We start from the raw sequence: 144,179 nt of genomic DNA, 5'->3' as shown, positions 1-144,179 counted from the left end.
CAAAAAATATATTATAGGCGGATGGCATGGCGGTGCAGTGGGTAGCGCTGCTGCCTCACAGTAAGGAGACCTGGGTTCGCTTCCCGGGTCCTCCCTGCGTGGAGTTTGTATGTTCTCCCCGTGTCTGCGTGGGTTTCCTCTGGGTACTCCGGTTTCCTCCCACAGTCCAAAGACATGCAGGTTAGGTGGATTGGTGATTCTAAATTGTCCCTAGTGTGTGTGCTTGATGTATGGGTGTGTGTATGTGTGTGCCCTGCGGTGGGCTGGCACCCTGCCTGGGGTTTGTTTCCTGCCTTGCGCCCTGTGTTGGCTGGGATTGGTTCCAGTATACCCCCGTGACCCTGTAGTTAGGATATAGCGGGTTGGATAATGGATGGATGGATATTATAGGCAGACTTTTTGGAAAGATTAGTCTGTTTAGCATAGTTGACTTTACTGATCCCATTATAGAATGGCATGCCCTAAATAAGTGGGTTAAGAAGATGGCTGGATGGATGAATGATAGCCACTTATATTCAATTTTGTGTGTGGTTAGCAAAATATATATGCTCCACTACAATAATATAATCTACTGTATTTAAGAATGTTGAGAGGTTGTGGTCAAGTCTTTGCATTCTTGTAATTCTTAAAAACACATGCCCCACTTATTATTATTAAGATTGTTTAATTTCAATGGCATATTTTATTAGTTTAATCATAATTACAATGCCTGTCAAAAGATTGAAGACACCCAGAAATGTTCATGTTTTAATAGAAACAACTGGCATTCTTAAAGCTTAACAAAAATAAAAGATTAAAATGGGCAAACAAACATATACATTAGACAGACGATGACTGGAAAAGTGTATTATGGCCAGCATAGAATAATCTTATTTCTGAAAAAAAAGCAATACAATGACATGAGTCTTAAGAAATCTGTTTTATTTTGGCCATTTTTGAACCCTGAACTGAACTTTAGGAATAACTGTACCTTGCAACTCAAGTGAACTGAATAACAGGTTTCAGAAATGCTAATGCAATTACAAAGGTTTTTCTAATAACCAATTAGCATGTAATCATGAATAATTAAGGATAATGTTAGGGGGCTGACAATTAGCACGCTTACAAAATGGCTCTTGAAAACAGGCTTTGCAGTCATATGTGAAAAATAAATTAGATATCAGTCATGCCAGGTCGTAATAGCCATTAGCAAACCTAGTAATGCCTTGGGTATATGTATAAATCTTGATAAAATGGTGTACATTTTTTTCTAAAACATATAGCATATTTTCATACAAACAACATAGGTCAAAGTGCTTTGCAAGATGTCAAAGAGAAAGTTACAAGAAAAGAAAAACAAATACGATCAGGCAATCTCTCTATTATAATGAATAAAACATTCATAACATTCTTAAAAATGGACAAATATTAAGTAAAAGAGTAGCATCCTTATATACAGTGTCATGATGTAAGGCTCTAAAGTTAAGTCAGGTGATAAGGTCAGATGGCAGGAAAAAAAGAACAAAATATGCAGGGGTTCCAAGGCCAAATAACCACCCAGTCCCCCACTGGGCATTCCACTTTAATTCATTCCTCTTTGTTTCCAGGCTTCATATGAAAGGATTTGATGCAGTTGGTCTTGTGGACAGTTGAGACACCCGCCTTCATTCCACCATCACAGGGGGCTGCATGGTGCTTTAGTCAGGTGGTCGTGGCTCAAAACGCCACCATAGAAGAACCAGAAAAGACAGCAGAGAAAAATAGATTAGTAAAGATTGCAGATCGCTAAAGAATATGATAATTCTATGTCTATGTAGTCTATTAGTGGAGGAGTTCAAGTATCTCGGAGTCTTGTTCATGAGTGAGGGAAGAATGGAGCGGGAGATTGACAGGCGGATCGGTGCGGTGTCTGCAGTGATGGGGGCTCTGCATCGGTCTGTCGTGGTGAAAAAGGAGCTGAGCCGTAAGGCAAAGCTCTCAATTTAAAAGTCGATCTATGTTCCTACCCTTACCTATGGTCATGAGCTATGGGTAGTGACCGAAAGAACGAGATCGCGAATACAAGCGGCTGAAATGAGTTTCTTCCGCATTATGTCTAGGCTTTCCCTTAAAGATAGGGTGAGAAGCTCGGTCATCCGGGTGGGGCTCAGAGTAGAGCCGCTGCTCCTCCGCATCGAGAGGAGTCAGATGAGGTGGCTCGGGCATCTGATCAGGATGCCTCCTGGATGCCTCCCTGGTAAGGTGTTCCGGGCACGTCTAACCGGGAAGAGGCCCCGGGGAAGATCCAGGACACGATTGAGGGACTATGTCTCTAGGCTGGCCTGGGAACGCCTCGGGATTCCCCCGGAAGAGCTAGAAGAAGTGGCCGGGGAGAGCGAAGTCTGGGCATCTCTGCTCAAGCTGCTGCCCCAGTGACCCGATCTCGAATAAGCGGAAGAGGATGGATGGATGGATGGAAGGATGGATAGTCTATTAGGAATACAACAAAAATGTAGCTACAAAAAAGTCAAATTAAAATAATGAGCTTGTAGCAGTTTATAAAAAATGTTTAACAGTATTAGTCTGACGAATTTCTATTGGTAAAGTATTCCAAGTTTTAGGTGCATAACAGCAAAAGGCCTTCTTTCCACTTCTTTCAAGCTTGGCTTTTGGAATTATAAGCAGACCATCATTAGAAGATATAAGGTTACGATATGGAGTATAGGGGGACAGGCATTCCAAAATTTAGGAAGGGGTGAGATTATTTAAGGTTTTATACACCATTAGTAGTATTTTAAAGTTAATTCTAAATTACATGGGTAACCAATGTAACTACATTAAAACTGGTGAGATGTGCTCAGATTTTCTTTTTCTAGTTAAGATTCTTGCAGCTGCATTCTGCACTAACTGTAACTGTTTGATGTATTTTTTAGGTAGTCCTGTAAGGAGTGCATTACAGTAATCTGGTCAACTAAAAACAAAAAAGTGTGAACTAATTTTTTAGCATCTTGTAATGTTATAAGAGGTCTAACTTTTGCTGTGTTACTTCAGTGAAAAAATGCAGTCCTCGTAATCTGGTTGATATGTGATTTAATGTTTAGGTCAGAGTTGATAATTAACCCTAAATTCTTTACCTCTGTCTTGATTTTTAAACCTAAGGGACCACGTTTATTTCTATTTATATTGCTCACTATTTCCATATTTGCCAATCACTAAGATTTTTGTTTTTTCCTCATTTAGTTTGAGAACATCACTACTCATCCATTTGGAAATACAAGTAAGACTTTGGATCAGAGAGCCAAGGGTGTCAGGGTCATCAGACGCTATTGATGAATAAAGCTGTGTGTCTTCTGCATACCTGTGGCAACTGACCTGTGCTTTGAGATAATCTTACCTAATGGAAGCATAGGCCTATAGATTGAAAAAAAAAGCAGCAGACCCAAAATAGACACTTTTGGTACACCATATAAAATATCATGGGTCTCTGAAGCACAATCACCACAACAAGTCAAGTCAAGTCTATTTGGGGAGCATGCACTGGTACAGTGCATTGCCGCACTCTCTACACGATAAAACAATCTCGGGATCCCAGTTCGCAATCCCCCAGGCAAACATGCGGTCCAGTCCCACCCTCCGGAAATGTGGGCGACCCCTTCGCCTGGTTCAGCCACTTGGGTCCCTAACAATGAGGATCTTATGAGCTGAATCAACCTCGGGGAAATGCACCACATGGCCATAGTGCCGTAACTGACGCTCCCTCACAATGCAGGTAATGTGCCTCATTCGGGACTCCTTGAGCAATTGCTCAATCGACACAAAGTCAAACCAATGGTACCCAAGGATTTTCCAGCGAGACACAGTACCAAAGGAGTCCAGTCTTTGTCTCAGGTCACTGAATAGCATCCATGTCTCACAACCATATCAAGACAGGAAGCACCAGGACTCTAAAGATTTGGACCGTTGTCCTTTTGCATAGGTATCGGAAGCGCCACACACCCCTTTCCAGCGACCTCATGACCACCCATGCTCTCCCAATCCGTCTACTGATTTCATAGGAAGAGTCACCATAGACATGAATGTCACTGCCAAGGTAAGTAAACCTCTCGATAAGGTCAACACTCTCTCTGCAGACAGACACACTGCTGATGGCTGTGCCCAAGAGGTCATTAAAGACCTGGATCTTGGTTTTTATCCAGGACATTCGCAAGCCCAGACACTCAGACTCCATGGTCAGTCTCTCAAGTGCCCTGATCAGAGCCTCCATTGACTACGCAAAGATCACAGCATCGTCAGCAAAGTCAAGATCTGTAAATCTTTCTTCACCAATAGATGCCCCACAGCCGCTGGACCCCATGACCTTGCCCAACACCTAGTCCATACAAGTATAGAACAGAGTAGGAGCAAGAACACACCCCTGACGAACCCCAGAATCAACTGGGAAAAATGCAGAGGTTCCAGTACCAGTGTACAGGCTGGCCATGATATCCAGCAACCTCGAGGGGATCCCATGAATCCTCAGGATGTCCCACAGGGCATCGAACATCAAAGTCGAACGCTTTATGAAAATTGACAAAAGCTGCAAAGAAACTCTGCCGATATTCACGTTTGCGCTACATGAGAACCCTCAGTGCCAGGATGTGGTCGATGGTAGACTTCTTAGGCGTAAAACCAGACTGTTCCAGTCGCTGGTAGGTGAGCAAGTGATTACTGATCCTATTGAGAACGACCCTAGCAAGGACCTTTCCCGGCACAGAGAGCAGTGTTATCCCCCTATAGTTGCCGCAATCCAGGTGATCACCCTTCCCTTTCCAGATAGGGATGACAAGTCCCATTTTCCACTCAGTTGGGATGACATCTGTCTCCCAAATGGAATCAAAGAGTGCTTGCAATGCCAGGAGGACAGCTTTACCACCAGCCTGGAGAAGTTCACCCTGGATTCCGCAGATTCCTGCAGCCTTTCCTCCCCTCAGCTGGTTCACCACCTGTGCAATCTCAGTAAGACTTGGAGGTTCACAGCTAATTGGAGGATCAGCCTCAAGAACTGTGGACCCAGAGATATCTAACGTCCTAGCCGGAGGATCAGCTTTGAACAACTGCTCAAAGTAGCCAGTTGCCAATGGGTCACAACTGCAATGTCATCCCGTAAGGATTAACTTTGGGAGGGATGTACTATATTATTTCTAATATCACTTATTTTGTGTTTAAACAAATATAACAAAACCCTCAGAAGATTCACTGGTAGTTTTTCGGAGGCATTTCATTGAGTGGGTTTAGAAAACAGTCAGTAGTTGAAAATACAACTCTTGAATTACCAGCATTATCATTTGAAAAAAGCTGAAAAAAGTAAGGTGTGACTTTTGATTGGCATTGAATACATATTTGAATTACTAATAAGAGTGACAGTTTTTGTAATTCCAACTCAAGACCTAACAGATTTTTTCCGAAAAGTTATGAAATAGTTATTACATTTACAGCCTGTTGCTTTGCATGGCAAGGTGCAACACATCTATAAAATACAGTATCTCCTTTACTTCTTTATTGTAACTTTTTGTATGTTTCACATTCTCACACCTTCCATTTCTCTCCATCGCATTTCTAGCACCTCTACTCCTTTCTTCTCCCTTCTTGTTCACTCCTTTATTCTGCCTTTCTTCTTTTACTCGATCTGTACAGTATTTCTCTGGGTTTACACATCCTGCCTTGTTTAAAATAATTAAATTAGATCTTCTTGTAACAGCTATCTGATGTAAGGTGTGTGAAGGGTGAAATTAAGATTCTACGTTTGAAACAAGACGTGACGAACAATATAAATATTGACTACAATATAATGATAACAAAAACAAAAAATCGGAAATGGTCTCCGCTAGACTTTCTCGTATACTCTGATATGGGGATGGATATTTGAGAAATAAACCGCAAGACAATGATTCAATTTTTATATCATGTACATTAAAGAACCAACAACAACAAATTAAATTAATAATATATAGGACAATTATTATAAAAGTAAAGTTGAATAAATCTGACTCAATAGCTGCATGAATTAAAGGTAACGTTCCACTTCCGGTTAACGGAAATAGCCCAAAAGTTGATAAAAACCTACGTTTTGTACCTAATACTTGTATGCAAAATTTGGATGAGCTAAGTAAAGGCGTACTCGAGTTATCGTGTTTACACACACACAAAGACAGACACACAGACATAATTCCAAAATTGGTATTTTCGGATTCAAGGAGGTCTTAAACATCGAGATTCATCAAGTCTGGAAATGGAATTTTTGGAGGATTCCAATTTCGGTCTAACATCGAGATTCATCAAAAAGTCGACATCGAATCTTTGGACGATACTTTTCATATACAGGGTGGTCCAGATCTAACTATGCAATTAGATCTAGACCACCCTATACTTCGTATACGAGAAAGTAAAAAGAAGAAGACTTCCTTTAAGCCTGCACAAAAGCAATACTGTAATTCCAGCACAACCATTTCCAAATGAATAAACTTGTGTACAGTATCTCTGAATCTCACTAGAGAGAAATGTCAGAGACGGATCAGATCTGCCTTACATGTCTAACCCCTCATACAAAAACATTAACCAATAGGTGGCTCGGGCTGCGCAGACAACAAACAATTTGGAATACACCACTTACATATTTAGGGGGGGCATTTACGTGTATTTTTCAAATGACATTTATAGGATAATATTTTTTAATTAATTACAGTCTAAAATGCTGAAATTGTAAAGTAGAATATTGAGTCATAATGAAAACTCGATTGGTGGGTTGTGATTAGTTTTATTACTATTCATCCTCACATCTAATGAGAGCTGGTTTCACCAAGTTAGCCTACGCGGAAAGTGACTCAGTTCCATTTCGCCAGTAGGCGGTGCTCGCAGGAAGGAGGAACTCTCGCGAGGAGAAAATGGCGGAAGGACGTCTATCCTCCAAAACTTTATCATCTCGTAGGGTTGTAATATTGCGAAAATGAGAACGAAGAAAGTCCTAACTGCCAAAATGTGAGACGAAATGGCAAAAGAAATAGAAAAGAAAGGGGAAGTTCAAATTAATTAAATTGATGCAAAAAAGAAAGAAAGGAAGACTTTAATTGGATACAAAGTTTTATTTAACTAAATCTCAAAAAATAAAGGGCTTAATAGTATAAATCCAATTAAACTAGCAACTCTGATAAAGGCGGAAATAGGAGATATAAAAGCAGAAAAAAATCAAAATAATGGAGGAATTTTAATTTATTGTAAAATTAGAAAAAAAAATAAGATGATAAATCTTAAATATATATGAAAATGCAGATTGAAAGTTATACTCCAGTAAGTATGTTTATAAAAAAAAAAGATTATGGCGTTAATTTGGAAATAACTATGGATGAGTTAAAGTAAAATTAATATTAAAGGTTGTAAAGTACTAGAGGATAACCGGTTTATAAGGAAGCAAACAGGGACTAAAAGTCAAAGTACCTCGGTTATCTTGAGGTTTGAAGGATCAGAAAATGGGAAATGTGAAGAAGGAATAGAAATTAAATGTTGTAATAGTGGAGGGGTGCACAGAGCTGCTTTTGATGGGTGTGAAAAGCACATAAGAGCAAAGGAAATGCAAAGGGTGAAAGTGAATTTGTCATATGCTGAGGCAGTTAAAAAGTCAAATTAAGTAATGATTCAGAAATCCTTTCATTGGGAAACAAAATAAAATGAAAAGTGAGGCTAGGAAAAATTAAGATAAAATAAAAAATTTATTTATGGCTAATTAAAAAAATACAATTTGGTGTGGAGATTTCAATGTCCACTGCACTTTATGGGGCAGTAAGATAACCAATTATAATGGGGAAAATACTAGAATTCAATAATAGATGAATATAATTTGAACAGTGGAGAAGGAACATGTTGGAATATGAGACATAAAACAATGTCATGTTTAGACTTAATGTTTGTCTGTAATAATTTAGCAGGAAAATGTATATGGGAAGTTTAAATCTACAATAGGGAGCATCATTTTGCAGTATTCTGTAAGATAAAAATTGAATTGGATAAGTCAAATTTTGGATACAATCCAAAATGGAAGTTTCAAAATGCAGATTGGAGTTTATTTAGTTATGAGTACAGTACAGTGTTTAAGACAATTAAAGTTGAGGGTGATGTGGATAGTTGTAATCAGAAAGTCACTGAAGCCATTTTGGATGTAGCAGTGGAAACAGCTGCACAAACCTCAGGTATGATAAAAGGGAAGAAGATGGTTCCCTGGTGGATTGAACACTATAGTATTGCAATAAAAGAGAGAAATAAGGCATTTGGAAGAGTCCATACGTATTACAGGTCCAAAGATGTGTTAAATTATAATAAACAAAAGGCTGTAGCTAGGAGAATAATTAGAGGTGCTAAGAGGAATTATTGGAGAACATTTTGTTGACGTATAGATAATCATACTGATTTATCAAAAATCTGGGATAGAATTTGAATAATAAATGGCATAAATAAAAAAACTAACAAAAAGTGATATAAAGAAGGCAATTGTTTTGGTAAACTCATTTGGGAAAATCCATGGTAACAGTAATCTGGGAGATAAATGGCAAATAGCTCAAAGAAAATTCTTAAAGGAAAATATTAGAAGACAGCACAGATAATTTGGATAGTATAAACAGGTCTTTTCTTTAGAAGAAATTGAAATACCGGTAGCAGCAAATAAAACAAATGTTTCTAAGACAGAATATGTTATGAAATGATTGAACATTGCAAAGATTCACTTTAGAACATGTGTTTAGAAGTCAGAATCAGAAAGACTTTTGTTAATAATGAAATATTAATAAGTGTATTTTTTATCTGGAAATAGCCTTTGACATGCTATGGAGAGAAGGTCTGTTATATAAACTGAATAGAGTTGGAGTAAAATGTCATATGTACAGTTGGATTAGAAATTTTGTATCAAATTGAACAACTAAAGTTCAGATAGGGAAAACAAGATCCAAAGAAATCCAAACAGAAAATCGAATATACTTAGCTCAACTTTGTTTAATATATATTTAACTATATTTTTTCTGATTTAGTAAACAATGTAGATTGTCTTTTATATGCAGATGATGCAGTAATTTGGAAATGGAAACTATGTGAAAAGAGTAGTTCAGAAGGCATTAGGAGTACAGCATTAGAAAACTAGTCAGTAACATGGGGATTTCAATTTTCAACCTCTAAAACCAAAAATCAGGATTAAGGAAGAAGTTTTAATAAAACTGAGGGATAGCATTAAATATTTGGGTAATAAGTTTGATAAAAAAAAATTAAATTGGAGAATTCATGTAGGGCGGCACAGTAGTGCAGTGGGTAGCGCTGCTGCCTCAGGTTCGCTTCCCAGGTCCTCCCTGCGTGGAGTTTGCATGTTCTCCCCATGTCTGTGTGGGTTTCCTCCCACAGTCCAAAGACATGCATGTTAGGTGCATTGGCAATTCTAAATTGTCCCTAGTGTGTGCTTGGTGTGTGTGGGCTGGCGCCCTTCCCGGGGTTTGTTTCCTGCCTTGCGCCCTGTGTTGGCTGGGATTGGCTCCAGCAGACCCCCGTGACCCTGTGTTTGGATTCAGCGGGTTGGAAAATGGATGGATGGATGTTTCAGTTCAGATTCTGTCCCTTCTGCCCTCAAAACTGCTGCAGTTACCCCAATCCTTAAAAAACCTGACATGGATCCTTCTTCTCTCTCCAGTTACAGGCCTATCTCTAATCTCCCTTTTTTGGCTAAGGTGATGGAATGCGTGGTTGCTAGACAACTCCATGCTTTTCTTGTAGATAATACACTCTATGAGCCTTTTCAGTCTGGCTTACGTACACAGCACAGCACTGAGACAGCTGTTCTCCGTGTAGTCAATGATCTTCTCCGGTCTGCAGATTGCGGTTCCCTTAATATTCTCCTTCTTCTTGACTTAAGTGCAGCATTTGACACTGTTAACTATGAAATCCTCCTGTCACGTCTCTCTGCTGCAGGCATCTCTGGCTTAGCCCTTCAATGGCTTACATCTTATTTTTCTAATAGGCAACAGTTTGTCACACTTGGCTGATATAAATCCTCAACCTCACCTGTGTTGCATGGTGTCCCTCAGGTTCAGTCCTTGGGCCATTACTTTTTCTACTTTATATCCTTCCCATGGGTCAGATTATTTGCAGACATGGCCTTAACTTCCACTGTTATGCAGACGATATACAGTTATATCTTAGTACAGACTCCCCTACAGATTCACCCCCCAGCACACTCACGGAATGCATCACTGATCTTAAGCTGTGGATGGAAAATAACTTTCTCAAACTTAATGCCAATAAAACTGAAGTGTTACTGGTAGGTCCAAAATCCCAACTTTCTAAGGCATTCAATTTCTCTATTTCTGTTGATGGTACACTTGTCAAATCTGCTCCTGTTGTCAGAAATCTTGGTGTTTTGTTTGATTCGTCACTTAACTTTGAGTTACACATTAGGTCTCTTTCCAAAATTTCATTCTATCATCTCCGTAACATTGCCCGCCTCCATTCATTTCTGTCCTTGTTTGATGCTCAAACTCTGGTTCATTGTTTCATAATGTCTCGTATTGATTACTGTAATTCCCTCTTCATTGGCCTCCCTGCAAAATCTATACAGAAGCTACAGTATATTCAGAACTCTGCAGCTAGAGTCCTCACCCACACAAAACATTTTGCTCACATCTCCCAGCTTCACTGGTTACCGGTTCCATTAAGGATTAAATTCAAGATTCTGCTTCTCACCTTCAAAGCCCTACATAACTTTGCCCCCCTCTACCTCACTCAGCTACTAGCTCCTTACACTCCTTGTCGCTCTCTCAGGTCCACAAGCAGTAATCTCCTTACTGTCCCACGCACCAGACTCTCCACCTTGGGAGGCAGGTCCTTCAGTGCTATAGCACCTCAACTCTGGAACTCTCTTCCTCAGTCTCTCCGAGATTGCTCCTGTTTCTGCACTTTTAAATCGCAACTGAAAACTTTCCTCTTCTACGAACGTTTGTCATCTGTGTAATTTTTTTTTTTTTACTCTGTATGCAAAGCGACCTTGGGTTTGTGAAAGGCACTCAATAAATGTAACCTATTATTATTATTAATTACTTCCAGCCGGCTTCGAGGAGATTCTGGTCCACCATCCGGCGTCTCAGGAGGGGGAAGCAGTGCAGTGTCAAGCTGCTGACCTCGACTCGGGACGTTGTGGGTCGGTGGGGGGAGTACTTCGAAGACCTCCTCAATCCCACTATCATGTCTTCCAGTGAGGAAGCAGAGCCTGGGGACTCGGAGGTGGGCTCTCCCATCTCTGGGACTGAGGTCACTGAGGTGGTCAAAAAACTCCTTGGTGGCAGGACCCCAGGGGTGGATGAGATACGCCCGGAGTTCCTCAAGGCTCTAGATCAGGGGTCCCCAACTCTGGTCCTGGAGGGCTCCAGTGGCTGCAGGTTTTCATTCTAACCATTTTCTTAATTAGTGACCTGTTTTTGCTGCAAATTAACACCTTTCATTTTAATGGTCGTGTTTTTTAATATTTGTTCCCGTGAATTTCTTCATTTCTTTCCTTAAATGGCACCCAAACAGAATTGAAATGTGAAGTCAGTGAGCCAACAGAAGACCAACTAAGTCAGGGCCTCAAACTCCAACCAATTTCACTCCAACCAGCTGCTTAATGAGGTGCCGAGTCTTGTTGTTAATTAAACTCGTTCTTTAATTCAATAGCTCTTTTATGGACAGAATTTCTAGGCGCAGCCAGGGCGTTGAAGGGGTCCGGTTTGGTGGGCTCAGGATTGGGTCACTACTATTTGCAGATGATGTTGTCCTGTTTGCTTTGTGATCTTCAGCTCTCTCTGGATTGGTTCGCTGCCGAGTGTGAAGCGGCTGGGATGGGAATCAGCACCTCCAAATCCGAGATCATGGTCCTCAGCCGGAAAAGGGTGGATTGCCCTCTCAGGAATGGGAGCGAGATCCTGCCCCAAGTGGAGGAATTTAAGTATCTCGGGGTCTTGTTCACGAGTGAGGGAAGAATACTGTAGAACGGGAGATCGACAGGAGGTTCGGTGTGGCATCTGCAGTAATGTAGGCTCTGCATCGGTCTGTCGTGGTGGTAAAGGAGCTGAGCCGAAAGGCAAAGCTCTCAATTTACTGGTCGGTCTACGCTCCTACCCTCACCTATGGTCACGAGCTATGGGTAGTGACCGAAAGAACGAGATCGCGAATACAAGCGGCTGAAATGAGTTTCCTCCGCAGGGTGTCTGGGCTTTCCCTTAGAGCAGCTGTGCGCAACCTGCGGCCGTACGGCCGCATGCGGCCGTGGGCAAGGACTTTGGCGGCCGTGGACGTGTATATTAAAGTGTACGTAATGGCGGCCGTGCAGGTGTAGGGTCTCTGGACTCCAGCGAGTAAGGTGTCTCAACGCCGCGGAATCTTTGTCGGCCGGGTCGGTATGGTGACGCCGAAAGCCGATTTGCTTACTTGAATATTAAGTTCGGTTGAAATGGGCTGACACCCAGGAGTACATTTGAAGTCACGTGACTAGCGGCTAGCCAATATGGAACTGAGAAGGAAATGGGAGTGTACGCCTGTACGGCCTTGTGGCTAAGTCCATACACTGCCTATCGCCATTAGCAAACGGTCATCATATGTGCGAAGCAGCGTTTTCCAGAATGAAATATCTGAAAAACAAGTACCGAACCCGATTGGTAGACAGCAATCTAGAGTCTGGAATACGGCTAATGGTCTCCAGCGAGTCCCCTGACTTTGCAAGTCTGTCTGCAAACATGCAAGAGCAAGGAAGCCATTAATGGCGATGTTTTCCAAACTTCCTGAAACAATTGCTGTAAAGGTTTTTTGTCCTATATGACGTTTCGTAGACATTTTTTTACATATGTAGACCAGTAAATTGAATATTGTCAGATATATCATACTCTGTTTTAATGTGTAATCTGTAAATTTTTACATAAATCATAAAACATTATTAAGTTTACTTGGACTTACTGGCGGCCGTTATTAAAGTAAAAAGTCTGTAGTGCGGCCGTTATTAAAGTAAAAAGTCTGTAGTGCGGCCGTCAATAGCGGAAAGGTTGCGCATGCCTGCCTTAGAGATAGGGTGAGAAGCTCGGTCATCAGGGAGGAGCTCAGAGTAGAGCCGCTGCTCCTCCGCATCGAGAGGAGTCAGATGAGGTGGCTCGGGCATCTGATCAGGATGCCTCCTGGACGCCTCCCTGGTGAGGTGTTCCGGGCACTTCTAACCAGGAGGAGGCCCAGGGAAGACCCAGGACACGCTGGGGGGACTGTGTCTCTCGGCTGGCCTGGGAACGCATTGGAATTCCCCCGGAAGACCTAAAAGAAGTAGCTGGGGAGAGGGAAGTCTGGGCATCTCTGCTCAAGCTGCTGCCCCCGCGATCCGATCTCTGATAAGCAGAAGAGAATGGATAGATGGATGGAATATAAACATAAAATATTTAACGGAGGGCTATTTACGAAGCAAGTGGGCGGGTATTGTCAAATAATTACTAATGGATCAAAGATTAAATTCTAGGGAACACGGGAGCAGCTTTCTATGTAATGGATTTTAGAGTAGGAACGGGAATAAATATCAAACGATTTAACAAGATATACTGAGGAACTGTAATTTTAGCACTAGACTGGGAAGAAGAAATAAAGCCACCATGGGTAATTATCTAATCAGATTCCCACTCAGTATTAATGTCAGTTAAAGCAGACAAACGTTTTTCCTGAGAAAATACGAGTTTGGAAATCTTGCATTTATATAATGGTAACAGCCTGTAAATTTTAATAGAGTTTGTCTGGGTTTCAGCAAATGTTGGGCTGAAAAGTAAATTAAATTAATTTTACATTAGCCAAAAAGCGATGAAAACGGAAAGAGTTGAAATTGAAGCGGGAATAGGTTATAATGAAATCAAAAGTAGAAGTAAAACAGGTTTTGCAATTGATTCATAATTAATGTTACCTCTTTTAAATATATAAGTAAAAATAGAAGAGAAGAAGTAATATTAAGTAGGTAAAGGCTAGGTCATTGTGCCATAAATCAAGGATTGTATTTAATAGGTCGACAAAGTGATGGAAACCGTGTAAGATGCGGCTCAAAGGAAACAGTTGACCATGTGGTATTCCGCCTTATTCTGTATAAAAATCAACGGCGAACACTAATGTCTCGGCAAAACTAATATGAATGCTATATCATTAAAGGATCTTTTGGGGGTAAACGACAACAGCGCTTTTAAATACAATGAATGAATGAAATTCATTAGAAACACGGGACAGGAAAAAAACATTTGAACGTAATAACTTGAATGAGGAGTTTTCCCTCCGTACAGTAGGTGGCGGTAATATACTAACAGTATCCAAATCGCCCTAAAATAGACGACGAAACCTACGCAGAAGGAAGTGACGCAGGTTCACAACTACGAACCCTGCTTGAAAACAAACAAAAAAAAAAGTCTTGATACATTTTTGTCAAGCCGCTGAGTATAACCTTTACAGCACGACAGGTAATGGCATCCAGATTCTTCTTAGTGTAATAATTTGTTTAATTCAATGCAAAAATTTGGTGGGGTTTTCAAAAGTAGCCATCCAGCCGTGAGTTTGTACTGCTCGTTAGACACGTGAGTCGGAAATGTTCCTTCTTTATCTATTGATGCGTGTTTGTTTCCCCAGTAAATGACCTCCTAATGGTAAATGTAACATTATTGACAATTCAAACGGTTGAATGATTTTATTAGAAAGATAGGCTTTCTAAAGAAAAGCTGTAAAAATATTAACTAGAATATAACTAAACACCTGTGCGGAGAAAAAAAAAAAACACTTGAAAGGAATTAGCTGGCAGGCTGTGGCTCATGAGGTTATGTTATTAAAAGTAACATTAATGGAAAGGTTGATTTAAAGTAATTCGCCGTTGCTGCAAAAGATTATTAAAGTTCATTATACGGATTTTTATCCAGTTAATGCAGTTGTCTTGTACTTTTTCAGTGAAAAGAGTTTGTTAAACATTTTGAAATTTCAGCCTGCAACTTTTGAGAACGTGTGTATATGTATAATATAAATGTGTGAGTGTGTGTCTCATTTTATACACAGATTAAAGAAACCGTGATGGTTGATTCGCACACGTGAAATAACAAGAATGTGTAGTTTATGTCGTAGTGAAGCACGTTTTGGTTTAATCGTAAATTTTGTCAAGCGACTTTGATGTTGGTAGATTAGTCGTCCTTGCGGTACAATGTCTGTTCCGAACTGCAGACCGGGTTCAAATCGCAGCCCGGTCACTCGCTGGTTCTTCCTGAGGGCTTTCATTAGTGTACTCCCATTTTCAACTTGCAACTTAAAAATATAGTAGTACTAGTGCATTAGGCTGGTTAATTAAAGCGACGAATAAATACATATGCAGCCACATAAAATATAAACACCGTTATAAATCTGTTTTGCATTAATCTTTAATATATTAAAGAGATCGTCCAAGATTGTTACCGTTTCCCTTTGGTAGGAACGAAAGATTACATGTTTTAGACATATTAGTGTTCCTTCCGTTAATCATTGTTGTTTTTTGTGTAATTTTGTGTCACGTTAATGTTGACAGCGATATATATTTACACACACGTCTACAAACAGTAACGCCCTGTGAGCAAATTCTTAGGACCATTACTCTAATACCGGGTAGGTTCTCCTTTTGCGCCCAGAACAGCCTCAGTTCTTTGTGGCATGGATTCCACAAGGTATCCTTTGGGATTCTGGTCCATGTTGACATGATGGCATCACTCGATTTCTACAGATTTGTCAGCTACCCATTCATTTCAAAGGTGTTATATTGGATTCAGATCTGGTGATTGGGAAGATCACTGACGTACATTGAACTCATTGGCGTCTTTATGAAACCAGTTTGGATCCATTTTTGGTTTGTAGCATGCTGGAAATAGCCATTAGAAGATGAGTAAGTTGTAGCAGTGAAAGATGCACATGGTCAGCAGCAATACTCAAATATGCTGTGTCATTCAAGTGATAATTGGTTAATATTAATAGGCCAAAACTGTGCCAAGAAAACTTTCCCCACACCATTACACCACCAGCCTGGACTGTTCATGCAAGGCAGGTTGGGTGCATGGGTTCATGTTGCTGATGCCAAATTCTGACCCTAATATCTGTATACCTAAAGAGATGACAAGATTCATCAGACCAGGGTACATTTTTCCAGTTTTCAGCTTTCCAGTTTTGTTGAGCCTGTGTCCACTGCAGCCTCAGCTTTCTCTTCTTGGCTGACAGGAGTGGAATCTGAGGTGGTGTTTTGCTGCTGTAGCCCATTCACCGTAAGGGATGATGTGTTGTGCATTCTAAGGTGGTTTTGTGCTCACCATGGTTGTAGAGTGGGTGTCCGAGTTAGAATAGCTTTTGTTTCAGCTGATACCAGTCTGCCCAGTTTTTTTTTTGACTTCTCTCATCAACATGGGGTTTCTGTACATAGAACTGGCACTCTCTGGGTTTTTTTCACACCATACGGAGTAAATATTAGAAACAGTTGTGTGTGAAAATACTAAGAGATCACCAGTTATAGAAATGCCCAAACCAGCACATCTGGCATCAGTGGTCATGCCTCAGTCAAAATCACTAAAATGACATTTTCTTTCTTCCCCCCCCCCCCATTCTGCTGCTTGTTGTGAACATACCCTAAAACTTGTAACCTGTATCTGCATTATTTTATGCATAGCACAACTGATTGGCTGAATGGATAATTGCATGGATAAGCAGGTGTGCAAGTATTCCTAATAATTTACTCATGCAGTATATATAGTGAAGCTGAAACAGTGTTTAATTCTAATGTGAAAAGCAATTTTTGTAATAAAGAACAAAAATAGTTATGGAGCAGTTTTAGATGCATATTGTATTTTCACAGATCTTAAAAGAGAAGTAATGTCTTATGTAAATGAGTAGAGACTGACCAAAGCAGTGTGTAAAGAGCTACACTTGAAAACACATGGTTAAACATTTGTTTTTCAGTGTGGGGCTGTTGCTGCACATCACCTGCTGCATTAAATTTATGTTTGATAGGATAGTGGTCATGAAGGACACTATCATTAATGAGCAACTGCAGTAGTATTTGTTTTCCAAATTCAGTCTTTTGCAAGTTGTTTTTTTTTTTGGGGGGGGGGCTACTTTTTTTAAAAACAACATGGTATTTTGGGCAATTTTTTAACCCCCACCCCAATGAATTTTTATCATGTGTAGTATTTCATCCATCTGGCATCCCTTCCCCTACCATTCTCACTTATATATTCTTTTCCATTGTAAAATCTCTGTTGGAGCCCAACCCCTTATCCCTAGTGTTTGTGTGATGGTGTATACCCATTCCACCCTCAGTCTTTAATGGTATGTTCCAAACTCTAGCACTTGCCCTTTGTGAGAGTGCAATTTTTGGTGCACATAAAGTAATGAGAAGAAAAAGCACTTTGCGCTGCCTGTAATGCACATAAAAACCCAAGTAAAACTGCTTGTGGCTGTTCAAATATGTTAATAGTGTTTATGATAGCTGTGTTTCTTTTTGCTCTTGGAGGGGTCGGAAAATTGTGACTGCCCTGCTGTCTAGTGTCTTCTATATTTTTCACAAATTAAAATAAAATTGAATGTGTTTTTTGTGGTATTATCGTGGTCTTAGAAAGTATTTCTTCCACATTATAATTACTCATTTAGCAGATGGCTTTATTCACAGCAAAATTAGAAAAATTCTCTTAAAAGTAGTGTGAATGATTACATTAATGAGCAAAGCAGAGGAAAGTTATGAAGCAAACAAAGCACACAATGCATAGGCGGTAAATCATTTGTTCCAGACATGGTTTCATAGGGCCCAGGGTGAGACACCAGTTTTGTGTTAGGAGCAGTTAGTAAAGAAGTAACATTGAGGAATAAACTAAATTTGGGTTTTCTCTTTTTGGACATGTTACAGTTGAAGCAGAAATGTAATACAGGAGACCTATCTTTTTTTTTTTTTTTTTTTTTTTTTTTTTAATAAATGATTCCAATTTATTTGCAGCATCAAGTCAACAGCCAACTCCGGCCATGCATGAAAGCCTTGTGTTAGCAGAGGTCGCTAAGTGAACATTGCTGACACTAAAATGGTCTTTAAAATGGTAGTTTTATATCTAGTATAACCATCCAAGTATAATCAGAAATGTGGAAGCTTCTGTTGTCATTAATGAGAAAGGAAACCAGCGTTTCCTTGGTGTGATGGATGCTTTACAGTTCTATCATAAAGCAGCAGTAATTCTGGAACCTGTTTCAGGAGGCAATGGAACAGAATCAGCAGGGGAACGATACTCCTAGGGTGTGGCAAAAGTGTTTAAAAAATCTATTCTTAGAATAGTGGTAAATCTAAGAGCAGATTGGTGAGGTAGGAAAAATTTGTCATAAAATGCTTTGTGAAAAAGGGTGTGTTTAAGAAGCTGAAGGCTGTATGTTTTACTAATGCCTATTTGAGCAAATCATTTAAAATTCTAAATGGATTCATTTTGAAAGTAATGTACAAAAACAGATCTGTAAAATTCAGCAGTAGATAGATAGATAGATAGATACTTTATTAATCCCAGGGGGAAATTCACATATTCCAGCAGCAAAAATATTAAATTAAAGAGTAATAAAAAAAAAAAAAAATGCAGATAAAAAAACAGACAATAACTTGAATAATGTTCAACGTTTACCCCCTCTGGTGGAATTGAAGAGTCGCATAGTTTGGGGGAGGAATGATCTTCTCAGTCTGTCAGTGGAGCAGGACAGTGACAGAAGTCTGTCACTGAAACTGCTCCTCTGTCTGGAGATGACACTGTTTAATGGATGTAGTGGATTCTCCATAATTGATAGGAGCCTGCTGAGTGCCCGTTGCTCTGCTACGGATGTCAGACCGTCCAGCTCTATGCCAACAATAGAGCCTGCCTTCCTCACCAGTTTGTCCAGGCGTGAGGCATCCTTCTTCTTAATGCTGCCTCCCCAGCACACCACTGCGTAGAAGAGGGCACTCGCCACAACCATCTGATAGAACATCTGCAGCATCTTACTGCAGATGTTGAATGATGCCAGTCTTCTAAGGAAGTACAGGCGGCTCTGTCCTTTCTTGCACAGAGAATCAGTATTGGCAGTCCAGTCTAATTTATCGTCCAGCTGCACTCCTAGGTATTTATAGGTCTGCACCCTCTGCACACAGTCACCTCTGATGATCGCGGGGTCCATGAGGGGCCTGGGTCTCCTAAAATCCACCACCAGTTCCTTGGTTTTGCTGGTGTTCAGTTGTAGGTGGTTTAAGTCGCACCATTTAACAAAGTCTTTGATGAGGTTTCTATACTCCTCCTCCTGCCCACTCCTGATGCAGCCCACGATAGCAGTGTCGTCAGCAAACTTTTGCACGTGGCAGGACTCTGAGTTATATTGGAAGTCCGATGTATATAGGCTGAATAGGACCGGAGAAAGTACAGTCCCCTGCGGCGCTCCTGTGTTGCTGACCACAATGTCAGATCTGCAATTCCCGAGACGCACATACTGAGGTCTGTTTGTAAGATAGTCCACGATCCATGCCACCAGGTATGACTCTACTCCCATCTCTGTCAGCTTGTCCCTAAGGAGCAGAGGTTGGATGGTGTTGAAGGCGCTAGAGAAGTCTAGAAACATAATTCTTACAGCACCACTGCCTCTGTCCAAGTGGGAGAGGGATCGATGTAGCATATAGATGATGGCATCTTCCGCTCCCACCTTCTCCTGGTATGCGAACTGCAGAGGGTCGAGGGCGTGTTGGACCTGTGGCCTCAGGTGGTGAAGCAGCAGCCGCTCCATGGTCTTCATCACATGTGATGTTAGAGCGACAGGCCGGAAGTCATTCAGCTCACCAGGATGTGATACCTTTGGGACTGGGGTGATGCAAGATGTTTTCCAAAGCCTCGGGACTTTCCCCTGTTCCAGGCTCAGGTTGAAGATGCGCTGTAGAGGACCCCCCAGCTCTGATGCACAGACCTTCAGCAGTCGTGGTGATACTCCATCTGGACCTGCTGCTTTGCTGGCACGAAGTTTCCTCGGCTCTCTACTCACTTGCGCTGCTGTAATTGTGGGTGGGGATGTCTCTCCTATGTTGGTATCAGCAGAAGGATGTGTAGAGAGTGCAGTAATCCGAGGTGAGAGTGGGTTAGGGTGGTCAAACCTGTTAAAGAAGATGTTCATTTCGTTTGCTCTCTTCACGCCTCTCTCGATGGTGGCACCCTGCTTCGAGCTGCAGCCAGTGATGATCTTCATCCCATCCCACACTTCCTTCATGCTGTTGTTCTGCAACTTCTGCTCCAGCTTTCTCCTGTACTGCTCCTTCGCCGCCCTGAGCTGGACTCGGAGTTCCTTCTGCACGCGCTTGAGCTCATGCTGATCACCGTCTTTAAAGGCCCTTTTCTTCTGGTTCAAAAGGCCCTTGATGTCACTTGTAATCCATTGCTTGTTGTTAGCATAGCAGCGTACTGTTCTTACTGGAACTAAAGTGTCCATACAGAAGTTGATGTAGTCAGTAGTGCAGTCAACAACCTCCTCAATGTTCTCACTATGTGATCCCTGCAGGATATCCCAGTCTGTAGTTCCAAAACATTGTCTCAGAGTATTCTCAGCCTCCGGGGTCCACTTCCTGAATGATCGTTTGGTTACAGGTAGGACTCTCACTTTTGGTTTGTAGTGAGGCTGAAGCAGAACCAGGTTATGATCTCCTTTCCCAAGCGCAGGCAGCGGGGTGGCACTGTATGCGTCTTTAACGTTTGCATACAGTAAATCAATAGTCTTATTTCCCCGGGTGTTACAGTCCACATACTGGGAGAATGCAGGTAATGTTTTGTCCAGCGTCACATGGTTAAAGTCTCCAGCGATTAGCACAAGTGCCTCGGGGTGCTGCGTTTGTAACTTAGCAACAGCAGAATGGATGATGTCACTCGCTATCTCCACGTCCGCCCGAGGAGGTATGTACACGATGACAACAATGACGTGTCCAAACTCTCTGGGCAAGTAATAGGGACGCAGACTTATGGCCAACAGTTCGATGTCCCTGCAGCAAGTGGAGATTTTGACTTTAACATGTCCAGAGTTACACCACCGTGTATTAACATAGAGAGCGAGTCCTCCTCCTTTGTGCTTCCCACAGGTACTTGCGTCTCTGTCCGCTCTAACGGTGCTAAACCCGGGTAGCTCCACATTAGCATCTGGGATGGTGTTAGTTAGCCACGTTTCGCAGAAACACAACAAACTGCATTCTCTGTAAGTTCTGACATTTTTCACCAGCGCAGCCAGTTCGTCGATCTTATTTGAGATTGAGTTCACATTCCCCAGAATAACAGAAGGCACCGAAGGCTTAAAACGCCACTTTCTCGCAATCTGCTTCATTTTAAGCTTAGTGCCGGCTCTGCTGCCACGATACCGCCTTCTTACCTCGTCGGGTAAATATGGAACCACACCGGCACTGGCATTTGTTCTCAGCGCCCGAAGTTGAGTACTTGAATAGGCGAGTCTCGGCGTGTAAAAATCCATGCCCATGTTGTAAAAGTAAGTGTGTCCAGGGAACGAATCCACATAAAATAAAGTGGTAGGAGTGATCAATAAATAAAAATAGAAAAATAAAAGGAGAAAAATACACATATATATACAGTCATACACGGAGCTGCTGAAAAGGCTGCCACTCTCGGCGGCGGCGCCGGATGTCAATAGCATGTGCAGAGTAACACAATACTGAAATCAGTGGAAGCTAAACAGCTGTTCTTCTACAATCAAAAGTCATATTTTGGCTTAACATAAGACATGTTTTTAATTAATTTGCATTTGATTAATTGAAACTATTCAGATATAATAATTCTACAAGACTATGAGGAATGACTGATTTCTGTTCCTTCCTGTTAAAAATTGTCAGGCACATCATCCTTGGGAGCAATGACGGAGGCTGTATGTTATCTGCACACTGAATCCCCACATAGTTTGGTATCTATTATCTTTTGGCACTGATAGCTTTTTGGTATATATCTGTACTAGTATTTAAGTGTCCAGCATTGTAGTGCACATTTACTTCACTACTTCATTCAATCTGGCTCTTATATATAAATTACAGTAATGGCAGCTTCCAACTGCAGCTATAGACTCTTCAGTACGCAAGCGACTCTCCAAGCTAGTGTTTATATCTGGACGGTGTATGTGCCCAAAACATTAACATTTATATGTTATTTGCATAAAAGCCAGATCGAATGTTATTTACCTTGATTTATTTACTTACTTCCCACACTGTAAAGTCACAAGTAGACTGCAGAGCTTCCTGTGTTTGATCGACATGCTCAAAAAATACATGTGTAATGCCACAAAAAGTGCACGCTGACACTTCAGTTCATAAGCAATGGTACGAGGATGCAGTCAGACTTCTTTTTTGGGCACATACACCATCCATATGTAAACACTAGTGTGGAGAGTCGCTCACATACTGAAGTCTATAGCTACAGGTGGAAGCTGCCGTCACTGTACTTAGTATATAAGAGCCAGATCGAATGTTATTTACCTTGATTTATTTACTTATCTTCCTTCAGCGTAAAGTCACAAGTAGACTGCAGAGTTTCCCGTGTACATATACAAAGTACAGCGACAGCAGAAGTGCGAAGTGCATTCTTTCTCCGATGTAAAACCCTCGTCATCGTCTGAGTTCACCTTTGTTATAGGATGTCTTTATGTGAAAACAGCAGTGTCAGATAGGGAGGAGCGTGAATGCGACAGAGAATAAAACTGAATAAAAAAAAAAAAACAAAGCTAACCTTTATAAGTATCATAAATTTACACTGGCTGTTACAGACTCAAATCAAATGTATGTTTTTATTCTAAAATAGTAAGAATAAGAGCAGCTCACTTCTCAAAACAAAGGTCGTCCGGGGTCGAACCTGTGAAGTTTTGATTACCAGTCAACAGTTGTTACTGTTGCGCCACCAAAGCGGTCGTATCAAAAGGGTGTCAATGTTACACCCTATCGTGGTTCTTTTTCTGCAGTTATATTCTTGAATAGAAGCGCACTTGTTGTGTTATATTTGTACCTTTTGTGAAAGTGTTTACTTGCTATTTGGACTTCATGCTTCACACATTATAGACTTCGTATCTACATTTTGTCAATTATTACTAAAACATGAAAACGTTTCTGTTTTAATGATGTGTTTACATAGATTGTTGTAGACACGGAACACACATGAAATACATGTGTTCCAAATAACGATATAGTATTTATAAAAGGTGTCATTTTGCGTGACTTCTCACTCTATAGAACTCTCAGCAACTGACACGCAGGTAAACAGACTTGAGCTGAGAAAAGTGTGCGGCGGTGGGGGAATGTGATAGCAGGCTGCTTGCTGATTAGCGACATATTTACAAGACAAAAGACGTTGACGGAGAGGTGCGAAGGGATTTAAGGTGGGAATGATTTACAAGTTTTTTCGTAGGCTTTGGTAATTCTAGTGTTAAGTAATGTTGTAATGGGCAGCAGAAGTAATCAGACACTTATCTGCTGATTCTGAAGACCTGGGGGGTATTTTCCGTACGACGCTTAAATCATCCGAGATCAGATGCCTCATCTTGGATGAGTTAATGCCAGTGAAACTCATCCGGGATAAGTCAGTTTTTCAAAAGCAGCTGTGTAGTACATTAGCCTAGCTGGATCTAATCATCCAAGATGAATGCGCACGCACGCGCTGGCTGAAAAGCCCATATATATTGAGTCTAGAAAACATGATCCGCAAGTCTTTGATAGGCTGTAACAAAATGACGAAAGAATGGCCGCATTTTTTTTTTTTCTTTTTTTCACACAAGCGGAGCAAGACCTTTCATTCGAAGGACATGAAGAATTTCAAGATTTAATATGCACAAGGTGTAACACTGCAAAAGCAGCCCAAACCAGAAAAGACGGCTGGCAAAAAGTGGCCGACAAATTAAATGCGTGTGCATTGTACTTACTGAAAGCAGCATTTCATTTCCTATGTGTCAGATTAATTATTATTTAATATGTCATAATTCCAGATCAAACGTGAGCACAAGGAGAACACGGGAACAGGTTAAAGTGAAGTACAAGAATATACCTCAAACTGGTAAATATTGGTATATAACTATTTAAAGAATTGATGACATAAAGAATCATATATAATGTAAAGAACATTAATTTTAAAGCTAATAAGAAGGCAGACAAGCTAAAACAGGTCGAGGTCCACGAGGTCCAGACCTAACCCCTGCAGCAGAGTTGGCTCTCCAGCAAAATGCCCCTCGCCCTGTTTCTGAGGGCATTCCACAGTGAAGCTCCTCCTCAGAACCAGTGGCAGGATGCAGTGGTCACTTCATTTCAGGTAAAGGATGGTCATTGCATATATTTGTCCTCAATGTGTGCCATAGGTATGTTCCATATAGCCCTCTTTTTTTGTTGGGTCAGTTGCAGGGAATGTCATATCCCTAGAACCTGTGTCTGACCAACGAGATATTGACGAAGGTCAAATATTTGATGAAGACACTGTGTCTGATTATTCATCGGGAGGAGAGGTACATTTTCCAAATAATGTTTGATCAAACTCCACTGTGATCAGTCCCAAGTGCCCCAGAATTTACTGTCTTAATCTTCTTTATTTATTTATCTGGTTTGTACAATGCTATATACTGTATATTCTGCCATTCTTTATTGTATTCCGTAAGTGCCTTGAGCATGGGAAAGGCGCTATATAAATAAAATGTATTATTATTATTATTATTAATCACATTTGGAAATCCTGGGTAATGAGAATGTTAGGCTGATTGTGAGATTCTTTATGGAACTGTGGGTGTTGTGTGTTGCCTACCTGCAATGGCATGAAACGCCTCTTTTGTCTGCCCACGCAGGTGTCCAGGAAACACAATGAAAACCCGAAGGAAATCTTTCAGAGCCAAACAGACTTTACAAATTGCCTGGCAAACTGCACTTTTAGATAGATTTTCCGCATTGCCTACAGTATATTTAAAAAAAAAAAAACAAAAAAAAAAACCTCAAAGCAATGCATACTGTCTGTGTGGTTGTGAGAGCCGACTTCGCCGAGTTTGACTTTGAATATAATGGTCCTAATACATTTTTGAGGTACAATATTCCCTCTCGGCTAAAGCGGTATCTTTCAAAAATAATTTCCTCCGGGAGCAATAAAGGATCTTGCCGATCGCGCAAACCCCTCTCTATATGAAATTCTCTTCTTATAATTTGCATACCGATTATCAATTGGTCACTCATTCATGAATGGTGAAGTCATGACTGAATGAATTCCACGCATGGACACTGATTGTGTGCGCTAATCCTTGTTTACATAGAACAAACCTGCTCCGAGCAGGTTTGAGGATTAGGATGTGTTGCTATGACAACACTTCCAGCAAGAGTTTCGAAAAACTGACAGATCCAGGATCAGGCCAAATCGTCAACAATTACATCCGGCTAAACGAGTAATCCACGTACAAAAAATACTCCCCTGATACCTGTTGTTTTCATTTTAGTCTGTAAGAATAATTTGCGATATGTTGTTCCTGTTCCACATCCTAATTAAACACTGTTAAGCTAATCCTTCAGTAAATGGCTCAATTAATGGCTGCCAGGTAAAAGATTGCACATTATTTTTAAATAATAGTTTCATCATAGTTTGCACTCTTGAATGAGAACTCTGATCGCAAGACTTTGTTTATGAATGTGCACCAGTTTGATTGGATGGCAACATATAGGAAAACTAGTGTGATCAGACATCTCAAGACTGTTTGTTTTATCCTGAACAGAGTCTAAAATGTTTTGAATCTTTGTAATCTGAACAAAGCTTTCTTTAGATTCAGCTTTTTTCCCTAGCATTATTTTATATATTTATTGTGTTTTAGGATGTAAAGAAACATGCGTGAATTCTCAAAACATGTTTGTTTTAGTTTAGGGTTACAGTAGGTGCGAGGCCTTTCCTGGCAGTATTGGTTGGAAGGCAGGAAACCAAGGTACCAGTCAATCACTGTGTGCACATACACACACTCATACAAGGGTCAGTTTAGAGTAACTTGTCAACCTACTATACACATTTTTTGTGTAGAAGGAAAATCTGTGCAGACCAGCAATGAACACTTTCATTGAAACATTCTTTGGCTATACTGTACAATAATAGTTTACCATGCAGTTTATTAAATTTAGCCATTCTCAGTTTCTAGTTTATTTAAAACTATTTCTTATAGCTTATGCAAATCATTGTGGTTATTATCACATTAGTAGATTGACATGTTTTAAACCAGCAGTTCTAAAGTGACCGGAGTCTTTTTAAGAGTGATATGGAGAAACATTTCACAATCTGCAATCTTGACTCATGTCATCTCCAGAAAAGAAGTGCTTACTGCATTGACAGTTTGTGGCTGGTAAAGGAAGTACATATGAAGAAATATTTTATGTTGTCATTGTGTACTGTACAAGTGCTGAGCAGAGTAAGGGAACCCAGAATAACTGGAATTTTAAGGAACTAAGAAGAATTAGATCTAGAATTAGTTTTAGAAAGCTGAATTTAATTCCATGAAATTCTGAGCAATTCTGTGTTTTTTGCCAAAATGTAACTATGATTACATGTAGTAATAAATATTTCCAAGATTTAATATCATAAAATTTAAAGTACATTTTCTGTGGTACTTTGTATGAAGAGTAGTTAATGTAAATTTATTGTTAAATACATGTTCTTTTATTCATATATTTCACTTTTTTACCGAATCGTCATTGCACATAAAACAACATGATGACTGTTCAGGGAAATTGTTGTATTAAATGAAAGATCAAAATAAAACAGTTTCATCTTCTTTATAAAAAATAGTTTGAGTTGATCCTTCCGCATAATATGTAATTTTAATTTATAAATTATGATTGATTGCATTTGGTTTGTTTAACTGTCTTTTATTTGATTCATAATGTTTACCAAGTCAAAACAATCTCGCTTTGAGGTGGAACTTCATTGAGTTGACCCGATTTTAATTCTGTTTCCTGTCATTCCAATTTCCATTTTGTTCCCTTAGAGCTAGGTTCTATCCCAACTCCAGAAAGTGAACTGAAATTTACCATTCAGTCTAGTTTAGCTCAAGTATGATCCCCACAAGTGTTCTGGTGCTGAACACTGGCCTGTCCTTGGGTGTGTTGTTTTGCAGTTAGCCTGCTAGAGATTTTTCCAAATCCAGAAACAGATTATAATTGGTAATACATTTTTGAGATAAGGTGCCTTGGTTTTTGAATAACCAACAAGATTTGGCCAGCTCATTGAAGGTCCGAAAAGGAGTGTGAATTATTTATGTAGGAGTTCTAGTCTAACAATGGAATTCAAGTCTGTTGCAACAACCAGTTGCCTGTGTTATTTTAAATGTGCCAGTATAAAAAAATTTTTTCATGGAACTGATTGAATGTTATAAACTGAAGCTTACAAGGCAACAGAGATAAAGTTTACAATAACTTATGGTCTACCACATTAATTAGAACAATCTGTGATCAGCTGAATACTAAGTAATTATTTTTGAACTTCATTAACATGTAAACTGACAGCTTCTTGCTAAGATTTGACTGATTTTCTGGTGCCTTTGTTACTGTTCTAGACAATGACAAATGTTAACTGTTTTGTGTTAAATGAGCAGCTGTGGGAAAATACAGTATTTCAAGACATGGACTCTGAGTATCCAGTAAAGCACCAGTAGAAGAGGAAAAGTAAAACCATTACAGATGTCAGATTTGCTAATGTACAGAACTTTTGCTGCATGCTGATGTCATTCTTGGTTCAGATTTTAGTGCAGACTACTCCATGTTCTAAATGTTTGTGCACGAAACTTGATTGTTCTTAAAACTTTTATTTTTGGTTGACATAAAGGGTTTATATATTTTAGGCTTTTTATATTAAAGGCTTTTTATATTTTAGAAGTGTTTTTTTTTTAATAGAAATTTCACTGTACAGCGAATTCAGTCCGCTCACAATGAAATCAATATATGTGGGTAAAAAAATGGACCACATCTTTAAAGCAGAATAAACAGTTGGTTATATTTGTCTTAGGAATGCTGGTATCGAATGATCTATATATATAAAATCCCTATGTGCGTCCAGGTGTCCGTGTGTGCGTGTCTTCTGGTGAAGTGCACATGTGCGGGGCACGGTGCAATGCGCAATATTACTGTCAGAGAAAGTTAGAGGCGTTTTACGGAAATACAAACCAGTATTACTGCGAGAGGAAATTAAAGGTACACACTACAGTGACGCATATTACAGCCACATACAAGCCAGTATTACTGTCAGAGGAGATTAAAGGCATATTACCGACTCGCACGCATGTATTACCGCCAGAGAAAATTAAAGGTATATTACGGACGTACAAGACGGTATCCTTCAATAAGGGCGCGCACAGGCATCCTTCAATAAGGGCGCGCATAAAAAGGCGAGCCTCAAAAGGGTGACCTCAATTGGGCGCAGCGAATAAAGGCGCGCGTAAATAAAGATCTGCAACTTTGTTACTCTTCACATATTCCAGAGCCATTTGAACTAAATTATCTACGAATGCCTTTATTCGCCGCGCTCAATTAAGGTCGCCCTTTTGAAGCTCGCCTTTTAGTGCGTGCCCTTATTGAATAGAGCCGTACAAGACAGTATTACTGTCACAGAAAATTAAAGACACACAATACACGACGGCAGCCCACGAAGAACGGTCAGCTCAGCAAGTAAACATCAACAAAAGAAAGGCAGAAAGAAAGAAAAATACGACCAACAAAAAGAATGAGGTCAAAGTCCCTTGCCATGTAATATAGACTGTTCCTACTAATGTTTATGCACTACTGTTCTAGCGCCCGTTATTGTAACGGGCTAAATGACTAGTTCAATATAAGATGCAATTCATAGTATCAGTGATGGGGCTCTATTTGCCCATAAAGTTAATGGACATTTTAATGTAGGAACTACTAATGTCTTCTAAATGCTAAATACTGCAATTAATAGTACTTAATAGGCAATTATTAATTGACACAGAGGAGCATATGGGTGGTTACAGTAGGTTCTTGTGTATTAAGCATGTACCTGTAGATAACCAGAGAGTACCTTGTGAACAGTGTGTTTCAATTAGATTTTGAGGTAATGAGCTCTTGATATTTTAATATCAACTGTTGATAAAGCATGATGTTCCTCAATCTGTGCAAAATATGATTTTATTCCGCTCCAATTTATAGATCACCAAAATGTCTCGCGACTCAGACCATTTGAAATGTATCTGGGTCAAGGGCCTACCTCCAAGAGATGTCCCAGTGAAGCAGGTGCCAGACGACAGGTGCTTGGCACTATCCCCAGGCTAGTGAAATTGAATCTTTGCTTAGTGATTGGATTCATAATTATACACATTCTTTAAAAGTCCTGTTTCAGTTTGTAACTCTGGGGAAATATTGTGATCATTTATACCACACTTATAGCATACCATGTAAATCTTGCTTGACTGAAAGAAACCTAAATAAACCACCATTACAAAATTAGAAGCTGTCTTATTTTATTTAAAATGGGGTGGGTGGGGAATATTCAGTTTATCAGAAACCATTTATTTTTAATAATTTGGCAGGCATTTATTGGTGTTGTCCTCAGTTAACTGAACATGCTGAAACTTTAGTGACCTTTTGGATATTTCAGAATTTTATTTTCTGTTTTCACTGTTTTTTATTTTTGTTTGATTTAGATTTTTGAGTTTTTAAGAATTGTTTTTACTGTAAGAAAGTAGCAATAGCTACAATAAAACAAACAATAGTGAAGTGCCACTTTTACATTCCTTTTAATCAAACAACACACCAGCACAATTATACTTATTATACTTAAAACATAATGGCTAGAAGTTCAGGGCATAAACTAATGGATAAATAAAAGTTCAAAGCACGATTGGGGGGGAAAAAAAATATATATATATATATACACAATAATGTATATAAAGGGGTGTGCGGCGATCCCAATGTCTATGGAAAAGGACGAAGGTCCAAATCTTTAGAGTCCTGGTGCTTCCTGTCTTGCTATATGGTTGCAAGACATGGATGCTATCCAGTGACCTGAGACAAAGACTGGACTCGTTGTGCTGTGCCTCTCCGGATAATCCTTAGGTACCATTGGTTTAACTTTGTGTCGAATGAGCGATTGCTCATGGAGTCCCGAATGAGGCACATTACCTGCATTGTGAGGGAGCATCAGTCATGGCACTACAGCCATGTGGCGTGATTCCCCGAAGATGATCCAGCTCAAAGATCCTCATTGTTGGGGACCCGAGTGGCTAGATCAGGCCAAGGGGTTGCTCACGTAACGCCTGGCTGCGGCAGATAGAGGGTCATTTCCGGAGGGTGGTACTGGACCGTGTGTCTGCCTGGGGGGTTGCCATCCGGGATCCCGAGTTGTTTTGTAGTGTAGTGGGTGTGGCAACACACTGTACCAGTGCATGCTCCCCAACTTGACTTGAATAATGTAATTTGTTTAAACATCTGAATTCCGCTAACGGTCTTTTATATTTTAACGCCCTTAATCAGTACAGTTTTAAGTTGGAGCTGTGCTAATTTGATTTATTTCCATCTCTGACACACATCCCAATTGAAGTACATGATTGTGAGGTGCTTGGTGTTTAATCTCATCTCTTGTCTGTGAGGAGAGTCTTACAGTATGCTTTCTAAAGCTCATCTCACAGTCAACTGGCCAGACTGAGAAGTGTATATAGGGCAATGCTATCTCTGTCACCTCTGGATAACACTGTCTTGTACCCTTCCAGTAATCAGCCAGCTCCACAGAAGAATAGAGACCCTCATTTGAAGCACAGTGTAAATACGCTGTCCACTCTTCTTTTAGGTCTACTGATGGGATCATCAGAAATTTCAGTTTTGTGTATCTTTCAATGTGTTTTTCCATAGAAGTGGGCTTGCCTGGGATCAAACACTCTGACCAGCTTATATACTTCCTTTGCAGGTTGGACATCACGGTATTTTGAAAATATACCAAACGGCCAGGTGGAATGCATATTTTGCAGGTGGTCAAGCACTTCTGTCTTCTGTTTCATGCCCATCTCATTCAACAGCTTATCAGTTTTGGCACCAAAGCCATATGTTTTTTGCAGTTCATTCATCAGGTAGGAGCCCAGATGCTCCATGATGTTGTATGCTGAGACTGCAGTAGGACAGTGAGTTCCCTCCAGAATTGTAAGAGCCGTGAATAGTTTGATGCATTCCTCTATATTTATATGTAAAATATATTAAAAATAGCAGCAGACCTAGCACTTACACCTGCGGAACACCACTCTTAACATCAGCCAATTCTGATAAGGTTCTTCGCACCATCACCCTCTGCTTCCTGTATGTGAGCCAATTCTGCACCCATCTACACACAACACCCCGAACTCCCACTTATTTTAGTTTGGTGCCCAACCTCTCATATGGCACCTTATCAAATGCTTTCTGAAAGTCCGGATAACTAATATCATATGCTCCACTTTCATCATATCCTTTTGTTGCGTCTGCATAGAATTACAGCATGTTAGTAAAATATGACCTCCCTCTTCTGAACCCATGCTGAATGTTCAGAACAACACCTATACTTGACATGTGCTGCTCGGTCTTATCCTTAATAATTCATTCCATTAATTTTCCTGTGGTGCATATTAAGCTTACTGGCCTATAGTTGTTTGGATCTGCCTGGTCACCTTTTTTATCCCCTGTGGCTGGGTTACCTGGTCACCCTTTTTATATAACAGGATAATATTTGCCATTTTCCAGTCCTTTGGAATCTCCATTTTGCAGGTTTCATCAACTACAATATAACTTTTCTTGCCACAAATCTTTCGAAGAACTGTGTCCATATATTGTTCAAAGAAACGGGGCAAATGAGTTTTATGAAGACTGCAGTAATTTTTTGGCCGCCGCCTCCCTGTTTACAATTCTTAGTAAAGAAAGGATGGATCTTCGTCATTTTCTTTGAGCTGTATGTCCAACTCCACACACACAGCCACAAAGTCCTCCACAAATTGGTGTCTTGTATCTGACAATTTTGTTTTCTTGTATTTTTATCTGAAGGGGAACGCTCATTGATCTTAATTTCTCCTTGTTCTTGAGATGGGTTTTAGATTTGATGTGGTCATTGCAAGTATCATTTCATGTCCAGTCGATGGTAGGCTGGGAAAACTCGCAGAAAAGTTGTCTAGATTCTTAAAAGTCACAGTAATATTGTCGTGCTCTCAGTTTTGCAGTTAAGCTTGTGTTTCTTAGCTTACTTGGATATAGTTTGGGTATCTGATACTGCTCACTTCGACATTTCCACCTGTCTCATACAGCTAGCTAACTCGCATGCCTTTTAATGAGAAAACATACAGAAACATGTACACAGACAGAGGCACGACTACAAAGAATTGCGTTCGCTTGAAAACAACAAACTAGAAAATAGCATCTGGATGACAGAACTACAGATTACTCAAATGTTTAAAATATTTGGAAGATTTGTAACAGTTACCCCTTCAGTCTCTAAATTAGGCACATTTTCTGTTTTTAAGTCTAAAATCCATTTTTATGCATTAATTCCATGATTCTGTCTGTGTTTCTTCTCTTTGCAGAAATCATAGGGTCCTACCCAAGGTTATTACAGTTTTGTCTTTTTATATTAGTTTTTATTTCTATATTTTTCTGACCTTACTTGGAAATTCAGTTTAGTTTTAGTTTTCCTTCATCATTTATTTTTAGTTTTAGTTTAGAAATGTCTTTGTAAAATAAAAAAACTATTTTATTTTTATATCAATTAGTTTCAGTTTTAGTTTTAGTAATTATGGCATGGAGCTCCTACAGAGTTTAGTTTTGTGTCACAATCAGATAGAACTGTACACTTAACAGATTTGGATACGAGTTTGTTAGTGGAAGCTTACTACACTACATGGTTTACTATCTGGTTTTGTTTTTGTCTGATAAAAACACGCATCAAAACTAGATACTGAATATGAACAATTTTACACAATTTTATAATTTTTAAAATATTTTCTCATGAAAATCACAGAGGCTTAGGAAGAACAGGATGAACTGACTTGAATCAGTGTGCAGACCCCACCTAGCTGTTTTGAGGGAAACAAAGAAAAACAAACATGTAATGTCAAAGGTTTGGGGCAGTGAGACTTGAATAGCCCAACATAAAGGAAAGTAAACTCATAATGAGCAGAGCAAGAGCAGGTAATAGGAGTATGGACAGGCTGATGTTAAGAACAAAAAGAATATATTTCAACTATCTATTTTGAGAGAGAGAGAAAAACATTGAAAAAAGGAAGACAGTTTAAAATATAATTCTTCTAATGGATTACTTTCACAATATCGGGTATTTTGAGTCGTGAATATGAACTAAAAAGATAAATTAATAAATATAGAATAAATACAAAAATCCATTAATATGTTTGGTTTTTCATCACTTGGCAGACTTTCTTCGCCTATCTATCTTTGTTTGTATCGCTTCATTGTTAAATGATGTTTTTAAAGCAAAAGTGATTGTCCGCAACAATATGCTGATCTTGTATGATGACCTAGTCAGTCTCTCGATCATTGACGTTTTATTTTCAAAAACTGGGAGTAGTGTCCCCCAGACTTTCTTGTATACTCGGATATGGGGATGGATATTTGAGGAGTAAACCGCAAGACAATGATTATATTTTTGTATTATTATTATGTACATTAAGAAACCATCAACAACAAATCAAATTAATAATATATTGAACAATTATTATAAAAGTAAAGTTGAATAAATCAGACTCTGCAGCTGCATGAATAATTAAAAAAAAAAAATTGACTGTGTTCTGGTAAAGTACCACTTCTGGGTGATGGATTTGGCCCAAAAGTTAATACAGATCAACAATTGGGGTGTGACAACCACATGCCGAATTTCATCCATCTATCTAGTTACGTTTTTGAGTTATCGTGTTTCCACACACACAGACACACAATTCCAAAAAACGGTACTTTTGGACTCTGGGAGGTTTGTAACGTCAAGATTCATCAAAATATCGAGGTCGGATTTTTTCATGATTACTATACTTTCTCTATACTTCGTATATGAGAAAGTAAAAACAGTTTCTCCCATGCAAAGTGGCAAGTGAATTGCTGTCAACAAAAAAACAGTCACCTGAGAAATAAACTGAAACGTTACTCGCTCGTGATTTTTCTGTCCATATGGTAAAAGTTCTGATTTCAGCCGTATGAATTACATCTTGATATACAACAGTCACGAAGAAAGGCGGCACGTAAATCACTTTCTATTGCACACATTTTACACACCCGCATTCACCATGCTCTGTCACCGCAAATGCTGTGTGAACACCCACCCTCCATCACCAGCTGCCATTCAGCAACTGCAGTCAAACACTTCTGGTAACAGGAGATCAGTCTTTGGCATTTCTGTGGAGAAATTTTGGCCCAATCTTCTCTACAGCATTTGTTTAATTTAGCAGTATTGGAGGGTTTTCGACTATGAACTGCCGTTTTAAAGTCCCTCCACAACATTTCAATGGGGTTCAAGTCAGGACTGCAACAAGGTCATGGACTTGTAGTTGTGCTTTGGATTGTAGTCATGTGGCATAGCCCAGTTGCACTAGAGCTTCAGATCATAGACTGATGACTAGACATTCTTCAGTACTCTGTTAGAGAGCTGAATTCTTGCATCTCCACACTGTCATGCTACTACCACCATGTTTGACTGTGGGCATATTCTTATTGCGGAAAGCTATGTTCACTTTATGCCGGATGTAGCAGGTCTCATGTATTCCCAAAAGTTCTATTTTTGACTCGGAGAACATTAACCCAAAAGTTAAAAAATTTGGGGGGTAACCAATGTGTTTTTGGCAAATATTAGGCAAGCCTTTATGTTCATCTTGTTTAGCAACAGTTTTCACCCAGCAACTCTCCCATGGATACCATTTTTGGTCTGTGTCTTTCTAATAGTGGAATCATGAATTCTGACATTAAATGAGCTGAGAGATGCCTGCAGTTCTTTAGATGTTTGTCTTGGGTGTTCCATGTCTTCCCAGGTGAGTTTTCTATGCACTCTTGAAGTACTTTTGCTAGGCTGACCTTTCACTGTTCCAAGTTTTCTGCATTTGGAAATGATGGTTCTTATGGTTGTTTGCTGGTGTCCCAGGGTTTTAGAGAATGCTTTGTAACCTTTTTTCCAACTAATATATTTTAGCAACTTTTGTTTTAAGGTCTTCTGCATTTTGAGACCTTTTGGCCAACTTTGCATTGCTGGAAATTTCTATTGACTTGATTCTTGGGCCCTGCTCAGTAGGGCTGGTAGTAATCATGCTTGGATGTCTAGTGTAATTTAACTCTGTATCATTTTACATTTGGTTCTTCGGTTGATTGAGTGACTAAGGGGGCAATTACTTTTTCACATGAGTGCTGTAGGTGTTGATTTTTTTCCTCCAGTAAATTGAATGATCATTTAAAAAGAGTGTATTGTGTTAACTCAGACTGACATTTGTATTATACTAAATATTTTTAGAAATCAGAAACCAGTGATATGAGTAAGCAAAAACAGAGGAAATTGTGAAGGGTGTACATACTTTGCAGAACACTATCTTACTGGTCTGTAATGTATACATTGCAGTTTAACCTTGAATTCAACAAAATTTAAACTAATCTTTATTTTGCTTAAATGCACAGTGCTTTTTCATACTTTACATGAAAGCTAGAGATACTATCTCAGAATTGTTTGATAGTGATATCTTTGAAAGGCTGTACAGTATATAATGTCAGTCAGTCAGGATATAGCGGGTTGGACAATGACTAACACAGGGTCACGTGGGTCTGCTGGAGCCAATCCCAGCCAGCACAGGGTGCAAGGCAGGAACAAACCCCGGGTAGGGCGCCAGCCCACCGCAGGGTACACCCACACCCCAAGCACAAACTAGAGACAATTTAGGATCGCCAATGCACCTAACCTGCATGTCTTTGGACTGTGGGAAGAAACCGGAGCACCCAGAGGAAACCCACGCAGACATGGGGAGAACATGCAAACACCACGCAGAGGGAGGACCCAGGAAGCAAACCCAGGTCTCCTTACTACAAGGCAGCAGCGCTAGCACTGCGCCACCATGCCGCCCATAAAATAATGTAATACTGAGAATGTTATTTCTGTTGATTTGTTGTGCAGTGCTTGTTGACTGTGCTTGCTATATAAATACTTTTTGAATAAAGGCTAATGAAAATATTGTTCTTCTACAAGGAGTGTCTGCTTCCATTGCAGCATAAATTCTGTTAGCTAAATTCTGTATGAGAACATGAGATTACATTTTTTTCACAGTCATCACTACAAACCACATGAGATTTTTACGACAACATTTAAAAACATTTTTGGGTGGATTTTTTTTTTTTTTTTTTTTTTTAATGTACTTGCCCAGTTCAGGGTCACATTGAACAAGTGTCTAGGGTAATATGTATGCAAAAATATCTTTTATAATGGTCCAGAATCATCTTTTAATTTTTTTTTTAAACTTGTATTTCTTTATAAACATGTGGAATTTCCTTCCACTCTCTTATAGCTTCTTAATATTCCTAAAGCAGGCTCTTTTCTTCTTCTAACCAGGACTTACTCATTAGACAAATTATGTTCCATGAATCCCAAGTACCAGTTTAAGCCACTCCAATATGTTCATAAACTAGCTGACTCCTCTCAGACGCCATGTGATGGGGCTGTTGCCTAATTTATCATTAGTGCTACTTGTGCAGAACGTTTCTGCATAGCTTTTGCAATTGTCCTGCCGTCTATGTCTGGTTTTCTGTCAGCATGAACAGAGGGAAAAAACTATCAAAATTCTCCATGTTCCTACAGCCTGTCAAATATTTCTTTCATCTTTGATTATCCTGACTATCCTAATATTTGGCTTCTGCCTACTAGGGCTTGGTGATATGGACTTAAGTTGATATAGTTATTTTGACTCAAATGTGATATTCGATATTTCATCAGCACCATGAAGATTTTTTTTATTCTATACGGAATCCAAAACCTGATATTTTCTCACAAAAACATGAAATATTAAATAAGTATTTTTTTGTAAATTACAATAAATATTGATTTTGGTTAGTGAAACAAAAGGTTATTAAACAACATGAAAGTAGAAAATTAGTGAATGCTACTGCCTGGGATTTAGGCATGCCACACTTGCAATCACAACCAATCTTCAAAGAAAAAAAATCCTCAAGCTGTTAAGTGGTTGGCTTAACTGAAAGCTGCAAAGCTAATGAAAAATGTTAGAGGGACCTATATCAAATATGGAGAAATTGCTAATGATGTGGATTGAGGACCAAACACACAGGCAAATCCCTCTTGGTACGTTGACAATCACAAAGCCACAAAGGTTGTTTGAAATGCTTAAAGAAAACGCAGGACCAAACTGTATATAATATGCTGTTCACACAACATTCTATTTCACAAAGCATACCTTTATTATAACATGCAACGACAACCACCCTTTTAAACACACATAACTACTACAGAAAAGAAGAAAACTTTTGACTTGACTGAAGATAAGAGAGCACTCACAGTGAGGTATTATAAAGGCATATTGATGTAGGTATGAAGGCTTCTCAGTAGCATTTATTGATGAATTTTCTTTATCCATTTTGTTTTTAGACCCTAGGTGAGATGGCTTGAAGAATGGAGGCCCCAGAGGTTTTGTTACCTTCTCATTGTTAATGTACATAGGAAGAGAGATTTTTCAACATCTCTACCCCTTTAAATAAAAGAATTGCATGAGACTGTGGTGATCACTGGACTTGTCCGCAGGCAGTGCCATATGGCAGCTGTAGGCTTTTTTTGAAGTAACCCCTTTCATGTTTCACATGTAAAGCACATGATTAGTCCCATGATTCCCCCCCCCCCCCCCCCCCCAGGAGTGGGAGACACAAACAGGGGTCTGCAAACTGAAGAGCAGTGAGTCTAGACTCTAGAGTGAGGAGATGAGTGACTAAACACTCACACAAGTAAATGTGACCTGTAATTGTGGAATGGTTCATCAATGTATTGCTTTTGATAAAGTGTCTGTGAAGTCAATGATTCGTCTGCATAGTTCTCAGTGGTTTTTCAGTAGTAATAATAGTAATACTACATTTTATTTATATAGCATCTTTTCCTATGCTCAGAGAGCTTAAAACAAAATTATCCAAATAGCTTCTGCATACAATAAACAAACACAGGATGTACAAAAACATTAAATAGAATAAAAGAAAGAATAAACCAGAGTATAATGCTAAAACAAATGCCTGAACAAATCACATAATTTGTGATGTAACGCACACACACATTATTGGTAGTATCTAGACAAAAGAAAACTGAAAAAAGGGGCGTTAGGTTATGTTAAAGGCCTTCCTGAACAGATAAGTTTTAAGTTGTTTTTTTAAAAGAATAAATGGAGTCTGCTAATCTAATTAATGTAGGAAGGTAAATTCCAAACTCTGGGTTCTATACAGCAAAAGGCCCTGTCACCCATAGAGTGCAGATTATTGTGGGGGCACAACAAGATTGCCAGAATCGGAGAACCTTAGTGGGCAAACAGGAGCATAGTGATGGAGAAGGTCACTGATGTAGTCCGGTGCAACGCCATTTAAAGCTTTGAGGCTATAAAGAGAATTTTATACTCGATCCTGTAAGACACAGGGAGCCAGTGAGGGCAAAGGATGATGGGTGGTATGTGCTCGCTGTTGGTGGTTAGTGTAAGGACTCTTGCAGCAGAGTTTTAAATTAGAAGATTTGAAGGGACACCTGCCAGTAGGGAATTGTAATAATCGATGCAGGATGTGATAAAAGCATGGACAAGTTTCTCTGCATTAGAAAAGGAGAGGAATGAGCAAACATGGGATATGTTACAGAGGTGCAATTAAGAAAGTTTCTTAATGTGGTTTATGTGGGCAGAATAAGAAAGGGAGGAATCAAAAATGACTGATTCCTTGCATTAGAAGGTCTGATGAGATCACCATCAAGAGTGACTGAAAAGAAGTTGATTTTCTTGAGTTGTGCGTTAGTGCCAATTTGCAGGAGTTCAGTTTTGTTGCAATTTAATTTAAAGAGTTGTGCTGCATCTAGATTTTAATTTCACGGAGGCAAGTTGTGAGCTGAGAAAGCTCTGATGAAGTTTCACTTTTAACATTGAAATAGAGTTGAGTATCACCTGCATAAAAATGATAACCCAGTCCAAAGCTACGAATAATATGGCCAAAGTAAAGCATATAGATACAGAAGAATAGAGGGCCGAGGACAGAGCCCTGAGAAAGTCCTTGTGTGACTGGTGCTGAGCTGGAGCTGCTGGTGCCAAGACTAACAAACTCTTCCCTATCAGACAAGTAGGACTTAAACCAGTGTAGGGCAGTGCCAGAGACACCCAGCATGTTCTCCATTCTTGACAGTAGAATGTCATGTCTGACAGTGTCAAATGCTGCACTGAGGATTAATAGAATTAATATGCTGGTTTGTCCAGAGTCGTCTGCCATAGCAAATCATTGTTCACCTGAAGTAGTGCAGTATCACAGATGTGCTGTGGCCTGAATTAAGACTGAAACGTTCCATCAAACTATTAGAAGTTAAATAATTGGTGGGTTGGGAGACTACAACACGCTCAAGAACTTTTGATGGAAAAGCTAAGTGAGAGAGAGGATGTAAATTGTAGTAGTACTGCCATTGGGGCATTTAAGTTATATAGGAATCAACTGCATCTGTTTATTCTTCTAATTTATTTAACTGTTGCCTATTAAGATTCAGATTTCACTTTTTAATTACTTGCTTGATTCATAACATTTCACATGATCTGTAAATAAGGAGGTATCTAACATTGGGGCTCTGATTTCAAATGACTTGTTTGTCGTAAAAAGCATTTTAAATAAAATATAAAGAAAGTAGTAAGAAGAAAATCAGTTTAAGGCTTCACGAATAATCTGACTATTCTGGTCAGCAAAACTTATTTATTTTTTAGAAAAGAATAACATATACATTATTAAATGACATGTTACAATAACAAACCATCTTCTGCTTAAGAAATTTGTTGTGGCAAAAGCGCCTGATGCTGAGTTTTGAGACTTTTGTTTCCATCATTTATAGCCAGAACATTGTATAAATTCTTTTCTTTTCCCCCACCTTGCTAACCCCAAGACCATTGTGAAAGGGTGCAGTCATAAATGTTATCAGTGATTTGGAATCTTGTTAATTTGAGATATGATGTGACCCCATTTCTTGTTTGCACTGTGGACACTAGGGAGCATGATTCTTTGTTGTCTTGGCCTTGTACGTTAATTTATGTTAAGGTACAGTCTGCTAGTTATGAGACAATGGGGTTTACCACTTGGCCTATATCTGAAATGTGTTTCCTGGTTGAGCTGCTTAGGTTGGTGGAAATTTGTCTTATAACAATGATTTGATTGGTTTATTTTTTTTGATTACAGATATGGCTGAGAATAGAGGAGGGTCAGCTCAGAGTCTGCACTTGAAGCCTGAATGGGAAATGGACCCAGCAGAATACACTCTTCGCAAGCGGCTCCCTCGTAAACTGCCAAAGCGCCGCAATGACATCTACATTAATATGAAGACTAACTTCAGGACCCAGCTGACTCGGTGCCAGAAGCTGCTAGACAGTGGTCAGTTCACAGACATCTGTATTCATGGCTTAGGACTGGCTGTCCACAGGGCAATCAACATTGCCTTGCAGCTACAGGCCAACAGCTTTGGCGAACTGCAGATATCGGCCAACACCTCCACAGTGGAACTAGTGGATGATCTGGAGCCAGAGGTGGACCATGTGGAGCCTATCACTCAAATACGCAGCAACTCTGCTATCCATATAAGGGTTTTCCATGCAGCCAGTAAGGCTTGATTGACAAAAAGCAAAATTAAGTCAGGATGCTGAATACTGTTGTGAAGATGGTCACATATTTAGGTTAAGTTTGAAAGTCAAATTTATACTTAAAGCAAGTAGAGCAGATCATGGTATACAGAATACTGAACACATTTAAATTGGAAAATGTCTGTGGAACAAAATATGTCAACAATTATAGATGTTATGAGCATATAGCATTAGTTCAAGAGTGAACTGCACCAATATCAATATGGATTCAGGAATGCATGCAGTTTGGATCCTGTATTTTAAAGTGATCTCTCCTCAAAAAAAAAAAACTCCCGTTTTATATTATTTTTTCCTCTAGAAATGCAGCTGTCTCTTACAAGAGATTAAGATTGCATGACTGATGTGTTGCCCTTCCTTTACTTGTTTATGAGATTACTGTGTTTATCCCCATGATGTATTGTTTTCTTTACTTGGCTTTATTAATTTGTTTCCTCCTCAAACACGTCACCTCAACTCCTGCTCAGATTTGATGGCCGGCAGTGAGAGTATGCTGTCTGTGTGTGCATGTTCTTGGTAACCTGGTGTGGACGGACTGTAAAGTGGGCATACAGATCACGTGGAATTGCTGTGGTTCAAAAGGGCTTGGTTGTGAATTTCTGTGTTCTCAGGTTATACCTGGGGCTTTGTTGGCAGGATTTCTTCAAGGATAATGCTACCTCTTCATGGATTCAGTGTAATCCATTTGAATTCCTCACCCAGGTGTTGTCTATGTGGAATTTGTACATTCTCAGAACTTTATGTGGGTCTACCTTTGGGTACTTTAGTTTTCCTCCCACAACACCATAGATGTACTGGTTAGGTTGAATGGTGAATCCAACTTGATCATGTGTGAGAGTGAGTGTGTGCCACCGTGGATTGCCGCCTTGTCTGAAGTTGTTTCCTCTTGTGTGCCCAGTGTTGCAGAATATTTTCCATCCCCTCACAACCCTGACTTGGATTAAACGGGTTTGTAAAATGTGGTTTATGTTCTGGTTTTCTAATCTGTACTGTTACCATGCCTAGGGGTGTATGATCCTTTAACATTCTGTCAGGAGTTGCACTCTTCATCAGCAGCACCTGCTGCTCACCAGCATGTTAAGCAATTCCATCTTTTCATTGATTAAATGGGCAAGCAAGCAGTTTATTGCCTGAACAGTATTACTTGCATAGATTGTGGTGAGATGCATATTAATAAAATATAAATAACATAATTATAATGCAATTAACTTTTTTTTTTTCTTGACAGTGTGTGTGTGTGTTTCAGTTCAGGTACAGGCAAGATGCAGAAATTTAATAAGTACTCCTTTTTTTAGTGGTTGATGGGCCATTACAGGGGAAACCAGTTAATTGCTTGTGTCAGATGTTCTGACACTTCTTGCCTCCCCTGTAACACGTTTTAGTAGGTCTGCCTACCTCTCATTTTTAACAGTCAGTGTCTTTGAGGGCTCATGGACAGCTCTGCCTTTTGGGTCTTTTTGATCCAGCTCTAACCTTTTTGGTGACCTGCATGCCGGATTGCTCCACCCCAAACCAGTTTTAAAATGGTTGACCAGCTTAACCTGTAGTACTGATGATCCTAATTTGTTGAACAGATGACATTTGGGATGTTTTTGTAAACACACAAAGTTCCTTAAATGTAGAGTTAAATCTACTAAAGTAGAAGATTGATAGCACTTTGTCTGAAGGAGGAACTTGGAGAAGCACAAGTTATACATGAACATGATGGGTCAAAATTAACCTGAAGGACATGGCAGTGTTTAAAATGTATAGCAGTTGTACAAAAATGTGAGTTGAAACTTTTTTTTGCTTGTGGTAACGTTAGTGCATCAAGTCTTAAGCATCTCTGAGCTGAATAGATTACATTAATATAGTTTTTATGGCTTGTGAACAAACTAATTACCCTCAATGCAGTGGAAAATCCAGCAAAGTCAATGCTGTCCCAAAATGCATTGTGTTATTTTAAATGTGTAGCAGCTGTACACATTTATTAAATCGGCGTACTGTGCTAAAACCCTGAGCCGTAAATATGATGTTAAGGATGTTTTCATGGATTGTGGACAAGTGAACTATCCTAAATGCAAGGAAAATTTTATTGTAGTCAGTGGTGGGTCAAAAGTGACATGACAAGGTAAAAACATTTTTAGAAGCTGTACAGATTATTGCATGTTTAACTTTTTGTAACTGCACATTAACTCGGGAAAATGTTTAAATAAATCACAAAGTTTCAACCAGAAACTCAGGGTACTTTTTACTGATTTTAAACAAAAAAACAGGTCTAATTTAACCCTTGCAGAGTTTTTGGTCAAAGGTGTTGACTGTGTCTTTAAATTTAACTGTTTAATGTCCGCCTATTTTTTTTTTTCTGTTTCTTCTGCTTTGACTTAATTGGCATTAACTTCATCCTTCATTCAATATCCATGTTCTGCTCTTGAAAATTAAGGTCAGGCATTTCTCTTTTCTAATTATAGCTGGAGAATTTATTATGTTGTATGTGTATGTTACAGCAGAATAGGTTGCAAAATTGAGGGTTTTTTTTTTTTGACTAAAAAATGCACTTTGAATATTATTCTTGGTTCCATATGAGAATATGTCAGGTAAGCCCAGAAAAAGCTGCTATGAAAAATCTGCAAGTAGTATGTCTAGTTTTATTGCTTTTGAAATGGACAGGATTTTGTTTCTCTACTTTTACTGTTTTTGCATAAGTGTCCATAGCATACATTGTCCATCGGTCTTCAAAAATGGATATATATCATTTTGAAGGGCAGATCCTGCTGTCAGGATATATATATATATATATATATATATATATATATATATATAATACAGTATCTCACAAAAGTGAGTACATCCCTCACATATTTGTAAATATTTGATTACAGTGGACCCTTGACTTACGAACTCAATTCGTTCGCGAAGGCTGGTTGTAACTCAAGTTGGTTGTAAGTCAAGACTATTTTTCCCATAAGAAATAATGGAAATACCCATAATGTCTTCCGAACCTCCCACAGCAACACTTACTTAACCTTTTCATAATAAAAAAGGATTGTATAATGTGCATAATTTACCAAAACGCCAATAATTTTTCTAATGTACTAACCAAAAAGTTATAAAAAGTGCCTAGCCTACCAGAAACAACAATTTCATACTGTACTCGCCATTTAATTTGACATCTTTGGGCTGCAGGAAGGGAGGAGGAGGAGAATGAAATCAAGGCGGTTATTGCTTGGAAGGAGTTTCCTTATACAAATCTTTTCTTTGTAAAATTGTCGATGGTGGATTTCGACATGTTGTACATATTAGCGAGATCGGTCACACGAACACCACTCTCATATTTCCACACAATTTCCTTCTTCGTTTCGATTGTGATCGCTTTCTTTACCTTCGTTACCTTCTCTTCCTTCCTTAGCAATTATCGAAATAAATTATATAAATCACTGCACTGACCGAAATTACGTCCACAAACACGTGTCTGGGCTCCAACTGACGCTTACGAACGCTCTCGGCTGTTTGTTTACAATCGCGCAAGCGGATACACGTGACCGCATTCAGGTCGTAACGCAAGATGTTGGTCGTAAATCAAGTTGTTCGCATGTCAGGCCGGTCGTATATCAAGGGTCGACTGTATATCTTTTCATGGGACAACACAGAAGATATGACACTTTGATACAATGTAAAGTATTCACTGTACAGCTTGTACAACTCTATAAATTTGCTGTCCCCTCAAAATAACTCAACACACAGCCATTAATGTCTAAACTGCTGGCAACAAAAGTGTGTACAACCCTAAGTGAAAAATGTCCAACTTGTGCCCAATTAGCCATTTTCCCTCCCCGGTGTCACGTGCCTCATTAGTGTTACAAGGTATCAGGTGTGTTAAATTTGGTGTTATCGCTCTCACACTCTCTCATACTCATCACTGGAAGTTCAACATGGCACCTCATGACAAAGAACTCTCTGAGGATCTGAAAAAAAGAATTGTTGTTCTACATAAAGATGGCCGAGGCTATAAGAAGATTGCCAACACCCTGAAACTGAGCTGCAGCACGGTGGCCAAGACCATACAGCGGTTTAGCAGGACAGGTTCCACTCAGAACAGGCCTCGCCATGGTCGACCAAGGAAGTTGAGTGCACATGCTCAGCGTCATATCCAGAGGTTGTCTTTTGAAAATAAACGTATGAGTGCAGCCAGCGTTGCTGCAGAGGTTGAAGGGGTGAGGGGTCAGCCTGTCACTGTTAGGACCATACACCGCACACTGCATCAAATTGGTCTGCATGGCTGTCGTCCCAGAAGGAAGCCTCTTCTAAAGATGATGCACAAGAAAGCCCGCAAACAGTTTGCTGAAGACAAGCAGACTAAGGACATGGATTACTGGAACCATGTCCTGTGATTTGATGAGACCAAGATAAACTTATTTGGTTCAGATGGTGTCATGCGTGTGTGGCGGCAACCAGGTGAGGAGTACAAAGACAAATGTGTCTTGCCTACAGTCAAGCATGGTGGTGGGAGTGTCATGGTTTGGGGCTGCATGAGTGGGAGCTACAGTTTATTGAGGGAACCATGAATGCCAGCATGTACTGTGACATACTGAAGCAGAGCATTGATCTCCTCCCTTCGGAAACTGGGCCGCAGGGCAGTATTCCAACATAACGACCCCAATTAACACCTCCAAGACGACCACTTCCTTGCTAAAGAAACTGAGGGTAAAGGTGCTGGACTGGCCAAGCATGTCTCCAGCCCTAAACCCTATTGAGCATCTGTGGGGCATCCTCAAACGGAAAGTGGAGGAGCACAAGGTCTCTAACATCCACCTGCTCCGTGATGTCATCATGGATGAGTGGAAGAGGATTCCAGCGGCAATCTGTGAAGCTCTAGTGAACTCCATGCCCAAGAGAGTTAAGGCAGTGCTGGAAAATAATGCTGGCTTCACAAAATATTGAGACTGGGCACAATTTGGACATTTTTCACTTAGGGGTGTACTCACTTTTGTTGCCAGCGGTTTAGACATTAATGGCCGTGTGTTGAGTTATTTTGAGGGGACAGCAAAGTTATACAGTTGTACAAGCTGTACACGGACTACTTTACATTGTATCAAAGTGTCATATCTTCAGTGTTGTCCCACGAAAAGATATAATCAAATATTTACAAAAATGTGAGGGGTGTAGTCACTTTTGTGAGATTGTGTGTGTGTGTGTATATATATGTATAATATATATAGTAGCAGTAGAGGTCTTTGTCCACCTCTTGAACCCTCAGGTACCACTCTGAACACCAGGTAAAAGTACAAGACTTCTTTATTATCTTCTTGTACAGTGCACAAAGCACCCTCCACTCCACACTATTCATATAAACCACAAATTCTCACAAATACAATACTCTTCCTCCTCGCCCAGACACTTAGCCACCCTACCTCCCAGCTCAGCCCAATGTCTGGGCTTTCCCCAGAGTCCTTTATGCCCCCTGACCCGGAAGTGGTTCCTGTTCAAACCCCACAAGTCTTTATTCCTTCCAGGTCAGGGTAATCAGTCCTTTTCTTCACCCCGGGAGTGTGTTAAAACAATGCTTTAGTTGCCTCACATTTTTATGCAATCGTTTTGTTCACCCCACTGAATTAAAGCTGAAAGTCTGCACTTCAGCTGCATCTGAGCTGTTTCATTTAAAATTCATTGTGGTAATGTACAGAACCAAAATTAGAAAAAAGTTGTCTCTGTCCAAATATTTATGGACCTAGATTATACAGTTATCTGTTAGTTGGTAAAGAAATAATATTGTTTATCCAAATTAGAACAGTAGTAGTTGCAAAATTCAAAAACTATACAAAAATATCTGAAATAAAGAGAGTGAAATGTGTCTTCATATTGCGATATTTAGTAGGTAACAGTCTGTCCGTCGGATTGTACTCATTTGAATCAGGATGTTCAGGAAAGCCAAATTGGGGGAAGGTATTGCTGTGATAGAGCAGTTCGGCCTACTTTTAAGGAAGAAAGAAAACCATTGCAATGTGGTATTAGTTCTGCAGTATGGCATTTTAATGGCAAGAAACTACTTTGTAACAATGACAAAATAATTTAATTGTTTTAAGAAAAGTTTAGATTATTCAGTTCTGCAGGTGTGTCCAAAGCAATGGGGCTAAGTTTAATGGGTTAAATAATATAACCAGGTCTAGCACATAAACCGTCATAGGACCACACACACCTCCTCTTCTGTCTTTATCTACTCCACTTTGTTTTAGAGACCTGCACTATCTGGCAGTTTTTTAACTTAATTTTTGGATCAAAGCATGGAGAGAAAAAGAGAGAGAAAAGTTCAACAGAAATCATTGAACTGTTTTATATACACAACCCTTGTCTTTGAGGTTAAATGCGTTTGTTTTATCATTTGTTTGAATACGCCATGGTAAGTAGTAGGAGTTCAGAATAAAACAAACAAGACCGTCTTTGCTTTCATCCATCCATTTTCCAACCCGCTGAATCCGAACACAGGGTCACGGGGGTCTGCTGGAGCCAATCCCAGCCAACACAGGGCACAAGGCAGGAACCAATCCCAGGAAAATGGAAAGACCGTCTTTGCTTTCCTTTTGCTAATTCCTGAGTGCATATTGCAGTGTAAATGAAGCCAGCCTTCCCGGTCATTACGTACACTTTATGCTCAACTAGGCCTTTCACAATTGTGTGCACTCCTTTGGTTACACAGGCTTTCATTTCACTCTCGGTGGGCAGTGTCCTCACTCCAGGGGTCAAAGGCTACACATTCTCCAGTACAGTGGACACATCTCCATAGCCTAGGACCCTATATTTGTCGTGTGGCATGTGTCATTCTTTTATCAGAAGTAAAACATTTCGTAATTTCGGCAATATTTAGATAAGTTATTTATTAGAAAACACTGTTTCAGTTCCCAAAGCTCTTGAACTAGAAGCAGAGCGCATATAAATTTTTTTTTTCTCTCTCATTTTTCTACTATGTGGTTTGAAACAACACCGCAATCAGCCCTGGAGACTTCTCAATCCAGGGTCTTCATATCCCAACCTCACTATTGGAGTTTGCATATTATTCTCGTATTCATGTCGGGTGTAGTGCTTAAAGGCTTTGAACTTCAAACCCTGAGCTTGTGGTTCAAATCCTCTTACTGACAACTGTGTAATCGTAAAAATGTGCTAGTACCAGGTTGGACCCCCTTTTGTCTTCAGAACTAATGTAATTCCTGGTGGCATAAATTGAAGAAGATGCTGGAAACATTCCTCAGGGATTTTAGTCCATATTGATAAAGATAGAATCACACAGTTGCTGCAGATTTGTCAGCTACACATTCAGGATACAAATCTCCCAGTCCACCACATCCCAAAGGTGCTCTATTGGATTGAGATCTGGTGGCTGTGGAGGCCATTTGAGTAGAGTGAACTTATTGTGACGTTTAAGAAACCAGTTTGAGATGATCTGTGCTTTGTGACATGGCACGTTATGCTGCTGGAGTAACTATCACAAGATGGATACACTGCATTCATAAAGGGATGGACATGGCCAGCAACAATACTTGGGTAGGCTGTGGGATTTAAATGATGCTTAATTTGGTACAAAGTGTGTCAAGAAAATATCACTCACACCATTACACCACCATCATCAGCCTGAACCATTGATGCAGGGCAGGATGGTTCAATGCTTTCATGTTGTTGACTCCAAATTCTAGCCCTACCATCTCAATGTCACAGCAGAAACTGAGACTCGTCAGAACAGACGTTTTTCCAGTCTTCTGTTGTTCCATTTTGATGAGCCCATGCAAATTGTAGCCTCCGTTGCCTGTTCTTAGCTGAGAGTGTGGCCTCCTGCTGCTGTAGCCCATCTGCTTCGAGGTTTGACTTGTGTGACTGGCTGATTAGATTTTTGTGTTAACAAGCAGTTGAACAGGTGAACCTAACAAAGTGTCAGTGAGTGTATACAGTATATCAAAGGTTTCATTTTCAATACAAAGGGCCACATGCTTTTTAGTTTGCCTGCTGTTGGCTTCAACTTTTATACAATCTCCATTGTCCTTTTGGGGTAAAAAAAAAATCGTTTTCCACCTAGTATAGTTTATTTTTTTAAATTATATACACTTAATCTCTTGCATTAAGAAACATCCTGTTTATTAATAGCTTGATAAATAATTATGCATATGTAAGAGATTTTTTGTCAGTTTATCAAAATTATTACATTAAGGTTTTAATTTGCCTCTGAAAGGAACATGTTGTGCATCCATTTGTGACTTCAGGCCTAAAGGCAAGGCAGCCACTCTGCTCAGTTGTTCCAGATTGCTGCCAGTTTATCTGTGAGACAGCTCTGTTTTTAAATCTGATGCTCTGAGTGAAACATCTTCTCCGACATGGTGGCACAAACAAAATCATCCTTCTGGTTTCAGCATCACAAAGTCTTTCTGCATGACCTAAGACAATGTAGAACTGCAGTTACTGCATGTAACCTAATGACTTTTCCATTATCATTTATGCCACGCATTACTCCCATTTAAACCCCTTTTGAATTCTTTTTTTCTGACACGAGTAATGGATTATCTAATGCATTACATTAGAAAATGTTTTAGCATGTAAAACTATCAGCCCATCTAAACTGTTCAATAGGTACGCATCAAGTATTATGTATTATCATTATTATGTATTCACCATGTTTGTATGATTGAAAATTGTACTTATTGGAGATTGAGGGAGGGGATATTGTTATTGAGATGATTAGACAACAGTATGCATTATTAAAAATACATCTAGAAAATTCAAAGCAGATAAAAGCTTGAATTGAATTTACTACCACCTACCTTAAATATTGAGCATTTTCCTGAAAACCCTAGATTCATCAAAATATTGTCACATAGGAAAAAAAAAAGACAACACAAACCCACAATCAACTTTGGTATAAAAATAACCATTTAAAAAAAAAATGCATGCCATAGACGTTAGAGCAGCATCATTTATTAGGTGGAGAACTTCAAACCTTGTGCCAAGTTACATCTTCCACTTAAAAATTATAATTGTTTCAGGATTAATATACAGTTGCACAAGAGGATAATACAAATAAGTCTGCAAAGGATGTATTTTCAGAAAAGTGACTTGTGAAACCATTCGTGCATTCATGATAAATTATGAGCAGAGCACTTGCTGGATACAAATTTCCTACTAATTTAAAAAGTCCAGAAATTTGGAAATGTTCTGAATACTTCTGGTAAATGCACTAAAGCAAACTTATAACAACACTCTGCTTTTATATATAATATATATATATATATATATATATATATATATAGTATTCTTACCAGTGCTATTAAAAGACCAATAGGCACAAGAGAGAATACCTTTTTAAAGGTAATTAGAGAATATCAAAGTACCTTTGGTGTGCCACATTTTAAAGCTGGAAAGGCATATGGTACAATCATTAATACATACTATGAAGATGTACTGTAACTACAATTATAGAAATCATTTACACACAGCCCAAACATTTGCTGCCATGTAAATAATAAAAATGCCCTCTGTGAAAAGATTGTATTTTTAAAAATATTGTCTGAACATTTACATAATAAGTAAGTACAAGCTTTTCTTTGACTATTGTATTACCAGTGGATCGCTGTAACCTATTTTGATAGAAAGGAAGGAGGAAACAGTCTTCTTTAGTGAATTAAATACCTGTACTTTAGAAGATTTTTTAAATGTATTTACTTTCAGCAGATATCTGAAATTAGATTTCCATTTGATGTTGATAGCCAAAAATTTGAAAAGTAAAATAATCCAACATTATCAAAAAATTGTAAAAATAAACAATATATAGCCCTTTTAAAATGGAACATAAGGACTCTAGAATGCAGTGAAAATATTTTATTAATATGTATATGGCCAAGCTTGGTCACAGATCACACAAATAAATGTATATTTAATTCATATTCTGTCCTTTAAAGTAACACAAGATCTATTAGTAAAATTGCAAATATAAATATAAATAAATAAAAAGTGCTTAAAATTCCTATTTAACAGGCTGTGTTTGTTTTGCCATAACAAAACCAAGTTTCTCATGCTTATGCAGAGTTTTAGGATGTGAGGCAACATTAGCCAATATTTAGACTGGCTACAATGTTATCTAAAAAGAAAAAAAAAACACAAAAAGTTCACAAATCAGTTTTTTACTCACCAACCCCAACCCGAACACCCCCAGCCCCCCCCCCCCCACCCCCAATTAATTCCATTCAGTCCAAATCCAAGTGATAGGAGAGATATTTGGGCTTCCTGCAAATCTGGCTGCCTGTACAATCAGGCTTTTCTTGTGCTGTGTGTCCAGAAGGTTCCAGTGTGGATTCCATTGTGACAGGATGAGGATGACCACAGTATATTTTCCCAGCTATGTGAGAAAATACTTCACTTCTTAACACTGTTATTTGACCTTTCCAGATGAACGATTAAATCAACAGGTTGCATAGTCCACCACTGTCTATGTGCAGCTCTGTGTCCATTCCAGGGAATGATTTTAACCAAGGTTGCTGCCTCTCAGCTTTTCTCCTTCCTGCATGCCTCAGCAGAAATCAAAAGCAACCTTACTTTACCACGCAAAAAACTTGCTTGAACACGAAAAAGTTCACTAAGAGTTCTGACAGCTATAGTTTTGCTGTGTTGTGACACTGGACTGGTGAATTCCTGTAAAACACACATATAGGGAATAAATCAGTTTTGTTTATGACTCCTAAATTATTGTTTCCAAAAACACTTCATCACTTTGGTGTCTAAAGAGGTGGCAAAATATTTTACAATTTTATCACACTTTCCATGCATTCTGTATCTTTCAATATGCTGTTGTAACCCTTGATCAGTGCTTAGGAGCAGTAATGTTTACAGATAGATTGAGATATGTAGATTTTATTGGTTATTTTAGCGTATGTAATCTATATGCAGATTAGCAGTTATCATATTGAGGTGGCTCTTTCAAGATGACTTTTGTGGTAATGTCTAAAAATTAGTAAACCTCACTACTTTGTTCATTTATATAGACAGAAATGCAGAACAATTGTTGCATACATTTTAGTTTTTGAGGTTAAGAGTTCAGCAGTAGAGATGTGTGGGGTAAATTTCTTAATCATGTTGAATCTACAGTATACCAATTTAAGTTTAACCTTTTTATACCTTACAATGCATCATTTTTTTCTGTTGTTAAAATTAACAATCCTTTAAATTCATGGTGTTCTACACCAAAAGGCTCAGAATATTGTTCTTTGCAAAGAGGAAAGCATTGCCTAAAGTAACTTTTTTTTTGTTTGAGGCATTATGTGTTTGTTTTAATTACAGTTTCCTTATTTTTTTTAATTTGCTAAAACCTAATGTTGGTAAATTTATTAAATACAAGATCCAATTCAAATCATTTGGCATGCTGTGAGGAAACAAATAGCCTAAAACTAAATATGCATGCCTTAGGGGGTCAAATAGGAGGAAATTGAAAAATAAAGTATTTAGTGTATTTCATAAGCTTTTAACACATGCATAACCTTATGAAATATTGTTCTTTCATATTTTTATATATAATATATATAAAATTTTAAAAACTGTTAAAACAACCTTGGCACTTGGACTACCACTGAGCCGTTTTTGAATTGCAGCCCTCCATCATCTTCTAACTCAGCACCTGGAGAAGATAACTGGCAGAACACCAAGAGCAGCTCAGCTAACTTCTCCATTCATCTCAGTGTAATTTTCAGTGGGTTGTAGGCTAAATGATTATTTAATTTGAGCTACATAAAAATTCTTATTTTGTTGTGAATGATTTATGGTATAATAGTGGTTATTTTTTTCAACATTTTAACTGTGAGGTAGCACCCTCCCAACATGCATTTTCTAGCAATAAACCTTGTTCATTCATAGAGAAAATACTTTATACTAGACAAATCAACGTCACAGTTTTTTTACACCACTTATTCTACCGAGGGCCACAGTAGCAATATACTAAGCTGGCCTGGTTAGGTTACCCTGTCCTCAGCAATTTAAATCACCTCCTGGGGAGTTTTAAGTTGTACTCAGGCCAGCAGACAGAGAGAGAATCCTTCCAGCACCCTGGGTCTCCTCCCAGTGGGCCATAATGCGTGCACTTTCTATGAGATGTGCCAAAGGGGCCATATGCAGCATATAAATAATAAGTTGTCAGAATTGTGGGCCTGCATTGCAGCATTATATACCTAGGCACACATCAGTGAGGCCAAATTTTAGAAGTAAAACCTTTAATGACAAAACAAAACTAAAGTCTGAGATGACAGGGAGAAGTTAGTAATCTAGTAAATTTAAAAAAGACCTTTTTAATAATAATAATTTTTTGCATTTATACAGGTTCCTGCCTTGTGCCCTGTGTTGGCTGGGATTGGCTCCAGCAGACCCCCGTGACCCTGTGTTCGGATTCAGCGGGTTGGAAAATGGATGGATGGATTTATACAGGTGCTGGTCATAAAATTAGAATATCATGACAAAGTTGATTTATTTCAGTAATTCCATTCAAAAAGTGAAAACTTGTATATTAGATTCATTCATTACACACAGACTGATGTATTTCAAATGTTTATTTCTTTTAATGTTGATGATTATAACTGACAACTAATGAAAGTCCCAAATTCAGTATCTCGGAAAATTAGAATATTGTGAAAAGGTTCAATATTGAAGACACCTGGTGCCACACTCTAATCAGCTAATTAACTCAAAACACCTGCAAAAGCCTTTAAATGGTCTCTCAGTCTAGTTCTGTAGGCTACACAATCATGGGGAAGACTGCTGACTTGACAGTTGTCCAAAAGACGACCATTGACACCTTGCACAAAGAGGGCAAGACACAAAAGGTCATTGCTAAAGAGGCTGGCTGTTCACAGAGCTCTGTGTCCAAACACATTAATAGAGAGGCGAAGGGAAGGACAAGATGTGGTAGAAACAAGTGTACAAGCAATAGGGATAACCGCACCCTGGAGAGGATTGTGAAACAAAACCCATTCAAAAATGTGGGGGAGATTCACAAAGAGTGGTCTGCAGCTGGAGTCAGTGCTTCAAGAACCACCACGCACAGACGTATGCAAGACATGAGTTTCAGCTGTCACATTCCTTGTGTCAAGCCACTCTTGAACAAGAGACAGCATCAGAAGCGTCTCGGCTGGGCTAAAGACAAAAAGAACTGGACTGCTGCTGAGTGGTCCAAAGTTATGTTCTCTTATGAAAGTAAATTTTGCATTTCCTTTGGAAATCAAGGTCCCAGAGTCCACGTTGCTTGAGGTCCAGTGTAAAGTTTCTACAGTCAGTGATGGTTTGGGGTGCCATGTCATCTGCTAGTGTTTGTCCATTGTGTTTTCTGAGGTCCAAGGTCAACGCAACCGTCTACCAGGAAGTTTTAGAGCACTTCATGCTTCCTGCTGCTGACGAACTTTATGGAGATGCAGATTTAATTTTCCAACAGGACCTGGCACCTGCACACAGTGCCAAAGCTACCAGTACCTGGTTTAAGGACCATGGTATCCCTGTTGTTGATTGGCCAGCAAACTCGCCTGACCTTAACCCCATAGAAAATCTATGGGGTATTGTGAAGAGGAAGATGCAATATACCAGACCCAACAATTCAGAAGAGCTGAAGGCCACTATCAGAGCAACATGGGCTCTCATAACATACCTGAGCAGTGCCACAGACTGATTGACTCCATGCCACGCCGCATTGCTGCAGTAATCCAGGCCAAAGGAGCCCCAACTAAATATTGAGTGCTGTACATGCTCATACTTTTCATGTTCATACCTTTCAGTTGGCCAACATTTCTAAAAATCCTTTTTTTGCATTGGTCTTAATTGATGTTCTAATTTTCCGAGATACTGAATTTGGGACTTTCATTAGTTGTCAGTTATAATCATCAACATTAAAAGAAATAGACATTTGAAATACATCAGTCTGTGTTTAATGAATGAATCTAATATACAAGTTTCACTTTTTGAATGGAATTACTGAAATAAATCAACTTTGTCATGATATTCTAATTTTATGACCAGCACCTGTATAGCACTTTTCTCACTACTCAAAGCGCTTAGCAATTGCAGGTTAAGGGCCTTGCTCAAGGGCCCAACAGAGCAGAGTTCCTTTTGGCATTTTACAGGATTCAAACCGGCAACCTTCCGATTGCCAGTGCAGATCCCTATCTAAACCAAATAAGCTTAACAGAGAATGGTCTCCTCTCATTTGTCTAATTTCTCATGCTGTTATGTATGTTCCTGTGTCCTATGTGATTTTTGAACATATGTCTCATGGGGTGACCCTTCCCTGCCATAGTGCTACACCAAAGCACTCCCCTTCAAACCTCTAATCTTTGTTTTTCTGTAGACCCTGGCTTCTCTTAACTTCCAGAAGTTGAGTATTTTCTTTCTCCCTTTCCAGTACTGCATTTATATAGGACTTGGTGACTGTGAATCAGATTTAAACCCCTTTCCTCATTCACTACTGGTTATGTCTCAGAATGATGTCTGGGGCCAGGGCAGCACTGGGTTTGATCCAGATACCCCATGCTATAGCTTTGTAAAGCTTCTTCTCAAATTTCTGCATCTTTGAGCCTTCAGTTACCTTTAAAGGATCAGGTCCCCAAGGTAGCCTCTTGGTGGAACCATGTGTCCTCTAGCATCTTGTTTTGTTACCAGTTCTATTGTTCATTCCCAGACGTCATTCTCTTTTCAAGGAGGGGGCCAGATGGCCTGCCTAGTGCTGGACAGAATGGTTTCAGTTAGACCACATCACACTCCTGTGTTGATGACCTTGCCTGTTGCACTTCAAGGGCAGTAAACAAGCATACATGTACTTGCTGCCCCTCCATTCACTTGCTGAGATATATGCAGAACATTTACTGCTGCCAGCATGCCTTTCTCACCTGGAGGCTGTTCCTACAGCTCTCCTCTACTTTTTTCTATCCTGGTGATGTCATTGCCCATGACGAACTTTTCTCAGTTAGATATGCTTTTCATAATTATTTATTTTGCTTGTTTGTAATATTTTTATGTGTACTGTACATGGTGATTGTTTCAGGTATAAAGGTAACTATTAAGATCATAATGTAATTGTGAAAGATTGTTTACTGTAGTAAAGAACAAATTTTGTTTATAGATCTGACAATAGTTAAAATACTATCATGACATTAAGTCATCTTTATATGTAAAACAAATGTATATAATTTATTTATGTTGTTCTTTTAAATTGTATCTATTTTGCCATAAATTAATTTATTAAACATTTTTGTGACCAACAATACCAATTCTGACAGTACAGAATTATTTTGATGTTGTCATAGAATAGGAATACGTATTTGACAGTATCCTAAAGATGCATCCTGCTGATGACCCTCATTCCTGTCTTTTAAAAACAGCAAGGTTACGTGACAAAGTGCAGGAACACATCTTTCCTCTTATCCCATTCTCTTTATGTAAATATTTGCCTAAACATACATGTGAATATACAGTTTCCTAGTGAGTCTTGCTATTCCTGGAATGTATAGAAGTATTAGCGTAAGCAGACAGGTCAGAAGATCAAACAGTTTTAGTTTTGTTGTGCTACATTTTAATGATTTTCTGAAATCTTACAAACACTCTGCATGTGGGGTAAATATATGGTCATCACCATTTGACCATATTCAAGTTATATCAAATACTAACTTGCATAAAATATAGTTTTGCTTTAATAAGAAGGTAATGCTACAGTATATTTAATGAAACCTAACAAGGAGAACTGATCTGTTTTGTAGTTCTATAAAATTATTTATTTGTAAAGAATTCACTACATTCAATCTGTGATGTTTTCTATAACATTAGATTCAAAGATTTTTAGATGCAATCTTTGGACTGTATAGAAACAGTATTTTAGAAGTTTTGTACGAAAAATAACAAAAGATTGTGATGGTTATTGAAGTAAGGCACATAGTAAAATAATAAAAAAAACTGAGAAGAATAGTTGGCATCATGCCACAAATAAAAGTGGTAAGTTATAATTAAAGGGTTGCTTAGTTTGGCATGCTTCTCTATAACCAATGCATTGCACTTACTACTCCATATTAATGAGCAATTATACAGTATTATTAGATATAAAAGTATTTTTAAAATAATTAGTTGAGATTCTGAAAATGTTTCACATACAGTATGTTGGCACATACTTTTGAAGAGCATCTATTACAAAGTTGTTAAAGAGTTTAGTTTTTACAGCAGAATGTTTCTTTTTTTTTTTTTTTTTTTTTATAAATTAATGCATGAATAAAAACCTGACTCAGAATTATTCTGGTGGCATTTTTATTAAAGATGCAATCCACTGAGTGCATTCTTTTCACATTTGATACACATGCATGTAGTGAAAAGTCAAGCAAAATGACACCTTTTATTGGCTAACTAAAAAGATTACAATATGCAAGCTTTCGAGGCAACTTAGGCCCCTTCTACATTCATAATGGTTAACAAGGTGCAACACCCTAGTACTACATACACATGCATGAAACACAAAATAGTTATGTAACTGTGTAGTATTTGTCCAACTGATTAGACTTAACATCCTCACCTGAATATTTAAACTTTTAAGGATCTGTCCAATATTCCTAATGTTTCTGTAGGCTGCTTCTATGAATTCCAAAGGAACACTACTTGCCACTTTGTCTCTGGCTGTGAGAATTGCTTGTTTTAGCAGTGAGAGCCCCGATTGTACTTCCTCCTCTTTTATCTTGTTCTGTTACAAAAACAAGTTTAATATCATCAACAAAAGAATCACATTTAATAAACATTTTATCTTATTTTATAAAAGAAAAACAGTAAAATGCATTTTCATCTGCTGTATATTAATCTGCATTAATTATGGATTAACACCAGTCACAAAATAGTTATACTACTTTACAAAAAAGAATATACATATTTTAAATTAGATTAATTTAGATTGTGAAATCCATTGTATTTCTATTAATTTATAGAATAAGTAAAAATAAAATGTACAAAACTAAAACATTAAAAATTAATTGCATGACTTATTTTGCTTCACTGAAAATAATTATTTGTACATTATACAGCATATTAATGTTTTGTTTGTAAAGTTAAAGCATAAGGTACTTGCATCTTTTGATTCCCATTCCATGTAGTTTAGATTCATTACAGGAAGTGTAAGTGGTTCTGGGAGGATGCATTCTTCTTTACAGCCTTTCTGTGGAAAAACATCACAAATTTAGAAATTTTAAGAATTTACAAATCATCTCATTGAAATGTAAATGCTGATCATTTTGTAAAGAAAATAAGAATTGTAGACATTTGAAAGCAGAATAGTAATGTGTATAGTACATTGAAATTAATCCACACTATGACATTACACACACAACTATTTTTCAAAAATATTCTTTTTAACATCATATAAAAACTCTACCTTAGGATTACCTAAAATGTTTTCGCTCTTTCTGGTTTAATAGGGGGGTTTGGGGGGGACATTGTGATGCAACAGTTGCAGCTGTTGAGAGAAATGAGAACTGAACTGGATACTTTTGGGATGCAGTTCACATATACTCCTTTTGTCAATGTGAGGATTTCTGTAGATATTCCAGCTTCCTTCCAAAATGCATAGACTTGCAAGTTACATTGATTGGCTAGTCTATAGTGTATTAGTGAGTGTATATTTGTGCATATGATTGCCCTATCACCGAGTGACATTCCCGTCAGTACTGATTTCTGTCTTGCACCCAAAAAGTACAAGTATGTATTTACCACTTACATATCTTCCTAAGTTAAATGAGACAGTATAGTGATTGTGTATTTGACACTTAGGTTAGTAGCTTGTCATATGAAATAAATTGCTATTAGTATGTAATACTTTTTTTATAATTCATAGAAAAAATACATTTTAAGCAATTAGTATTCTGTCAAAATGGGGCAAAAGAATTCCACCAAACCTGGTACGGACACCAGTCAATCACAAAGCACATCCAATTGGTTAATCATAATCAACACACCCATACTTAATCATACATGGTCAATTTAGTGTTTCCAGTTGACTTAAACTGGGATATACTTGATCTCAGATTTATCTGTAGTAAGTGGTAAGAAGTTGTTTAATGCAAATTAATAACAAAAATTATAGTTACGTTTGTCAGTCAGCCATATTCTAACGTTTAGTCCTGAGCAGGGTCGCAGGGGTCTGGCACAGCACACAAAAAGATATAACATACTGTCATATCTAATACACCATAAGAAATAAATTGTATAAGGTATCTGAAACATAGTTCATTCTCTTTTCATAATCATGCAAGAAGGTTTTCAATATTTTTTATCTTGTCATGTGAACAATTTCGGACTTTTACCTTTTTAATGTCCTGAAGTAGTGCTAGATTTCATTTTTATGTCTTCATCAATGATTGACTTTCACCCCTTTATTGTGTTTTGGCTGAGTTATTGATGTTTTCCTGAGTTTGTACCAAGGAAAGGGCTAAAGGACCAGTAGTTGAAGGGCAGACTAAATGTGTATAGAGGGGAATTTAATTTTTCTTTTCTCCACTGCAAAGTTCCTGGCATAATGCATTGTTTGCGATGTAATTGTTATTAAGATGAATTTAAAAATGTATTGCAGAAATAATGATATAAAGTAATACATATTTTTGTGTATTTCACTGTAATTACATGATGCCATTGTGTTCAGAATTCATTCAAGATGTGCATATAATATTAATAATATTGTGTTTTATTTAACTCTACTTGTAAATGCATGTAGTGTTTCAGGTTTGTAAATGAAATGTATAAATTGATATTGGACAGGTGCAGATTAAATTCAAGGTTGTGGGGGTCCAGAGCCTATCTCAGCAGTGCTCTTCATAAGGCAGGAAACAGCCCTTTGACATGGCACTATTCCACCACAGGACAAGTACCAACATAGTGCAACTTTGGAATAGCTAATCAACCTAACCAGGGAGAACATGCAAACTCCACACAGGCAATGATCATGTGATATATTCTAGCGCAGGAAAGTGGATCCATGAGGCAACAGAATTAACTGCTCTGACACAATGCTGCTGTCCTAGTTTTTATATACAATTTTTTTTTTAATATTCATTTCTTATATATAGTGGTTTTGCAGTCAATGACTCAATGATCACAAAAAAGTAAAATGTTTTGTTAGCTGTACTCAAAAGTGGAAAAATCACATAATACAAATAAATAACTCTCTTAAGACATGCCATATTTCAAAAAATAAATTTCACTTATGTTGATCACACTTTAAACATTTTATAACTCCTATGTAATTTCATTTTATGAGAGCATGGTTCACCCTTAGCAGAGTGAAGAAATCAGAAGAATAACTGTCTTGTTGTACAAAATATATAACACAGTATATTCCTTTTATATATTTTATAAATACTGCAGTGATTAAAGTTTCCTCAAGTAACGTGCCATGTCATTTGAAGTATAACAATTATTTAAAAAAATCAAACACCTACCATAGCATTTTCAGCATCTTTTGCCTCTTTAATATATTGATCCATAACTCTAATATCACAGATGGGGCGTAAAGGAGAAGATTTTCCAGGTTTTGTGTATCCCAAAATCATTAATAACAGTGCAACAAATCCTTGAAGATATAATAAGAAAATAATAAATCTTTATATAGTGTATGTAACACAGACCACAGATTTGCATATTGTAAAGACTAATTAAAATACCTTTCTGAAAAATGCACATTAAACCAGGAGTACAATTTTGGGTTTGGGGAGTTCACACTGTATATAGCTCTGTCACCTACAGAACATACTTAAGACTTTTGCTTAAAGCATACTTGCAAAAGGGCATGAAAAATTACAACTTTCATTGTACTAAGAAAATATCTTTGTACTACAAAAATAAGTAGCGCACTTCTAATGTATAACATTTAGATGTTTAATTGAACAATTATTTTGTAGGGTTATACCCATATACATATTTATTACAACTGTACATTGTAAATTTAATTGGAGTTTCTTAGTTTATAATATAATTTGACATTCACTACCTCAATAGTCAAAAGATTATTTTATAACTTAGTGGGAAAACAGCTAACATTTTCTGTAGCAGAAAAGTAACAAAAATACATTTCAGCTTTAACAAGTGCAAATCTGTAATTTGTCACCCAATATTTCATTTTATTTTCATAAACCAAACATTACTGTCCCAGTTCATTGTGGTACCTAATAAACATTCTCTCCATATAGAGTACAGATTTTTCTTGTTTTAAAGTGGACCTGAATCCTAGCATTGTACTTATGTTAAATGACGGTGTTTTTCAAATATTTATAATTTGCTGCATTTTCAAATCTTCGGTGGAGAATAATCAACTATAACATGCTGAATTTATGTATGTATTTATCAACCTATTTTGTGAATGGATTTATTATAACAGTGAAGTGACAGTGAGCTGCAACACAGAACACAAGGCACACTGATGCACAACACCCACTCATTTATCCAGATTTGCTAATCAGCTTAAATTGCACATCTTTAGGGTGTGGGAAGAAACAAGAGTACCTAGAAAAACTTGTGCAGTGAGTGGAAAAAAAAAACTGTAAACTACACATAGTAAATGCATGGGCAATGCTTTTACCAAAGGACTTTTTTTTCCAAGTATGTTTATGTTTATACATTTTAATTATTTTTCTAATCTCATGAGAAAATGAAACACACATACACTTAATCTTAAATTTAGATGCTATTTCTAATTATTTCTTAACTTGTTCATTTTATCACCAAACTGCCTTTGAAGTTTGGCTTTATTTTCTGGCTAAAGTGTCTTGTGTGCAACTTCAATGCCTTCCTTATGTTTGTATGTATTTCCTCCAAGGAACCCCACTTTTGTCCTTATTTGAAAAAGATTTTGTTTGGTTGATTGGTGTACAGTATGTGAATCTGGGCAAGTTGCTTTTCTGTTTTGTGACCCTGTGTGCTGTGACAGCTCTGACTTGCCGTGAACTTGTTTTGTAAAACAAAAATGGATTATTGATGGTGTGATCTTTAAGAAAATCTCATTATCTTAGTATTTATTTATTTCAAATTTGCCTTTGAAAATAGTAATTATCTGTTTTAATAATGAAAATCCAGAAAATTAGGAAAATTCTTTAATAACTATATTTTTATTTTAATGTGAACTTGCAACCAGCAATCATTCAGCATTTCTGAAGTATGTATCAACATATTACTATTCTATACTATTTCATTATTACATATAGAATGTGAGAGAACCATGTAATGGTAAGCAATGTATTTTATAGCAGTTTATTATTATAATAATGTAACTGCAACATCACACTAGAAATTCAAAATGTGATTTTCAGAAAATTCACACCTATCTTACTTTAATTTCTTGGGAAGACAGCAACCAGCCTTGGACAGATCAACTGTCTCCCATAGGATGCACAAACTCACGGTTGCTCCCTACAGGAGGGAGGTATGAATGCAACGTATCCTAACTTGCATAGCTGTGGAATATGGAAGGCAGGTAGAACATGCAAACTAAAGAAACATGGTTAACAGATTGGTTATTAATTCCAGATCACTGTGAACACTAGTAAATAATATGAATAAATAGATGGTAACTGAGCTTGGATCCTGCCTCCTAGAACTGTACAGTTGTCACACTTACCACTGTGTAATGTCATGTGTTGTTAAGTATTTAGCAGATACTTTTAAAAATGCTACTACCAGAACTCTGAATCTGATAAAATATAGTGAACTAATTGACCTTCAGTTTTCTTCACTATACGGACTTGTATTGTACAAGATAAAAATTTTAACTCTTCTTCTGATTTACTGAACTGTTAATTGCAACACTCCAGAATACTTATCATTGTTTGCCTCATAACAACCTGCCAGACACCAGAGATCCTCTGATGCTGGCCTCCTTGGTATCATTAGAATACTTTGTAATACTCATTTAGTTTTCTATCTAACTCTTTCTGGAACTCTCTCCACAGATCTGTTATTCACGTTCCATCAATGATCAAGCTAAAATTATGTTTATAAATGTGTGCTCTTTGCTATTTAATTAGGTAGACATGTATTATTTGCAATATATAATGGAATCTTTTGTATCAAATGTACTGGCCATGATTCAAGACTGTTGTTGTGTAATTTTAATCTATTCTCCTATTTTCCCAATTCATATTTACTTGTATAGAGTCTTCGGTGTTTACTAGCGTATTTATGATTTATTACATAGTCAGGTAATGTAGTTTACCGTTATGCTTTGAATCCTATTCTTTGGTGTTTTGTAAAGGGACTTTTAGTAGGATCTTTTAACCAAGAATATTTAAGTGAAAAACAAATGCATCATTTTTATGAACAAGAGTTACAAGTTATAGAAATGAACTCACATGTTTTTTGCATAAGTTTGCACACCCTTTAAATATTTTGAGGAAACACATTTTGCTTTAATTAAAGTAGTAAATTTGTTTTCTTAGATCTTTATGAAATTGAAACACTTAGATTTTTGGAATTTTTTTAATTGCAAGGGGATGACCTTGTTAGGTGAGTTCTAACCTGCTTTGTCCTGAACACTGTTGTGGGGGTGTGTTGGAGCATATCATATATGTAATTATTAATTTCCTTCCCTTTTCTACCCCACAGCCCTTGCATGCTTGACCATGTACGTTGTTTTCTATTGTTAGCTCCTTTTTAGTGATTGATATCTCATATTTTATACATCCAAGAAACCTTCTGGTGAAGGCTAATTATCCACCGTACATGGTTTTGGGTGACATTGGTTAAATAAGTTTATAACAATTAAGCAACTAAATTATGGATTTTAGTATTTTCATTAAAATTATCCATTTCCTTTTTGCTTAATATCAGCGGTTGCAAGATTTTGTTAAGGGCCAGAAAAGGTTTGATTTGATTTATCTTCATTTCAACCTGAAATTTCACTAAGCGTATGTTGTTGTAGCAACAATAGAACACTATGATGTCCACCTTCAGTCCAAATTCATTCCTGGAGATTTTAGTCTCATCCAGATTTATAATCATTTTAACTCTGATTGATCTCATTGTTTAAAGATTTGGTGTTGTATTTTTCTTCTCTTATTCTACATTCAAAAAAGTGAAAAAATGTAAGGTTTATATTCATAATACATTTAGAAATGTTTGCATTTTTGACATAACTTCCATAGCACTTAACTGTTTTGGTCATTGTATCCTAATAATGACAATAACAGCAAAGCAAGACACCAGGGCAAACAACAAAAAGCCTTCAGTGTTGCACCTACTAGTGTGCTAAATGCTATATGACTGCTTAAACAACCAAAACATTTGCAAAGACAAAGTGAAAGTCAGGATGATGAGGAAAGATAAAAGAAAACTTTCAATAATGACCATGTATTATGCAGACGTTCTTGCCATATTTTTGTATTGACACAAAATGTTGAAAGTGGGAGAACAACAAATTACTTAATTAAGGCAGGAGTCAAATTAAAAAAAGAACTTGGTTGGGACAGAAACCAAAAACGAGTCCCCAGGACTAAATATGGAATCTACTGGATTAAACAATTCCAAAGTTGTGGAAATATGAAAAAAATATTTTCATTACTTTGTGTTCAGACACTTGCAACCTTTATGCAACTGAAATGAATTCAACACAAAAACAAGCTATTTTAAATTGTTTTATATGCATAGGTCTTATATTGAGGCTAGCAGCTTTGGGAAGACTAAATCTGTTAGGGCATTGACACTTTTTCAACCCATCTCTTACAGAAGGTTTCACTTCTTTACTTTGGTTGCATTTACTGGAGTAATCTCCGAAAAACATGATAAAAAAGACAAATGTTTAATGATTGAGTCTGCAACTTTGCAATATACTGCCTGAATTGAATTATGGTTAAAACACAAACAATCCTTTCCTAATATTAAAGAAATAATAGTACACATTGTACAGCATGTTATAACAATGTTAATTAAAGAAAAATCTAAAAATCAAATATTTACCATCTGCTTGATGTACCGTTTTTCTTTTACATGTTTATGATAACGTGGGAATCCATGAAGTTCAGAAATGAGACAGAGCCTCTTTTCTCCCTGTCTTTGCAAGAGGAGTTGAGATTTCTTAATTTCCTCTATTGCAAATTTTTGACACTAAATGTCACAATCAAAATCTAATATTGGGGTACATGAGTGTTTTTACTTATTTAATTTATTGACAAAGTTATCCGACACCAACAGGCATTGTGTGACACTAAATAATTGCACTCAATAACTGTTTGGATTACATTTAGCTGAAATGACTGCTACCAAACATTTTCTATAATTCAATATTGGTCTTTCACATCACTGTGCAGGAATGTTAGCCCATTCTTCTTTTTATATCTGCTTAAATTCAAATATATTTCTAATTTTAGTGAGCATGAACTATTCATTTCAGATCAAGCTAAAGCATCTCTGTTGGGTTTAGGTGTGATCTTTGACTATGCCCGTCCAAAACTTTAATTTTTTTTTTTTTTTTTAAGCCATTCTGTTTGATTTGTTTTTGTGCTTTAAATCATTACCTTGCTGCATAAGGCAACTAGGCTGCTTCTTCAGTGCTTGGTCAGATGGCTTGACATTCTCTTTAAGAATGATCTAATATAGAGCAGAATTAATGTTTGCTTTAATTATGGCATGTCATCTAGGTCCTGAAGTAGTAAAGCATCCATTCTGATATGATGTTCAATGCCATGGTTGCTTGAACACAGATTTATTGGAACCCACATTTTCAGCTTTTGACTCATCAGTCCATATAACATTCCTCCAATAGGCATGGTGATCATCCAGCTGTTTCTTGGCAAATCTGAAATGTCCACTTATGCTCTTCTTGGTTAACAGGGGTTTCCACCTTGCTACACTCCTCAACAAAGTCAGTTTTTCCCAGTGTCTTTCTTGCTTAAGCCAGGGAAGTTTAATGTTTTTTTTCTTCTTTTTTGATTCTGTGGTTGTGGAGTAATTTTGGGAAGCTTGCCACTCCTGGTAAGATTCACTACTGTTCTAAGTACTTGCATTTAAAGATTATACCTCTCACTGTGATTCAGTTGAGTCTCAGAGCTTTTAAAAATTTTCCAAACCACTAAAACAACCTTTTTTCCCTGATTGTTTCAGGGACTCTCTTTCATCATTTCTTTAACCTTTGAGCTGGCAATTTGGTTCTGATAGTAGGGGTCAGAAAAGTGAGGTTTATGTACAGCATGGCTGGCTGCATTCCATCAACTGACTTTAACAATCCTTTTAATTGCAGAACCAGTTGCTGTTGGATAATTTTGCTGCATTAGACATATAAAATTTAGAAATGTGTTATTTGTTCATGCAATTGGCCGTTATCAAAAATCAGATTTTTGATTGAAGACCAGAAAACGGGTTAAAGACGAATGTTAAAACTTTGCTAAAACAGAGGAAATCAAGAAGGAGGTAAATACTTTTGCTAAGATTTGCATGCCAGGGACATGCCGCTGTAAAACTGATACCATTTTTGATATTTCATTAACTATTTTTGTGATGTGAAACTGTTTTAAGTGATTACTGGTCCTTAAACTTTGAAAAAAACATCACTTTAGTGGATATACAGTAAGACTTTGCTAAAGCATGTTGACTGCACTTGAGTGCAGTTCCTAAAACTTTAGCTTGGCTATGCTTACATGATATCCTTTATATTAATTTAACCATTTATTCTCACATTTACACACTTTAACAAATGCTTTATACATTCACTTAATATGCAGGATATTTGAAAAGCTGATTTATTTAATTTGTATTAAGAACATGGATTCGTACACCCTCAAATGCTAAATTCTAACTGGTATCTATGCTGCTGAAATGTGTTTGAGTAGCACTTACCCCTGAATTGGAATATGCAGATTCAGAAAATAAACCTGGGATGAATGGTTTACATACTAGGAGGATTTATTATTGGGCTATTCAGATTGTTCACTTTTTGTCCTAAGGTTATTTCAAAATAGTGCAGCAAGGATCTTAACTAAAGTTGTACTAAACTAATTGTATGGAATTTAATCAAATATCAGGATTTCTAGCTGATAGCAAGGCAATTTAAGATACATGTGTAAATCAGACATGGGAATCCTCTAGCTTCTGGGAAGATATCACTACAGCAAATATGTCAAAGGGAGCTAGCTAGAATGTTTCCTGTTAACAATGTGAGAGAATGCAAATGGCACAGTGAGACAGCAATAAAAATGCTGAGTAAAGGAAGATTTTCCCCTCTGACTTGCAAACTTTACAGTAAACTTGAAAGTGAATAAATTCAATTAACGTACTGTATGGTATCCTTGCCATAAAAAATAATTTGTCGTCACATTTGCTTACCTTCTATAGCCTCGTAACATACGGGATATTTGAGAAACTACTTAACTCTTTTGTATCAAGCATATGAATTAATATCCTGTCCCGTGCTGTTGGAATGTGTTCAGGGAACACTTGAAATAGAATAGGTGGACTCAGAAAATTTAATGAATGGCTTGACAGTTAACTACTATAATAAATTATTCTCAAGCTATTCAAATCACTCCCTTACTACCCCTGATGTATTTGGAAATACTGCAAAAAGAATCATAACTAGATCTGACAAGGATGGTATAAGGTCATACTTATGTTTTGGTTTAGAGATGATTTTAAAATAATCTTTTTTACATAAAAAGTAAAGAATTGTCTTCCCCACCCAGTACACTGCTTCCTTCAGCTTACAGATGTTTTGAATGTCAATGTCCTGGAGGGTACATCATTATAACAAGAGGTAGGATTTTTTTTTAATAATTTTAAGCATAAATACAACTAATGTTAGAGTCAGAACTTTGGCACACTGGACTCCCAAAAACATAATGTCACAGATGATCTGATAGCCTTAGTGGTTACACAAAGCCTGGTTCCTAATTGTTTTGTGGTGTCATTCAACACTACTTCTTCTTTCAAGGGATATATGAGTGGCAAGGAGACATTAGCATCGCCAATTAGTGTCATACCTTTGCTGTGTTTCACCATATATGCCTTATTCTGAACTCCAGTGCATCTTAAAACACTTAGGGATGCGTTTTGGCCCATGTCTTATAGACATTAACATGAGAGTTTTAAGTGTCTGTATGCTTCAAAACTGTATTCTCCTGTAATCTACATAGAATAAAGTTGAGTTTCCCTCACAGTTGACTAATGTTCATTGCTTAATTCTCTAAACGTTTACTATTAGATTGCTAATATTACTACTGTTAAATCTAATCAAATCATATTGTGTGATATCTACTGTTGGATTCTACTCTGTACTCTGTAATATTTCTATTGCACTATTATATTGCATGACTTGTGTTCTGTACTGTGTATTGTATTGTATTTGCCCCCTTTCTTTTGACACCCACTGCACTCCCAACCTTCCTGGAAAGAGGTCTCTCTTTGAATTGCCTTTCTCAAGGTTTCTTCCATTTTCTTTCTCTATACGACGGTTTGTTTGGGAGTTTTTCATTGTCTTTTTAGAGAGTCAAGGCTGGGGGCTGTCAAAAGGCAGGACCTGTTAAAGCCCATTGAGGCACTTCTTGTGTGATTTTGGGCTATATAAAAAATAAATTGTATTGTGATTGTACTGTTATTAACCGTTATTAATCTTAGAAACCTGGATGAAATGTCAAATGTTTATACTGCATTGATGTTTTGTTTAATTTATCTTAACTTGTATTTGTAAATGTGTAGAATGTTCTCGGCATAAAGTGTGAAGGGCTCTCTATAATATCAATTGGATAAAATTGAATCGGGCATAGAGCGTGGTTACTAGCCAATAGGAAAACAGATTTGGAAATTGACAGCGTCAGAGCGCGTGAATGGTACAATGAGACAGCAATAAAACTGCTGAGTAAAAGAATGATTTTCCTCTCTGAACTGCGAACTTTGAGTTAAACGCGTGAGTGATGAAATCCTTTTGCCATGCTTTGTTTCGGACGCTGTCACAAACATGCAGTGCTTAGATTCACGTGCATAATTATCTGCAAATTCAATAACGCCATACCCATATTCCTTGTTTTGCTGGTTTAAAATTCCTCGTTGAAAATTTACTTTCATGCATATGTGTAAAGTTGTGTTAAAAAGTTTATAAAAATAAATCATAGCAGATTAATAGGTATTGTGCAATGAATTAGCAAAGCATCCCTCAATCAATCAATGACTTTTAGATATTATCTGGCACGAGGTAGGACGCAACTCTGGACGGGACGCCAGACTACATTGTCTTGCTTAAACTCGCATTCATTCCATACCCATCCAGTTTATTGAGTTTATAAAGAAATAAATTTGCTACTCACACAATAAATCGATTAAAATGTAGTATCCTCTGTGAAGTGCCTTGAGCATGGGAAAGGCGCTATATACATAAAATGTTGTTATTATTATTATCCCCAAACAGACTTGCTGCACCTCGAATGGAAGCAAGTCCACAGAGCAGAATAATGCTCATTCGACAGCGTAGTATATAAACGAAATTCTTATTTTTAGAAGTCGCATGCTCCCAAACCTCCTCCCTCCTATAGCAGCTTCGTGATTAATGTACATTTTAATTACTCTTGCACAGTTCAAAATTTGTGTTCAGAATTCTTGCAATGAGTCTACAGAGAATGTATCCCGGCCACTGCAATTGAGTGTAATGTCCTTTCAGCGCTTCGAATCAAACTACTGCTTTGTAAACTATTTTTATCGTCACTTGATCCATTAAGTGTAGAATTACTTTAAACCAATGCATGAACCCCGCGATATTTAAACTATGCACAGCCAGTAAACGCAGCTAAATACTATAAGCACTACAATTTAACCGATAAAGCGCCGTTAAATTTATTGTGGTATACATGAATTAAATCAATGGCATTCCCCTTGAAAAGTTAAAATTAGGGAATAGTCAATCTTGTAAAAAATAAATTAACAATAAACACAAAGAAACTGCTTAACCATTAGTCACTGAAAATATTACAAATACATAACAATTGCTAATATTTCACACATTAAGACGCATAAACATTACACTGCCAATGACAATTTATTAAAACCTGAGGCAAAACGCATCTATCGTTTCTTAAAAACAAAAAATCTGTACCAGCATCACGAGCAGTCAATATGTTCAAACTGCAAAATTTCCAAGCAACTTTTATGTTCCTCACGAAATCGCTTTCCTCATAGCGATTGACCTGTGGAAACTGGTAGATAGCGCATAGTCCCAGCGGGCCACGTTTTCTACTCTGCCTTTACTTGGCAAGCTCCAGCTCTGAGCACGCAAATCTCAATCTTAGTTTACATCACGTCTTTTGGCAAGCTTGTATATACATACTTGCTGTAAAATGATAACGTGATTAAGCAAATAAGCCGCGTTGCTTTACTTACTGCAAACGTTCACATGAATAAGCAAACAGGGAATTACAGTGGCTTACTATCATAGGCTACGTGCACAGATAGCAACGTGGTTATATTACTTACTGGATATCCCCATATCCGAATCTTCATAATCTAGAATTTCTTTGCTGGATCGTCCATGGGTGCATCTATTTCCCATTGGGGATTATTTCATATAGAAAACTTTAATTCCGATCTTGTTCGTCACTTTTCGTTTAAAATGATCATACGGTAAGCATCCAAATTATTTTGTAAAAATAAAAAATTAAATAAACAATTACAAAAAACTGCTTGCTATGTATCCAATGTTCGCAAGTTGCATGTGGAGTTTTTCTCGTGCACTCTTATTGCATTTTTCTCCTCAGTTGCCGGTCAGACCGTTACCTCCTGTAACCATTTAAAGCAGAGTGCCGAAGCACATTGTGAAGACGACAAAGTTAATATTTCACAGATCTCTCTTCGCGTATGTCCTTCTGCAGAGGTCGTCCTCTGTCCGATAGCTAAGGGGTTCTTGATCTCAGCCAGAATTGATGCGTTAAGGCTCCAGCTGCAAATAATTGGGTGGCAGGAGTAACCTTCGCTTTTTTTTCATTATAAATCTCAGTTAGCAGTGAGTAAGAAGCGGAAACATGGGTTTCCTTAAGAAAACACGAGGATTACCCCCAAAGGGACTAAAGCCGCAATGTGGAAAACTGAACGCAACGTGCAGCACGTTTCCAAATGAGGGGATTGACTACGGCACAGATTCCGTAAAGCATTCCTGGAACAGGTAAACCATAATTTTTAATAGTCTCATTACTTCTTTTTATAAGGATCACGTGTCTTTGCCAAAGGCTGTCCAATTTCAAGTTTGATTTTTTTTTTTTTTTTTTTTTTGCAAACGATGCTCTGAAATAGCTTAATTGTCCCAATTATGTTTTAATTTGAATATATAATATTTGCCTCGGGAACTTTCTAACCCCTTAAACAAAATCGCGTAATAGGAAAACACCTGTGAAGTTGTTCCAATGATTACAGTAACTTAATAAAATGATAATTATACCAGGAACAAATACAAAACACATAACTGGTCACAATACTTCACAGTTGCACGTATTTTAAAGGTTACCTTTGCCTTACTAGCAGTTTCAACATTTACTCATTTGGCTGTCATTAACTTAAATGTGACACATGTCCCTTCCATGTGATCCCATCACAGTATCCTGACGACCACTTGGCGACTTCACACTTATAAAACTGTTAAATGATTGATTTATTACTCACAAATTCCACCAGCTGGTTACATTACATATACAACAGACATGTTAAGATCCTAACCAGTTTTAAATCTGGTCCCTAGACCATAATGTCATATTGAACATGCATAACACAATCCAAAAGTTAAAATGTAAGGAGGCTTTAGAGTTGTTTATGAGCAATTTATCATTAAGTGCTGTCCAGTGCTGGTAGATTTCTAACAATAAAGTATAAATAGATAAATGATACATGCAAAGCCATTGCTGTTGTTAGTGCACTGATGGTGATGTTTAAGTTGAGATAGATTTTACATCTATTTTCTCATTTAAATTGTTTTGAGAGGAGGTTTGATTGAATGCAATATGAATATCTCTGTACGATGTAAAGACATAGGCAGATGAATAGTGATTACATTTTATTGAAAGTTATTTTTTCTAAATACTTTCTACAAATTGCCATAACATTAACATTAGTAAGGGTTATGGTAAAGCCATATGGTTCTTCTGCTCTTACACTGACCTTACACTGTATATATAGTTGCCTCATCTCATTCTCAGATCTGCTTAATTCATTTTAGGGTTGCCGCAAGCATATGCATCAGTTATATGAGATATTATATATTCGTTTGTAGGCCAGGGCAATGATTAGCTTTGCTGCTTCAAAATACCAGTAACCCAAGCGTTTCAGCTCCCTGCCTCTGCATATAAGGTCTATAGTGTCATTATTGTCACGTGTGCAAAGTACAGAGGAAAACTTTACCTTCTTTACCTCAAATATGTACCTTGCGTTAAAACTTCTATTTTCTTTTTCCTAAAACGTTTTAGAGAATTAACATTACATTTTTTGATGTCAGTAGTACTTCAAAAACTGGTTCTAATCGCTGGGTGCGAAATATTCTAATTCTCTTGTCCTTTGTTGCTGTTTTTTTCTCCACAAGTTAACATGTAGCAGTTCGCCCATTCTTCCACACTTGCTCTTAGGCTGCGAAAATGTAAAGGAAAAAGGGGGTATTAGAAAATAAAAGGATTCCTGTTTCTCTTTGCGCTGGGTGTCTGCTGGAGGAACTTCATTCAACTGCGTGTAAATTTTTCACGTAAATGAACCGAGTAATTCATACTTCATTCACTGCGGTTTTCCAAACACTAGCCAAATGACTTGTCAATGGATGGAATTAGGTCAATCTAATTTATCTGTGCTACTCAGGCTTATTTTAACTGGTAACTGTAAACATAAACCGTTTCGTGAAATCAACTGAATTACTGAATATTAGCTTAACAGACATTAAATACGTTGATTGCTTTCATTACGAGTCAATGTAATGTCAATTAAGTAAACCCAAAGAGCAAACCTTTGTTTTTGGAACATTTATTTTACATTGGCAAGTAACCTAATCAATATCCTCAACCACATCGTTATTTTTAAATAATAATCTATACCAAGGAACGCAATACAAGACATGTATCATCCTATCGCCAGAAAGAGAAGAAAAGCATGTTCAATGTGATGCAGGGTGTGCAATAGGCTTGCCATGTTGCCGAAGAAAAACGCTTCCAAAGCTATCTCATAACCCACAAGTATTTGACACTTTAAAAACACATATATGCCCGGTCTATATATTTTCTAGATGAATGGGTGGAGATTGCTAAAACTCTGAAACATCTTTACAAAAAGGGTGGTCCCTTAATGTAAACTAGCTAACTTATGTTAATAAGGCATTTTTTACCAGCAAATATAACTTAAACCGATCAAACATTATGCGATATATCCCCAAGAAATTCTAATTACAGTTGACAAATGAGCTTAAAAATATCCTTTTCATGTTAACAGTCCTTTTTTGTTTATTCTTTGATTCTCCGTCTTTCTGTTTGTCTCTTGTTTAATACATAAATACAATTTTACAACCTATTTGTCTAAAAATTTTAAACCCATGAGGAAGTGAGTAATATTCTCAGCACAATTTGCACTCGAATAATTGGAGTAACAAGCTTAGTATTATTAATATTCTTACTATAATATGCTGTAGGATAATTGGAGTAACACGCTTCCTCACGTCTCTTCAAGTCCCTCGTTCACGACGTTGAAAAAGCGCGCATTAATGTTGGCGCCAATAGCTGCCGGCGGACTCTTTGCTCCTTTGCGCTTTGGGTGGGGTGCGTGTGCAGCTACCGCCAAGCATCATCAGTCGCAGCAGTCACATGAAGGTGGAGGCACGTTATAGTTTTCATTGGAAGAAAAAAAAGGTGTGAAACCAACTGATTTATTTACATATTATTTGTTACTAGCAGGAGTACCCGGCGTTGCCCGGGAATCTATAACTGGTGAATTTCCCAAATGAAAGAAACAGAACATAGAAATCGAACAAACATTTTTCTGATTGACATTTTATTGTAATAGGTAATATAAGTGGTCATTTTAGTGGCTTTGGATACAATATATCTTTTGTGTTGTCCTGGGTTTCCGAAAATGAACAAATTGTGAGGATTGCCCACTGTATAACATGTAACGTAGAGTTGTCCATGTGAAAAGCATGGATTTTCCAAATTGATGGCCTTGCGCAAGGTTTGAGACGGCCTTGAAATAGACTTTTTTGTGGCTTCGGAAGTGGACTTCTAATGCTATGTCTTTTTTTTGGTGGCATGGGTATATTAGCGAAAAGCAGGACAATTATAATGTGTCACATGGTATTACGTACGGAATAAGCACTAGAGTGAGATGAATGTACGTTATTTACAATACGTCAGAAAGCGAACAAATAGTACCAGTCAGTCAGAAAGACCAAGACTGAAATCATACTTTGACTCAGAAAGCGAGCACAAAGCACCACAAATACGGAAAGCCAGTCACGCTTACTGGGTCGTTCACGTTTTACATCCATACGGCAGTTCCCCTTCACGCGATGAAAGCAGTCGGCTTTCTCATACTTGGACACTTCCGCAATGTCTTGGCAATTTAAAGAAACATTGGTAAAGAGGGATGCACAGAGACCAAACGTGCCGCTAGATGGCGCCGCCGTTAACGTCTGTTGTAACGTGCGGCCATCTTGTTGATGATAAGTACGAGAACGTTGTGTCGGTCAAAGGGTGTTCTGCGCTTGACCAAGGACATTTTTCCCAACCAAACATACCCCATGACCTCCTCCTGGTCACAAAGGAGCCCAATGCCCAGTTTGGTGGCGATCGGACGCCTGGTGCAGATTTGTATGGCGGACAAACAAACATAGACTCTGCTTTATATATTAGAAAGAAGGCTGGCGTTCCGATTCATTGAATTAACACGGCGCGGAGCATCACTAGACGACAAAGATGATTTATAAAGGTTCATTTCCTGTCTTTCAGAGAAAACCACACACATACTTAAAGTAACATGCATGTAAAGGTGAAAGAGATTCCTTTCCTTGTTTCATATAGTGTGGACAAGGTGGTAGACTTCTTTTGTCTCCTATTGTTTGTGACCGGACATTTGCAGTGGGTCCAACTTCCTCATTCAGCAGTGAATGATTGTGAAGGGTGCCACTGAGCAACACTTTCATTAAATTATTGACATTTTAAAAATTTTGCTGAACAAGGTAAATACATACACCAACACCTCAATTGTATGTATTTTTGAGTGCAGGAGAAACAGATTCCAATGGATATTTGCAATGCATTGGGTGTGGCAATATAATGTAAGTAAAATGTTCATTTTGTATCTGCAGTAGGTGCCATCACAAACTGCTTTGCAGCGTAACATTAAAATACTATTTAAATAAACTGATAAGTATAAAGTACATTGTAAATCTGAACAACAGTGTAGTATTTGTATACACTAGAAGGAGCTTAAGGATGCATCTGATGTGAGGAATAGGGACCTGTGGAAAAACAGAAATCATTTGAACCTATAGAAGCTGTAGCAGAGTAAAATAAGACAGACATCACTTTTGAATTTAATACCAGAAAAAAATGTGAGTGTGTGTCCGCACACAGTGTGGTGGGCTGGCACCTTGTCCAAGAATTGTTCCTGGCAGTGACTGCTGGAATAAGTTCTGACTTCCCCACTACCCTGCTCAAGAGGCCAAACTGAGCCAAAAAGTCTTGCAGTTGTCCCAGAGATTGATATATATTTTGTAGGCAATTCTTAATATAATACGAAACCACAGTAGTTTAGCCAGCTGAAATGGAGTGAGGTGAATGGGTTTAGTCCAAGTCAGGATTTTATCAGGTACATTTTGGACTTCTTGCAATGTCCTGTTACTGTAAAAAGACAAGACACATTCAATCAAAACCACATATTAATTCCATATATTTAATGCAAAAGTATGATTATTTATTTTGGGTGGATTTGACTAGATTGGATATACTTAAATAATTCCCAAAGCAACCCCCAATTTAGAAGCTATTTTGTAATTTAGTAAAAATTAAATTCTGTACATGATTATTAGCATGCACTTTACAGTTAAAGTATCATTCAAAGGCAATTTGGTATTCAAGAAAAGTCAACTTCAGTTGGAATTATATGTTTGGTTTCAGTTGGTTCAGAGTCTGTCATTTGGAGAAGAGCGCAATATAAGTTATTCTCTCGGATGACAATTTTAGAGGACTACATTGATTTCTAAATCAGACATTCCAAGGATAGAAAGATAATAATAACATAGCATTCTCAAATTCATTTAGTTCAGTCACACTAATTTAGGCCAGAGTGTAGCTTAGTAGCATTAGGGTGCAAGGCAGGAACAAACCCTTGAAAGGATACCAGTACAAGGTACACACTTTCTCTCCGTAATGTCTCATCACAACCACACTCAAACATGGAAAATCTTGTAGCCACAAGGAGAAGTGTAAAATGTATATGATTAGCAACTGAGTGTAGAATCTGCAGTTGGGATGTTAGTTTTGGGGGAAAGAGTATAGACCACTGCATATGTGTTCATGGTGGACTTAACAATTGTGACCCATTCAGCTCCCATGGCTACAGAATAATCCCAGCTCACCGTTCCTCCGTTCCTATAAGATTATATAGGTTATTGCAGTGATGTGCGATATCTGATTTTTCACCAAACATGACTTTGTGTATAGTGATGAAACAATCCCACTTTGTTCTTTTAGTCACAGAACGTTAATCAGGAACTTTTGTGAATCAGCTTTGCACATCTCAGACATCTTGTCATGCTCTTTTTTGGAGAGAAGGGCCTTTATCATGGTCAAAATTTTTTTTGGCTCCTCAGAAAACATCCAAATAATTCTTCTAAATTTTCTATTTTACTTGATGACTTTCAGCTAGGCAATACTCCGACATTAAATCTTGATACACAGCAGACAGCAGAAGCAGGGTCTGATTGCTGCTTTATATTTATAATGTTACTAAAATACAGTACTACTTACAATATTTGCCAAAAGGTGGTAGAAATCAATATGTGCACATTTTCCTACTTTGTCTCTTGATACAGTATCTAGAAAATCTAGCAAGTTCTAGGTCTTCTGCCCTAATCTTGTTTGCTAGTATCTCTTTGGATGTGTACAGTTTGAAGAGAAGTGTTTTCTTTAGCTCATTTAGAGTCTATTATTTAGTGTACAGACATAAATATTTTATTTATGTTAATACATACAGGGCAAATCTATGTGTACTCTATATACTGTATCTCTGTATAAACAATTGCATCAAAGATTTCAGTATCATACTAATTATTAATTATATTTGCTGCAACCTATACCTGTTTACATTAAATCTAAGGAACCAGAGAAGAAGAACCAATTTTTGGGGGCCAATAAATGACATGCTGCAGTCTTTGTCAGTTTACAATTGAAAAACTGCCCCTAAGATACCCATTACTTCATGGGAGATTAACATAATAAAGCTCATTTTAAATATTTATAGTAAACCTTGGCTACTGAGTATACATACCTTTTTAGCCAGAGCAGTGTTAATTTAGCACAAATATAGCACCACAAACAATCCTGATACCCATGCCTTGAATCTTGATTTTGACCCCATCATGTTATGGGGATCCCTTTTTGCATAAGGGCCTGGAAGACTTGTGAAGGCAGAAGGCAAATTGTTTGCAGAAAAGTAGCAGACGTCCTGCAGGAAAAACTGTTAAAATTAGTAAGAGACCCATTACCTGAGGTGATGCAAAACGTACATGCAAAGCCACCTGAGAATTAGATAAAAACTAAAAAAAAGTCAAGATTTTGAATGCATGTAGTTAAAGATAGATTTTACTCCGTGATTATATGGCTACCGTTAAAAAAATGTTGTTTAATCAACTATCCCAATCCATCTTTGGGGATTTGAGTTATTTTGCCAAGAATTGGAAAAGGTGGTAGAGACTTTAGACTTTTCACTGTAACCTTCACCAGAAGTGATTTTATCATATTATTAACTGAAGAAAGGTGACTGCTTATTAAATCCATAATCTTCATTTTTATGTAGATGTATTTTTAAGGTATGTGTTTTATTCCTTTATTTAATCAATGGAAAAGAATAATATTTACAGTACCTAATATTATACAGTAAATTTGAAAATTTGAAGGATGTATCTTGTCTGTATGTATTAGTTCATTATTGTATGCTGTTAATAATTATTTAATGACTGACTTAAATAGACTGCTATTATATGATTAAAAGTCATATCTAGAAATAAGCTTTTTCTCCACTTTTGGAATTTGTATTTTTTGTTGAAGTAGTTCGGTAAAATCCACTCATATCCATATAAAAATTATTTTTTTTGTGGTTACTGAGAGAAAAACACAAATCCTGCATTAAGTGCTGATTAATCTAATAGCCTAGATTAATACAGATTATTAAAATAAGATATCTATAGCAAAATATTATATTGTACATAATTGAAATATGAATTGTTAGTAGAAAACATTCTTTACATGAAAGATAATAAGGCTGACCTGTGCTCAATAAATTCAGTGTTAGTTCTGTTGAGTCTTCTCTCTAATTAAACTGTTCTGTCTATCTATTTTGCTAAATACCTAATGTACAAGAAACCACAGACTATCATAGCAGCATTAGAATGAGAGGACCTAGATAAGTATAAGAGAGAGCATAATGTAGTTCTGGTGTTATTGAATGAGCAGATGGAGTTGCATATTTCAGGGTATCTGTTAAATAACTTTTCCAATGTGCAAAACATTTGGCTTTATCTGATTACTGTATATTTCTCACAGTGAATATTTTGGCTAATGTTGAGGTAAAACCTAATATTACATTATAGAGGGCTCCAAATTATTCAAAAATAAAATATTTTGATGCTGATTTAATTTTGTAAAGAAAGGTATGCAAGTAATTACCCCTTTCAACTTATTAATCAGTTGTACCACTTTTAGTAGTAATTATAAGAACCAGACATTTTCTCTAGTTACTGTCTCTCATAAAACAGTGTGAAGAAACTCCGGCCTAATCCTTCTTGTAGAACATACTATACCTGTACATCTATATCTACACTATACATCTCGATAACTTTTGTTGATGTTTAGACATGATCTACTTTTTTTTATGTTGTGCCGCAAGATTTCAGTGAACAGAAATCTTGAAAGGATTTAGAAATAGTTTTGTCAATTTCTTTTCTTTCTTTTTTCAACTGTGCTAATGTAGACTTGCTTGTTTGTTTCAGATCATTGTCTTCCTACATGACTCAGCTACACTTTAGCTTCAGTTCATGGTTAGATGGCTTGGCCTGGTACTGTGTGAAGAATCATCTGACAGAGACAAAGTATTGATGCAGCAAAACATGCCAAAATCATGACCTGAACACCACTAACTTCATCTGAAGCAAGAAATGTATGCAGACCCCTGGATATTACTATAAGAATCATTGTTTTTTCCTGAAAAATATTTTGCTTTGCTCTTGGAGACATTTTGGCAAGACCTCCAGTTTTTAGAAAACTGGTTGCTGACACATTATGGACAAAATTATTTTGACTATGGTTTTGTCTGGAAACTAAAGGCTTAGAATTAGCTATGTAACCCCTTTTGACTAAAGTCTCACTAGAGACTGTAGCAAAAAAGAGAATAATGGCAAAATTAGAGGCCATCATGGCTAATAATGACTATTGTATCTGTTACACATTGTCCTTGGACATTTTTCACTATCAGCTCATTCCACCATGTGGTAAAATGTGCTAAAGGGAATCTATCCTTTTCAACTAATATATTGGCATCGAAACTAAATTTTTTCAGGAACAATGTACATTAAATTTATACTGTGTATATATTGTGTATTCTGGAGCTTGTATTCTATTACATTATGATTTTTTTTTCTGCCTTGCACTATGGCTTAATATTTCTGGAGTAGGTAATTTTTTTATCTATCTATCTATCTATCTATCTATCTATCTATCTATCTATCTATCTATCTATCTATGGAATTTGTGTGTTGATAATTTCATTTTCATTGTAATAACAAAAGGTAAACTTATTATGCTGATGACTTGCCTAAATCAAGCCTGCTGTTTAATCATACCTTTTAAAATCCATCCATTATTAAACCTGATTAGTCAAATTCTGCATTACAGGTACTTAATCATGTTTTGGCAGCATTAAATATAAAGCAGGTATCAACCTTTTGGATGCAGTGACAGGTATAACACACAACCTCAGACAGGGCAAATTTAGAGTTGCCAATTAATCTAATGCTGATTTCTTTGGAATGTTTAAAAATGTGAGTAAACAATCCTTTGTGGATTTGGGGAGGATATGAAAACTCTGTAGTAACAGAGACTAGTCTAGGATTCAGAGGAAGGACTCTGAACCTGTAAGGCAGTCACACTAACCACTGTGTCATAGTGTTTTGCGAAATAATTAATGAGCCAGTCCTAAATATCCCTTTAAATTGAGTTGAGTTTACTAGAAGGACAATAGTATCTTCACATCTGAAGACTGTATTTCTATTAATTTGCATGTAAACATATTAATAAAGCAGCATTTCCTTTTCTCTTTATATATAACTGCAAACCAAAAAAACATCTGACTAGACTTACTATTAAAATGAAATATTTAGTAATCAAGAAAGGCAGTCAAGGGCCAAATACTTTTTAAGCTATTATAATTAATGAGCCAAGTTCGAATCAGCTTGGAAAGTGGCATGCAAAGGCTTGTGCTATTAGAGACTGTTTCAGAGTGTGTCAGTATAATTTATTAGTTATTAAGCATTCTAGTTTTCTTTGGAGGCCTTTTTAAAATGAATATTTACATCCTTTATGTCCATTATATATAGTTTTAAGGGAAATGTTTTTGTTTCGTTTTTAAGTGCAAAAAAGTACTGCATTTTATCTAAAGAATAAGTTGGAGTTATTCAAATATTTTATATATGTGTTTACTGCATCACTATGAAATGTTATTTTTTTTATAAATTATCATTTTACATAAAGTTTATTGTCTTGCTACATGATATTCAAGAATGCAAAAATAATTAAGCATACTTTATATATGGTACCGGTCATGGCAAGTGCAAATGCAGTAATATTTTTACTGTCTTTCTCTTTATTGCGTGATGACCTATATAGAGTATCAATATTTGTGAGGACAATACAAATCATATTTCATAACAACTTCCTTGTAAACAATTAGCATTTTTGTCTTTATGCTTTCTGCTTATCTTGATATGTCTATAATAACTGCACTTTTTTCATAACACCTTGGATAATATTGAGTTTACAGTTCCACAGGGCCACTGCTGTCTTCTGCAACGTATACAACTAGATGGCAAATTTTCACTCAACACTGGAAAGCTGATAAACGGTACACTTCTTTCGTAGTTTTTATGCCTTGTCATATTACTGAATTCTGTAGCACTATATATTTATCCATCTTGTGTCTTACTTTACATTAAAACATATAAAAAATGTAACAGCCAAAAGTTTCATAACTCAAAATTATTCACATGGGTGTCTTCATCCTTATAAGTACAATTGACAGATATGCAGGTATGTGATGTTATTCCAACTGTTATTTACTGTAAATGGCACCATCTAGTGAAATTAAATATTGTTGATTGTACAGGGTGATTTTAAATTGTGAAACAAAGCAAAAATTCTGTTATCAGTCTTGGCAGTTGTTGGCAGAATCTATTGCTCTACCAACTTCATATTAGAATTCTAATTGCATGCAGATGTATTAAGGCATGTGGTTAATTTTTTGCAGCTACACTATCCAAAGTCACAAATTTAATCAACAGTATTTTGTACATATAAAATGCAGTTTTGTTAAATTATTTCCACCTTCTATTTACTGAACAGGAAAGCAATTGTCCAGAGTACAGAAAGTTAGCTGAAATTATGAAAGTGTGAAACTCCCCTGTCAAAAATAAATAATATTGTTTTTCCCTCCCAGTGGGCATCGAAATTGTGTATAAATAATCCATTACAAGGTCTGTGTTTCTTGACAGAATGTGGATATACCTGTAGAGTTTTCCTGTGTTATAAAACTGAAAATTTTCTATGTCTCCAAATTAATTAAAGTACTGTGTTAGCTCTAAAATCCTCTAAATCCTTTCTTTTCCCACTCACTCTACATTTAGCATATTTCACCATGAAAACATATTTGGAGATGCATAATGCATTTGTGAGAAAGTATGTTTATGTATGTTTTGTTGTAGTTTATAAATCATAAGTATTATTAAATTCCTATAGATTAGTCAGTTTATTGTTTGCTTTCAAAGGAAAATGTTCATGTGTATGATATGTCTCAGATAAATGCTGTCAACTGAAAATATCATTAATGTTTAAATGTAATTTAAAAATCAACTTCAAAGTGTTTGATTGCTAATGAATATTATCTGCTAAACACAATACTTTGCAAAATATTACAGCTCACGTGTGATGCTGCTAAGCACCTTGAAAGTACGAGTTAATAGATGACCGAATAATGCTGTTCAACTCATATTCACCTAGAGTAGTGATCTTGTTCTGAAGAGCCAGAGTGGCTGTAAAGTTTTCATCCTAAAAATATGCATCTTAAATGCCAGTTCATGCTGTATATAAGACATCATCTAATACTGTAGGTGGTTTGCTCCTGCTCTCTTTTTACCATGTAACAAATTCATCACTGTTATACATTTTACTTTCCTAAGTAGTAAAAATTATTTTATTTTATTTCATTATTAATATTTGTTAAATCCGTTTTCTTGATGATTTTATAGATAAAAATAATGAAATTAAATTTGCTTGATTTTGGATACCTATTTACTGCTGTTTAAAGGCATTTTCACACTCATAGTCCATTTGCTTTGTTCTGAATCATGGGGGGATCCATTATTATGTTTAAGGATCTAGTTAGTTTGGTTGTGTTTCACACTGCAAACTTATTTACGTACAGTTTTGTCAAATTTTGAAAGCAATGTGGAATAAAGTTGCTTTTTTACCTCCGTGTAACCATTTATATTATTTTCTCATCATTTTCATAGCATCATCACACTACCATTTTTAGGTTTGTTTTGTGTCACAGCTATTACCATTTTGGGAGTTCTGACTTTACCACCACTGTATTTTTGTTAACGAGAAAGTCTGGTTGCTATCACATGACCATAAAAATTCTGCAAGTAACATCACCACCTAATCATTATTTAAGATGGCAATGCAATATCTGCAGAGTCCAAGTTTTTGGATAAAATGCAAAATTTAATGGAGGATTTAGTTAGATCTTATTTGAAAGTTAGAACCTCACAAGGTTTTGACAATAATCGTTGGTTTGTGTATTGGGCTTGGTGTCTTGGTGCATTGTTTCGACTTTTCTGCGTTTTTGACCTTTGCGCGAAACATTAAACATTGGCCTCCACTATCATATCCTGGCCTATTTCCTGCCTTTTATTTTTACCACCAGCAGTATATGAAATTTGATTTAGGTTGAAAAGTGAGTGACACTGAGATGAAGAGGCTATTATCAGAGATTAAGCAGGAGCAGAAAGATTAGAGAGCGCTACAAAAACAAGTGAATGACCTCATTCCATGATTCCACCAAGTGATGCTAGAATTTAGAAACCTGCAGCAGTGATTAATCCCACTTACTAACCCTGTCCCTCGGGTTAATAGCAATACCAAGAGCCTGTTAATCCATATCCTACAAGTTTCTTAGGGTATTGAATATCAGAGATGGGAAATGTAGAGGCTTCCAAAATCATTCCAGGCTGGTCTTTGACCAACAACCATAAAAATACCCACTGATTGTTTAATAGTGGTATTTATAATTTCTCCTTTAGATGGGATCCTCTCTCTGCCCTTTATGATTTCACCCATCTTTGTTATTTAACTTTGATTTTTTACTTTGAAATGGTGTTGCTGTTAGTAAAATCAGATTTCAGGCATGACTGAAAGTCAATTCATGATAATATTATTACCTTTTACACTATCACTGAAGACAAAGGCTAGAAGAAATGCAATCCTGTTTGAGTTCAGAAAAGGTCTCTTATAATAACTAAAAGATGAGCTAGCTAGCCATGACATGGAGGATACCTTTAATGAGTTAATTAGTCGGGTTCTTAAATTAGGTATCAGGCTGACTGAGCAGATATTAGAACACTGACCAGTTAGAGAGCTGAAAGAGGCTCCTGTGCCTACAGAACTGGAAAAGGGTAGTCTTAGTATGAGAGAGCTAAGATGGAGTTTTACAGAAACTTGTTTTTATTTTGGAGATTCCACAAATGCAGTGCCCTTCATTAATATTTGGACCATGTAGAAAAGGATATTGTCATTTTTACATCAAGTGCCCAAAAAGCAAGCAAATACTCTTAAATTAATGTCACTTTAATTACATCTAAATTGTTTAATTTGTAATTTTAAACCGTGGAGGAAAGGAGTAAATCAAGGAAGAATATGTCTTTGTCCCAAACATTATGGATGGTACTGTATACTTACATCTTATTCTAAACTGCAGGAGTGCTAAAAAAAAACAGCACCCTATATTAGGATTGGTAGGGTAGGTAAATGTAATCAAACCCTTTATAGAAATCTTTAAGCGGTCTTTGTAAAAATTAAGTCCAAGGAGCTCTCAGCCTTAATTGATAGTGGGGCATCTGAGAATTTTATTAGTTCAGGGCTTCATAGTTTAATGCTCCATAAATTCCTTTGAGGTTCAAACAAGGAGTTCTTTAAATTGGTTGAGGTGTTATTCAGAATGGATTGTTGGAATTCAGTACTCCTGTTTTAGAATTAAAAGTTGATAGTTTGCACTTATAACTACTGATTTTCTTTGTTGTTCATAGTACCAACCAACCTTGACCTTTCAACCGCTTTTGACACTATTGACCATGAGATCTTGCAGTTGCAGCTTGAACATATGGTGGGGCATACAGAGGCTGCTCTTAACTGATTCAGATCATTTGTTACTGGTAGATACTTTTCAGTGTCTTTCAATTCTTGTTTCTTATCTACTGCTCCTGTTAAATGTAGTCTTCCTCAGGGATCCATTTTGGGTCCTATTTTATTTTCTATTTATCTTTATCCTATAGGAGCTATTTTCAGGAAATGTAATATTTCTTTTCACTGTTATGCTGATGATCCATGGGTTTGTATTCCTGCTTGTAACTCTGCAATTAATCAGCTGCACAATTGTCTTTTTGAACTAAGATCATGGATGGCTGATAATTTTCTTGAACTTAATCAAAATAAAACGGAAGTGGTGATAGTTGGTCCCCCTGCCAAAGCTGAAATTGTTTTCAAATTCTTGGCTCTTTCGTTGACTTTTGCCAACCTCAAGTCCGTAATCTTGGTGTCATTTTTAACAGTAACTCAGGGCTTTTGCAGCTGGTGTACCTCATCTGTGGAACTCTTTACCTCATTATATTAAGGAGTTACCTTCAATTGAACTGTTTAAAACTAGACTGAAGACTGATTTCTGTTCTCTAGATTTCAGTGACCTTCATTGACACTGATGGTTGCCCTATTTTTAGTCATCTTCTTTCTTTTCTTTAACTCACTGCTGGCAGTATTTCATTTTATTGTACTTTATTTCTGTTTATTTTATTTATGTTCACTGTATGTTTTAATGTCAAGCATTTTGGATACAGAATTACTGATGTTGTTTTAAATGTGCTCTATAAATAAACTGACATTGACAATAATCCCCACATTAATCTGAATTAGTTTAAATGGACTACGCATTACTTAACTATCAAAACCTATCTTTACATACAAACTGGATTGTGCATTAGCATCTCAAGGTGCCAACCTACTAAAGATTGCAAGGATTAACAAAAAATAATGTCGATCTGTTAACTACAGGCCCCATCACATATATTGTTAGGGCCAGTTTATGTTAATCAGTTTGAAATTGCATTATTTTACTGTATGTTTAATCATCTTTGTGTATTTATCTGTGTGCATTCTGTAAATAGTACTTTGTAATTGTATTTTAATTGTGAACATCTGTGCCTGCACTCAATGAAAAGCAGTATACAAAAATACACTGAACTGAATTAATTGGTTTAATTTGGAAATATAAGCCTAGAGGAGAACTATTTTAGAGATTGAATGCTTCGTATTACACCTCCTCAGATTCAGTGTTGTTCAGTAATCACTGAACTTCCCCAGTATGGGTATCTTTCAAAAAGGAATCACTTAATTTATAATATAGGAATTATAATTTCACTAATTACCTATTACCTAAAATGAAATATATATACACTCTCTAGACCAGAATCTAAAATTAAATAGAAATACATTCAGGAAAACATTCAAAATGGGGTTAAAGAACGAGATCGCGAATACAAGCGGCTGAAATGAGTTTCCTCCGCAGGGTGTCTGGGATTTCCCTTAAAGGTAGGGTGAGAAGCTCAGTCATCCGGGAGAGGCTCAGAGTAGAGCCGCTGCTCCTCCGCATCGAGAGGAGTCAGATGAGGTGGCTCGGGCATCTGATCAGGATGCCTCCTGGACGCCTCCCTGGTGAGGTGTTCCGGGCACGTCCAACCGGGAGGAGGCCCCGGGGAAGACCCAGGACACGCTGGAGGGACTATGTCTCTCGACTGGCCTGGGAATGCCTTGGGATTCTCCCGGAAGAGCTAGAAGAAGTGGCTGGGGAGAGGGAAGTCTGGGCATCTCTGCTCAAGCTGCTGCCCCCGCGACCCGACCTCGGATAAGCGGGAGACAATGGATGGATGGATGGATAGATTTTCTTCTGTTATATTTCAGTTGATGTGTGCTCACTGGCTTGTGTTTATTTTCATTTGTATTACTTTTTAATTGGTTTCTCTCTCTCTCTCTCTCTCTCTCTCCCTCTCCATCTTAGTAACTACATATATTTTGTGAATCATATTCTCTGTATTTTTTAGTTTATATGTATTTTGTGTTATACTCCTATGTTCTTTGTGCTTTCTGGGTATAACCCCAAGAAGTGGGCCACCCTGAGATCACTGTTTTAGGACCACCCTCAGTCTATATATTCGAGACTATGGAGCAGATCCTTTAGTGGTTTGATTTTTTTAGAGAGTGCATTTTTGTAAGATTTTATTTTCTGGTTTCTGGATTTGTTGCTTCTATTGCCTTGTGGATAGGATTTGTTTCTTGTGTTTTTCCCACTTTAGGCAAACCCTTTGCTGGTTTTAGCCATTTTTGTTCTTTTCGATTATTTTTCAAATAAATTCCTTTTTTAAAATGAAGATTATTTGTAGATTTGTTTCTCATGCCAAATATTTTCTTAGTTTTTTCCTTTTGGTTGAAAATAAATTTGAAACATTTCTCTAATGTTTAGGGCATGGTCAAGCTTAAGCCTAACAGTAGAGTTTTGGGTCAGGCTGCCTAGTGTGAGGCACATTTCTGCATAGGATAGGGAAGACCATGTACTAGTTTATTTGTGTTTTAAAGGCTTTTCACCCTTTTTGTTTCTTTGTTTTGTACTCCAATCACAACTTTTTGCCCAATAGAAGAGTGACTCTCTGCAATCCTGCGTTGATTACAAGAAGTGTAATACAATTACAATTAAAAATAACTACCTCCTGCATTAATTTAATTCCTACTCATCCAAGTCACTTGTTCCTCCTTCTTTACCAAACTAAGTTTAACTGTGATCTTATTCATATCTGTTGTGACATGGAGCTCCAAACAAGGTGAGAAGGTGAGTGAATACTGTAAAAAGACCCACAAAACATCACAAAGTAGCCAGTCTTCAACTGCCACCTTCAGCCTTCATCTTAAGCAGGCCCCAAAATGGGGACCTGGCTTTAAAAGTTTCAAAGATACAGGGAGATTACAACCTTGTGCATATTATTGAAAAAAAGTAATAAATTCCATGGACCAAAATTATGATACGGGAAATCAAGAACTATTTAGCATTATATGAATTGTTTAATTGATTTGATGGACTCAATTTCGGGCTCGGTTTGGTGGACTCAGGATTGGGCCACTGCTTTTTGCAGATGATGTTGTCCTGTTTGCTTCATCAGGCCGTGATCTTCAGCTCTCTCTAGATCGGCTCGCAGCCAAGTGTGAAGCGGCTGGGATGGGAATCAGCACCTCCAAATCCGAGACCATGGTCCTCAGCCGGAAAAGGGTGGAGCGCCCTCTCTGGGTTGGTAGCGAGATCCTGCCCCAAGTGGAGGAGTTCAAGTATCTCGGGGTCTTGTTCACGAGTGAGGGAAGAATGGAGCGTGAGATTGACAGGCGGATCAGTGCGGCATCCGCAGTAATGCGGGCTCTGCATCAGTCTGTCGTGGTGAAAAAGGATCTGAGCCGCAAGGCGAAGCTCTCAATTTACCAGTCGATCTATGTTCCTACCCTCACCTATGGTCATAAGCTATGGGTAGTGACCGAAAGAACGAGATCGCGAATACAAGCGGCTGAAATGAGTTTCCTCCGCAGGGTGTCTGGGCTTTCCCTTAAAGATAGGGTGAGAAGCTCGGTTATCCGGGAGGAGCTCAGAGTAGAGCCGCTGCTCCTCCGCATCGAGAGGAGTCAGATGAGGTGGCTCGGGCATCTGATCAGGATGCCTCCTGGAGGCTTCCCTGGTGAGGTGTTCCGGGCACATCTAACCGGGAGGAGGCCCCGGGGAAGACCCAGGACACGCTGGAGGGACAGCTCACCCTTTTGTCATTGAATTGACCACAAGAATTTGATGTACTTAAAATCTACTGAGTAGTTCAATTCTAGACCGGAAAATATTAATCAGAATATAAAAGATTATGTACTATGCTATAATATTTGAAATAAAGTTAGTTTGCTTCCCAGTGGGTTTATTATAGTCTTTACCTCCTCTCACGCACGTGCGCTTAGGGAGCCACGGAAAGACCCAAACTGTTACGTAAAACCGCATGCCAGAAGGGAATGGCAGGGTACTAATCTCTTTCTCTTTGTTTCAGCAGAAAGAAGGAAACACCACTGCCATGAATCCACCTCGAGTAACTAACCACGCAGTACCACTTCCGCATTCCCCCTGTCGACCTCTGATGACATCAACATCCCAGCATCCATCTTGGTTTCTTCCCAGCAGCCTTCACTACTCATTTCCAGTCCCTCTCCATAAAGGCTCCCCCATTCCGCCATGTTAATGTCTGTTGTGTATGATGTACTATACCCTGACTGAAAAATTTACTTCTGTTACAGTATATGGGGCCGGAAAACCCCAACCCTTTTTGCTTTGTTGTGTTTTCATTTACAGTGGCGTAGTCGGCAGGATAAATACAGTCCGAAAATATGTCTGAAGGACAGGACCTAAACGCAGTCTTTACCGAGATGGCGACGCAGCTCCAGACTCTACAACACGAGCAAGCCGCAATGAAGCGTGAGTTGGAGGAGACCAAAGCTCGACTCGCATCAGCTGAAGCGGTAAGACCAGAGCCCGCCCAACCTCCGCCTCCCCCAATTGTACCGTTGTCGGAGACGGATGATATCGAGTCTTACCTAGGCATCTTCGAAAGGACCGCCTCCCGGAACCAGTGGTAGCGGGCGGAGTGGGCGTCCATTCTCGCGCCATACCTGAAGGGCGCCTCACAGCAGGCCTATTATGACCTCCCCGAGGAGGAGGCTGCGAGTTATGACCGCCTCAAAGCAGAGATCCTTAGTAGCTACGGCATCACGTCAGACCTGCAGGCGAGTGAGTGGTGTTATTGGCAGTTCGACCCGGATCGCCCTGCCCGAGCCCAGGCTTTCGATTTTTGGGGCAAAATGAGCCGCTGGCTACGGTCAGAGGGACCCCAGGCACGCCGTGTAGTCAAACAAGTGGCATGTGAGGGTCTAGTGAACGCCATGCCGAGTTATCTCGCCCAGCAGGTCCGGCGACATCCCTATAGGGATATGAAGGGCCTCCTAGAGGTCCTGGAGCGTCAGCTTGCGGTACACCGAACCGGGGGGTCGGAAAAGCCGGCTCGCAGTGCGCGACAGGGACGCGCCATCATACCCGAGCCCACCCGCCGCGTTGCGGAAACACTGGTGAAGCCCCGAGACAAGCTAGGCCCCCCACGCTGTTTCAAGTGTGGTGAGGTCGGCCATCTCCTACCATCCTGCCCATTGAATGTGGAACCAATGGACTGCAGCTGGGCCGCTCCTGAGAGGTACTGTGCTCTGTCCAATCCCGAATACTGGAGTAGTGTTAATAAATGGATATGCTGTACTCGCCTTGTTCGATACCGGGAGCAATATCACCATTGTTGCTCGCCATCATGTACTACCGCGACAATGGCTAAACCAACACGTAAAAATTACATGTGTACATGGGGAGACCAGATCGTATAGGTCCGCTAATTGTTATATTTCCTGGAAGGGGGACTTAAATCGAGTATCAGTGGCAGTGCTACCCGAACCCCCCTTCCCGGTAATTTTGGGACACAACTGGTCGAAAAATAAAAGCGGTAGTATAAAAACCACTTCTGTTGCCAAGTTGGGTCTTGTTATGGGTGGGCGGAGCGCCCTCCCTGCGGCTTCCTCGCCGTGCACAGCGGCAAACACTGATGACGTAGGCAGCCAGGAGGAAGATTCTCAAGCGACGGACCCTTACCCGGAAGCACCAGGTGAGAGCCCGAGCCAAGTAAACAATAATCCCCCAGGACAAGTCGATCCTCTGGATAACATGACCCATTTATTTAGATCCACACCCGCCTCATTTAAAAGGGAACAGTGGAATGATGATTCCCTGAAGTTTGCCCGGAATGCTGTTGTTTCTGTAGATGGCCAATTGTCAGACACTCCCCTGCCACCGGTGCCCTACTTTGTACTAGACAACGATCTGCTGTATCGAGTCGCGAGTCACAAAGGTGAGATGTGGAAGTTGTTGCTAGTGCTGCGGACCTTCCGGCAGGAGATTTGTGAACTAGCTCATGCCCATCACTTAAGCGCCCATCTCGGGGCCGAAAAAACTTTAGAGAGGATAAAACTCTATTTCTGTTGGCCGGGAATAAATGAGGAGGTCCGACGTTTGTCAGTCCTGTCCGGAATGTCCGATACGTCAGATTCCTAGGAGGGACCGTGCTCCTCTCGTTCCCATTCCCCTGATAGATGTCCCCTTTGAAAGAATCGGAATGGACCTTGTCGGACCCCTGGAGCCTTCGAACCGTGGCTATAAGTATATATTAATCATGGTTGACTACGCGACTCGGTACCCAGAGGCAGTTCCATTACGCTCCGCTAATACAAAGAACATCGCACGGGAATTGGTCGCCCTTTTTTCTAGAGTGGGAATACCTAAAGAAGTCCTCATGGACCAAGGTATGCCCTTTACCTCGGATATGTTCGGGGAGGTGGCTAAGTTACTCCGTATCAAGCATCTGAAAACGTCTGTTTACCACCCGCAAACAGACGGGCTGGTAGAGCATTTTAATCAGACGCTTAAACAGATGCTACGCAAAGTAGTCAGCGCAGATGGTAGGAATTGGGACCAACTTTTGCCGCTTGTGCTTTTTGCCTATCGAGAGGTGCCCCAAGCCTCCACGGGCTTCTCCCCTTTTGAGCTGCTCTATGAATGCCAGCCCTGGGGACTTTTGGACATGTTAAAAGAAGGATGGGAAGCTGAGGCTCCTCCCTCCACAAACATATTAGAGTACATCGCGCAACTGCGTGACAGACTGAATAAGATTAGACCCCTTTTAAAAGACCATATGACTCGTGCTCAAGCAGCGCAAGCTTGGTGTTACAATCGGAACTCGGCTCTCAGGGAATTCCATCCTGGGGACCGAGTGATGGTGCTCATGCCCTCGTCTCACTCTAAGTTATTGGCCCATTGGATGGGTCCATAAGAGATTAAGGAGAGAAAAGGGCTTGTCGACTCTTTGGTGAAACAACCAAATCGTCGACCATGCGAGAGGGTGTACCATGTGAACTTGTTGAAGCCATGGAGAGATTGGGTAGACACCCCAACCTCCAGTACAGCCCTCTCCCTTTTTTCCGACAAACTGACCCTTAATCTCGGTCCTGAGTTGTCCCCCTCTCAACGCCAGGAGCTGGAACAAGCAATCCTGGCTGTTCCAGAAGTGGTCAGTGAGTTACCTGGCCGCACTTCGCTGATTGAGCACGATATCATCACTGACCCAGGGGTGGTGGTCCGGGAGAGGCCCTATCGCCTCCTGGAGGCAAAACGTGCAGAAGTAGAAATGGAAATCTGGCGAATGTTGGACATGGACATTATTGGAGAGAGTCACAGTCCGTGGTCCAGTCCTATCGTCCTCGTTTCCAAGCCAGATGGTTCCTGGAGATTCTGTAACGACTTTAGACGTCTCAACCAGGTCTCCAAATTTGACGCTTACCCTATGCCTAGAGTGGATGACCTCATCGAGCGTTTGGGTATGGCTCAGTACCTGACTACTCTTGACATGACCAAAGGGTACTGGCAAATTCCCTTAACGGCATCCGCAAAAGAAAAAACTGCCTTTAGCACCCCTAGTGGACGTTGGCAATATAAGGTCCTTCCATTTGGGCTGCACGGGGCGCCAGCGACCTTTCAGCGTCTGGTAGACAGAGTGCTAAGGCCCCACCAGTCCTATTGTGCTGCCTACCTGGATGACGTGGTCATCTATTCCGGCACCTGGGAGGAACATATATTGCAGGTGTACACTGTTCTCGCCACTCTAGCGAAAGCCGGCCTCTGCATCAACCCTCGTAATTGATACTTCGGCTTAAAGGAGGCCAAATATTTAGGCTACCTAGTGGGGCGGGGACAAGTGAAGCCACAATGTTCCAAGATAAAAGACATCCTGGAATGGCCCCATCCGAGTACCAAGAGACAGGTGCAAGCCTTCTTGGGGTTAGCAGGGTACTACCGCCGGTTCGTACCTTGTTTCTCCGAGAGAGCAGCACCCTTGACTAATCTCACAAAGAAACGGGCTCCTTTATATGTGGTATGGGATGAAACTACGGAACAAGCATTCAGTGACCTGAAGAAGGCCCTGACAACGGCACCAGTACTACGAACCCCTGACTTTTCTTTGCCCTTTCTTCTCCAGACTGAGCTTCGGACACAGGCTTAGGTGCCGTGTTGAGCCAAAGCGTCGATGGTGTCAAGCACCCCGTTATCTACCTGAGCCGGAAACTGTTGGACCGGGAGACCAGGTATGCAGTTGTGGAGAGGGAAGCCTTGGTCATCAAGTGGGAGGTGACTTATCTCAGGTACTATCTGTTGGGTCGTGAGTTTACTCTGGTGACGGACCATGCCGCGCTTCAGTGGATGGCCCTTCACAGGGAGTTGAACCCTTAAGTTACCAGGTGGTTTTTGGACCTGTAGCCATACAAGTTTACCGTTACTTGTCGTCGGGGCAACCTGCAAGCCAACGCCGATGCCCTCTCCCGGGTTCACGACCTCTCGGTCTGGTGCGCCCGACCCGATGGGTCAGGGCTGAGGGGGGGGGGTCATGTCACACACGTGCGCTTAGGGAGCCGCCGAAGGACCCAAACTGTTACGTAAAACAGCATGACAGAAGGGAATGGCGGGGTACTAACCTCTCTCTCTTTGTTTCAGCAGAAAGGAGGAAACACCACCGCCATGAATCCACCTCGAGTAACTAACCACGCAGTACCACTTCCGCATTCCCCCTGTCGACCCCTGATGACGTCAACATCCCAGCATCTATCTTGGTTCCTTCCCAGCAGCCTTCACTACTCATTTCCGGTCCCTCTCCATAAAGGCTCCCCCATTCCGCCATGTTAATGTCTGTTGTGTATGATGTACTATACCCTGACTGAAAAATTTACTTCTGTTACAGTATACGGAGCCGGAAAACCCCAACCCTTTATGCTTTGTTGTGTTTTCATTTAAACTCCCTAAAACAGACCTTGGGAGGAGCTAACCACGTACTTCATTATGGGCTTTTCCCTTCAAAGTATTTTACCGCCATATTTGTTATAGACAGAATTTCAAAGAGTGCACACTTTATTCCATTGAAAAAATTCCACACTTCTAAAGAACCAGCATTTTTTTAAAGAGGTATAAATAAGGCCTCAATGGCATCACCCATGGTAAGAAAAATTGCAGCAACAGATTATAAATGAAAATATTAATACAAACAGTATACAAATATGATGTACAGTAATTACTCCAAAGCCCTGAAATCATAACATGTATAAATACAACTTATATTCTGCGGCTGTGATCAATCATTTGAAATTGTAATTTAAGTATGCTTTTCAATTTTCTTTCATTATTAGGGATGCAGTAAACTTTCGGGAACCAATATTCAGCCAAAAAGTATAAAAAAATTACAATTTGATCTTTAGATGAATGAGTAAAAATGTGACATTTTTTGGCCAAAGATGGGTGGCTCTTTCCATGGTTTTCCTGTGTTGGTGGTTATGGATGATGCTTTCAAATAGTGCCTCCTGCTTTATAGGGAAAAGACAGATATCTCAAACCACATTAGACTTTGGGGTTTGGAAGGCAGAGGAGTGTAATGGTTATTATTTACAATGAGAAATGGCAGCAGTAGTGACATACTTCATGATACTGCAATGATTTAATTGAGGTAAAAGCAAATGGACAAGGGAAGGAAGAAGAAGAAAGGATCATGCCAAACTCATTGGCATGAACTGAGGAACAATGTTGTTTAAATAAGTTGGCTAAACAATGTGGATCAATACAACTTGCCAGCCAAGGAATGGACAGAGTACCTTAACAAGCTAACTTTCTTGCATATATATTAGCTTTGTGAATTACTTTGTTTTATAGGTTATAAAAATATTTGGGAATGCATAAACAATTTAATAGTTGGATGCAAGATCTTGAAATGTACAAGCCACAGACTGCAAGAGCACAGTCATTCTAGCCAAGGTAAGTTGGCCAATCTTAAAGTATTTATTTACTGACCCTCTTATGCTAGTATAAGCTGTTTTTTTAGGTACATTTGCATATAAATATGAAAAGCACCTACTGTCATTGTAATGTTTGCATGTGTTTGTTAACATAGAATAACTCTGCTCCCAGTAGACTAATTTTGTAGAGATTTAGTACACTTATTCTTTAAGGAAGTTTTTCAGGAAAGTTAAACTTTCTAAGAGACATCTTGAATAAAGACTCTCTTCCTATTGAAAAAAAATTCCAAATTTTTGAATTCCTCTATCTTAAATTAGAGAAACATCCTGTTTAACTTCAATTATGAATTAGGTTAGTGTTTAAGCTTAATTTGAGAGAGATTACTTCAGTTTGTTTATTTTGTATATCTATTTTACTCATCTGACAGCCACTTCTAACAACAAACACTGACATTCCTGTAGAGTCATGTGCATGGCAGAGGCTTCTGAGGATGCTGCCTGTAAGAGTGATAGCATTTGCTTGTGTGAACCTCTGACATACCAGGTTACTTCTTCTGCTGCTTGTAATGATAGTGGGTAAATTGTATGTTTTTTGTGACCTTAAAAGTAAGAAACACACGCAATTAACTTATCTATAAATCAATGAAAGTGATACTTTATATGAATATTCATGTGATCCGTAACTCAGACACCATTCTTATTCCACAAGGCATCACAGTCACCTGCTATACAGCATTGTCCAATACAGCCAATAATTTTAGCTACAGCATTTTTGACTTTTCTAACTCTCCATCGAGTACTGTTTTTGAAAAAATCTTCCACATCAACAACTAACAATACTTCAAAAAATGCATAAATTATATCACTTGATTTGAAATCTACAACTACAGCTACAAACTATTTTATTCTCGTAAAGCAAATTTAGACTGTTTTTAATGTTAATTAATATTGTAAAATGCTATTAAAAAAGAAATATTTATTTCATGTACTCTAGCAAAACATGTACAGTAATTACATTTTGTTATCACTGATATTTATGAGAATGACTTACTTTTGCAAAAATATTTAATAAAAAAAGAATGTGACTCTTTGATGAAGTAAATTAAAAAATTGTAAAATGGCCCAACTTTCAATCTTAGTTAACTAAGTCTCCAAATGCACCTGAATGTTATACCATTCATATATTTTCCTTGTTTTTGTTTGCCATCATAATGGGAAAGTGTATGTTAGTTAATGTACATCCATCCATCCATCCATTTTCCAACCCGCTGAATCCGAACACAGGGTCACGGGGGTCTGCTGGAGCCAATCCCAGCCAACACAGGGCGCAAGGCAGGGAACCAATCCCGGGCAGGGCGCCAACCCACCGCAGGACACACACACACGCCAAGCACACAGTAGGGCCAATTTAGAATCGCCAATCAACTTAACCTGCATGTCTTTGGACTGTGGGAGGAAACCGGAGCACCCGGAGGAAACCCACGCAGACACGGGGAGAACATGCAAACTCCACGCAGGGAGGACCTGGGAAGTGAACCTGGGTCTCCTTACTGCGAGGTAGCAGCACTACCACTGCGCCACCGTGCCGCCCTAGTTAATGTACATATATACTATAAATTATCATTCATAATTTACAAAACTATTTTCTTAATGTTTTTATTTATATATCTATTTTCAGTTAAGTTAAACTTAAAATATGTCATCTTTGAAAAAAACTGACTTTAATAAATTTAAACTATTTTTCATCACCTTTTCATTTTATATTTCATTTTTATTGAAAACTATAGAAAGGCAAAAAATAAAAAAGTATGGTGTTCAGCATTGAGTATTCAGCCCAGTATATTTTTGAAACTTAGCTTTAGCTAAGAATTTTTGTTTTGGTACATAACAACAACAACAACATTTATTTATATAGCACATTTTCATACAAAAAAATGTAGCTCAAAGTGCTTTACATAATGAAGAAAAGAAAAATAAAAGGCAAAGTAAGAATTAAAATAAGACAACATTAATTAACATAGAATAAGAGTAAGGTCTGATGGCCAGGGAGGACAGAAAAAAAAAAAAAAAAAAATTCCAGACAGCTGGAGAAAAAAAAAAAAAAAGCATAATTATTTTGCTCCTTGGTGAAGACTCATTCAGATATTCTTCACAATATTCCAGTAATGAGCGTTTGCCCTCATAGTAGCAGACCCATCAAAACCCTCAGCCCTGTATGGCTGAAGTTTAGTGTGCCAATATAGATACACAGCGATTATCTCATTTTAAATATTGCATTTTACAGTGTATTGACAGCAGAATTCTTATTTAAATGCTAATCTTTGTATGTCATATTTAGAATATTTGTTAGAAATATGAAGGTAAGAAGCTTGCATTTTTACGTTGACTGTTTTGCAATGTGTTTAAATTATTTAATTACATAATTCATAAAATGAATGGGGGTGATGCAAAGGTTACTGCTGGTGCATCACAAATCTAGCTTTCTGGATTTAAATCATTTTCCCCATTATTATCTGTGTGGAATATCCATGTTTTTCTGTATGTGGGTGGCTTTTCCACTGAGTACTCTGGCTTTCCTAAGTTGGTGATGTGTTGGATGTTGACAAGCTTGTAGCACATACAAGTAAGAATTTCATGGTGTACATGTGAAAATATTAACTTTACAAACCTATGAAACAGAACTAGACTAAGCAGATTTAAATACATTAGCATGTCTGTGAAAGTGGATGGCCCAATGGAGCACTGGTTAAAACTGTTGCCTTACAGTTGTGCAATCTTAGCTTTAAATCGTGGTCTAGGCACAGCTTATGTTGACTTTGGCCTATTCATTCTTTCCATATCTGTAAGGCTTCTTCTCGAGTTCCAGTTTTACCCTCACATCCCAAAGACATGTAAGGGTAAGTAGGGGCTGTGTGAGTGTGGATGTGTCCATGGATGTTCTCTGCAGTCCAATGAGATGTACTGTAGGTTTCTTTTCCATCGTAAATTTTCCCTCATTTTTACAGTTACAGTACAAAACAATAATCTTCACATTTAAAAATTATTATATTTTTATAGCCCTTGTTTAGATTTATTGCAGAAAACAAACGTCTCAAAATGAGAGAACCGTTTAAAAAAACAAACACAAAATGACAATAAATATTTTTTAGTAATAGTACGAAAATTTACTGAATTGAAAACAAAAATGTCAAACAAATACTGACACTCCCAAAACAGGTTAACAACACTGATGGCTGCAATGTTCACATCTCTACAAGGCACTGTTAATGGAACCACCTACTGTTTTTTACACCTCACAAGAAAATTATAACTGCCACTCAGCTGTACTCTTAATGACTGAAATGAGCACACTGTGTCTAAGAACAGACAGAAGTCAGTAATCAAAAACAAACATAAGAAAACCAAATACCAAGGTTGAGAACCAAAAGGTGTAATCGAAATTATTCCTCTAACTAACTAACACACAGGAGTACATTTTGTTGAAAATCCAAAGATGTGGATGGATGAAACTGTATGCAGCCCTCTGAAATACTAGGCTGTTGACTGGGAAAAGGAATAATAATAAACAAGAACACTCTAAACTAGATTCTTGGATGTGACTTTTAGGCCAAAGACAAGAATGCAGTCATACACCCTCAAATTAAAACTCCAGAAGGGAGCAGGCAGTATGTAGTCTATAGCCAAACAGGAGTCAAAAATCGAAAAAGCAAAGCACAACAGTTCACCAAAGCCAACAACAAAATGGCACCAGTCATATGAAAACACTACGAAATGCCATTGACCAAGAAAAATAAGACAACAAAATAGGGATATGTAATGTTTAAAAATGAAGTAAAGGCAGTTACAGTTTGTTTGTTCTTCTCCACTTTCTGCCTATCTGGGAGTACACCAAACACAGCTGTCAGTTGCAATGTTCGCAGGTTGGATCTTGCCCTGAAAACATTTTGGACAATTTTAAATGAGACACATGTCCTCGATAAAAGATTTAAAGTTGAATAATTGAATTCTTTGCGATAATGGAGCTGGAGTGAATTCTGTGTTATATACTATATGAAACTAGAAAAAAATAAATTTTCACTTAGAGGATCTGTTCAAAACTTCTGATCAATAACATTTTGGAATATGCATTTATATTGGGGAAAAGAATTCTCTTTCCTCTTTTCTACTCATAAAGGTTTATTCTGGCTTTTGGCATTCCTCTATTTCTCTTGTGTGGGGGTTGAATTTAGTTCTGTTAAGCTTGATTTGATTGCATGGACTGTTACTTGGTTTTAATAAAATCAGTTAAAAAATATCATTAGAGTAATCCTTATGAATAGCCATGTGTTCTTGAAAGAACAATTCTGGTGCATGAACATCACATTCTGGGACCCAAGAATGAATCTCTTTACCCTTTCCAGTTCACTAAATAGTACAACGTAACAACCCAAAGTTTGGAATCCAGAATTGTTTGGACCACATTCCTAATCCCCCATCAACTTTCACAACGGGTGATGGAGAAATGACAGATAGGTTTTAATTGGAAAATGTGACACATCAAGTGAATCATAAATTCGGTAGACAGAACTAAACTACAGGACACTTAAAGCACATGCTTAATAGTTTTTAGGGACTTGTATATCTTGGAGAAAGATTTTGGGACAGAACCAACAGGTAGATGTTTTACATATAAAGTAATTCTTTCTATCTCACTCAGTAACCAGGGACTAATTTCCATTTTTGGCCTGTATACTCCTTAACGGAAGTTTCCACTATCAACAAGTTCTTGCACACTTGCCTCTAAATATCCCATTGATTTTAGGCATATAGAATCAACTTTAAGTAACAGTGGCTTAAAGCCAAATTGGAACTTGAAAGACAATATGCAGATAGAATATGTACTTACAATGGTTCTGGAGAATTCTGCTAAACAAGTATATCTCAATTATTCTGAAAGAAATTGGCTGTACAATGCAAATATTTTTTCACATCCTGGTTAGTGTGTTCTGTTTGTCATTTAGTAGAGGTTACATTTAATTTAGTGCCTACCTTGGCACAAAAGAATCTCCAAAATCTCAAAATGAGCCATGGCCTTTCCATATTAGTATCTTCAAATTGTTGTGAAAGTAATGCTCCAACTCCAACACTGGATGTGTCTCCTTCCTAGGAGCCCTAGTGAATATTACCTTGAGGTTTTCAAATGCCCAGTGACTCTTGCTGTCCACAGAAACCATTTACAATAGACTTTTCTTAGTTAGTGTAGTTTCTAGGGTAATGATGGTGCTGAATTTTTTAATAAATCTAAGGAAAAAGTTAGCAAAGCCAGTAAGTTGTTGCTCTTGAACCTTCTAAATCTGAATTGTTTGGACTCTTAGCTTAGTTCATGCTAGGACCTGACTAAGAAGTCTTATACCTTAAAAAGGCTACTGAAGAACAATGAAATTCAGACTTTCCTAATTTACCAAATACAGTAAATGATTTTTTGAAAGATGTGAAAGAACTTTCTAAGCATGACACATATATTTGCAGAAAAACTGTAAATATCATCAGTGTAGACCAGTATGTCACAAAAAATATACCGTTTACATTCAAATGATGTTGGCTCCGATGGTGGGGTAGGATACCGGTCAGGCCTGGTAGGCCCAAACGTGTTGTGAGGGTCTGCTGGGAACGTCTGGCAGAGCCCCCTGTCAGAAGTAGCTTCAACTCCCACCTCCGGCAGAACTTCGACCATGTCCCGAGGGAGGTGGGGGACATTGAGTCCGAATGGGCCATGTTCCGTGCCTCTATTGTTGAGGCGACTGACCGGAGCTGTGGCCGTAAGGTAGTCGGTGCCTGTCGTGGCGGCAATCCCCAAACCCGTTGGTGGACACCGGCGGTGAAGGATGCCGTCAAGCTGAAGAAGAAGTCCTACCAGTCCCTTTTGTCCTGTGGGACTCTGGAGGCAGCTGATAGGTACCGGTAGGCCAATCGGAATGCAGCTTCGGTGGTTGCTGAGGCAAAAACTCGGGCATGGGAGGAGTTTGGGGAGGCCATGGAGAACGACTTTCGGACGGCTTCGAGGAGATTCTGGTCCACCGTCCGGCGTCTCAGGAGGGGGAAGCAGTGCAGTGTCAACACTGTATATGGTGGTGATGGTATGCTGCTGACCTCGACTCGGGATGTTGTGGGTCGGTGGGGGGAGTACTTCGAAGACCTCCTCAATCCCACTAACATGCCTTCCAATGAGGAAGCAGAGCCTGGGGACTCGGAGGTGGGCTCCCCCATCTCTGGGACTGAGGTCACCGAGGTGGTCAAAAAACTCCTTGGTGGCAGGGCCCCGGGGGTGGATGAGATACGCCCGGAGTTCATCAAGGCTCTGGATGTTGTAGGACTGTCTTGGTTGACACGTCTCTGCAACATCACATGGACATCAGGGACAGTGCCTCTGGATTGGCAGACTGGGGTGGTGGTCCCCCTCTTTAAGAAAGGGGACCGGAGGGTGTGTTCCAACTACAGAGGGATTACACTCCTCAGCCTCCCTGGAAAAGTCTATTCGGGGGTTCTGGAGAGGAGGGTCCATTGGATAGTCGAACCTCGGATTCAGGAGGAACAGTGTGGTTTTTGTCCTGGTCGCGGAACAGTGGACCAGCTCTACACCCTAGGCAGGGTCCTGGAGGGTGCAAGGGAGTTCGCCCAACCAGTCTACATGTGTTTTGTGGACTTGGAAAAGGCATTCGACCGTGTCCCTCGGGGAATCCTGTGGGGGGTGCTCCGAGAGTATGGGGTACCGGACCCCCTGATAAGAGCTGTTCGGTCCCTGTACGATCGGTGTCAGAGCTTGGTCCGCATTGCCGGCAGTAAGTCGAACCCATTTCCAGTGAGAGTTGGACTCCGCCAGGGCTGCCCTTTGTCACCGATTCTGTTCATAACTTTTATGGACAGAATTTCTAGGCGCAGCCAGGGTGTTGAGGGGGTCCGGCTTGGTGGACTCAGGATTGGGTCACTGCTTTTTGCAGATGATGTTGTCCTGTTTGCTTCATCAGGCTGTGATCTTCAGCTCTCTCTGGATCGGTTCGCAGCTGAGTGTGAAGCGGCTGGGATGGGAATCAGCACATCCAAATCCGAGACCATGGTCCTCAGCCGGAAAAGGGTGGAGTGCCCTCTCAGGGTTGGGAGCGAGATCCTGCCCCAAGTGGAGGAGTTCAAGTATCTCGGGGTCTTGTTCACGAGTGAGGGAAGAATGGAGCGTGAGATCGACAGGCGGATCGGTGCGGCGTCTGCAGTGATGCGGGCTCTGCATCGGTCTGTCATGGTGAAAAAGGAGCTGAGCCATAAGGCAAAGCTCTCAATTTACCAGTCGATCTATGTTCCTACCCTCACCTATGGTCATGAGCTATGGGTAGTGACCAAAAGAACGAGATCGCGAATACAAGTGGCTGAAATGAGTTTTCTCCGCAGGGTGTCTGGGCTCTCCCTTAAAGATAGGGTGAGAAGCTCAGTCATCCGGGAGGGGCTCAGAGTAGAGCCGCTGCTCCTCCGCATCGAGAGGAGTCAGATGAGGTGGCTCGGGCATCTGATCAGGATGCCTCCTGGACGCCTCCCTGGTGAGGTGTTCCGGACACGTCCAACCGGGAGGAGGCCCCGGTGAAGACCCAGGACACGCTGGAGGGACTATGTCTCCCGGCTGGCCTGGGAATGCCTTGGGATTCCCCCGGAATAGCTAGAAGAAGTGGCCGGGGAGAGGGAAGTCTGAGCATCTCTGCTCAAGCTACTGCCCCCGCGACCCGACCTCGGATAAGTGGAAGAGGATGGATGGATGGATGGATGGATGGATGGATGGATGGATGGATTCAAATGATACACCACTTGGGCATTAGCCAAACCAATAGGAAATGACTAAGTATTCATAATGTCATGTGTCATTTCCTTCTCACAATCTGATTATATTGTATGCACTTTAAAGATCCAACTTCATAAAAGTGGTGGATCTCATTACTTGATTAAATAAACAGGAAATTATAGGATGGGGATAGTTGTTGTTTGTTGTTACTTTGTTCAGTTCATGATAGCCTTGTGCATAGCTTTAACAAACAATCACTATTTTCCAAAAAAAAAAGAAAAATCCAGAAGATCTTATAAACCCAGTTTTTGTAAATTTTATTTTATGTGGTCTTCCATGACTTGTGACTCTAGCTTTGAGAGAGCAAACATTTTACCTTAGGTATCAGAACCCCAGATCAATCGTGCACTCTATGTGGTGGACATTCCAATGATTTATTTTTATTATAAACATCTGCAAATGCTTGAAATTCCTTGGGCAATGTTTCTACAATACATCATGAATAAATTGGTGGTATCTCCGACCCGATTCCTGGTATGTCAAATACAATTAATCAAGAGTAAACACTGCTTCCTCACTGCAAAGAAATTAGGACAGAAATGTTGACAGAAATGTTGTGTATAAAGCCACAATTAATTTATTTTCATGAAATGACATATAATGGGCTTTAAGCCCAAACAAGGCTGATCATAAACTAAAGTAAGAGGAGAATATATTAAGGCTTGGTCATGTAAAATCCTTTTATTTGGAGTATGAGACATTACTATTCCTTAGTGCTAGATCAGGGATGGACAATGCTGGCCCTGGATGGCCAGAGTGGCTACAGGTTTTTATTTTAGCCCAATTGCTTAATTAGAAACCAATCTTTGCCAATCTCAGGCTTTATTTAATTTTATGGCTTCTTAGTCTGCAATGTTATGTTTTTAATATAGTAGATGTTTTTCTTTCCAAGGTCATCCAAATGATTTGAAGCCTAAAACAGATAATTTTTACTGTGTCACAGCCTTCACCACCTCTCTCTCTTCAGCTTATGTCTTATCTCCTTGTACTCTTGTCTCCTTTCTTCATCTCTCTGATTATCCCACTTTTTTTACATCCCTCTTTCTATGTATACTGTCCTGTACTTCCCCACTCCACCACCAGGTTTCCTTGTCCTCCTTCCTCTGTCCAGATGTCACACCAAGCATTCTTCTAGCAGTCTCCCTTAACTCTTCTGCTGTAGTTGCCCAGCTATCTGGTAACTCTTCACTGCCACCCATTACCTGTCTTACCTCCTTCCTGAACTCTACTTTGTAGTCTTCCTTTTTCAACTTCCACTATTTGATCCCTTGGCTCTGCCCTCACTCTCCTCCTCTTCTTGATTTCCATCGTCATCCTACAGACCACCATTCCATGCTGCCTAATTACGCTTTCCCCTGCCACCACTTTGCAGTCTCCTACAGACTGAGTCTCCTGCGTAGGATATAATCCACCTGTGCGCCTCTTCTACTTTCCATATATATATCAAAACAAAGAACATGCAATGAAAATATACACATAAATAATTATACACATATACTTTACATTTTTTGTAGCAGTTTTTAATGTTTAAAGTACCTAATGATAGTAACTAATTGAACTAATATACGCTATATTATTTAAAGTTATTTTTTATGATTGGGAACAGAGAAAAGTGAAAGATTCTGTATACCAATATATATATTGTGAAATTTACTTTATAATATACAGTATAGAAAAGTACATTAGTCAAAACAAAAAAAAAATGCACAAGTTATTGACAAAGTTTACAAATTTGAATTGTTCAGTTTATCCAATTAATTCAACAATGCTAAACCTTGGTACTTTAATTGATGCCAAAAAGTATATTTGTAGATGGGGAAAAAAAAGTTTTTTTGTTTAAAAAAAAATTCTACTGATTTAAAACAAAAGTGTTATTGCCTTCTATTTATCTTTATCTTTATATATTGTAAAAGATACCCCAGGCACAGACAGGCAGACACCGTATGTCTTAAAACACAAACGTTTTATTTTCTTCACCCGTGGGCGCACGTCTTCTCCGTGACCCACAGGCAATACACAGTCCCACAAAAGCACAATTATCACCACAGCAACGATCCTTTCTCCTTTTTATCACCACCACTCCTCCTCCTCAAGCTTCGTCTCCTTCCTCCCAACTCTGGCTCTCTGAGTGGTGGTGGCTGTCCCTTTTTATAACCCACCCGGAAGCATTCCAGGTGCTTGACCACCCGGTTCTAATTGCACTTCCGGGTGGGGCCGAAGATTCGACCAGCTGGGCTACAGACTCCATGCAGCTCCCCCTAGCGGCCATCTGAGCCCCCAACCAAGCTGTGGAGGACTCCATCTCCCATGGAGCCATGCGCTAGGTTGGGAAATCATTGTCCGCCAGGGAGGCTGCCACCAAGCATCCCGGGGGAGGTATTGAACTGTCCATGGCTGCTCCCCCGGAACAGATGCAGCAGGGGCATCCCTGCCGGGCATGGGACCCAGCTGTCCATTACAATATATATATATATATATTGTAGTCTATAGGACAAATATGACAGGGTTCCCAAAACAAAAAAAGTTGACATCAACTGGGCTGCCCCATTTAATTGCACAAGCAAAAAAGTCCAGGAACAAAAGAAACAAGCCCTTGAGGGTGCAGCAATAGAAATGAAGGCAATCAACTTGAAAATCTGCTAGGCAATGGCATATTAAAGTATAGGTCAGGCTTTGGAGGAGCTCCACACGTGTCATTGTCCTGGTCCAAAAAGCAGTGCCATCTTTCGGTTACATTTACTTTTATACTGTCTAAGTAAGAAGGGGAGGGGCTTCTATATCTCAATTGCCTTCACTGAGCATCTTTTCAGCACTGTGAGGTTATCAAAAGGAGATAAGACTTTTAGTAACAATGCCCCCATTCATCCCAATGGGTTATTATATACCACAAATGTGCCTGGAAAGTGATCCCCATGACCGAACAGTTTAGGTTAATATGATTGGGTTATATATTCTTATTTATGTCTCAGTCCTGTCATCACCAAATTTACTGATTTTGGAAATTTAGTGGTAAAGAACAATATGTGTGATCTGCAATTTTGGGAAATTCATTATAACAAATGTCAATGTAATAACTTGCCTTGAAAAGATTTTGATGGCTGAATAAGTACATAAAGAGTGTAATTGAGTACAGGGATAATCCTAATCCCTGTATTTAACTTTAACAGACTGGATGTCATAAGTGGCTGCGGCCAGAAAAGATTTCAGCTGCTAATCTTATAGACTGATACTTTACAGGACAACATGGATAGCTTTTTATTCAAAAAACATAACCCATGCATCTGTTTTTTACACCCCATTTTTCTGTTGCAACAGTGCTAAATCATACCAGGTAAATTTATCTTTACAACCATGTCTTTAGAATATAGGTAAAGAAAAGAAAACCCACACAAACAAGAGAACATTTGAATTCCACACGAAAAATTCACTAGAAGGGGGATCAAAGTTCACGAAGTTGAGAAGCCACAGTGAAAAAGAATGTCAGCTTTAAATATTCCTGTTTACGTCAATGTTTAAAAAAACTCAGTAAGCCTTTTCCATTTGTATAAGAGATGTTCTTTTCTTCAGAAAGACAACTAATATTCTGTTCCTGGAAATTATAGAACTATGTCCTTTCAGAGTTCATTGCCTTGTGTCCTTAGCTTACCCTGCTGTTAAATCCTGGAGTAATCTAAATATTAACCCTTTTAGTGCATCTTTCTGTATAACCTGTGCCACTAAAAAATATTTTATAAAAAGTCAAAAATTTTAAAATTTAGGAAATAAATTTCCAATTATTTCAGGCTTCTGTGTTATTTCTAACTTTAATTGTTCAATTTATGTCCATGAAGAATGTATTATGTATATTTTAATCACTGGTGGCACAGTGGTAGCACTGCTGTTTCACAATAAAGAGACCAGGGTTCATGCCCAAAGTGCTCCCTGTGTGGATTTTGTGTGCTGTCTGCATGGGTTTCCTACGGGTGCTTCATTTTCCCCTCACAGTCCAAAGACAATCAGGTGAGACAATAAACTGCTTATTTCGACAAGCTCCAGCTTTCCTGTGTGCCTGGTCTGGAGAAATGGCATTTGAAAATGGATAGACAGTCATTAGTATACTGGAGTAATAGTTCTGTATCCTTCATGAAGTTTGTGAAAAATATATGGAAACAGCTGAACTGTGTAGTACATTTTTAAGTCACCTTAGATAAAGTCTTCAACCAAATATACAGCTGTAATACCTAAAACATAGAAATAATTATTCCATTTTTAAACCAAAAAATATACAGGTTCTGAGGGAAAGTTAACTTTGAAGAATCCATCCATCCATCCTCTTCCGCTTATATATAGAGTAATATTTTATTCTACTTTCCCCTTTTGTATTATTAATATGTAGCCTTTGTCAGAATGCCTCAGATCTCACAGACTTACCACTGTTTATAAGGTATTGTACCATATGACTTCTCCCCACCTTCCCTTCTATATGTATAACCTCAGGCAATTAGGTGTAGTAAAAGACAGCAGAAGTTAAGTTACAATTTAAACTATGTATTATTGGTAATATTCATAAATAATAACAATATGCAAAGTACATTTGAATATTGGCAACCATACAAACTGATAAATGGTGATGTGTAGTTTCAGGCGGCACACAGACTTACTTAAATGTCTCTAGTTAAGGCATCATTTGTGGTCAGCTTTTTTCAATACAGGCCGCATGCCTGTCTCAATATGGCTGCCGAGCTGTGCTCTTCATTGTGTTGTTCTTTTCAGTTCATGGTGTGAGTTGGACTTTCATCAGTTTGATAAGAGAGAGGGGGTGAGGTAAAGCAAGCAAATTTATAGGTTTTCTATCCAACCCCTAGAGCCAATAGGGCGTCGTGGTACTTAAAGGCCGGTTCCAAACAGCCATACTTCAGACCAATGGGGGGGAACAAAATATCCTCACACCTGCCCACAAAACCATATGTTGAGGTAAAGCTTGGCAATTAGGCAGCCTGGCTTTCCTGTGCGGGTCCTGCAGAGAAATATTAGCCAAACTTGTTTGAGGCACTTCCTTCAACCCTGTTGTAAAATTACAAAGAGACTCATTCCTAAAAGGGAGGAAGGGGTTCTTAAACCATCAAACCATTGCTGTTATTATCTATAATGTAACACTAATATTGCATTGCTTTGTCTAAGTTACAAATAAAGACATACAAAATATTTATCAACTTGTATGCAAAATTTCACATCACAACACAGTGCCATGACCGAAGGCTGCAAGTCAACAGAGCAGAATGGATAACCAAGATGAGAGCCAGTATTCATCTAGTCAACAGCAAAAAACCATCATAACCACTGAACTTTGTAAAACGACTGGGTTTTTGTATCTTACTTGAGTTTTATTGATCTGTCTTTTCTTGTTTCACAATATGACCATGTCTCTTATTTTCTTCTCCAGTCAAACAGCACCCAGGTGCCTAGTTTGAACTAAAGATACTGACTCCATATGGCAGACGTGCTAACCACAGCACCACCCATCTACAGTATATACATGTTTTTATGTACAGTTGCATGTTGGTCATATATGAAAGTTAGAATTTCGTTTATATTGAATAATTTCACATTTTTGGTGAATAAAAAAGCATGTACACACACAACTATACAGCATATTTTTGTCACTAGTTCCCATTAAAAGTCTCAAGGAGGTGCAGTCATAGCATTGCTACCTCACAGCCTGGAGACCAAGGGTCATGTGCCAGGTGCTCCCTGCATTTAGTCTGCCTGTTTTCTCTAGGAAGTCTGATTTCCTCGTACTGCCCAAAGACATCCAGATTAGATGAATTAGCAATGGCAGATTTGCCCTAGTGTGTTTATGTGTGTGTGTGTTTACTCTGCAGTGGACTGGTACCCTGTCCAGATATTGTTCCTGCCTGTTTCTTGCTGGGACTGGCTACAGCTGCCCTGTAACCCTGCTCTCAATAAGTGGGTTTGGAAGATGGTTTCCATTAGGCAGCTTATAATTATGAAATTAACATAAACTTCAGTGAACTAAACATAGCTTTAGTAGTAGTGTGCCTGTGTATTGCTTAGCTGCCATCTGACTGTTATGGTAACGGAAGGCCTTACATCATCAATTGAGACTTCTTAGTCAGATTTGTAAATCATGTGATGACAATTCCAGAGCTATCATTTAATGCTTACTCAAACATGGATAGTTTATCTACTTTTACAAACTAAGATAAGTCAGATGAGCACTGACAGATAGTGGCTGAACACAAAGACCTTTAAACTATAAATCACAATTTACACATTCTCCACTACTGATACTTTCTTGGCAGTTGAGCCCCACTATGAAATCAGGCTGAAAACTAACAAGTCAAGTTACTGTATAATAGCAAATAAGTCAAAAAACACAGATAATACTATTTGTCAGCTGTTTAGCTAAAGAAATACTGAGAGTTTTCTTCTAAAGCAAACAAGATTAGAAGAACTTGTAAATCTGAATAACACACATACTGAATACAATGAACACACATAAACAGGCACAAGGAGCCATCTGACACATAGAGATGCAAGCCAGTGTCAGAGAAAGCATGCTAATATCACATTATTTTAATAATTCCAGTTAAAGAAAGTGAGAGTTAACTGGGAAATGAAAGGTAAAATTTTCAATGGTCACTTACATCAAAAATATATGTTCTTACAGTTATGGATTTCATTTTGGAAGCTAAGTTAAAATATCTCTGCAAATGCTTCCTGTAATTGAATCCAACAGTTTTTTTTATTATTATTTTTGCCTGCTTAACCCTGAATGTAAATGTAATAATGCATGCTATTAATGTGAAAAATGCTAAAGTGCCAAAATATTTCTATTATGTATTATAAAGAAAGAACAAAAGGAAGGGCAAAAATTAGCTTTATTTAAAAGGCAAAAACCTAAAATAAATAAATCCAAAGACCATAAATAATAAACAGTACCTTAAGTGAAGCACAATTTAGAATCGTCAATGCACCTAACCTGCATGTCTTTGGACTGTGGGAGGAAACCCACGCAGACACGGGGAGAACATGCAAACTCCACGCAGGGAGGACCCGGGAAACGAACCCAAGTCTCCTAACTGTGAGGCAGCAGCGCTACCACTGTGCCGCCCGCATTTAAAAGTACTCCACTAAAATTTTAAGTAAACTGTGATAATAAATTATGTTTTTTTATTATTAGCTGACATTTCTCCTGTTTATCTGGAAAAGGAATCCAGCCTGTCTAGCCAATGCTGTCTAAACGGTTACTCAATTGCATGTTTCAGAATTGCTGCAGTTTTGGATTGCATATCTTAGAAGTGTTTCATGGTGAATATGAAAGCAAGAGTGTATATCCATAGCTCTTAGCTATTATAATCATCACTATTGGTTTTTTAACTACAGTTGTGCAAAGTAGGATTTCCTCATTTGCCTGATCTTTTCTTACTTGTGCATTTATTCTTACCTGTGTGTTTTTTTTTATTGCACTGTACTTTTCCTGTTTTTATGGGTTCCAGCTTCTGCATAGCACACTCACAGTAATGGGCAAGGAACTGTTTGAAGTTCAATGCAATACACTTCCAAATATTGCCATTACATAACAGTCCTAAGAATGTAAATACTAGAGGTTTGTCAGCTGGATACAGACAAACAAAGAAACACAATCAATGTCTTAACTAAATAACTTAATAAATATTTACTCTTTGCCAGTCTATATAGATAAGGGAAACCCTAGGCTACACTGTGATATCCCTTATGACAGACAAATGACTGAAATATAAAAGAAAAAAAATCAATTATGTAGTAGTATATCTGTCTATAGGAAGAACAGTGATACTCTAGCAAGTCAGAATTAATCAGTATGGGCTGAATAACACTTACCATATATTTCATGTATCATGAGACACTATGAAATAAATAAAACTGGATCCTTCAAAATGATTTAACATTTACAAATAAAACATTATGTGCTAATTACAAATTAATATACAGGCTTTTGAAAGTACTAAAAATAAAAAACTATACTATAGCAAATAAATGCAAAAAAAGATGAAAACAGAATGCTGATTCCGTCTTTGAAAATCTTTGATCAGTAAATGTCAGATGAATTCTTGATTTTGTCATCAATATAAAATAGAGTTCATAAATACAGGTATTACCAAGATTTGTTTGGCATAAACTTGTTTTTCATTATTTTTTTATTAAAACACATTTCAATTTTTTGTTTTAACACTCTCTTTTTCTACTGCAGTGATTATTTGTATCAACACTGCTTTTGCAAAATAACAATATGGCTAAAATTTATTTCTTTATGGTATGATATAGTCACCATGAGACAAAGTCAAATGGTAATTTTCACAAACTATCAAGATGTGCTGAGTTTCATTACAGTAAGTAAACAAGGAAAGTTTTCCAAAATAAAATAATTGCTATTTTGCAAGGTGAGTCCATGTTATTCTTAGATTTGAACATGTAACTTACTGTAATGCATGTTTATGTACATTTTTGAAAGCTTCCATACAAGATTGCATCCTATCCTAGCAGCACTGGGCAGTAGGCAGTTATGGATGCAGGGCACAGCTGAATGAACATCCACTCTCACTCATACTGAGATAATCTATTGTTTCCAGTCTCTTTAATGAACATATTTTGGAATGCCTAAAGACATCAGAGTTCCTAGTGTAAACAAACACAGACATAGTAAAAACATCCAAAGTCCACACAGGGTATAAAATCAAATAAAGATTCTTGGAGTTGTGAAGTATAGAAACACAATAGTTCCCCCAGCATGTCATCCATTATAACTACACTAAAACAATAAGGCATACTGTAATTCTCAGATTTGTACATCCATGAATACACTAAAACAATAAGGCATACTGTAATTCTCAGATTTGTACACTGAACTACATCTAAAAATTCTTGTTTAATTAGCTTTATAGAAAGAGTTGAAGATTTTTAATTATGTATGGGGCCTTAGCATAATAAAAAGTTTAACTACATTTTATTTGTTGTGGCTTAATTGAGATTTTTTTTAATAGTATTGTAGAATAACTGAAAATGAAGCAAATTTTCACAAATTGAAAAATGAATATAGCTGTCTTTGTTTATAATTTTGTGAAAAGCTTTATTGGCACTTTCTTTATATTGTGCAAGAGTTGCAAGTCCAAGTTCTGCTTATGTTGCGCTGCTGTGATCTAGCCTGAGACGGTAATCAGTATTGTGTATTAAGCTGCCATGCTCTTTGTATTAAAACTCTTTACTCCAAAGTATTCCCTTTGGTCAGGCTCCAAGTAAGCTAAACATGGTTGCTGGTTTTGACAGAGATGTAGTGTTTCTTTTTACTCTTTTCAGGGTAAAGGGAGCTCTAAGTAAGAAAAATGTCTTGGGACAGAATTGGTAGTTGTTTTAATAGATTCCCACTGGAAGACAGGAATTATGCTTTTTTCTATTCTGGAATCATTTCTAAATGTTCTTTTAAGACTAATACGTTTATTTAACCCTGGTTAATATGACTTGAAAGTCATACTTCTTGTTGAAATAATCTTTTAGAGACCAACATTAATGGACTGAGAAATGCTGATGTTTAAAAACCATGTAGTCTAATTCACTATTTCTAAATATGCACATCTAGCAAGCATATCATTTTCACACCCAATTGTGCCTCAAAAATATCACAGTGTGTCTATCCAACAACTTAAGTAGGGAGTTTTCCTTACTTTTCCCTACTTTTTTTTCAGGCTTCTGCAGCTCATTTTGCAAAATAATTCTAAATCTTCAAATTACTTTCAATTACATTTTAGTGGATTAATGTTAACCTAAAGAGGCCTATATAATTTGTGCTTCATGTGAATGTCAGACAGGAATATTCAAAATACTTGATTGACTGTTGATGTCTGAGGTAGAGATAAAATTGATCAAGTTAGGAACTCTGAACAATGGACCTTTTAATTATTAGAGATTGGTAAAGACCAATAAATGAAATGAATTGTGGAGGTTTATGTGGAAACATGGATTCCAGAGAAACAGTTCTTCAATGTAAATATAAGATTAAAAGGAAAGTTTGTTTGTTGAAATGTAGATAAGATTTAGTCAAAAGGATTGAAGATCAATAATGCTTGCTCTCAGACATAAGACTAGTTATACAGACATAAGAGAAACTCGTGAGCAGAGTCAAAATCTGAAAAGTGTAAATAACTTAGCTGACCCAGATCACACTGGAACACTACCAAGTACCATCAGAAGTAGTCACGCTCATGATGTCACTCATGAATTCACTGAAAATGAGGTCAACTGTGGGTAACTTTACCACTAAATGGCAGAGGCTTCAGAAGGGCCTTATAGCAGGATGCACAATATCAGTGGTCCTATTTCTAGCTGCCATGAATTTATTATTGAAGGCAGGAGGGGATCTAAAGCAGATGATGGTACAAGACATCCTGCCTGCAGAGCTTTCATGGACAATGTGATGGTGTTGACTTCAATTGTCCAAGGAACACGGTGGATACTAAGCACACTGGAAAAAATGGCAGAATGGTCACACATACAATTCAACCGAGCAAAATATAGGAGTGTAAGTATTCTGAAAGGGAAACTGTCAAAGAGTAGCTTCAGCATTCAAGGAGCGGAGATTCTAATAATTCAAGTACAAGGGCTATGGTGTTTAGGAAAGAATGATGACAGCACCTTGAAGGACAGTGGCAATCTTAAAAATAAAAATTGGCTCACGGCAAATGATGGCAACCAAATGCTACGGAGGTTTATGGTGTGGTGTTTTCAGTATGGCATCATACCCAAACATCAATGGCCATTTCTGTTGTAGGACTTCCCCATGATTCAAGTGGAAGTAATGGAAAGGCTGTGCAGCAACTTTGCGTGGAAATGGTAGGGTGTCCACGCCAACTTTCAACTCTGTCAACCTGTACAGTAAGACCTCTAAGCTCTGCTTAACTGTCTCATCTATGGTGGAGGAATTCAAAGCCACCAAGGCAAGAAGTGTCACCAAAGTGCTTCTGTCAGAGGATGAGAAAGTTATGCATGCCAACAAAACGATCAAGTGTAACAGGAAGCGGAAGCCTCAGGAAGCAGTGAGGGAAGGTGAAATATACTGGAAGCATCAGGAGCTTGTTGAGTGTGGTTTGTGAAGGATGGCTAGGACTCGGTAATTATAACACTAAGAAACAGAGCATAGCCAATGCTAAAGGCTTGAGAGAACTGGTGGTGCAGAGGGTCAGAGAGGCAGCAGAAGAAGACAGACGCATAAGAGCAGTTGAGCTTGCATGCCAGGGCCAGTGGATGCAGTGGGAACAGACACTCAAGCAATTGTTATCCTGGAAAAACTACAGGGCTCCGACCAGGGCAAGTTGGCCTTCCTTCTTCGTGCAGTGACTGACCTCTATCCAACCCAAAGCAACCTAAAGATCTGGGGTAAAGAAGAAGACACATCCTTAAAGCAGTGTGAACCAACTCTTTGTACCCTGAATCATGTTTTGACTGATTCCCCAAAGCACTGGGAGAAGGCTGATACAGGCAGAGGCATGACAAAGTTCTTACAGAGATCATAGAGTGAATTAATATTCAGCAGGTCAAAGCCAACAAACAACAGGCAGCACCACCTGAGATTATCCATTTTCAAAGGCAAGGGCATAAGGTTCCAAAGGTAAGGACAGCTGCCAACAACCCACCCTCCATCTTTCACCAAGCTTCAGACTAGAAAATGCAGGTCAACTTGAAGAAGAAACTTTTTTTTCCAGAAGTGGTGGCAGTAACCTCATTCTGTCCAGACATAGTTCTTCTGTCCAGGAGTACAAAAACTATAGTGGTTGTCGAACTAACAGTACCCTGGGAGGACAGGGTAGCCATCTCTCACCATTTCAAGAAAATCAAGTACCAGGATATGATTGGTGAAGCTCCAGTCAAAGGATGGCATGCAATCTTATTCCCCATCGAAGTTGGCTGCCATGGCTTCCTGGCAACATCATTGCGCTATCTCTTACAGAAAATTAGTTTGGAACCTAAATCCCTGAAGAAAGCCACAGGAGTGATAGCCATGGCAGCTAAGACCAGCTCAATATGGTTGTGGTTGACAAGAGCTTGCAGTTGGAACCTGTTTGCAAGTTAGTGCTAACTCATCCATCTTTGCCACACTCACGCGAAGTGTACAAATTAAGGGGCGAAACACTTCTGACCCTGAGGTACCTGCTGAAAATGCACAGGGTTTCCAACAATGCATATGCTCTAATTAGCCCCCAGGGAATACCATCAACGAGATGAACACATGGTTCAAGATTTCAAGTAGTTCCTGCAATTTCTGCTTGTACCAAAGCATCTTCAATTTTTAGTTCACCTGACAATCTTCTTCCAAGTGACTTACTGTATATGACTGTCTTTTTGAGATGACATGGCTATTTTTAGTTCAGTTGTTACTCTTTGTTTGTCCCCGTATTGGCATAATACATTCAATGCTCCTTAAATTTTTGACCCAACATCACTATGAGTGTAAATGTGGAGGTATACTTGAAGAAGACTCAGTCCATTGTTACTTCAGGCATTTATTTTTTAAAGTATTGCTCTTGAAAAAATGAATGAACCTAAATTCAATATTTTAATATATGTGAAAAACAGGAAAATATTTACAGGGCACACTTATACCCGAGCACATATACAGTATTAAGACTTTTCCACCTTCTTTTTTTTCTATCTATCTATCTATCTATCTATCTATCTATCTATCTATCTATCTATCTATCTATCTATGGCTCTCAGTAGCCGAGCTATCTGGCACAATTCTGCCCAATATTATTTGAAATTACTTAATGAATTTGTTAAGATATGCAGCACACAAGATTTGAAATCGGGTATACAGGTCTCACAATATCACAAAAAAACAGACCCCAACCTCTGCCCATGCAGTCAAACACAGGGCCAAAATAGGGCTCTGGCTTTAATAGTTCAAAAAATATTTAATACACAAACATGCCTTTCAATGGAAAATATATACTGTAAAACCTCTGGCTTGAAAGACAAAGCAAAACAATGTTCCTAAAATAAAAAGAATTTATTAAGATAATTAGAAAATGATGGAAAACATAAGGAGAATATAAAAACGGGTATACCTAAAAAGTCAAACAACTCCAAATCGTAATTCAATAATAAAAAAACAGAAAATCCTAGAATTACTTACAACAAGCTGTGAACTCCACATCAATCAATGAACCTGTGGTGGGACCTGCTCAACCTTAATATAAAGGCTGAGGACAGTCCCTAAGTCCCGTCATGGTAGCCTCGCTTTTTATGGTTCCTCCTGCAAAAAACAAAGAACATAAGAAAAGAGTGCAAATGCACAATATATGAATACCATCTCGTATATAAAAACAACAATAAAATGGCAAATAATAATTCAGAAACAATAAAAGGAAAATATAATTAAGCCTGTAAATAATAAAATGTCTGAACCATAATATATTTTATTTTTTCAGGTCTAGTAGCACTGGATCACAAATTGCCACTCTTGTTGAAAAATGAATTTTAACTCTTTCAGGGCTGATGTCGACTTTTGTCAAAATTCAGGGGTATAGGACGGTAATCAGCTGTAAACTGCAACAAAACTCACCGTTACGTTTTAGTTTGACTCTCTTTGCTAGAAGGAAAGTTACATAGCTTTGTTGATTTAACCTCGATTCCCTGTGCGTGCATGAGTAGTGAAGAGCAAACAACCTCTAAATTAGCACCGACATCTGGCGAGAGACCAAAGCAGATGTGCAAAGCAAAATACTCCATGGACATTTTACGTAATTTCGTTGAATAGGACTCTGACTTGTCGGACTCCAAGTTTGATGCAAGTGATTTGGAGATCGTGGTGCTGAACACTTTCATGTAGCTGATGCGCCTACAGCAGCTTTCACCTCGGAGGACCACCACTTATGATGACAAGAGGTACAAACCATATTGCATCACATTGTGACCGCCACCCACTTACTGTGTGAAGACAGCCAGGCATCCGGCCCACCGTGCATTCCTGCTGACAATCGAGGTGCCCCCCATGCAACTACTGCCACCAGAGATGCCGAACATGCGCCAACAGACATTTTATGTTGATTTATGTGTGAAACCATTGCTTTGTGTGCTTTTCAGAAAACTGAGTTTTTTGGAAAAAATATTCAGCCCTCAAAGAGTTAAAATGAAACCTACCATCTTATACTTATTTCTGACAAATGTGTTGAAAAATGCAGCTGCAGCATTTGCAGAACCCATAATATATAATTGTTGAATATAATACTCCATTATTTCTTCCAGCTGGACATTGTTAGACCTTTATTAAAGAAATTACATTTAGATACAAACATTCTTTAAGATTTATAGACCAGATCTCTGTGATAAGTCTTGAAAATGTGTTAGTTGCAACATCAAGGGTCTCAATCACAAAAATGAAAAAAGCTAACTGTTAACATATCTTAAATTATTTGCTGTAATTCAATTATAGTTTTCTCATAGGAGACACATTTAAATATTACAGATCATTCTAGGGGCACAGTGGCGCAGTGGTAGCGCTGCTGCCTCGCAGTTAGGAGACCCAGGTTCACTTCCCAGGTCCTCCCTGTGTGGAGTTTGCATGTTCTCCCCGTGTCTGTGTGGGTTTCCTCCAGGTACTCCGATTTCCTCCCACAGTCCAAAGACATGCAGGTTAGGTGGATTGGCGATTCTAAATTGATCCTAGTGTGTGCTTGGTGTGTGGGTGTGTGCCCTACAGTGGGCTGGCGCCCTGCCCAGGGTTTGTTTCCTGCCTTGCGCCCTGTGTTGGCTGGGATTGGCTCCAGCAGACCCCCGTGACCCTGTAGTTAACATATAGCGGGTTGGATAATGGATGGATAGAGATCAACTTAGGTTGAGGAAAGAATGGACTGAATATTTGTTTTCCTATCATGATAATAAAACTCAAAGTAAGAATAATCATTGATAAAGCAAAACCTTTGGTTTCTTTTGAGCTAATTTCTAACTCAAAAGACCTTATATAATAGTAAGAAAACTGAATGAACGTATATTAATTAGTTCTATCTAAGATATATACAGGTAAGCGGAGTGCTAAGGAGTTTATAACTAATGTTCTCTCTCTCTTTAATTCTCAATGTGTGTAATCATAATCTTATAATGGTTGGAAATTTTAACTGTAAATGACACTCTGGTTTATATTGATTATCTTAAACTACAAACACATTATTTAAAACAGCCTCAACAATTTTAACTTTTTAAATAAATCATAAACTGACAGAGGCATGAAAGTTTCTGAATTCATATTTGTGTCAATATTATTTGTTATGTTTAGAGCATCATAATGGCTTTCTTAAGTTATTGATAATATCTTTCTACTGTAATCTCCCTCGAGTGTCAATGTGGGGTCCGTAGATCGAATGCAACCTCTGTCTTTTTTCCCTCTACATTTGTAGGAAATAGGGAGCTACAAAGACTTTTTGCCACACAATGGTTGAATTGCTAATTCAATCGAAGAGCTCCATGATTCAGTAACTTTCAACTGACAAGTGATTTGGTTTGGACCCTATAAGTTTCAAATGACAGAACAAGGAACAGCATACTTAGCTAACTGCAGTCATTTCTTGGCTAAAAGTGTACTAAATGTATAGACACTCTTATGCAGAATATACCTTTACCTTTGGGGAAGTTACCTATTCATGTCTATGTCTTACCCCAGAATGGTACATTCTTCTCTTGTCAGATCGAACAATTGGGATTTCAGGATGACTACATATAGAAGCACATTTAGTCTTTGCACTACCCTCTTATTTATTGAAAATGAAATATTTCTGTAGATATCTGCCGAGACTCATTTAAAAAATGTCTGAATTGACAGTTTATTCACTCATCATACAAAACCTGAAAACCAGAGGGCCAAGAGAACTAATTAGTCACATCTCTGAAATGAATGATTAATACGCAAGATAACTGATGACTCTACAAAGACTGGTGTTGGACACAGATTTGCAAACAGAAAACAAATTTATCAATCACATTTACTTTATTTAAATCACATGAGTTTTCTTATGAACATGAACCAAAACCCTGTAGTTTTCCAAGGGTACCCAAATAAGGGATGATTTACTACCAATATGTACAAGGCTGTCATTAATTAAAACATTTAATTTTTCTGCGCCAAACTTTGTAGTCTTAAATACAGAAAGAGATTCACAGCATTCAGTCTTTGTGTAAAATAGGAAAGTCTTTGATCTTCTATAACACCTATGATTGGTCCATATGGAATTCTGTCATTAAGTTGTTTAGAGTGAAATGTTACAACTATTTCAGTCTTTCTTAATAGTTCACATCCTTTTAACCTGGAAAAATTCTAGTAGTTTATTACTGCTTTTTCTATAGTGTATTTATGGTAGAAAATCTGAATATTGTACACTAGCTGTGCTATCCATCTAAGACGGATTGAAATATAAATAATCAATATAGGGTTTAGTGTTAATTTTTGTAGTACTCCAGCTTTTGGAATGTATTTTTTAATGCATGTAGTAATAAAATACATTGCATTTTTAATTCCAACAGATGACACATCACAAATATTTGTACTAATAAAATGCATTATTACAAATGTTTATGATGTACCATCTGTTGGAATGGAAATTACAATGCATTTGTTTACTAGAAATGTTTGTGATTCACCATCTGTTGGAATGTCAAAGACATAGCAACTAGACAGACACAGACACATAGTCTTTTTAGTAAGGTGGATAAGATGATTTCAGATGATTCTGACAAAGTCAAGAAAGTTTGTTGACTATTTTTAACACAACAGATAATGTATACATTTCAGTTAACAGTGTAAGCATTTCAGTTTATAGAGTATGAGACAAAATATCACAATATAATTCTTGTGTTTCAGTACACAGTGTATGTATTTTATTAAATAGTGTTTTTTTTAGTACGCATTGTGTTTTATTATTTGGTGTATATACTGTAAAGTCACTGTAGATGCTAGCAGTTTTGGTACCCTAGGGCAAAGGTGTAAATATTGCACCCTTATCTGGGAATTATGATGGTGTTTTCCCACTTGTGCTAGACCTGGGGGGTTGTGGGGTCCACACGTGCAGTTTAGTGTATAATAAACTGAATCTGGGTGTCGTGTGTGCATAGGATTCGCCTATGTCTCCAAATGGGTTGACTGGCACTCTTTACAGTGTCCATCTGTTGTCTCTTCTCAGCTGCTAGCATAGTTGGTTGTGGCTTATTGTCTTAGGCATGAAGAATCCAACTTCTCCTCCCTGGCAGCTGGACTAAAGGAGTGTAGTACACCTTGAGTGTGTAACAACATCTTCCTTCAGCTTCAGAGGTCATGCCATGAATTATCTTGGCTCTTCTCTTTTCCCTTGTCACATATTCACTCAGCTCTTCACACTTTTGGTGAGTGGCCCTGTTGTGCTGGCAGTGTTCAACTGACAGCTAAACTCGTCTGTGATGAGTGGAAAAAAGATGGATTTCCTTAAACAGCCCACTAATGACAGCATTATTATTGACAAATAAAAAACAAGACTTTTTTTCTGTAACATGACCAGTTTTCAAGCAAATCAGTTAAAGCATTATTGAGATTTTGGGGTATTTAATTTTTCTGTTATGGAGGGGGTTAACCCCCAAATATTAAAATTTTGAAATGTCCTTTCTAGGTGAATATCAACTGCTCTATATGTACAATGCTACTAAATGTCAGCTTTTTTTAAGTAAATGGGTAATATTATTTTTGTTGATGAGTGAGTGAGTCATTCAGTTAGTCAATATTGCATTACAGTATATATATATATATGTAGATTGATGCTTAGCTGTACATAACTCTATTTTATATATTTTCTTTTTAATACTTTTAGCAATTAAATCGTTTTTCCAGTTTATTTATATTTCTTTTAATCTGCCATCAGTCAATTTCAGTATTTGTTTTATTTTACTTTTCCTATTAGATTTCTTTTTTGTGTACATCCATCTGTTTGTTAAACCATTAATCCAATTAATGGGTCACATGGAGGCAGAACCTGATAATTTTTGTATATATTCATTAATAATGTTATATTGGGGTGGCGCAGTGGTTGCACTGCTGCCTTGCAGTTAGGAGACCCAGGTTCACTTCCCGGGTCCTCCCTGCGTGGAGTTTGTATGTTCTCCCCATGTCTGCGTGGGTTTCCTCCGGGTGCTCTGGTTTCCTCCCACAGTCTAAAGACATGCAGGTTAGGTGGATTGGTGATTCTAAATTGTCCCTAGTGTGTGCTTGTGGTGTGTGTGCGTGTGTGTGTTTGTGTGTCCTGCGGTGGGTTGGTGCCCTGCCTTGTGCCTTGGTTGGGATTGGCTCCAGCAGACCCCCGTGACCCTGTGTTCAGATTCAGCGGGTTGGAAAATGGATGGATGGATGGATGTTGTATTGTAAACTATTTTATTTGTTAAACATTATCTTTTTTAAACTAAACTGTCTTCAACTAACCTGAACATATACTGCACATTTAAAAATTGATTGCTACAGTCTTACTTAGATGAGTTTGTTGGGTATCCCAAATTTCTGAGTATACACCTCATCCATTATGCCCTGTAATTTTCATAACTCTTTAGATTTATATTACATAATCAGCAGTCCATCTTTACTTGTGTTGCTCTTCTGATGAGGACAATAACTGATCAAACCTATTTTTGGCAAAAAGCTTTTTTTCTCAGTCAAAGCAGCCAATTATTTCTCTGCAAACAGGTGGAAAGGTTTAAACACTTTTGACTCTTACCATAAAACCCCTTGATGACGTACTGTATACCTCTGCCTTCTAACTATGCCTAACAGTGTTCCTGTCATTTCTGACTCTTATACTCAGGGCTTTCTGTTGAAGTGTTCACTATTAGGTTAAAAGCAAAAAGGGAACATAACCTTGCACAGTGTAGGAGTAAAATGATAAGATGAAATGTTAATACGCACCTTAACAGCTTAGTGACACATTGACATCAGTGTGCAATCTACAGTCTGTATATGAATCACCAAAGTAAAGTCTCTTCTTAAAGTAGATAGATAGATTGATAGATAGATTGATTGAAACTTTAAGCAGCAGCAGACAAAAAGGCATAAATATACATATAACAAATATAGTAATTTTAGGTTTGCTAACAAGATACAAATATATATATATATATATATATATATATATATAATATACGTGTAAGCATTAACTAAGTCAGCCTGTTGCAAAATTAAATTCTCTGTTTAGACAAAACCTCATACAAATGATTTTAGCTAAATAGTGGCAGGGCATGAGAGTCACTGTTCATGATAGTAAGCAGCTTCTTGAGTGACCTCTGTTCCACTACTTCTGCTAGTGAGTTCAGCCTGACTCCCAAGAATAAACTAGTCTTTTTCAACACAACATTTAGTCTGTTGGCATCACCTACACTAATGCTGTTTCCCCAGGACGCTACCACACAGAAAAATACACTGACCACTACAGACTGATAGAAAACATGTAAGAATGCCCTACATACACCAAATGACTTTAGGCTCCTCAGGATAGAGAGGTGACAATGTTCCTTCTTGTATACAGCCTTTGTGCTGGTACTCCATTCAGAGCCTATTATTCTGATGCACCCCAAGGTAATTACATGGCCTCACCACCTCTACGTCTTCATCATCAATAAAACCTGGGGGTGGAGTGGGCTTGACCCTCCTGAAGTTGTACCATTGACTCCTTTGCCCTACTGATACTGATGTGTTGGTAGTTTAGTTTCTACCATTCATTAAAGTGCTCCACAAGTTTCCTCTGTTCATTTTCCTGCCCACCACTGATACACCAAATTATGGTTATGTTATTGGAAAATTTCTGCAGATGACATCATTCAGTATTGTATCTAAAGTCTGATGTGTACTCTATGTAGCCTCTGTGCTACTCATGACTATGCCATACATGGTTCTTAAGCCTAACAAACTGTGGTCAACCAGTTAAGTAGTCAATTATTCAGGAAACAATGATAAAATCAATCCTCTTTGACCAAAGATTCTCCGACAACAGTTCAGCTGATTGGTGCTGAATGAACTAGAGACGTCAAAAAACTAACCTCACTGTGCTACTCTGTTTCTCCAGTTGGGTGTTGGCTGTATTTAGCATATTTGCATGGATGATACAGTCATCTATGTGGTCCTTATGGGAAAACTGCAGAGGGTCCAATGCTGTTCTGACCAGGAGCTGGAAGTGAGACATTGTTAGCCTTTCAATGGCCTTCATAATGTGTGAAGTCAGTGAAACCAGTTGGTAGTCATTTCAGACTTTTGGCTACACTATCTTTGGACTGGCACCACAGAAGATGTTTTCTATATAGCTGGAACCCTTTGAAGGATCAGGTTCAGATTAAAGATACACAAAAAAGAACTACATATAGTTGTTCAACCCACTCCTTCAGGTCACACAATCATGTCTGGCAGCTTTGTGTTGATTGAATTTCCATAGTCCGCTCTTCCATCTGGTCTGCTGTGAAGGCCAGTCTTTGGTAACTGTAAGGCTGTCAGAATGGTGGTTGTAAGTCAGTGCACCCTAGTGCTTGAGGATGGAGACGCTGGCAGTTGGTATGCGGAAGTGTGAATGGAACGTGAAGGGGAGGGATGGCATGTGGACAGTGGTACATGGTCTTGCAGGGTAAAGTGGACTGGAGTGGAAGCACAAGGGGAGTTGAGTTCCATAGATTGTCCAGGCACCTGGGTGAGTAAATTGTGAGCAGTTATATGCTCCAACCACGGTAAGAAAATTACTTCTTACAACCATAAATACTCTGAAATATTAATAGCATTTTTATTGTATTGTTATAATGTGGCTGTACAACCTGCTTTTCAAATATAGGGTTGTGGTTAACTTAAACCAATCCTGTCAACACTGATCATAAGGGCCCGACTCTAGATGCGACTTCTCAGAGCTACAGTAAATGATGCATACAACCATTTTCACTCACTCTAGGCCAGTTTAGGATATCATTTAACTGACTGTACATTTCTCAGAAATGGGTGGAAATTTAAAGTACCTCATTTCATGATCCATATAAATTAATCAAGAACATCAGTTAGAATGAATACCTTAAAAGCTCTGCATTCATTAAAAGCGAGAAAGCTACACCCAAAGTTTCAAAATGATTTTCTAAGGGATTTTTTATACCTATTACAATTTAAATAGCTATCTCTCATTACAGTCATTTGAGGCAAGAAGCGAAAAAAAGCCCCACACTGTTCCAACAATAATCTAGGCAGAAAGACGCCAGGCTGGGGTCCTGCTTCTCCCTGACAGCCTCCTCTGTCTCTTTACTGTAGGAATTCTTCCAATTGTAAATGACATTAAGGCTAAGTTCATCCAGAGGTCACAAAAGGGAAACTACCTCTTTGGCGACTACTGAAAAACTAATTTGTCTGTTTAAACATATCTCAGATTCCTAGAAATGTTCAAAGAACCATTATCAGTGTTCCAGTATTTATTACATATATGCAGAAATGGCATGTTCCAATGTTAAAAATATTAGGATATTAATCAGTATTAGCATTTTTCACGTCAATGATTTTTTTTCAGTTGCAAAGGATATATTCCATATGGCTGAGGGCAAAGATTTAATCTACATATTCCATCAAACTGACTTTTTGATTTTTCTCTTTTATTCAGTAGCTGATGCTGAGTGGGAAAGCAAGTTTAACTTAAATAAAATATTGTTACTTATTTTAACTGCTCAATGGGTATCTGAGAGTAAAATCTCTGGAACGTATTTGTAAATACCAAAAGAAAATTGAGTCTTAGAACAAAAATACATGGTCTGTTAGCAGAAGGATCTTGCCATTTGACTAAGAGGTAACAATAATCAATAAGCTGTGGTAGGGTCAAAACTGCGGCCCAGGTGTAGAAATTTAGTGTTGCCATTAAAAATAACTTTAGGTAAAAATACTATTCAGTCACTTAAGAAAAGCAGGCTGGACATTTCCCAGTTTAGTAAGCAAATCCATCTATGCCTTGGCTAGTTTCATGAGCTCTAAGTGCTGATAGAATACACAAGACCAAATGTGGTAAATGAGCTTCCCATGCTATTGTACACTCCCACTCCATGAAAAGAATTAGAGGAGCTCAGCACTCTTGGACCTGAGAGTAGAACTTTGCTACTCCTAATGAATGAGAACAGCCAATTGAGATGGTTTGAGCATGAAGTGAGGGGGCACCTAAATGCCTGCTACAGGGTTGTATCAGACATTGCCCCCAGAAAACAGACTAGTCTGACAGTACTTCGTGGGTTGCCTGGGAGTGTGGAGAAATGGAAGTATCGCTTACTCTGTTTTTTACCACTATGATATTTAACAGGATTTGGAAGATGTAGATTATGAGTGAAAATTTTTCAGTGAATGCCAGTGAGGTATAGCATTGTTTAAAACTTCTATAATATAATTTGAAATCAGAACAGAATACTTCTAAAAGCAAAGATATAACATTTTGTAAAATGTAATTTCTAACATACCTGTAAATGAAAATCAAAAATTGCCCCTCTATGTTTTAAATCAAATAGTGCTAATTGTGTAATGGTAACATATTTCAGATTTCACATTTTTTAGCCTGCTTAATCCGGAACAGGCTCGCGGGGGGCTGGAGCCTATCCCAGCTAGCACAGGGCACAAGGCAGGAATAATGCCTGGCCAATTTAGTGTCATCAATCCACCTAACCTGCATGTCTTTGGACAGTGAGAGGAAATCCATGTAGACACAGGGAGAACAAGCAAACTCCATGCAGGGAGGGCCTGGGATGCAAACCCTGGTCTCCTTATTGTGAGACGGCACCATGCCACCTTCTCAGGAATTGTAACTTTATATAAATTCTTTTTTTTACTATTACATCTTATTGCTTCTATTACAAAAATATTTTTAACTTAAAGACTTATCTAATGTCTACTTAAAATTTAGAAACAACTCTTTAGAAGCAGGCAAAAGGCATTTTGGCATGAATCAGTACAAGTTCATTTTATGGAGGGCTTTAGAGTAGAGACTAACACTTATATAAGGTCATATGTCAGAAAAACTGTAAATGTTAACTGTACACAAAATGAAAACAATAAAACAGTCATGATTTTTCATTATTCAGGATATGTATCCTACAAATAGATTACTACTGCATATACATTCAAGGACTGGGTTGCATGCGGGTTATCACGTAATCCAGATTGCTAATGCAGTAGAAATGGAAAACATGCTCGATGATCCAAGACTAATTGTTGAACTGTAGGTTATTAATGATTATTCACTAACTTACACTTAACTTTCTCTCTGGTAAAATATAGCCTATTTCAAGCATAAGGTGCAAGATCCAGGATTTATAACAGCTTTGTCTTTTTTCAATTTTTTTTCAGAAAGATTTTACTAACTTAATTTTGAATTTGTTGTTTTTCTAATTATTCCTTTAAAATTTTAAATAAAAGTCTAAACTTTGAACATATGTTCAGTTTCTGTACATTGCAATAATGCTCTGTGGTTTTAATAAATTAAATATAACAGTACAGTTGCTGAACTGTAAGTAAACATTTTTATTTGTTATGTTTAGCATACTTAGGATATTTATATTTTTTATTTTAAAGACAACTGATATTTTTAAAACATTTAAAATGTTTGATTACAAATGTTAATTTTAATTCAAACTATTTTTACAATATTTTTAAACACATTCCTAAAAATTAACAAGTTTTTCCATTCACCACTAATTACTATATAATTCAATCATTGTGCTTCTCAATAAATTGAGCAATACAAAGGCACAGTGATTTGTAATTCTTTTGAATTACTAATTACATATCCCTGAAATGGACCAGTGACTTGTGCAAGACTGGTTACTGCCTTGCACCCTAGGCTTCCCAAAAAAGTCTCCACTTCCCCTCATCCCTGAATTGCAATAAATGCATTTGCAGATAGATAGATAGATAGATAGATAGATAGAATTCTATCTATCTATCTATCTATCTATCTATCTATCTATCTATCTATCTATCTATCTATCTATCTATCTATCTATCTATCTATCTATCTATCTTTTTGTCATTATGCATACACGTAACGAAATTTTTTGTTGGTAGGACTCGGCTTCAAGGCAGAATATTTAAAATACACTATAAATAATAAAATAAACATAATAAGTATAAAAGACAGCAGCAATAAAAACATCATCAAGTCCAGACTTTTCCTGAGGTAGTACACCTGCAGAGACCAGTGATCTGTGTGCGTGAGTCTGCAGGGGAGGAATACGAGTGTGTGTGTTTGATTATGAGGGAAAGTGCGTGTACATGTCTACTGGGGGGCAGGTTAGGGGTAGATGTATGTGTGTGTATCAGCAGGGGCAGATGGACTTCACAGCTCTGGGGAAAAGCTGTCTTTTAGTCTGCTGGTACGTGTTTTTCTGTTTCTGTACCACTTTCCCGAAGGTAGTGGTACAAACAGTCCATTTCCCGGATGGGTGAGATCAGCAGCTATACATTTGGCCCTCTTCTGCACCCCTCCAGCATATACAGAGTCCAGGTCTAGGAGAGGACTTCCCATAATCCCCTGTGCTGTTCTCACCACCTGTGCCAAGTCCTTCCTGTCCTGTGCTGTGCAGCTGCCATACCACACTGTCATACTGTGACAGAGAATGCTTTCTATAGCGGATCTGTAGAAGTTTGTGAGCAGCCGTGAGGAGAATCCAGCACGTCTCATCTTCCTGTGGAAGAAGAGTCTTTGTTGGGCCTTCTTTACCAGGTGAGTTGTGTTCAAAGACCAGACCAGATCAGATCTGATGTGATGTGGATACCCAAGAACTTGATATTGTCCACACACATTACAGCCTCCTCACATATGAATATAAGAGCATGTTCTGTTCTTCTGGACCTCCTATAGTCCACAATGACCTCTTTGGTCTTGCTGGTGTTCAAGATGAGGTTGTTGGCTGAGCACCATCTAGGTGTTGTATCTCCTCTCTGTAGTGAGTCTCATCATTGTCTGATATGAGACCCACCACAGTCGTATCATCCGCAAACTTCACAACCATATTTGTGGCATGGTTGGCAGAGCAATCGTGCATAAATAACGTGAAGAGTGCTGGGCTGACCACACAACCCTGTGGCGTGCCTGTGTTCAAAACCAGTGTGGCTGATGTACAATCTCCAATTCTAACCACGTGAGGCCTGTTGGTGAGAAAGTCCCTGATCCAGAGACACAACAATGTGGACAGACCCAGATTATGAAGCTTTGGTACCAGCTTGTCCGGGATTACAGTGTTAAACGCTGAACTAAAATCGACGAATAGCATCCTAACATAAGTGTTAGGGCACTGCAGATGAGTCAGGGCTGTATGAAGTACTATTGAGACAGCATCCTCTGTAGATCTGTTCCTCCTGTAGGCGAACTGATGGTTGTCAAATCCAGCAGGGATGGCATCCTTGATGTACTTTAGGAGGATTCTCTCAAAGCACTTCATTATTACTGGGGTCAGAGCCACAGGGTGGTAATCATTAAGGCAGGTGACCGCTGACTTTTTAGGCACTGGCACAATAGTGGAGGATTTGAGGCTGACACGGACCATTCATTGCAAGTTGTGGAGAAAGGTTGAAAATGTCCAGAAAGACTCCTGCCAATTGATCAGCACATATTTTCAATGTCTTACCCGACACCTTATCCGGTCCTGCAGCTCTGTTGGTGTTGATCCTCCTTAGGGTGGACCTCACTTGGTGTAGTTGCAGGACTAGAGGCTGATGCTGCTCCTCCAGCCAAGGGAGATGTACAGTATCCCTGCTGCTAGATGTATCAAAGTGTGCAAAGAAACTGTTCAAGGTGTCAGGGAGACTAGAGTCATAGCTGACCTGTTGATCACTGCGCTTATAATCCGTTATGGTCTTTAAGCCTCTCCACATGTTCTGTGGGTCGTTATTATCAAAGTACTCCTCGATACGCTGTTTGTATCTGTATTTTGCCAGGTTTATTCCTTTTTTTAGTTCTTTTCGGGCTTTGCTATATGCCAGCCTGCCGCCTGACTTATATGCAGCGTCTCGGGCTTTAAGCAGGGACCTCACCGTAGTATCCAGCCACGGTTTCTGATTTGGAAACACCCTAAAGGTCTTCGTTGGCAGGACAGCATCAGTACAGAACTGCACATATGATAGGACAGATGATGTATATCCTTCTAGATCTGAGCCCTCTTCTTTGAACACTCCCAGTCAGTATGCTCAAAACAGTCCTGTAATGCTGAAGATGTCTCCTCAGTCCCGAAGATGCCTCCTCAGTATTATCTGAAGTAATTACTGATTTAATTTTGCTTTTAATACCAGTGTGGAGACCTTTGTATGGCTAAACTCAAGCAGAAATAGGAATTAGATGCTGTCAGCAAAGCCGTAGCCATTGCTTGACAATTCTTTTTTCCATCATGACACACTAACCTCTGGCACCCGTTCAGTGCATGAGATTCAGCTGATGATCTGTGGTATTTTAGGAACAAGACCACATATGTATTACTGATAAGGTTTCATCAGGCTGCATGCTCAGTATAATCAAGAATTTTTATTTTAGCTGTAAATACAATTTTACCTATAGAAGTAACAGATAATTAAGGATTTATATTGTTATGTCGCATTACAATCTGGAATTATAATGGATTTTCATTTGGATTTTATTTAATGGACTTAGGAATATAATGAAACTAAAATACCTTGTGTAAATACACACGGTTGTCTTAAAAGGATCTTAGGCTCCCAGGCAAACTAGTACGCTAGAGCCCCTGTTTTGATTGTGAAACAGATACATACGTTTGCATCAGAAACATTGTGGACCCCAATGGTCCTGGGGCCCCCAGCCAGTGCCCACTGTGTCCATACGTTAAGACTTATAATAAACAAGTAATAACTGAACAGTTGCTATGAAACCCCTAAATAAGATCTGGTCCAACCAGTTAACATCAGAAGTGACATAATTAATTGATTAGGGTCCACCTGTGTGCAATCAAAGTGTTGCATGATGTCTGTATAAATAGATCTGTTCTGAGTGGCCCACGTCTGTGCAACACCACTAAGCAAGCAACACAAATGCTGTCCAAACAGGTCAATATTGTGGAGAAATATAGCTCAGGGTTGGATTATAAAAAAAATCCCATACTTTGAATATCTCATAAAACACCATTAAATCCATTCTAACAAAATGAAAAGAACATGGCACTATTACAAACCTGACAAGAGAAGGCCACCCAGCCAAACTCACAGGCAAGGACGGCATTAATCAGAGACGCAACAAAGATACCAAGGATAACACTGAAGGAGCTACAAAGATCCACAGCAAAAAAAGGGAAACATTTAAATGTCTTGGAATGGCCTAGTCAAAGCCCAGACCTCAATCCAACTGACACTCTATGGCATGATTTGAAGATTGGTGTACACCAGTGCAGTCCATCTAGCTTAAAGGAGCTGGAGCTGTTTTGTCTTGAGGAATGGGCAAAAATCCCAGTTGCTAGATGTGCTAAGCTAATAGAAGCATTCCCCAATAGACCTGCAGATGTAATTGCAGCAAAATATGTCTCGAAAAACTTTGAATACCTATGCACACTAATGATTTCTATTTTTTGCCTTAATAATTGTTTTAATCACAATGAAAAATATCTTGCACCTTCAAAGTGGTAGGTATGTTGTGTAAATGAAATGGTGCTAACCCCTCCCAAAAATCCAGGTTGTAATGCAACAAAACAGGGCAAACACCTGGGGCGATGCATACTTTCACAAGGCACTGTACACACTGTGAACTTTAATTTATTAAAAATGTTAATTATGACATTGGATACAAGCAGAACTAAACATATTCAAATGTAATTCTTCTGCCCAGGACCAACACTATATATTTAAGGATCAGACATTGTACACGTGCTTAGGGTTATTTCAAATTAAATTAAGTAAAAAAAAATGTTATAATAGTAAGTTATATATTGGTGGTCAGTGCATGGATTGATCAGAAAATGGTAACTAAAAGACAAGTCAACAACAATACAGTTATATGTACTTTAATAAAAAAATATACATGTTACTAAACAGAGACTATTATATTCTTTAAATTACTGATAATCATTATTAACATTTTCATTCCACTTTTCCTAATGAGGATTGCATTGGCATATTCAGAGCTGACCAGGCCTCTCTATCCCCAGCAGGTTCCTTCTGCCTTTCCTGAAAATACTTAGATTCTCCCAGAACAGTTCAGAGATTTAATCCCTGCAGCGTGTCCTGGTATTCCTTTGTGATCTTCTTACAGTGGACCCATGCCTTGTATGCTTCGTGATCTAAGTCAGGGGTAGGCAACGTCGGTCCTGGAGTGCCGCAGTATGTGCAGGTTTTTGTTCCAACCCAGTTCCTTAACGAGAACTCAATTATTGCTGATGAAGCACATATTGCTTAAGTGACATTTTAATGCTTCATTTTAGTGGTCTCGCTTGTTAAGGTTCTCCAACCTTAATTGCTTATTTCAATCTTAAACTGCTGCATTCAGTGTTTTAATTGCTCCTTATTAGCAATAAGATGTAAAAGACAAAGCAGCCAGCAGTTCTCCAGCTAGCTTTTTTCCAATTACATCTGTGTGTGTTCATCATGCACGGTTTGATTTAATAAAACACTTAATAGAAAAATGTGACAGACTGAAAATGATCTGTTTTAGGCTTCATATCATTTGGATGATATCCTTGGAAAGGAAAAAAATCTACGATATAAAAGCCTTACATTGCACAGACTAACAAGCCATAAAATTAAATAAGGTCTGAGATTGGCAATGATTGGTTTCTAATCTAATTGGTTGAATGAAAACCTGTAGCCACTGCGGCTCACCAGGACCGACATTGCCTACCCCTGTTTTACATCTTATTGCTAATAAGGAGCAATTAAAACACTGAATGCAGCAGTTTAAGATTGAAATAAGCAATTAAGGTTGGAGAACCTTAACAAGCGAGACCACTAAAATGAAGCATTAAAATGTCACTTAAGCAATATGTGCTTCATCAGCAATAATTGAGTTCTCGTTAAGGAACTGGGTTGGAACAAAAACCTGCACATACTGTGGCACTCCAGGACCGACATTGCCTACCCCTGATCTAAGTCATCTAGTAGACATACTAGTTACAAGCCCAAACCACATCAACTGGGTTTTGTCTGTCTGGAGAAGCAGTGTTTCTATTCTGGGGCCCTGCTGTATTATTAAGATTCCAACCCCTTTACGTAGTGTGAGCCCAGCAGCCTTGTGTAGAAACCAAATTTCAGTTGCTTGTACCCACAATCTCATTCTTACAGTCACTATCCCAACCAATATATCAACCAGTACAACATGTGTAAAACTGCTGCCTCAGCATCAATTTGTTGGCCAATCTCAAAATCAACCTTACCCTTATTCATGAATAAGGCCGACCATGCTTGTACATTACAATACAATACAGTTTTATTTTTGTATAGCCCAAAATCACACAGGAAGTGCCACAATGGGCTTTAACAGGCCCTGCCTCTTGACAGCCTTGACTCTCTAAGAAGGAAAAACTCCCCCAAAAAAAAACCTTGTAGGAAAAAATGGAAGAAATCTTGGGAAAGGCAGTTCAAAGAGAGACCCCTTTCCAGGTAGGTTGGGCGTGCAGTGGGTGTCAAAAGAAGGGGGTCAATACAATACAATACACAGAACAGAACAAATCCCCAATACAGTATAAAATAAAAAGTTTTTTTTTTTTAGAAGTAAAAAAAATAAAAATTTTAGAAGTACGGAGCAGAATTTAACAGTAGATGATATCATATAATAAGATTTGGATATTTTTAGAGTCCTGGAGACCTCATCCATCAAGCTGCCTCCCCCATTTGGCCATTCCACAGCTGAAACAGTGCTGGGCCAGCTAATCTGATGAAAGGACCCCTCTTTCCCACGATTCCTGTGATCCTCCATCAGGGATGACTTTACCTTAGGCAGGTAAAACAGCTTGGCAGGTGGGCCGTGGCACCAAGTGCCACATTTGAGTACCGAGAAGAGAAACAGAATAAGTGAGGGTTAGTATATAATTATAACTATCATGTTACTTATGTTTCAGTGCTAATGACTAACAACAGAGGTGCAGTCTGCACAGTTAATCAGCAGCTCTAGTCAGGATATGCTAAACTGAAGTAGTGAGTCTTCAGCCGGGATTTAAAAGCTGAGACCGAAGGGGCATCTCTTATAGAAGCAGGCAGACCATTCCACAGTTTAGGGGCCCTGTAACTAAAAGCTCGACCTCCCATTGTTATTTTATTAATCCTTGGAACCATAAGGAGACTGATATCTTGAGATCTTAATGTGCGCTCTGGTTTGTAAGTCATGATAAGTTCAAACAAGTAAGCCGGACCTTGGCCATTTAATGCTTTATATGTTAAAAGGAGGATTTTGAAATCTGCCCTAAACTTAACTGGGAGCCAGTGTAAGGATTTAAGAACTGGAGTTATGTGTTCGTATTTTCTTGTTCTTGTAATAATTCTTGCAGCCGCATTTTTGGATTAACTGGAGGCTGTATAAAGAACAGTTTGAACATCCAGTGAACACCGCATTGCAGTAGTCAATCTTACTAGAGATAAATGCATGAATTAATTTCTCAGAATCCTGTTTATTTAGAAAGCACCTTAATTTCCTAACATTTTTAAGATGGAAGAAACATGTTTTGGACAACTTTGCAATATGCGCTTTAAATGACATGCTAGAGTCAAAGATAACTCCTAAATTGCGGGCTGATTCAGTAAAATTAATTGGGATTCCAACTGTTAAATGATGACAAAATATTGTTATGATCAGCGTCATTCCTTCCAACAATTAACATCTCTGTTTTATCTGTATTTAAAGACAAGCAGTTCTCATTCATCCACTCCTTTAATTCACTAACACAACTAATTAAAGACAACATCGGAAAATCTTCATTTGATTTAAATGAAAGGTATAACTGGGTGTCATCTGCATACGAGTGAAAATTAACATTATGTTTCCTAATGATAGATCCCAGTGGAAGCATGTCAAGTGAAAACAGTAAAGGTCCCAGTACTGAGCCCTGCGGGACACCATATTGAACTTCTGTGTATAATGATGGAGTACTGTCAGCACATTTCTGTACATATTGGAATCGATTTGATAAATAAGAACTAAACCAAGCGAGCACGGTGCCTGTAAGCCCAACATCATTTTCTAGCCTGTGTAGTAAAATAGAATGGCCGATGGTGTCAAATGCTGCACTTAAGTCCAACAACATAATTACAGTGGAGTTTCCTTCATCAGAGGATATCAGAATGTCATTTACAACCCGCGTTAGTGCCGTTTCTGTACTATGACCAGTGCAAAAACCAGACTGGAATTTCTCAAATAAATTGTAATGCATAAGGTGTGACTGAAGCTGACTGGCAACTAATTTTTCTAGTATTTTAGAGAGAAACGGTAGATTTGAAATAGGCCTATAATTATTTAGTATGTGTGGGTCAAGGTCTGACTTTTTAAGTAATGGTTTAATGACTGACACTTTTAGTGTATCAGGTACTGTGCCATGCAATAATGAACTACTGATAATGTTTGGAATAGGCGCTGCAAGCAGGGCCGGATTTATATGAAAAGAGGCCCTAGGCTATTCCACTTATGAGGCCCTTTCACCTTCCATTTTTAAGTTTGTAAATTACATGAGAGATAATAAAATTTTGCTAACAATTTGAATGTAGGCCCCTCTTGATCTTGAGGCCCTAGGCTGAAGCCTAGTTAGCCTATAGGAAAATCCGGCCCTGGCTGCAAGAACATCCATTGCACTTTTTACTAGTTTTGTTGGCACTGGATCTAGGGAACAAGTAGTGGGCTTCATTTTAGAAATTAAAGTTAAGACTTCCTGCTCAGTTACAGGATTAAAATTACTAAAGTGCTGAATGCAATGTGAGGCAGGGTCTGCTAAGCTAGTATTTGGTTTGTATTGTGATGCAGAGATCTGGGATCTTATACTTTTAATTTTCTCATTGAAGAAGTTCATAAAGTCTGTACTGCTAATATCTGTTGGTATTTTGCACTGTTGATCTGAATTTCCATTTGTTAATTTAGACACTGTTCTAAACAGTACCTGAGGATTTTTATTATTGCTATCTATTAATGTAGAATAGTATTCTGAGTGAGCTGTAAAGAAGGCTTTTTTATATTTATTAAGACTCTCTGTCCATGCAATTTGAAAGACATGTAGCTTTGTTGTTCTCCATCTGCACTCCAGTTTTCGACGCTCTAATTTAAGAGCTCAAGTGTTTTCATTACACCAGGGAAAGTTTCTATGTGCTTTATCACTTTTGTTTTAAGGTGAGCCACTGTGTCCAGAGCATCTCTCAAGGTCACATTATAATGTGATGTTAGCTGATCTAAATGGTTTTCCACAATTACACTCGACTTGCTCAAGGTATCTATAAATTTTGAAGCAGAATTACAATCTAGATGTCGCACTGTCTTTGTTCTAATCTGGGAGTGTGTTGGCAAGGGTAGGACTAAATCAAATGTAATTAAGTAGTGATCGGAAATAACTTCATTTAATGGAGTAATATTTAAATTTTGAATTTCAACTTTGTAAGTTATAATTAAATCTAATGTGTGGTTATGATTATGAGTTGGACCTTTGACAATCTGACAAAATCCTACTGAATTTAACAAATAAGTAAAACATTTGCTAAAAGTGTCAGTTTCCACATCAATGTATACATTAAAATCCCCCATCAGTACTCCGTGATCATAATTTATATCCAAATCAGATAGAAGGTTGCTAAATTCAGTCATGAACAATGAATATGGCCCTGGTGGTCTGTAGACTAGCACTATAATTGTGTTGGAATCTGTTTTAATATTTAAAATGAATGCCTCAAAGGATGTAAAGTTACCTAAATTTTTAGAAGTGATTTGCATTTTGTTACAATGAATTATTCCAAGGCCTCCTCCTCGACCAGAATCTCTAGACTTATGAAGGAACGAGTATCCATCTGGCGATGCCTCAGCTAGAGGAACAGTGTCACATTTACTAAGCCAGGTTTCAGTGAGAAGACACAGATCAGACTTTGTGCTTAATATAATATCATTTACCAAAACAGTTTTAGTGCCAAGAGAGCGAATGTTCAATAAGCAGCATTTAAAACTGCATGCTTCTTTCTGAACTGGTGATATATTTTTTGTTTTAATTTGAAGTAAATTTCTATTACAGATGCCCCTGGTGGAGGGTCTGGTTTTAACCCTTAGTCTAATTATACACCTTATTTTTTGGTTATCAATTAATTTAAGGTTTGTATCAAGACTAAATTTACTGGATGCCCCACGACAAGGATTATAGGTAACAGCTTCAGGAAAGTAACAGGTGGGATAAACAACAGCCTGTGATTTAAGACCACATGACTGCGGCCTGGATGGTGCTCTAATCAGTCAACCAGGCAGTTTTGCTGCCATATTTTGGGATAATACATAAGATCCCCTCCAGTTAGGATGAAGACCATCTCTTCTGAAAAATCCAGGCCTTTCCCAAAAATCATCCCAATTGTTCACAAATGCTATGCTTTTATTTGCACACCAGGTTTCTAGCCAGCACTGAAGGGAATGCAATCTGCTATAAATCACATCCCCTCTATATAATCTTGGTAAGGGGACACATACAACTAAATTCTGACATTTTTTTATCTTTGATGCATAGAGAGATGAAGTTCCTCTTTTAATACCTCAGATTGCTGTGAATAAATATCATTAGTGCCGACATGCAGCAATAAGGTAGATACTTCATCGTCGGCGACACAGTCCAATGCGGCCTCTATGCCAGAAATCTTGGCCCCTGCGAGGCATTTAACATTAACTGCTGGTTTAACATAGTTTGGAATTCTAACATTTTGCACTATGGAATCGCCAATTATGAGCACTTTCTTATTCTGTTTCCACAGGCGCTGTGGAGTGCTGAGAATCTGTTCTGGGTCTGAATTGGTGACCTGAGTGCCGGGGGACTACATTTTGAATTCTTAGACCCCTGTCTTACTGTTACCCACTCGCCCTGTGGCTGAATTGGTGCTGCTGACTTCGGCCGCACACTGACTACAGTGGGACCTGGAGTGACTGAAGCCAAATCAGAAGTAGCCGAATTGTCTAAACAAACCGAGTCGATCCAATTACTTGAGGCAACTGTTCACCACTTACCAGTAGAAAACATTACGCTCCTTCCTTGGAAAGGACCACATGTGCTGATTTAAATGTGAACATTCTCATCCCAGCTGAGACTTAGCTTCAGGCCATTCCAGCTCACACTAGAAATCACAGTCTGATGAGGCCAAGAGGTCAACATTTTCTGCAAACAGCAGAAACAGTCTGACTTTCATTGATATCTTGTCCATGAAAATCATTAACAAGAGTGAAGAGTCCAAACGCACACACTGAATTCAAGTACCAAATATAGCATGCAGCAGTGGCCTCAGAATCCCATATATTTGAAACACCTTTCACAGGCTTTTTTAAATCCATGGAGCACATGTAGGGTTAGCAAATTTCTATGACCCCTTCAGCATTCTTTGCAAGGGTGAAAGGCTGGTGAACTATTTCATGGCCTGGTCTGAATCCATATTGCTCCTCCTTTTAATCACCAAGGAGTTGGTGGTGGATTTTAGGAGGCCCAGGCCCCTCATGGACCCCGTGATCATCAGAGGTGACTGTGTGCAGAGGGTACAGATCTATAAATACCTGGGAGTGCAGCTGGATGATAAATTGGACTGGACTGCCAATACTGATTCTCTGTGCAAGAGAGGACAGAGCCGACTATACTTCCTTAGAAGACTGGTGTCCTTCAACATCTGCAATAAGATGCTCCAGATGTTCTATCAGACAGTTGTGGCGAGTGTCCTCTTCTACGCGATGGTGTGTTGGGGAGGTAGCATTAAGAAGAAGGACACCTGACGCCTGAACAAACTGGTGAGGTGGGCAGGATCTATTGTAGGCATGGAGCTGGACAGTTTGACATCCGTGGCGGAGCGATGGGCACTCAGCAGGCTCCTATCAATTATGGAGAATCCACTGCATCCACTAAACAGTATCATCTCCAGACAGAAGAGCAGCTTCAGTGACAGACTGCTGTCACTGTCCTGCTCCACTGACAGACTGAGGAGATCGTTCCTCCCCCAAACTATACGACTCTTCAATTCCACCCGGGGGGGTAAACGTTAACATTATTCAAAGTTATTGTCTGTTTTTACCTGCATTTTTATTACTCTTTAATTTAATATTGTTTTTGTATCAGTATGCTGCTGCTGGAGTATGTGAATTTCCCCTTGGGATTAATAAAGTTATCTATCTATCTATCTATCTATCTATCTATCTATCTATCTATCTATCTATCTATCTATCTATCTATCTATCTATCTATCTATCTATCTGTCTGTCTGTCTGTCTGTCTGTCTGTCTGTCTGTCTGTCTGTCTGTGCGTGCAATCTCAGTCAGTGCTTCTGGTGCTGCCTCCTCCAAAAAGAGTGTAGCTGCCATGTGTATGAGTTCCTCAAAGTGCTCCGTCTATCTCCCATCTCTTTTTTTTTTTAATTTTTTTTTATATTTTTATTTTATTAATTTTCATTGTAATCATTCCATACAAACAGATCAATTTATAACCCAACAAATTTGAAGACAAATCAAACCCCACCCCTGAGAAGGAGAGCTTAGCTAAAGGAAAATTGCTTTAAGCTTTTTAATAAGGCAACATTAGACAAAAGAAGGGGAGAAGTAAATATCTATATAAATATGAGATGGAGAAGGGAGTTAAATGCAATAATAGTTAATTCTCTTATTCTAAAATAATATTGATTAAATCCTGCCATGTTTTGAAAAAATTTTGTACAGATCCTCTAACTGAAAATTTGATTTTTTCCAATTTCAAATAATATAAAACATTGGTTTCCCACTGACTTATAAGAGGAGAATTAGGATTCTTCCAATTTAACAAAATAAGTCTGCGTGCCAAAAGTGTAGTGAATGCAATCACCGTTTGCTTGTCCTTCTCCAATTCCAGTCCATCTGGAAGGACACCAAACACAGCTGTTAATGGGTTAGGAGGGATTGTGATACTAAGGCTGTCAGAGAGGCACTTAAAAATTTTTGTCCAAAATGATGTTAGTTTGGTGCAGGCCCAGAACATGTGACCCAGTGAGGCAGGAGCTTGGTTGCAGCGCTCGCAGGTTGGATCCTGGCCTGGAAACATTTTGGACAGTTTTAAGCGAGACAGATGAGCTCGATATATAATTTTTAGTTGAATAATTCTATGCTTTGCGCATATAGAACTCGAGTGAATTCTCTGCTTTGCTACCTTCCACTCCTTTTCTGATATATTGATTAAGAGATCTTCTTCCCAATGTCCTCTTGGATCTTTGAAAGGTAGGGACTCTAATAAGATTTTATATATTGCGGAAATAGTGTTTGTTTCCTCGGAATTGAGCAGTATTTTTTCCAGCATTGTGGAGGGTGCAAGGTGGGGGAAATCGGGCAATTTCTGTTTAACAAAATTTCTAATTTGAAGATAGTAAAAGAAATGTGTAGCTGGGAGGTTAAATTTTGAACGTAATTGTTCAAAAGATGTAAATATGTTGTCTATATAAAGATCTCTGAGCATTTTAATCCCAAAACTTTTCCAGGTATTAAAAACTGGATATACTTGCGAAGGTTGAAAGAGGTGGTTCTCTTGCAGAGGTGCCACTGATAAAAGATTTTCCATCTTAAAATGCTTTCTAATTTGGTTCCATATTCTGAGTGAGTAAAGCACAATTGAGTTATTAGTATATTTGCGATAACTTTCATTTATTGGAGAGCAGAGCAGGGAATATAAAGAAGTACTACAGGATTTTACTTCTATTGCGGACCAAGCCTGTGTATGTGCATTTATTTGTGTCCAGGTTTTTATGGCTTGTATGTTTGCTGCCCAGTAATAAAACTGAAAATTAGGTAAAGCCATGCCACCTTCTGCCTGAGGTCTTTGTAGGGTCGCTCTTCGGATATCTCCCATCTCTTTTGAGGTAAATATTTCCCTTGCTTAGTACAAACTGTGTGATGTCCCATTCCCTGAGTTGTCAAGTGGTTTGCTAGAACCTGTTGGAAGCTATCCAATGCTATTTTCAAATTTCACCCTTACACGTTTTCACTTTGACTATTGTCATGGCAGGCTGCTTTTTGGCATGCCAGTATCTGAGCCCCCTGCTCTAATCCTTGTTCAAAATTCTACCTTGATTATTAAATTTTCTGATGTCTCCCTCTAGGGCATAGTTTTCATACTAGGGTTCTAAGGCTCCTCAACAGCTGCTCATACTGGCAATTGCATGAGTGTACTTGATGTGTGTTTCTTATTTATATATACCTTTTAATGTTATACTTGATATTTAGCATTTTATTCACTATACTATACTAGTGACATAAATCTGTGGGAGACATGCAGATAAGAATCTTAGTATACTGTGTACTTCTTCTGGCTTCTCCAGTTAGGGGTTGCCACAGTGGATCATTTTTTTCCATATCTTCCTGTCATCTGCACTGTGTACATATAAGAATAATCTTCAAATGATACTCTGGTTCCAAGCTCAAGCATTGTTTTTGCCTGTGATTGGTTCTAAGCCCCTGGAATCTTTGAATTAAGTGGCTTTGGAATTTTCTCTGATCTGTTAGTAATGGTTGGTACAGAATATTCAAGACAGATGATTTGTCTCGTTCACTCTGAAGAGACCTACTTCCAGCTTCTAGTTCATTTTTTACCTGCTAATTCCTCAGCTGTTAGGTTCATATCAAATCTTACCATAGCAGTCACTGAAGTAAATTCTGGCTTGTTGTTGTTGCTTTTACGAGAGCTTTGGCATTGGTTCATTTTCACAAGAGTAATGCTAAGTGAATTAACCTCTGTTTCTTCTACCTAGATATTCATAGATGGGACAATACTACAAAAGATGCTGAGTCCTGGCTTGGAGTACATCTACTTTACAGTATTAATATGTGCATTTCAAAAACATGATTAATGGGAGTGGTTGCCTACAAACTGCCCAACTTATAATGTGCAAGAAGGTTTACTTCTGCCCTAAAGGAAAAGACAAGTAAGAATTATTTTAAAAATTTTTTGTAGATTTTTAATTTGTAATGTACATTATCATCAATTGGATTCTGCCTTCTGTGTTGGAGCATTATCCATCAAGCCAATAATGTGCTTCATAAAACTGCAAGGAAACCTCCTTAATGGTACAGTTGCACCTGGTGGTTCAGAAGGATACAGAGAAAGAAAAGTAGAAACAGAATGGGCTATTAGCTGATGATTATGCTAATGTCACCAATGTTATCACCCATTTATGGCTATCACACAATACCATAATGGTAACAGCCAGACTAGCTGTGCTAAGCAAACTCTAAGCTAAAAATAATTTCATTTTGTAAGTATTAGATTCTTACATTATTTAAACAAGCTGATAATAATGTCCACCTGGAAAAATGTGGTTTTTGCATCTTTTGAAATGTTTTCCAGGTTTTCATATCTCTCGGCAAAATATTTAGAATTTTTGGTAAATAAAATCATAAAACATTTTTTCCAACTCTGCCCTTAGCCTTAAAAAAACAAAACAAAAAATAGTGACATCACACTTGCTGCGCCACCTTCAGCTCTTCCTGTTCTGGTACCTACATAAAAAGCAGGACTGTCATATCATACTTGTTTTATGCATATGTTATTGATTCATTTAAGGTTTGCATACTCTAAGAATTGGTTCCCATTGTTAATTCTTAAATGAAATAACTTTGCATTTGTTACAGTATAACTCGGAACTCACAATTTCCAACCTCCGACTGGGAAAACAAAGAAAATGTGTCCCAAACTTAAAAATACTACTCTCAGGCTCGGGCCTGGTCTATCAAGTCTGACTAACCCCAAATGGCAGCATATACCACAAACAATAAGTACAGTTACATTTTGTAGGTTTAATTTGTTTATTAGAAGAATTTAATTTAAATTAATCACATTAATCTATAATACTGAATATTGAGAAGGTAAACATTAACATTACCAGGACAAATAGTAAAGGGCTAACCATGTTAGCTTGACATGAAGATACTGTTCATGCATTGTGCTCAAAATGGTTGCTTTGTGCAGTTGTGTTATGGACAGCAAAGACATAGGCCATAGATAATCATGTTTAATGTTTTACTCCTGTAGTCTTTGTAGACAGTGGCCTGAATTTGTTCCTCGATCCATAGAGGAGTAGACCTCTGAATGCTCCTCTGTATCAGGCAGCAAGTGACTCTACTACAAACTTCTCAGAGAAGGCTTTGACTATCAGAGTGAATGTGTTTGCTCTTGGTAAGTTGCATCAAAAAACATAAATCATTAGTAGGCTGATTTTGTCGTCAACCAGTGGCATTGTTTGAATAGTATTGTGTAACATTAGACTAATAACATGTATATGTGTATTGATTGTTACATTATTTACAAATTTGTCATTATAAAGAAAGATAATAAGTTGTATTTTATGTTAAGTGATTGCACATTACATGAGGATTGAATTTTGCATGGTGACTGACAATGATTATTGAATATTGCATGACAATTTTTTTTAAAGGTGGCTTCCTAACACAAATAGTTCTATTTATCTTTGCTAAAAGCATCAAAGTCTTTTAGACATGTGAACACACTTTTTGTGCCTTTCTTGCTCCTCAGTTCTCTGTTTTATCTGGACAATGAACTATTAGAATTTATTCCTGGAACACCAGCCAACCACCAGCTTTCATGGGGGCATCCATGTTTACTTTCCCAGTTGGGTAGCATGAAAATGGGGAAGTCGCAAATGACACAGCTGTGACTTACAACTTATCAGCTGTGCCATATGGCAAATGCTACATAAGAATTGGCAAAATTTGGCTTGGTTACCTTTTTGTTTTCATTGGTCACATAACTGTGATGTTGGAGTTGGTACACCACTGGAACTGACAGTATAAATGCCCATGCTTCTTATTCCTTGGCAAATAAACAAAGTTTCATTATGATTTCTTAAAGGATAATTAGCTTTATTACAATTAGGCATAGAGCTAGGATTGTTTATTTGGCTCTCCCTTTGACTCCTGTCAAACCTTTTGGATTTTTACTACCTCTGGCTCTGCACTTATCATCTCCCTGTTCTTTTACTCTCATAGTAATCCTTAGGCACATCAAAGTATCTATAACATCTTCTTCTTTTTGTTGTTGTTGTTCTTCTTCCTCCTCTTCATCTTTTCCTACTTTTATGTGGGTGTCAATGTGCCTGATTAACCTTTATCATACAGCTCGGTCATGCACCTCCTCTGCTGTCAAACACTTTTATATTTCAATCTTCTTTTACTTTATCCATCCACCTCTGTTTTGACCTCCCTTGTTTTCTTTTCCCATGTACTTTTCCATGTTATTTCCATCACTTTGTTCCTCACATATTATTTGTCTCTCCTCATCACATGTCCATACTACTTCAACCTACTGTTCTGTACTTTGTTAGACTTCTCTCTTTTGTTTTAACTCTAGGTGTTTCATCTCTTATTTTGTCCCTTTTTATAACTCGACAAGTCCATCTCAACATTCTCTTTTCTACCACATCCAACATCTTCTCCAACACTCCCTTTACTGCTCATGTCAGAGCTCCATACATCATTACTGGTCTGACCACTATATTCCTACAATCACATAAATATTCCTGATACCTTCTTCCAATTGTTCCATCCATCCTGCACTCTGTGTGTTATCTCTGCATCCAATTCTCTGTCTTGAGCCACCACTGGTCCGACATATTTAAACTTACCCATTCTTTTCAGTAGCTCTCACTTCAGACTAACTTCTGATAGTCATTAAACCTCAAATATGCTGTGTTTGTAGTATTTATGTTCATCCCACTATGTTCCGAGGCCCTTCTCCGTTCTTCCAACTTCCTCTCCACTCCCTCTTTTCTCGTGCCATATAATACAATGTCATCAGCAAAAAGTGTGCACCAGGGGGACTGATCTCTTATCCCATAAGTTAACACATTCATAATCAGATCAAAGAAACAAGGATTGAAGAAGATCCCAAGTGCAGACCTTCTTTAATCGGGATCTTGTTTGTTACCCAAACACTGCTCTTAACCTGAGTCCTTACTCCTTCATACATATCCTGGACAATCCTTGCATGCTTATCTGGTCCTCCTTTCTCTCTCATGCACATTCAGACATCTTGATGTGACAGTCTATCTTAAGCCTTTTCTAAATCAATAAGCACCATATGAAAACTTTTCTGTTTTTCTCAAAGTTTTTCTATAAGCTGTCTCAAAGCAAGGTCTGTGTTAGTTGTTCTTCTCCCTGGCATAAAACCAAAGTGCTTCTCCCCTGTTGTGGTTTCTTCCTTAGGCCTTTTTTCTATAACCTTTTCCCAAATTTTCATTGTGTGTGACAACAACTTTATCCCGCTATAGTTTCCACAATCTCTCTTCTTCCTATAAATGGAAATAATTACACTGCTCCTCCACTCCTGTGGTACTCTGTCATGTTCATAGATCTTCTGCATTAGTTCTCCCAATACATCTCTATTTCCTCTTCCACTAAACTGTTCCACACTTGTACTGTTATTTTATCTAGCCATCTTACCTTTCTATTCTTTATTCTTTTCATCCCTCCTTTTTCTTGGTACTAGACCTTCACTTAGGACTACATCCCTAAATACTACCCTTAGATTCTCTTCATTCACTAGACTTTCAAAGT

General features: G+C 38.3%; 2 protein-coding genes and 1 long non-coding RNA gene across 8 annotated transcripts; 2 read left to right on the top strand and 1 right to left on the bottom strand.

The window, feature by feature from the left end:
- Positions 1-14,314: 14,314 nt before the first annotated feature.
- On the top strand, positions 14,315-43,098 carry pop7 (POP7 homolog, ribonuclease P/MRP subunit). The gene is made up of 2 exons (XM_028798281.2): positions 14,315-14,462; positions 40,409-43,098. Exon 2 carries the CDS (start codon positions 40,411-40,413, stop codon positions 40,834-40,836), a length of 426 nt encoding a protein of 141 aa, XP_028654114.2. The 5' UTR covers positions 14,315-14,462; positions 40,409-40,410; the 3' UTR covers positions 40,837-43,098.
- A 7,032-nt stretch (positions 43,099-50,130) lies between these two features.
- Positions 50,131-115,747, bottom strand: epoa (erythropoietin a). Of its 6 annotated transcripts, XM_028798275.2 has the most exons (5): positions 70,300-70,445; positions 60,303-60,433; positions 57,941-58,027; positions 57,398-57,562; positions 50,131-51,507 (listed from the first exon to the last, which is right to left on the bottom strand). In XM_028798275.2, the coding sequence occupies exons 1-5, from the start codon at positions 70,373-70,375 to the stop codon at positions 51,361-51,363; spliced, it is 606 nt and encodes a 201-aa protein (XP_028654108.2). In that variant the 5' UTR covers positions 70,376-70,445; the 3' UTR covers positions 50,131-51,360. The 6 variants fall into 6 exon arrangements, with proteins under 6 accessions (XP_028654108.2, XP_051781094.1, XP_051781092.1 ...); XM_051925134.1 differs by lacking the exons at positions 50,131-51,507; positions 70,300-70,445 and adding an exon at positions 115,613-115,747 and having other exon boundaries at positions 57,206-57,562; XM_051925132.1 differs by lacking the exons at positions 50,131-51,507; positions 70,300-70,445 and adding an exon at positions 73,460-73,661 and having other exon boundaries at positions 57,206-57,562.
- LOC114648932 (uncharacterized) lies at positions 70,599-86,024 on the top strand. The gene is made up of 2 exons (XR_003715763.2): positions 70,599-70,984; positions 79,049-86,024. It is a non-coding gene; the product is annotated as an uncharacterized LOC114648932 (long non-coding RNA).
- Positions 115,748-144,179: the final 28,432 nt, after the last annotated feature.

Source organism: Erpetoichthys calabaricus, chromosome 3 (genome assembly GCF_900747795.2).
Source record: "Erpetoichthys calabaricus chromosome 3, fErpCal1.3, whole genome shotgun sequence".
NCBI lineage: Eukaryota > Metazoa > Chordata > Cladistia > Polypteriformes > Polypteridae > Erpetoichthys > Erpetoichthys calabaricus.
Note: the sequence above shows the minus strand (reverse complement) of the source record. Positions and strands in the feature narration are given on the sequence as shown.

Bases quoted from the DNA above. Each gene is read 5' to 3' on its own strand.
- epoa (XM_051925129.1), bottom strand. From the start codon at position 70,375: ATGGGAAATAGATGCACCCATGGACGATCCAGCAAAGAAATTCTAGAT. The intron at 58,028-60,302 runs GTAGGTGTTTGA...GTTTTTCCACAG, and splicing joins AAGATGCTGAAAATGCTATG to AAAGGCTGTAAAGAAGAATG. The intron at 57,563-57,940 runs GCAAGTACCTTA...TTTTTGTAACAG, and splicing joins TGGAATGGGAATCAAAAGAT to AACAAGATAAAAGAGGAGGA.
- pop7 (XM_028798281.2), top strand. From the start codon at position 40,411: ATGGCTGAGAATAGAGGAGGGTCAGCTCAGAGTCTGCACTTGAAGCCT.